The sequence below is a fragment of the Asterias rubens genome, chromosome 11 (genome assembly GCF_902459465.1).
Source record: "Asterias rubens chromosome 11, eAstRub1.3, whole genome shotgun sequence".
In the NCBI taxonomy this organism is placed as follows: Eukaryota; Metazoa; Echinodermata; class Asteroidea; order Forcipulatida; family Asteriidae; genus Asterias; species Asterias rubens.
Genome location: NC_047072.1, coordinates 15958564 through 16082034, shown reverse-complemented (window position 1 = coordinate 16082034; position 123471 = coordinate 15958564). Strand labels below are relative to the sequence as shown.

The 123471-nt window shown below is 37.6% G+C and overlaps 5 protein-coding genes and 2 long non-coding RNA genes across 15 annotated transcripts; 5 read left to right on the top strand and 2 right to left on the bottom strand.

The window, feature by feature from the left end:
- Positions 1 to 2737: 2737 nt before the first annotated feature.
- LOC117296753 (metabotropic glutamate receptor 3-like) lies at positions 2738 to 23042 on the bottom strand. Its single transcript, XM_033779797.1, has 5 exons — positions 22951 to 23042; positions 21320 to 22454; positions 10689 to 11537; positions 7317 to 8497; positions 2738 to 6977 (listed from the first exon to the last, which is right to left on the bottom strand). The coding sequence occupies exons 2-5, from the start codon at positions 22287 to 22289 to the stop codon at positions 6129 to 6131; spliced, it is 3849 nt and encodes a 1282-aa protein (XP_033635688.1). The 5' UTR covers positions 22290 to 22454; positions 22951 to 23042; the 3' UTR covers positions 2738 to 6128.
- Positions 23043 to 27214: 4172 nt separating this feature from the next.
- On the top strand, positions 27215 to 49053 carry LOC117296426 (cytochrome b5 reductase 4-like). 2 transcript variants are annotated; one of them, XM_033779344.1, is made up of 14 exons: positions 27215 to 27397; positions 35262 to 35523; positions 36051 to 36151; positions 36535 to 36625; positions 37053 to 37103; positions 37234 to 37294; positions 38083 to 38140; positions 39380 to 39473; positions 40090 to 40122; positions 41891 to 42022; positions 42653 to 42793; positions 43835 to 44141; positions 45097 to 45357; positions 45479 to 49053. In XM_033779344.1, exons 2-14 carry the CDS (start codon positions 35274 to 35276, stop codon positions 45531 to 45533), a joined length of 1635 nt encoding a protein of 544 aa, XP_033635235.1. In that variant the 5' UTR covers positions 27215 to 27397; positions 35262 to 35273; the 3' UTR covers positions 45534 to 49053. The 2 variants fall into 2 exon arrangements, with proteins under 2 accessions (XP_033635235.1, XP_033635234.1); XM_033779343.1 differs by lacking the exon at positions 27215 to 27397 and adding an exon at positions 34873 to 34923.
- A 1209-nt stretch (positions 49054 to 50262) lies between these two features.
- Positions 50263 to 53502, top strand: LOC117296427 (sulfotransferase 1A1-like). Its single transcript, XM_033779345.1, has 7 exons — positions 50263 to 50338; positions 50459 to 50670; positions 51204 to 51448; positions 52496 to 52622; positions 52787 to 52884; positions 53063 to 53273; positions 53396 to 53502. Exons 2-7 carry the CDS (start codon positions 50481 to 50483, stop codon positions 53500 to 53502), a joined length of 978 nt encoding a protein of 325 aa, XP_033635236.1. The 5' UTR covers positions 50263 to 50338; positions 50459 to 50480.
- A 4618-nt stretch (positions 53503 to 58120) lies between these two features.
- LOC117296853 (E3 ubiquitin-protein ligase Midline-1-like) lies at positions 58121 to 61728 on the bottom strand. The gene is made up of 2 exons (XM_033779935.1): positions 61445 to 61728; positions 58121 to 60242 (listed from the first exon to the last, which is right to left on the bottom strand). Exon 2 carries the CDS (start codon positions 60215 to 60217, stop codon positions 58412 to 58414), a length of 1806 nt encoding a protein of 601 aa, XP_033635826.1. The 5' UTR covers positions 60218 to 60242; positions 61445 to 61728; the 3' UTR covers positions 58121 to 58411.
- Positions 61729 to 62043: 315 nt separating this feature from the next.
- Positions 62044 to 66854, top strand: LOC117296957 (E3 ubiquitin-protein ligase TRIM56-like). The gene is made up of 3 exons (XM_033780063.1): positions 62044 to 62293; positions 63460 to 64717; positions 65573 to 66854. Exons 2-3 carry the CDS (start codon positions 63463 to 63465, stop codon positions 66184 to 66186), a joined length of 1869 nt encoding a protein of 622 aa, XP_033635954.1. The 5' UTR covers positions 62044 to 62293; positions 63460 to 63462; the 3' UTR covers positions 66187 to 66854.
- Positions 66855 to 74057: 7203 nt separating this feature from the next.
- LOC117296632 lies at positions 74058 to 85014 on the top strand. Of its 6 annotated transcripts, none has more exons than XR_004519782.1 (19): positions 74058 to 74608; positions 75207 to 75276; positions 75730 to 75816; positions 76429 to 76519; positions 76912 to 77112; positions 77342 to 77432; positions 77838 to 78038; positions 78265 to 78355; positions 78751 to 78940; positions 79170 to 79260; positions 79666 to 79855; positions 80085 to 80175; positions 80620 to 80781; positions 81913 to 82003; positions 82409 to 82609; positions 82836 to 82926; positions 83332 to 83532; positions 84023 to 84499; positions 84621 to 85014. It is a non-coding gene; the product is annotated as an uncharacterized LOC117296632 (long non-coding RNA). The 6 variants fall into 6 exon arrangements; XR_004519784.1 differs by having other exon boundaries at positions 80581 to 80781; positions 82448 to 82609; XR_004519780.1 differs by having other exon boundaries at positions 80581 to 80781.
- A 4779-nt stretch (positions 85015 to 89793) lies between these two features.
- LOC117297034 lies at positions 89794 to 104812 on the top strand. Of its 3 annotated transcripts, none has more exons than XR_004519842.1 (5): positions 89794 to 89845; positions 95813 to 95892; positions 98340 to 98397; positions 101230 to 101303; positions 103674 to 104812. It is a non-coding gene; the product is annotated as an uncharacterized LOC117297034 (long non-coding RNA). The 3 variants fall into 3 exon arrangements; XR_004519843.1 differs by lacking the exon at positions 89794 to 89845 and adding an exon at positions 90247 to 90318; XR_004519844.1 differs by lacking the exon at positions 89794 to 89845 and adding an exon at positions 94109 to 94191.
- Positions 104813 to 123471: the final 18659 nt, after the last annotated feature.

The window sequence follows — 123471 nt, the reverse complement described above, 5'->3', positions numbered from 1 at the left end:
ATTAAAATCGACTGACTGAACAATCCGTCGTGGCTTGAAGAGGCCAAACCAAACCTATACTTCCTATACATTTTGCTATAGGAGGCTGCCAACAGATACACATACTCATGAACCATTATGTAATCCATATTGGATAGTTAATTTCTGTATATACTTTGTTAATGTAGTTGTTGCTAATTTGTTAGTCTTTGCAAACACTCTAACAATATTATGTAGAGTTACTGTCATTTCACTTAACCATTGCTATTATAATTTCCCTTAATGTGGACAGCTATAATTGATGAGCCTGTCGGAGAGAGAGACCATTATTAATTCTTAATGAATACTTATTCTTAGTTGAAGTATAATGACGACGTCAACTTTTAAAACACTGAGTGGCCATTTGGAAATAGACAAAGACAAGTATTCTCACTTGGTGTATCCCAAGCAACCTGTGACAATTTGGACTCGACGAAGTTGCAATAATGAAAGAAAAAAACACCCTTGTAGTGCTTTCAGATGCCTATTAAAAAAGGCCTAAATAAGGCCAGGAGTAGTTTATTTGAGTAACCAGTCACCCCTTTCTCAAAAACTACGTTACTTCAGAGCATCGGAGGGAGTTGTTTCTAGCTCACAATGTTTTATAACATTAACAGCTCCCCATTGCTTGTTACCAAGTAAGGTTTATGCTCACAATTATTATAAGTAATTACCGTCATTGTCCAGTGCCTTTAATAGACCGTCCGATATATAGTTCATATTTAGGCGTACTTCAGACCCTTAGGGGAGGGGGGGGGGAGTCCCACGGGCTCTCTGTCTGTCTGTCTGTCTGTCTGTGTTGCTCTTTATATGCAAGCTATGCATGACTACTACTTTCATTTTCCTATATCTCTTTAGACTCTTAAGGGAGGGGGGGGTCCCACGGGCTGTCTGTCTGTCTGTCTGTCTGTCTGTCTGTCTGTGTGTGTTGCTCTTTATATGCAAGCTATGCATGACTACTACTTTCATTTTCCTATATCTCTTCAGACCCTTAGGGGAGGGGGGGGGGTCCCACGGGCTGTCTGTCTGTCTGTCTGTCTGTGTTGCTCTTTATTATGCAAGCTGTGCATGACTACTACTTTCATTTTCCTATATCTCTTCAGACCCTTAGGGGAGGGGGGAGTCCCACGGGCTGTCTGTCTGTCTGTCTGTGTTGCTCTTTATATGCAAGCTATGCATGACTACTACTTTCATTTTCCTATATCTTTCCCCTGGTTTCATGCCATTTATTTCTGACAGTGTCTGATTTATTTGACCTAGAATACAGTGTTGTTCTTCGCAAGTACGTAGAAAAATAAAGCTAACAATAATATAAAAACATCTTGCTCTCTTGGGTGGCTTAAGCTTATACTAGCTCCAAGCTAACACGGACATTGATGGCAACTGACAATCTAAAAATAAGTCCTAAATTATTGCTCCGTTAAACTTTAAGAAAACAAATACTCCCAAGCTTGACATAGTTGCCTTTGGATGATTTACGAAATTCACTTTTCATTTACTGAGTTCAAGTTATTGAGTAAATAATTGTCACTAATTGTCACAAACAAAAGAAATACTGACGAGAAGGTAGATCAATACGAATCATGGACAGATTTGTGTTTTGAGCTTCTGGAAAGCTTGGCCTTGATTGCAGATTGCAGAAAAGAAGAAGATGAATACATTGTACTGTGACAACATTATAAAACCCTGCGACCACATCTTCATGACAACAATATAAAACCCTGCGACCACATCTTCATGACAACAATATAAAACCCTGCGACCACATCTTCATGACAACATTATAAAACCCTGCGACCACATCTTCATGACAACAATATAAAACCCTGCGACCACATCTTCATGACAACAATATAAAACCCTGCGACCACATCTTCACGACAACAATATAAAACCCTGAGACCACATCTTCATGACAACAATATAAAACCCTGAGACCACATCTTCATGACAACAATATAAAACCCTGCGACCACATCTTCATGACAACAATATAAAACCCTGCGACCACATCTTCATGACAACAATATAAAACCCTGAGACCACATCTTCATGACAACAATATAAAACCCTGAGACCACATCTTCATGACAACAATATAAAACCCTGCGACCACATCTTCATGACAACAATATAAAACCCTGCGACCACATCTTCATGGCAACAATATAAAACCCTGCGACCACATCTTCATGACAACAATATAAAACCCTGAGACCACATCTTCATGACAACAATATAAAACCCTGCGACCACATCTTCATGACAACAATATAAAACCCTGCGACCACATCTTCCTGTCGTCACAGGATATTATCTTCAATAAAAAGCCTTTTTTAGTATCTGCGCAAGTGGCACTAACCGTACACGAAACAAGACTAAACATTGCTAATGCGTGCACGATAAAAACCTTCGCCTCTCTACTGCATGTTGTGTTACCGCCCTGCTCCTTCTTAGGTTCGTGAGAAAACTATACCCGAGGAGTCACTAAAACAAAGATAAAGTGCACGCACTTAAAATACATCTACCGCAGTTGTTTGCACACCCTAAGATACTTTGTCAGGATCCATACTTACCTGTCAAGACAGTGTCAAGACAATGTGAAGACATACTCGAAACAAAATGTCGCCAATAAAGGAAGAACTCATGCAGAAACACACGACAATGGACGAGACACTCAAAATAAATCAAATTGTACAAAAAGACTCTTGGTGCAGAAATGTGTTTATTAAATTACTTTCAATAGCAGGTATAAATCAACTAATTAGTGTCTGATTATAACAGCCGTAATTACAACTAATCGTAAAACACTGTCAGTCCAAAACACTGAGATGTGTTGTGCCTGTCCGTTAGTCAGTCTGTCTGTCCGTCCTTGATTGTTCTGTCAGTCGGTTGATCTAGTCTCTGTTTAAATTGACCTAATGGATCAAGAGCATTTCGGGTGGTTGCACCTGTCCGTCCTGGACTGGACGCAGGCTCTTAGCGAACCCACCAATCACCGAGCAATTAGTGAGACTTGAGTTAGTGGACGTCATGCGTGTAAAGAGAAGGAATTGACCTGTCCGTTAAACTTTTACACAATGCAACAATATGGATGTCCACCGAGAAGAAAGGGAAAGTTAATAGACGACGTTATTGCTATACGTCGTCAACACCACCTTCCAGCCCTCCCTCTTGCAATCCTCTTAGAATCTTTGGAAGAGAACCTTTGTTTTGGGGTTATTTGTAGATAAACAAATTCGACATGTAAGGTCTAGGGCCTCTTAAAAGTCTATCAAACAGTGGCATTTCTTAGAAGGATTGCCATGGGTGCGTTATTTCGCATCTGTAATCATTAAATGTTTCGGTCACTGGCCACTGGTTAACCAAAAGCAAATTCAAACGAAACAGTATTGGTTACGACTGCGAAAATGCACCCTAGGGTATGGAAAATGATGCGTCGGACAGACACAAAAAACCTGTATATTCACCTGTTCGTTACGATTCGATATTAAATCACTGCACTTGTGCATGACCAATTGGTTATAAGATGTGAGTGGAAATCTGGTCTGGGCCTTCAGTTTCATGGCAATGCTTATATACGCTCGGGCCCCAAGTCCTATAAACAGAGCCATGACATTGAACGCTGTAAGACACAGGCTGAAACTATAGCTGGAAATGAGCATGACAAAAACCCATCAAGCGAAGTTTCAGATATTTTCACATTCTAGATCAGTTCTTATAAGTTCTATCAGCTATATCAGTTCTTATGAGTTCTAGCAGTTCTTTTAAGTTCTAGCAGTTCTTATGAGTTCTATTATTTCTTATAAGTTATATCAGTTCTAATTAGTTCTAATCATTTCTTAACCTTGTAATCTCATAAATCGGAAATGCAATATTGACTCTATATCATTTATTACATAGGCCTTAAAATGATCACGTTGGATAAAGAAGCCCAAGACAAGATAACGTTCCTGCTTTGCTTCAGGCATCTTGACAATCTGTTCTTGCGGTATTAACCTTGAGAACAAAATATTATGACTCACTAGAAGGCGCATACTTATTTGATTCTGAAGTAATCGCTTCCAGATCGATGTCATCTTCGAATTAAAATCGTTCTATTGTCACTAGACATTGTTGTGTAGCTGTGCGATTTGAATATTAACTTAATTTAACTGTTCAGCGTGAATGCGACTTTGGAAAGCTGTTTCCGTCAAATTGGCTCAATATTGTAATTTCATCAAACTTTTCTGTACTTTGTATATAATCCGATTAAACCATGATTGAAACTTAGGAAATAAAATAGAAATAGATAAATAAAAATAATTACAAATACAAATAGATGAAATTGAATTGAATGAAATTTACTTGCTTTGGCTATAACGTCATAGTCACAGTCCGGCATAGCTTGTATCTCGTCCAATTTAAGATTACTTTTGTTGAGATGTCTTCTTGGTGCATTTATTTGTCTTTTGAGTTTGAAATGGTTAAAGAAGTTCTTTAGTAATGTTCACTATTTTTACCTGAAGCTACATTAATTATTTGTTTATTACATAGCATTATTTGTCGCTTACGCAGTTACATTGTTAGGTGAATGATCCCCTTGGTGAAATGTGCGCGCGTGCAAGGCTACCATTTGCTGATGGTCATGCGCAGAGAGCGCATCATGTGCGCACGTTGGCATCGTTTATTAAAGATGGCGGTCAGTGACGTCATGTGCAATCCATCCATACAAGTATAAACATTATCCAACTAAGAAAGTATCACGTTTTCAAACCGTATGAATTGTGGATGGTTAATTGCGCAAGTTCTTACTTTATTTTGTAGAGTTGAACAAAGCTAGGCTAAAACATGCGGCAAAGCAACAACTTTGTTCTACTGAGTAAGCGAGTTCTAAAATAATTGTTAAATTAACGATGCTGACAACGAATTATGTTGTCAGATCTTAATGAGTAATCATTACATATCGCTGAAATATGGCCAGCAATTTAAATAAATATACTTATAACAACTTGTACACTCTAACGCTGTTTATTCCGTTAACAATAACAAATAGTATAATGTAAAATTCTCTTATCGTTGTTACTGTTCATCAACCTATTATAATTGTCTTTACCAATGGGTTTGGAAATGACAAACCGAAAGGCTACCTATAACATTCAGTATTGTTAAATATGTTATCAATAATTGACAACAAGTTATTTTTCCTGACGAAATAATAAATTTTTCTAATCGTGTTTTTTGTTACAATGAAGTGCACGTCTCTATCACTGATGTCCAATTAATCACCCCGCACTTCATTTACGCCTTAAATAAAATCCATTCACTCAAAAAGGAAATAACTTTTGCCGTAAATATTTTGTCAGCTCTATTGACACCATTGTAATACGAAAGACAAAAATGTGATAAATTGAAGCAACTTAAATTCACACTGTCCATTAAATAAATACGTCATAACCAGTAACGACAAATGAACTTAAAGACAATAATTATTTACACAAAATATATCATTAAAGATAAAGTCAAGTTCAGCCTCGGATTTATTACTTGTATCATTCCATAAAGATAAAGTCAAGTTCAGCCTTGGATTTATTACTTGTATCATTCCATACAAAAAATAATACTTTCTGAACTTCTTGTTTCGGTACAACACGTTTGTTTTTCGGAAACACGCCCACAAAATCCCCCAAATGTATATCAAACTGATTAGAATGAGTACCAGAATGAAAACATTTGGAGAGGAAAACAAAAAAGACAAAATGTTGCTGTGCAATTGTACTCACCAACATTACCGTTATATATTTACATCACAACAGTAAACTAAACGAATTAAAGTGTACGGGATTGCACTGGGTTAATCAAAACTATAATTAGTTTAAATTTCGATGCAAAAAGTGCATTGGAGGGTGAAATCAATTTGAACAGCTACAATACTCTTGGGTTTTGTCTGTTCTTTTTTTGACTTGTACCACCAACACACAAAGTCACATCAAGGTTGCGTGTCTAGTGTTTCGTATAGGGATGTATTGTGCAATGTTTACAATATGAACGGTATAAGGTTAGTAGGCCTTAATGTAGCTTTCATAAAAGTGTCCTTTTGTAGAAGTAATCTACTTATGAAGCCGTAAGGTTTACATATGGGTATCAAATTCAACCACATCGGGATTAAATATGACTTTTGTATCTGGACTAGCTGCCGCAATTTGATCAGGTGATGTTACACCATTTGCACGTTGAGTTTGGCTGTCGTTATGACGTAACTTTGACGTATCAGGGTCCACCTTATTTGGTCGACTAAGTCTTTCCATAACGCCTGTGGAGTTAGTAGGTTTATTGAGACCTTTGCTACTGTTACTTGAACAACTTCTGTATCGATTACCCCTAGGTTCATTCCTATTGACGTCAGGGTTGGACTTGCTTTCCATTGGCATTGATGTATATTTTTCTGCTTCTGTTACATACGTTGGGTTTGAATGAACTTCATTCTGAGTTGTCGATGAAGTAATGTTAGGTGGTGGCATGCCACGAGTCGAAGCTGTCTTGGTATTAGCTCGAAGACGTGTCTGTGTGAAGATGTTCATCTCATCTTCATCTACGAAGTACAAAGCGTAGATTTTAACTGCAAAGAGGCATGTAAGAGTTACTGTAGCATTGATGATAAGACCAGCAGAGTAGTAGCTAGCTTGGTAGTACGGCTCACGTGATGTGAAGTAAATTGGTGAGAAGGTGACGAAAACCACTAAGGTGCAGAAACTGCAAAATGTTATGAAGCGTGTTTCGTTGTAATTCTCTGGAAGTTTCCGGGTCATAAATGCAAAGATACAACAGACAATAACGAGAGCTACATCCCATATCATCACACCAACAGTCTCAATGATATTAAGATGACATGTTACTTGAAGCTTATTCTCTTTCTCATTCGGCATCTCGGGAACTACTTTAGGTGGATCCACACAAATCCACACAACGGTCCAAATAACCTGAATACAAGATACAAGACAAATCAGATGAATAATTACTCCGCTGCTGAAATCATGCACTTGTATATTGTAGTGAATAACAATCATTGTCACAATCAAACATTTTGTCTTGATGGTATTGTAGTCGTTCTGCTATTACAGTTATTATAACTGTAACGATCTTTAACTTCAACAAACAAACCACTTAAAACTTATGTGTTTGATCTGAAATTAAAACTGAAAACGAATCAAGACATTGAACCATATTGTTTTGTTTTGTTTGTAAATCGGCGAACCAATTAGTTTGGAACGTCTTATACTTTTTTGAAAAAGGTTGAGGTAATTAAGTTTTCTACTCACCGCTAGAGCTGTGACGATAAGCGACAATGCAACTTGAAACATGGATCCGATGTAGTTAGGTCTCTTTGCTGACTTCTTAGATGCTCTGAATATACGATAGAGTCTGATTGTCTTGGTTGCTATGGACGCATAGATGAGAGATGTGGCGATGTTTGGTCCAAGACGTCGGAGGACGCAAACGAAAGGAGAAGGTGCCACAGAGAAGAAGATAGCTGTGACGTAAGACATGATGATGCCAATGAAGATGATGTAACTAAGCTCCCGACTTGATGCTTTAATAAGTGGCATCTCTTGATTACGGATATAGATACCCATGACGAAGATAGTAGCTGCTACACATATGGAAGCTACACTTAGAATAGTAATAGCCCATGGTTGATCACTAAGGATGAAGTCAGAAGGGATATCAACGCAAGCTGATTGGTCTTCATTAGGCCAACTAAACTTCTTAATGTCTATATCAATACAAGACTCGCATTGGGTACCGTTATTCACTACGATCTCGGATTGTTCACAAGGGGTGCAGGTCCAGCAGCACAGGTTGTCTGGAATACGGTTGATTTTCTCTCCAGGTTGGCAAGGGAAGCTACATACTGATCTTGGGATACCAGTCTCATTGTTAATGGATGCTCCTTCCCATAAATACCAAGGGACATCTGTCCCTATTCTTAAATTAGGTTTGGTTGGATCTATGGATTGTCTCCACTCTCCAACACGCAGAAAGCTAAACTTTCCTGTTGAGTTATTACCCTGTAGGTGATTGACGGCATACCTTCCATACATATTCCCTTCATCTGTAAAACTAATCCAACCATTAGCCAGACTTTGAAACTGTGTATCAAGAAGGTATTCCAACAAGGAATCACCGTCAATGTCAGTCATATTGGGACATAGTCCTGTCACATCACCAGGGCATCTATCTCGTCGCATTTTATCGAGAGCATAAGCAAAAGTAAAGACTGAATCAATTACTAGAGTTTCATGAGATGCTTGACCGTCATCTGCTTGACCAATCAGTCCCGGTCTATCACAACTCTGGTTCCCTGTATCCGTTGATGAGCAGTCAGTGTAAGTCTCTAGAAACTCTAGGAGCCAGGGATTCTTGCTGGTTGTGTTGAGAGAGTGAAAGTACTCATCGAATGTATCAAGCTTCCTCGATAAAGGAGACACTGTAAATGCACCTGCAGACACAAAAACAAAAGGGCATGTAAATAGTAATTGGTTTATATACTTATATCTCATCCCCCCCCCCCAGACGTTTGGTTTGGGCATGAGTGATGGAGGAATTTCCTTCCTCCATTTTTTGGGGTAGGTTGTGGTGTTTTGGGGGTGGATTGGGTGAATGATCGGTGGGTGTGTGGGTTTAGTGTAGGTTGGGCTGGGTTAGGTTGGGCTGGGTCGGTACAACACAAAAAGCTTATTTTTGTATTTCAAATGTAGCTACGAACTTTTCGCATCCCTGAACATGTTATATTGTTTTTATTTGTATTTTATTTTTTTTAAGGTTCAGGGTAGAACGCAATTCATTATGATCGCGTTTGTGGAACTGAAACGTGGCTCTATAGACTCGGGGGAAAAAGCGATTGATCGTGATGGTTTGTTTTTTAATTTATCAAATTGCTAATCCTGACATCATTGTTTGTAACCTTAGTGACAAATTATGTCGGTTCGGGGTAGTTTTCGAGGTTATATAAGATGATAATTTTAAGATAAGTAGACTGAATGATTAAATATTCGATTGAATATTCGTGTGTCACTGAGTTCGGGCATAGTAGCCTTTCAGCTTACCGCTAAAAACGACCTTTATTATGTTTATTTTGTTTGGCTTATTTCCACAGTTTTTCGTGAGCGAACAATGGGCGGCTTGACGAAGTAAGACAAACAAGCCACCACCATCAATATTTTATTAGTCAATATTGTGTTGCTTCTAAACCATCTTTCTTTTTAAGAATGTTTATAAAACGCCCTGTCTTGAGAAAGATTATATTTCTGAGAGATACTCCTAGCGTGATTAATATTGATTCTCTGGAAGGAAATGAGACAGGCCTTCATGATGTCCATCAAATGGTTGGCCTTAGGTAAATGACATTCAGGGAGAAAACAACCTATAGTTTGGACTGCATAAACTGATGCATCGCTACATTAAATGGTTGGCCTTAGGTAAATGACATTCAGGGAGAAAACAACCTATAGTTTGGACTGCATAAACTGATGCATCGCTACATTTTGTGTAATGTTGACGCATTACTTCATCACACATGACAACACTGTAAATAAATAATTTAAAGGCAACTGGACACCTTTGGTATTGCCATGCAAAGACCAGTATTCTCGCTCGGTGTATCCCAACATGCATAAAATAACAAACCTGTGAAAATTTGAACTCAATTGGTCGTCGAAATTGAGAGAATAATGGAAGAAAAACACCATTGTCGCACAAGTTGTGATGTGCTTTCAGATGCTTGAATTCAAGACCTCAGCTGAGATCTCGATTTCAATTCAATAACTGTTTTGAAAAATTACTTCTTTCTCAAAAACTACGTTACTTCAGATGGAGCCGTTTTATACTATCAATAGTTCGCCATTGATCGTTCAAGTTAGTTTTAATGCTACAAATTATTTTGAGTAAAAACCAGTAGTGTCCGGTGCCTTTAAATTCAAAATATCTGCTTGAAATTCGTTATTCACTCAACTGAGTTAAATTATATTTAGAGTGAAGGATGAAGTGTTGGAAAATAAATTGAATTTCTGTCCCATTCTACTTTACGTCGATGTCTGTGTGTATAATGTACATCGGAGCACAACATTATAATTTTATCACTGTATGTTTGTACCGGAATTCACACCATTCAAAAATCGAACCACCTCAAGATGCCATTGATCTTACAAGACATCTTACTGTCATTGGTCTTACAATACGTCTTACTGTCATTGATCTTACAATACATCTTACTGTCATTGATCTTACAATACATCTTACTGTTATTGATCTTACAATACATCTTACTTACGATACATCTCAATAACAGCTTGACCTTTAAGTTCAATTGGATAGGTAAAACGTACAATGACATTTGCTTGAAACTAATAAGAGGCTTGTTTGAAATACCATGGAGGATGGAAAGACTATCCTGTCGATAAACGTTCAAAGATTAATATTTTAAACTTCATTCAATGATGGCTATCATCTCCAAAGAGAAATTGTTTCTCAATATTTGTCAAAATAATGTTAACATTGGTTTGGCGATGAGTTAACTAACTCGGTCCTATAAATGCATGATACACACAACCGTCTCTGTATAATGATCATATATTTAAGAATCACATTCACGATGTTTAAGAATATTTTCTTTGGATTAGGTTTAAATTTACCGGCTGTAACCTGCTCATAACCATCAATCGCTAAATCGCCGTAGTTACTCCAGCCATCACTTCCAACCCAGATGAATCGTCTCTTAGCTCCCATGTTATCTGCTGAAGCAAAGATTCTTCTCGCTAGCAGAATATCCACAAATAAAACAACTACAACAGAGGTTGTGTCTTCCTGTAGTTCCATCAATTCTCCGATTACTTTATCAAAGACAGTTTTATCATTGAAGACTGAAACAGTATGATACGTTGCAGTACAGATTGGACTTCCAATACTTCTTAACCTAAACTCCTTTTGGCCGTTTTGACCATAAACATCATCAGAGCTAATAAAAGAAATATAAGTCCAGTCAAACTCAAGTAGAATATCATATATAGCTGCAACTTGGAGCACATCTGGGCTAACTGTTCTCATGAAGAAAGGAAAGCGATATTTATTACTCAACACGTCACTTGTAGAAAGATAACTAATTTGTGGTATTTTGAACAAACTAAACAATAAAGCAGCTTGAACGCTGGAACTGCTTCGTCGGGCACCGACCACACCCACAATGGATTGGTGTGAGTCGTTACACCTGTACGCAGGAATAAAGTTAAGTGCAGAACGGAGAGTTATTGATTCAGAGAAGCAAGTATCACGAATATCGAATCCTAGATGTACACCTGGTAATATAGTGTCATTATTGTCAATGAAGTTAATAGCATAGACCATTGCTTCCAGTTCCTTTAATGCAGTAATTGAACGAATACCACCACATTCATGAGCATTGAATGGTTTAGGATGATGTAGAGGTAGTAAACCACCAATAATCAAATCGCCATCTTTGGTGAAACTCTTCTCTTTGACGGAAACTCTACAATGACATGAAGATGTCAATATCATAACAACACAAAGTAAAGTCGTCGTCTTATTAAAAAGGCCGGCCATTTCTGTTTCTCAGTCGAATCTTATTTGGTATGAAGGGTTCTCAGTCATCATCGTGGATGGCATCAGCTTTAGAATGTCTCTAAATATGAAGAAGTAGACAATACGCCATGATGAATACACAGATTCCCATATGAAGTCAGATTATAGTGTCTATGCAGAAGACGAAGTAGACTAATACGACATGTTTGAATACAATTAAGCAGACTGATTTTACTAGAAGTCATATAATGGCGTCTCTGCGCAAGGACTGGGCAGTGTTTGAATCAATGGCTGCATTGTGTAAAAATGAACTGTGGAGTGAGTATTTTATACTAAACATCAGATGTCAGATTGCTTTATCACTGAATCTACTTCAACGTCTGAGATATTAAGATTTGGTCAACAAATTATTGATTGTGTAGGCCCTATATTAGACTCTATCAATAATTGACTCGTGTTCTGAGTAGTGCACTACATCTATACACAAAGGCCAGATAATTGGTTATGTATTAACAACCACCAATATCTTCTAATGACTTCTAAATAAATCACATCCATCATTTTCAGTTGAAATCATTGACTTTATTTCACATTAGCTCCAGTGTGTAAGCTACGTGACTAAATAATTATAATGAAAGGGGATTGCTTAATAATAATAGACATAATTGCTTGATTGACTGACGGAGCCGATGCGAGAAATACTTCTGTCAACATTGAGTATAAAAAGACTGAATTACTCTCCATTTTAGCGGGAAAATATTGTTTATTTTACGTGTTAAAAGGGTGGATTGACTGATTGGCATTGAGAATGGCGGACGTCAATAATTAAAACCGATAAACATTATATTATGAAAACTACTGACCACTATTTAAAATATTAATCTTTGTACATACATTTAAATCTAGCAAGAGTGTTTGGTAAGGTTACAAGAGTTGGACAATTTAAATTCGACATAAATTTGAAACTGATAAATATCTGGGCACTAAAGACGTTTGGTTTTGATCCTTTGGATTTAGCGATAATAAAGTATAGATGTAAATCCAGTTGTCGTTATTGGGCTTTAACTATAGGGGAACACCATACCGAAGATTGGACCACGGTTTGAAAGGAAAGGACAAAATCGATTAAGTGAAAGTGTAATATGAGATCTGATAAAAGAAAGCGTGTAATACAGAGACTGAAATAGATTGTTGATAGAGAGAAATCTGCGTGTAATCTATACACACTCAGTGCTTGGTTGGGCAGGTAGCTCGCAATTCAGGATTAGAAGATGTCTAAGTTTAACAAACTGTATCAACAACATTAAGCCGTTTGGTTTGAACAACGCTCCGAGTTCCAACCTAATAATGCATTGGTGAATCTTGGGCTGGAAGTTGTGATGTTGTTTTAATCTCAGACTATTTCGGTCTTAAAATGACAATCTTACGGTGAATAGGGATTTATGCAATCAAATTGTTCTGAATTTTGATTTTTAAACTAGGGGCGTATTGTTTAAATGCACAATCATGATACTGTAGTTTTGTAAACTATTGTTTATGTGTCACTGTGACCCACGGGAGACCATGGTTGTCTCTGATAAATGGATAACATGAAATAAGAAATATAAAAAACTACAACAATTTATGAATAGGGCCTAGATAAACAATAAATAAATAAACATAAAACAACAAAACCCCAAACTCCCCGAAAAACACCCCCACAAACAAACAATCAAATAAACAAATAAACACATTGAAACAAACAATCTTTTAAATAAATTAAAGAAATAATCAAAATAAACGTTCTTGGCGTAACTAACATTCGTTACTGTCTTTGTGTTTTCATTAATAACTAAATTAAGTTCTTGATTAAATCACATGTCCATTAAGTCGTCATAACTGCTTATCAACGTGTCATTTTTGTTTAGTAATAGTTGTCCAAATGTCACATTGTTAATAAGATACTATTGTTACAATGCCTTGGGCCCGTTGTGTTAACGTACGTTTTTCGAAATAACATTAGCACTAAAGACAATTACCCATTGTGTAGGTTTTCAAGCTGAGTATAATTATTAGGGCCCATCAAAATATATTAAATTAGAGCATTAAAGGGTCTATGTACTTTTTCCAAACAAAAAACACAATGTCCACAGATTTACATTAAACTTACACAGTTTGAAGATTATGATAGTAGAAAGCTTCCCTTGGAATTTTACTTGCCGAGGTGCTGTAGTTTTTGAGAAACGAGTAAAAGTAATAATTTGCGTCTCAGTTTTAGCATGTAAAAACGTATTAACCAGTTATGCTATGGTTTTGGTATAATATCATAACTGGTTAACGGGATTTTACATGCTAAAATAGTTTTGGTCTCTGAGACCAAAATTATTTTGTGACTTGTTTTACTCATTTCTCAAAAACTACACGAACACAACCTTAGTTAGTACTATTTCAAGGGAAGCTTTCCACTATCATTATCTTCAAACCAGGTAAGTTTAATGTAAATCTGTGGGCATTTTGAAAAAGTACCCGAATCCTTTAAACAAAGAATAAGTAATGTACGCTGATTGGGATATCGTGTTGCTAATCATTTACATCAACCATCTCTATAGTGTACACTCATTTACTCATTTTGCTGATTGGGATATCGTGTTGCTAATCATTTACATCAACCATCTCTATAGTGCACACTCATTTACTCATTTTGCTGCTAAAAGGACACAACATGATCGGGACTCGAACCCACGAGTTTCATGCACAAGACAGCTCGTTCACTATACATACCATTCATCAATATTAAGTTTACTTTGCAAAGTTATCCTTTATCAAGAATATACCCGATATGGTTTTATTGTAGACATTAGACTTTGCCTTACTTAACAATCTTGAGATTGTTTGTGACTATAACCAATGATTGATAGACCCTTTTCCCCCAGTCCATTAGATACGATAAGACAAGACAGTAGTCAATGTTTGGAGGAGTACAATTAAACTTCCTTTTGTCTTAAGTGCAATATTCGCTCATGACGGGGTGACCTGATTAGTAACTGTCTTTGTTTAATGGAACAACGACTACTTTATCAAAGATAGAGCTATATCAGTCACCAACACTGGATTTTAAAGAAAAGTTTAAATCAAACATTTAAGACATTCTAGGAGGAAATAAAGACAAGTTAGTATGCCATCCTGCCCTCTTATTATGACAGATACTCGCACGTATAGCTATAAGGCAGTTGTATATATAGGTTATAGTTGACATCATAAAGTACACCAGCCCAATTCCCGTATGCACAGTAAAAACAGTAATGTATCTTCACTTTCAACGGAGAACTTGATTTACACCTAAAGTTCTTCCGACTGGAATTTACAAGATCAACGTAGAGTGCGATTTATTATTGAGACTGTCACATTCCGTTTTATTGTGATAATAAACTGTCTGCTCCGTTAAGAATGATTCAGTGCTACATTGCTCATCAAAGTAAACACGCACCCCCAACCTACCCACCCTAAAACGGTATCTTTTATAAAGACAGTGGACACTATTGGTAATTGTTCTGACCAGTCTTCTCACTTGCTGTATCTCAACAAATGCATAAAATAACTAACCTGTGAAAATTTGAGCTCAATTGGTCGTCAAAAATGCGAGAGAATAAATGAAAGCAAAAAACACCCTTGTCACACGAAGATGTGGGCTTTCAGATGCTTGATTCGAGACCTCAACATCTATTTATGAGGTCTCGAAATCAAATTCGTTGAAAATTGCTTCTTTCTTGAAAACTACGTTACTTCTGAGGGAGCCATTTCTCACTTACACTATCAACAGCTCCCCATCACTCGTTACCAAGTCATGTTTCATGCTAACAACTATAATTATTTTGAGTAATTACCAATAGTGTCCACAAATTATGTCCAAAGGGAACTTTTATGCTGGTAATGTCACTTTGATCCTTTCGAATAAAAACAAATTGTAACAATTGAAAAAAAAAAACCATTTAGAATGAATGCATCGGGCCCACAAATATAGCCTTATAAATTTTTCGGTTTCACTTTTTCATTCCATGGAGAATAAGACAAAATACAAACCGACAAGCCTTGCCACAATTTTTCACAAACTGAACACTTCAAATTGGAATTCTAATTTCAAAACTGCATCGTAAAGTCGCAGAAGCCAGCAATACATAGCATGTGCCTATAATTAATTCGGAAGAATTAGTTGATGAGTCAAAACCCAAAATGGTAGTATCTTATGGTCTTGAAATTAATCTTTTTAATGGATTTCTATATTGCCACATGTTTTTAAACAGGGCCAAACTGCACAACCTATTTATTGGACGTAATCCTGAATGTACGTCGAGCCTAATGCCAATGTCATCGCTTTTCTCATTGATTACATAGCCAAGGACAATCCATCTTGAAACACAGCTGAACCAGTCTCAGAATCAGAATTGTTCTGTCTTTCTATTTTTCTGATTTGAAGGCGAAGACACTCTCTATATAGCAAAACTGGAACCAATGGATGTAATATGATTGCCTCAAAGGAAATTATAATGTTTCCACAATAGGTCACAGTTTAATATTATTTTCCTGACGTTCTTTTTGATCAAACATCTCATTATGGTTACTTATATTTCCACGTGACACCCCCCCCCCCCTCAATAATAGGCATCAAGGCTTTGCTAAGTGTGTTGAATATTCTACTATAAAGCCCATTCACATGCATCAAGGCTTTGCTAAGTGTGTTGAATATTCTACTATAAAGCCCATTCACATGACACAGTTCTGTGATTTGAAACCTCGATTAAACAGATTATTTATAGATGACGGTTGCCTCGCATGGTAGACGTTAAAGGAACACGTTGCCTTGGATCGGTCGAGTTGGTCTTTGAAAAAGCGTATGTAATCGTTTGTTATAGAATGCATATGATTAGAAAGATATTTTCAAAGTAATGATCCACACAAGTTTCACTGGAAATTGCGTGGTTTTCCTTTTACCTCGTCGACTAACACGGTCGGCCATTATGGGAGTCAAATCTTTGACTCCCATAAATGGCCGACCGTGTTAGTTCGCAAAGTAAAAGGAAAACCACGCAATTTCGAGGCAAATGTGTGTGGATAATTGTATTTTACTTTTAATCATCTTTCTAACCATATGCATTTTATAACAAACGGTTACAAACGCTTTTCAAAGACCAACTCGACCGATCCAAGGCAACGTGTTCCTTCAACATTGAAGTTGTTAAATGTTAATTACTCGACAACAAAGCGTTAAAGGTAGAGTATAACTTTAGTTTGTGGAATCATTTGACTCCTAATTTAATCCTGATATAAGTGTTTAAATGTACAATAAACTAACAAGTGAACATTTCATCTCGAATGGTGGTCGCGATATTGCCGAAAATCCCTAAAGTATAATTTCATTTCATTATAGAAACATTTATTTCCACATAATTAAGATTTAGAAAATATCAAAATTGTTACACAATCTGATAAGTGTTACTGACAGTAACCAATTCTATTGTTACACAATCTGATAAGTGTTACTGACAGTAACCAATTCTCAAATTCAAATTTTGGAGCATAAATGCTGATATCTTTTTACATAACCAAATTAAATATTTCTGAACTTGCTTCGAAAGCTTCTGTAGGCTTTCAATATAGTTCGTTTTTTATTGTCATAAATATGTAAAAGTGATTGTCGTAGGGCACAGCTTTCCTTTCAAACACGCAAGGGCTTTATGAAGGTCTTACTATTATAACATAGGTGGAGATTATTTGAATGACTTGGAAAGTGTGTACTTCGGACCATTATTCAAATCTTGTACTCGAATCAAGAACAGTAGTTCCAATGACATCAACAAGGGTGAACAAATACTCCAATCATTCGCTTCAAAGCACAATGTCCTCCCGATCATTGTTTGTAAACCGACGCCAAACGATTTCAATCCCGAGTCTGGCTGGAGCCATGTAGGAAAGAACTGGGGTCAATTATTGGCACTACAATAGTGGCTGACTGACAGAGGAATAACCAAATGATGTTATGGTTTGTGTTTTAATAAAATAAAATGACTGGAGCAAGACTTGAACCAAAGACCTCCAGGTTAACGTATCGGCTTTCTCTGATGAGCTCTCCAGCCCTAGGTTGGTGGTCTACCTATAATAGTCAATATCTTTGTTCGGTGCCATTAGAATGATATGATATTGATACTCATTGTTGCAATATCAATAAGGATTACTTTTTTGGCCTTTCTGTCCTCTTAGAATAAATTCATTGGTGACACCTCCAATGTTGATTGAATCTACCCACACGTTCTGTCTCAAGTTGCATAAACCCAATGCTGGTTACCAAAACAAAAGAACAAGGCAACCGATGTACAATGTCTGAATACCATTGTGGTTGTTTTATAGACTCTTAAAAAGGTAGTATTACACTATAAAATGCAACATGTTGTTCTCTTGCTTTTATATCTATTTGTGCAATGGACATATTATTGGGGTTACTTTATTTCCACGCGTGAAAATTTTACAGTTTAATATCCTGATAAAAACAATAAACATCAAGTTATTTAACACCCTCGCATTAACACAGTACTGTGCAACTTCTTTCGGATGTTTGTAAGACGACTATTTCCCTTTTAGTTTGGTGAGTGTTTACGGAGAGATTATTAAATAAGCGCAGTCGTTTTTGGTCTAATTTGTTTGGAGGTTTACACAACACAATGTCAACTTGCAACAAAACGCCTTTTATATAAACTAAATGCACTAAAAAGCACTGGACACTATACTCAAAATAAGTGTTCACAATATTTGTTTACTTTGTTACGAGCAATGGAGAGCTGTTGATATAAAGCCTTTTATAATGCATCTGAAAGCACACAAAGTTGTGGAACAAGGGTTTTTTTTCTTGTTCTTTTTCTCTTGCAACTTCGACGACCAGTTGAGCTCAAACCTTCACAGGTTTGTTATTTTGTGCATATTATATTGGGATACATTAACTGAGGATGTGGTGTTTGACAGTTACCCAAAGTGTCCTGTGCCTTTAAAGCACAATGTAAAGCGATATATGTATATCTTGCAATGAGAGTTCATGCTCGTTACTTCTACATATTGATGTACCTTTGACTGAACTTTTGATCATTTCAGACTATCAATCATTTTAGCTGCCAGCTGTTGTCTTCTATTCTTGATGGTATATTTATATTATATGGATCCAGGCCAGGGTAGGGTACCAGGAGAACAAGTCAACGTAGTCAATAAAACAGCATAAGGATCTGAAAATGGACACCCTAAGTGCCATAACCATAGCTTCACAATGGAATCATACAACCAAACAATGGTATAGTTCTTTCAAGGCAATTTCAAGGGAATCCCAAATATAGGCATACAGATCAATCGTGGGAAGTCTATTAAATTAATTACTATTTGCAGAATAATGTTCACATTATTTGATATGTGGGTTAGGGATAAATCAGTTTGTTATAAGAGAGGTTTGTTATACCATCAGCAGTAGGCCTATTGTGAAACCGTCGCATGTACTGTCAGACCTACTCGTCTTTTAGTATCTATTTTTTGTTTTAACAAGAAATAGCGATTGTTATTTTTTATATGAAAACAACAATCCAAAATGAAGTTATTTATATACTCTCTATTCTTAACTGGTTGTGATTTACTATAGTGTTGGTTTGTGCGCTTTTTTATCTGAGAGATAAATGTTGACGTATGTTCGGTAGCGTTTTTACGCGACCCGCGTCTTTAACATGTAAAGTGTCGGTTTGTGGTGACTATGTTTTTTTTTAAGTTTTTCTTTTAATTTTTTGTTTTCAAATCTCAAGCCATATGCTATGGTGTTCCATATGTGCCACCTTTATTCCGATTTTTATTTACCGTCGCATTTTTTTTTCCGTAGCATTTTTTTTTTTCCGTCGCATTTTTTTTTTCCGTCGCATTTTTTTTTTTTCCGTCGCATTTTTTTTTCCGTCGCATTTTTTTGTCCCGTCGCATTTTTTTTTTCCGTCGCATTTTTTTTTAATTTTTTGTTCCACGTGACTCCCACGTGATGAACTTTGAGCTTTCTAGAAAATGTATACGTTGAGATTTCTTAAGTGAGTTCCCCCGACGTTTAGTTCATTCAAGCGTCCATTAAGCACCCACCCCGGGTCTACCCTATGTTTGAAAACGAAACTTTTGGTCTAAGAGGCAAGAAATAATTCACTGCATACAAATGAACATTCATACAAGAGGCATACCTCTAATAGTACAGTCCCGTAGAGATTTATGTGAAATTTTGATTGAGTGGTGGTGGGGGGGGGGGGGGGGTTGACCAACTGGAAACGTAAGAACACAGCAGAAATGCGTTGGGCTGAACTGACTTGGTTTGATCGAATCATGGTATTTATTTAGCGGTACACCTCAGTGATTTTGTTCTGAAAGAATTAAATGAAAATAAATTATTCAAACATGACATGGCTGCACCCAAGGCCTAAGGGGAGACAGTTTATGCACCACTATTGCATGTTTACAAAAATTAATTAGAAAACAAAAATAAACCCAAACAGAGGACTAGGACTTTAAGACACTCACAAATTCAAAATGAGTGTAGGTGGTAAAACAATAAAATACTTAATATAAACCAGACCAAGGGTGGGTTTTTTGCGTCATTTGTATGTTTACCTATAAATTTATTTCGTCTTATTCAACCAGGGTAGCCCCCAGTTTTCGTTTCTCCATGGCGGCCAATAGCGATTGCATTCCTTCCACACACAAGTGCACTCGCTAAAACATTTCCGTATAGACCCATTGCACAACGCGCAGCGCACTCAAACGCGCCTATCCTGTCCGCCATTTTGGGAGAAGACCCCTTGCATGTGACGTCACACGCTCAAAAAGCGCCCTCACTGGGGTCAAAGGAGGCAAATGATTGGACTATAGCTGTTCTTTGTGCGTAAACACGTGCGCGTGAGCTCAGCGTCCGTGTAGCGGTTCGCGTTATGCAAGGGGTCTATAGACCCCCTTGTATAACGCAAAACGCTAAATGTACCTTGAGTTCACGCGCACTATTTTGCGCTTCTTGAAGGGTGTGACGTCATATGCAAGGGGTCTATTGGCCTATAAAGTCACCATTAGACCAAACTTCTTGACTGACATAAACTAAACGTCGGGGGAACTCACTTAAGAAATCTCAACGTATACATTTTCTAGAAAGCTCAAAGTTCATCACGTGGGAGTCACGTGGAACAAAAAATACAAAAAAAATGCGACGGAAAAAAAAAATGCGACGGAAAAAAAAAATGCGACGAAAAAAAAAAAATGCGACGGAAAAAAAAAATGCGACGGAAAAAAAAAATCGGAATAAAGGTGGCACATATGGAACACCATAATATGCCGATAAATACTACCAGAATTATTTGATTGTGTAATGCCTGCTTTAAGTCATGTCTCTTTGGCGCCTTGTTGTAATAGCTGTGAGTCAGTATAATATGAAAATACAAATATATTATTGTTAATAAAACTCTTAAAGTTTCCTATAGGTTTATGTGGAAACATCGTGAATGAAAACCGAAGACAATGAACCATGTGTTATCTTATATAGAAACCCAACCACGACCCATTTTAGATTAACATTATACCATAGACATGTACAATATTAATGGGCTATCGTGTCATTTTACACGCACATGGCAAGACTCTTGTAAAAACAAATGAGAAAGACTCTAAATAACACAGTATTTTCTCAATAAAGTCATCAGTAACTTACCAAGTGTGGCATTTTCATTTCCTTTGACTGCGTCATCTCCATAATTCCCCCAACCATCACTTCCTATCCAGATGAATCTACGATTAGCCCCAGCTCTTGTTGCTGAATCAAATATATCTTTTGCCATTTCAAGTTGAACAAATAGAATGACAACAATGGCGTGACTTTTAGTCTGTAAAGTCAGAAGCTCATCAACTAACTCATCAAATGTCTTGTCGGTAGCGTACAAAGACACAGTTCTTGTTATAGCAGTACATATTTTCAGTTCTTGGGCTCTCTTTCTAAATTCTTGCTGCGCACTTTTACCGTATGTATCATCTGAGTTAATGAACGATACATAGTTCCAACCATACTCAACTAGAATATCTACTATTGCAGCAACTTGGAAGCTATCTGGCCCTACAGTCCTCAAGAAATATGGATAACGATATACATTGTTAAGTTCATCACTTGTTGATAAGTAACTTACTTGAGGTATTTGGTACAGGCCAAGTAAGATAGCTGCTTGGACACTAGAGCCACTTCTTTGTGCTCCGACGACACCTACTATTGGTGGTAAATTTTCAGGGCAAGGATCAGATGTATTACATGAAGAGCAATTGCCTGTCCATCGCTGAGGAGGTATAAAGTTCAAACAATCTCTCAAAGTCACAGCATTTGAAGAACAAGTGTCAAATATCTCAAAGCCTAGATTGATATCTGGTAGAAGACTAGTGTTTGAATTGATCCAATCTACAGCGAATACTATAGCCTCAAGACGCTTCAACGCGCCTAAGGTACGAAGCGTGCCACATTGCTGATTCTTCTCATCGTAGTGATGTAATGGAACCAAACCACCAATATTTAAGTCTCCCCGGCGAGTATAATGAATACCACTATAACTGCATACTCCAGAAAATGAAATAAGATGTAAGATAATGAGTAGGATGAAACAGGGAGAACTGGAAGCGATGTGTTTCTGATGAACCATCTCGTCTAAAGGTTGATGTTGTTGTTCTGAAAGGTAACACAATGACTGTTACATGCTGCTATCTTGATATTGCTGGTTTCACATTCTCCGTTGTCATTGAACCGCAACATCACCAAGTTAAGAACCGCTATCCATCTCCAATCATGACTGCAACTGTGGATTCGTCTGCGGAGTTAAGTACAAACATGATTTAAGTATTCCTTCAACGAACGATCTGAAAGTCTGCTTAACAAAATAATGTTTAGTCATTTTGACTCACGTAAAATGTTGATTGTTGCTTCATCGAATTAGAGACAGTGTAGTTCCATTATTGGGTGGTGCTACCGGTACCGAATTGAAGTCGAAGTAATAAGTTTTGAAACAGGACCCGTTTGTACCATACACACTTACACAAACATAACTGATGATAAATACACCGGAACACACTGTGCACAATGCAACCTGAAGGGTAGCGTACAATGTACTTTTCATTTAAGCGGCTTCTCGCCCAATTAAGCATAAGTTGTGTAAATAATAACGGTTATGGCTTGCGTATAAACACCGTATGGAACCTGAACTTTGATCATTTATTTGACAAACACCTGTGATACATAGTTCTCCATAGGCCTAACATGCATACTGTATTGTTATCAGCTGAGATTAAATTTAGGTGCGTACTTACTGAGCTCACTGTTGACTTATCGTGGATAGGATTTGAACACTCATCATAACAGGGATGGTTGGGTATCGTCACTGATAATCACATCATGTGTAACAGAGGCAACATACCGTACGTACACTGAGACAGTGACTGTAGCAACCAATTGAGATGTTTTGATTTCATCCTTCCTTCTCTTGATCGGTGATGTGAAATGAACTCCAAACTCAACCGTTTGGTCGTTTTATGCATTTCTGTCTCATTGGTGACTGTAACACGTGGAGAGTCACGGTTAAACGGTAGACTAGAAATGGTGTAAGGGATTAAATTTACATACAGTAGGACTGTCCTGACAATTACACTTGATGAGCCGCCTGTAGCAACTTACTGCCTATCAACTGAGTCTATTAGACGTCAACGGGAAACTTTGGGGAGACGAGGTTAAAGAAAATAGCGAAGTTTATATTTGTTAAAGTTTATTGTTTCATAATAATCATATGAAAGAAAAATTACATCCGCGCGTTAGCATGCAGACAACGAGCTACAATAACCCTTTTGATGGTGGTCTCCCTATGCTTTTGTTCGGAGGTCGAGGGTTCAAGTCCGGCTCATTGTGATTTATTGATCAAAGTTAAAACGATAACGTAACTTTTACCAGCAGAGTTGTCATGATACAACCACCTTAACGCTAAACCAATACTTCGTATAAAGGAATTGAAAGTTGCAAATTCATACAATACTGAATCCCATGACCGCTGGACAATGATACGAGAGTTTTACAACTCTATCAAAATGAGTCAACCACATGAAAACGACGTGGAACTTTAATTTTAAATTATCAGCTTATTTTCCCCATTTCCAAAGTGCAGAGTCCTACAGCGGAGTCCACTATTCTGGAGTCAAATAATCCCTAAACAGCGCTCATAGGAAGCTAAACTGGTATGGCGCGTTGGTGACGTCATTGTCAAGGTCAATGGTGCAAGGTGCGAAGAAACAAATTCTCTTAAGAAAAGAAAAGTTTGTTGTCTCTAGAAACAAACCCACACTGCAGCTAAACCTTTACATTTAATTGCGGGGTACTTCCATCATGCTGGCTAGGCTTTTCTTGCGACATTCTCTTTGGAGTAGAACACCACTATATTTATAGACAAAGAAAACATTATTGCGGGTAGCATTGTTGGCGTTGCATTGCGTGTAGCATTGTTGGCGTTGTATTGCGGGTAGCATTGTTGGCGTTGTATTGCGGGTAGCATTGTTGGCGTTTGTATATAACATTACTGCCTAAATTATCGCGATTGTGGGGTCCAAGGCGAACAAAGATAAACTTGTTTTAGAAAATGACAAATTTTAGACTACACAGTTCCTCTAATGTAGGATAACCTACTGAAAAGTATATATTTGTTGCCGCGTCCAGAATACTTTTTAGCCCCGTTTCGGTGCATGCGACACTTTGGTAACATGGTGGTCAATAATGATCTCTTAAACAATGCTCGTCTGCCGTGTAGAGAATGGCAAACATTAATTGTACAAGAGCCGTAGATTAATTAATTGCATGGTGGTTAAGATGATAACAATCAGCATGAGGCATATTATGTAACGGTGTAGTAAGAGATTTGGTCCCCCGCCGCCGGGGTATTCGGTCCCCCCCCCCCCCCCCCCCCATAATGGCGAACTGTGTACTTCTTCTGTTAGCGCCCTCCTTTGAATCATCCTCCAACAACCCACGATTATTTCCCATGAGGGAGACAGCATGTCCGGCGGATCGGAGACACCGGCAACGCGCGTGTATTATTTCGAAGAAGTACCAAGTTACGGACATTGCCATTCCTTGTCCGTGACTTACACCGTCCCCCGTCACGACAAGTCGGTAGGACTGGGGGAGAGAGGCACCAATTATTGGCCGAATCACTGCCCAAATGAAATGTCAAAACTAGTTCCCCCTTGGAATGTTCAAATTGAACATCTGAGCATGCCTCCAACCTCTACATCTCGGAATTAAGATAATATCTTAATTCCGAGATGTATTATGACAAACGCTCCGTAAACACAATTGGTTACTTGGTTTTCAGCAGCAGCAGAAGTAGTAATTAAATTGAAGAATTCCACATCCAAAGTCAGACGAGTTTCTCATAGAATAAACGGATGGAAACTACAACAATAATACCGCAAATCTCAGTTGTGTATTTAAAATGAGTTTTACTCTTATATTATTCTTCAAGGGTATGGTAAACCATACAAATCACACACACAATTAATTAAACATTTTGTATACAATAAAGAATCTCTACTAAAAAACATGAACCGGAATTAATTAAAAACTTTGTTAATGTTTCTGATTCTTTGCGTGACCCTTTCGGCCTCTGGCATTGAGCATTTCAGTTCACTATCGGTGTAAGGTTTGCTATGGGTTTGTTAACGGATGCAAAATTGGACAATGCAACTTATGTTATGATGAAACCTTTTTAATGTTCTGTATTTTCATCAAGATCTGACTCTCGCCATGTTTTGGTCAGAAATATGCATTCAGCTTTATTTTCATTATACAAGTTAGTTATGTCCTAGGCACAAGTTGTTCTTCCTGTTTGAATAATGCGTTTGTCAAATCGTTTAATTGTTTGCCAGCATGCTGATTTTAAATTAATCGTTGCTATAGATTTTATTTAAAGATGCTATGTCAGATTTTTGGCCGATTTGACTCCCAAAATTTTGATTTAGAGTTCAATAGGTATTTTGATGGAGGTCGAGAAAGTTACAAGCTTTCATTTGAGCCATTGCTCGAAAAAGTCCGCCAATTATTAGTAGCAGTAAAATAAAATGCTCAAAATTAGTTTTTGTCTGGATCCCGACAATCACGTGACCAATTCTTATGTGTTTTATAAGAAACGTTTTAAAAATTTGTCATGGTTCCTGACCATTAAAAGTAAAAGTTTAACTTTTTTCGTTTGAAATACCATTCACTCAAAAAAAAATATGTTCTTTAATGTTTGGGGCAAAAAATCTGACATAGCATCTTTAATGCCCCTGCCACCCGGCGTCCGTTCTGGTCTGACCATTTTTTTGTGACACTATCGTCGTTGAGGGCGGTACATAACTCTATCGGGATTGTGATATGGGAGCCGAAAGTTATAAAGGTACGATGTTCTTGGACACAGGTTGCAAACGGAAATATTATTTATTCGTGATTAGAAAAAGCATGTGGGTTAATTTGCTTACGAGATCCTGAATGTTTCTATATCAACACCATCTTGCTCTTATTCGTTTTTCGGGTTTCTAAATAATTTAATCGACCATCATATTCATATGAATCATACCTGAAAAACAAAGTCGACTACTTAAAGATGCTATGTCAGATGTTTGGCCGATTTGACCCAAAAGTTTTGTGATTTAAAATTCAAGGTATATTGATGGGGGCCGAGAAAGTTACAAGCTTTCATTTGAGCCATTCATTTATTCATTCAAACTGATATTTATTCGAGCCATTGCTCGAAAAAGTCCGCCAATTATTAGTAGCAGTGAAATAAAGTGCTCAATTAATTAGTTTTTGTCGGGATCCCGACAATATATCACGCGTTTAAAATACAATTCACTAAAAAAATGTTTGGGGCAACAAATCTGACATGTCATCTTTAAGTACGAACACGATAGTAAGCACAACGAAGCCAACTCAAGCGCCAAACTCATAATAATCAAGTTCTTTCTTAAAACATGTTTGTTTTTGGTTGTGTTTTTTTTTTGGAGGGGGGGGGGTCCATCGCAACTATTGTATATAAATCCATCCGAGCCATACTGGGGTTTTGTGCTTCAACTTTTTTAGGTGACTGCACTTACTTAAGGTTCATACAAAGTTGATCATAATTATTGTAGGCCCCTATAAATAGCTTGAATATAGCCTACTACTACTAGGTCTAACCGGTTTGGGAAAAATTCGGGCATTATAAGTTTTTCTTGGGCAATTAGCAACTACAAGGCTGAACTGCAAAAAGTTGAATAACTGAGTTTAATTGTCCGAAAATATTATGTTTAATTAGTTTTCGAGAGGCCGAGACTTTTTAATATAATAGTATATATATTTTTTGAGAGTTTTAGGAGTTTTACCCTTACGAAAAAGTTCTATAGAATTCTATAAAAAAGAATTCTATAGAAATTATAATTATATATTTGCGTTTCTCTGCTTGGAGTTTTAGTGTCGGGCGCGCTCAGCAAAACAATCCAACTGATGAGTGAAATGAGAAGAGCGCCACCATGAGGTGACCTAAGTTATTATTTTTTTTTTGGGGTATAACAACAGTGTGTGTGTGCGATGAGATGATCTTGTATGTAAGAAAGTCATTATTTTATCCAAATAGTTTGTGGTTCCTACGCGTTTATCTACCGAATGTACCTGTGGTGTTTGTATGGTGACATTCTCCATCCATCTACACAGTGGCATAATTGTCAAATTGAGTAAGCAAACACCTCCAAATCAAACAAAGTAAGTGTTGTCATTTTATTTTGTTATTTTTTCAATCAATTCATTCAAATTGAATTTCAATGACAATACATGTACAACGAACTTCAACTTACAAGTAGGTCCTATCTACCTCCATGGTCCTATGTACATCAAGGGGAAAAATTTCCGTATGGTGCCACCACTTTTTCATTCCATATGAAATAATATAGTATCTAATAAGGGGCCTACTACTTGCCGTCAACTCGCTGTCAACTCACTTGCGCCGTCAACTCGCCGTCAACTCCTCCAATATACATTTAAAATCCACAAAAGAAGCATAGAACTGTAAAGTATCAGCTCAAAGTAAATTTGCGGAAGTTTTAGGTCATATTTCGGAATAAAAATTGAGTGTTTTTCTCGTGAAAAAAAAATTCTCAAAGCCGAAAAACTGTCGGCCGCCATCTTGCTTTTTCACAATGATTAGTCTTGGCCCAAGATGTCAATGATTGGTTCCTTTTTTTTATCAACACAAAATCGTTTTTGTGAATGAATTTTTACCGAAAACCATGAGAAATATGTAGTTTAGCCCAGACTTAACACTTCCGTGCCCCTTTTTATAGATTTTTCATGTAAATTTACTGAGTTGACGGCACAAAAATGAGTTGACGGCGAGTTGACGGCAAGTCGGCGAGTTGACGGCAAGTAGTAGGACCGTCTAATAATACCTCAACTCAATGAGATATCCCTTTTTGTAAAAATGAGTGAAAAGGTGGTGGCGCCATACGGAAAGTTATCCCCAATTTTTTAACAATAACACTTACACTTCATGGTGTGTTGAAATTTTTCAAGTTTTGGTTTTACGTTGCGAGAGACAGTCCGCCATTAACAGTGCTTGTGCATGCACGACATTGGAGCAACGTCACATGTTTTCACACCTTTCATTGGTTGGTATTTTATTGAATATTCAGAAGCTAGTATGGCGTGCAAAATAAATCAAAAATATTATTCAATCACTACTTAACAAATTTAATTACATTTTTGTCCTAAGGCATTTTGGCTACTATATATTAGAATCCAGAGATATCATAAGGCCTGAAAGTAAAACACCCCATCCCCCTTAAAACACACACACTACATAACAATCTGTTTTCCTCCATTTCAGACCAGTAATGTTTGGTTTCAGGAGATAAGAAACCAATCTATGAGATTTTCTCTTTAATATAGACTTAATATTTATTATGCTTATCGGAAATTATTACAGTATTCAGTAAATCAAAAAAAGATTTTTTTGGTCATTTTCCCCATATTGGCACACCATAGAATCCCAAATAGTAACCACCTCACGTGTCCCATCTAGTGGCTAAAGCAGAATGAAACTCAATCTAGCAGATAGTAATTTTGTTTTGAACTTTTGAGGTTGGATGATGTTTCTTTGACTCATTTGAATGTTGGCATTTATGCACTAGTGATTAGTACCAAAAACCAATCATTTTATAAATGTTTGAGCATAACCAACGACAGGAAACTTTATTCTCAGCATGATTAAGCCTAATGAAAATACAGACTGTGAGTGACTGCATAGCTTCTGTCACCGGTGCAGCTTGCACAATCTCGCGGTAAACGGGAATCAAAGTTGGGGACCGAAAACATATGAGGGTCGATAACGTTTGACGCTACGATACATGAAACAATGTATTTTATTGGAAAGATGACAAGTTCATTTTGTTTTTTTATAATAATAATAATAGTAATAGTCTTTTTTATTTTTAGTTATAAATTAAATTAATAGCGTTGTTTAATTAATAATTTTTTATTATATTTTTTCATACAGTCAAACTTGTCCCATTCGACAGCTGCCATACAAAACATAATGATTTACAGTTGGTTATTGGTGGTGTATTGCCGTCTGTCATTACACTACTAGCTAGCTGTACACTAACATGGCATCTAAGATGGTAAATAAATTAGCATACAAATACTCCTAGAGTCCTAGAACGAATTTGGGTTCAACTCGTACCCAGGTCAACTCGTACCTAGGTCAACTCGTACACCTAAGTCAACTCGTACCCGAGTCACCTCGCACCAAACTTCCCAAGTCAACTCGTACCCAAATAAAACAAGTATTCCAAACGTTTTGGTTTCAACTCGTTCTGATAAATATTGTAATTTAACTTATTTATTTACATTGTAAATCTATTCATTGTTGCAATGTTTGTTTTTTTCATGTTGCAGGTAACAGAAGAATAAGCGAATAACGCAAGGCCTAATGTGTTTAGAGTTTTGGGTTAGAAAAAGTAATGAAAGGATAATAAAATAAAAAATTTTTTTGTGTGAATGAATACTTTTACTTTCAGAAAAAGGTAATCAGAATGTCTCCAAAAAAATATTGGGATAGAAATAGCATTGAAACAATATATTTTTTAATTGATTTGTTTGAATCGAAAAAGGATTATCAGAACATACGTAAATGAACGAATTGAATGAATTTTTACCATGTTCTTTTGGGAACCCTTTAACAAGAAAAAAAACGAGGGAACTATGAATGTTTGCGTTTTATACGTATCACAATATTATTTCACTGAAAATGGTTTGTTTTTAAGCACAAAAGAGAGGAACTGTTTTAAAAAATTTGAAGAATATTGCGGTAAAACATTTTAAACTAAAAGAAAGCAACGTGGATCTGAATGAATGTCCCTGCGAAAAAAAGCAGAAATGAGATGAACATCTAACATTATTAAAAACGAAATTCATGAAAAGTTTTTATGATTAATAAAAGTGAGTATAGGGAACATCATTTTTATTTCCTATCACTTATAAAATCACGCCTCACAGAAATTCTCCGTTTCGGCATACAATGTACGTTATACGGTACGAGTTGACTTGGGTACGAGTTGACCTGGGTACGAGTTGACCTGGGTACGAGTTGACCTGGGTACGAGTTGACTGGGGTACAATATTTTGGGTACGAGTTGACTTCGGTACGAGTTGACTTCGGTACAAGTTGACATAGGTACGAGTTGACCTGTTTCGTATAGAACTATGGTGTTTGTTCGTGGAACAATTACATTAGTGTAAGGAACCTCTCTTATAGCTTTAGTTGGCTAGTATAACATGTATTAGTAACATACCAGCATACAGTAGAAATAGACTATATATGACCAACATAATTTCTTTCCATTTGCGTACAGTACTAGTCTATGTGGTGCCTTAAAATTACACGGCTAGTAAATTAAATAAGATGTTTATTTCTGGCAATTCTGTCAGTGTTTAAACATTTATTTGTTACTTTTATTTAGTCAAACAAAAAGTAACAGTATGCAAGGAAGAAATAATTTTAAAAACAAACAACAGGAGTAAAATGAAACAAATACATACATCATGTACGTACTGTACACAAAAAACACCTGTAGGCATTTTACTAAAAAGCGACGTAACACCACTCAGCTGTTTCCATGCTTGTCACGTAGAAATGTAGGAAGCTTATGTAATTTCATAAACTACGTAACAATGTTGTGATATATGATCATTGTAGTACTTTGTAATATGCAAAAAGCTTGATTTACAAACTTTAGTAAATACAAGTGATCAATAGCTACATGACAGCTTACTAAGGGAATAACCGGCCTTTTAAGTTTTTAACCGGCCTTTTAATACCGGCACGGCAATGACCCTGCAAGTTTTTAAAAGGTCGTTTATGAACAACACATCACTCTTTTATTCCCATTTATAAGTGCCCATTTTGTTAAAAAGCGTAAAAATAATACAATTATAGACACTTTGACATTTGAAAATTTGAGGTTTGAAATATTTGTTCACAAACTTTGTGCAGAATCTGTTTGATGCGCCTGCGCGTGGGTTGTGTGTATGCGCGTGCGCTTAGAAATTGATTACGCGCTGTTACTAATATAGCTATGAATTGCGTTCCGCATGATAATATTTGACACAGGGAATCCGGCTGGTTATACACAGCCCCAGCTGGTCATTATCAACCGTTTAAACACCCCCACGTGACGCGCTCTCCACCAATAGGAGAAGCGAAACTGTCTTGGGTATTTAAGCAATTAACGCAACCCATTATAGCTATTTAACATGATGCTGATGATTAATCAAGTGCATTCTTACTTGTTTATGTCAGTACTAAGACAAGGGTCTTCATATTGACTCGTATTAGAATGGATTATTTCATCATCATCATCATGTTCAAATACTTTTAGTGATTGTGTTTCTTTTACTTCAGCTTCCTCTTGTTCCTGGTTCATTGTTTCCTCTCGTCTCCAAATAATCAAATGCCAATAAACGGACATTACTGCAAGTATGGCAACAATATAAACAACTGCTATACCTATGTAATTCAGTGTATTAATAACTGGTGAAAATTCATTACCATCACACTGTAATTCATCTGTCACATAATTGTTTGAATCTGAGCAATGGACGATTGTAACTGGATCACTTGTTACATTCATTCCAACATCATTGAGTGCTGTGCATGTTATTATTAAACCATCATCTGCATCTGTGATGTTAGTTATTCTCAAGAATCGACCAGAATGAATAAGTTCATATCTGTCTTGAGTTATGGTAATTAATTGTTCTTGGGTCATGTGGGTTGTATTAGAATACCAAAGTGACCACTGATGGTCGATAGTGCCAGGTACTACAATGCATTCCAACTGTAGTGTTATACCTTCAGAACCAGTAGACTTATAAGTTGGATGTAAAAAAACATGGACAGTCATGTTAATCATTAATGGATTGACTGAACACCATGGTCCATCATTAATGCTATTGCCTGCAATACATCTGAATTCCTTGAAATTATCCTCTTCTTTAAGAACGTGTTCCAATTGGTAGTTCATCCCTGGATAGACTGTCTTTGAGTGTAGTTCTTCTGTTGATGTAATCCATGTTAGCTCTGTGTGTATTTTGGCGTCCTCAGGAACTTCACATTCTAAGCTAATTGTGTCACCAATTGAAGGATTCTGTGGTTTGAAATCGCAAGTAGGTGTTGGAGAATTAAGAACTGTTAAAACTGCACAACTTGAATGGCCAACTTGATTCCCATTATCTGTTAAGAACAATGCATATAATCCAGAGTCTTCTTTCTTAATGTCAGAGATTCTGAGTTCACTGGTAACACCATCTTTAAACAATAGAGACAATCGATGAGCCCTATTTAGGACTGGGTCCAATGCAGGGGAAAGACAGGTACCAACAGTTTTGAATGATCCTTGACTACATGAGGTCTCACTATATACCCAATGTATGCTACCACATGACTGTTTGTCGAGGGTGGTACTAGAAAATGAGGCAAATCCTCCGACTTCTACGGTGATGTTGTCTGTTGGTTCAATTCTAAACAAGTTTTTATTTGCACACTCGACCAAAGGAAGGCAAACTTGAAGTCCAACAATAAGTACAAGTTTTAATAAGTTTTCCATTTTCTCTGGTCAGCTGACGTAACAACACTCTATGGCCACTCATCTACACTTCAATGTCCACTCACTGAAGTACTGTCTGCAATTGTAGGTAATGGATGTGCTACTACAAGTAGACCATTTCAGAATTCATTTCAGATTCTCCTTTGTCCAAAACTACATGTATCTGCAAGCAATAAATCAGCTTATTGTCAATCATGTAAACTGTATTCTTCAGCCCGCTTGTAAGGTGTTATCCAGAAATATCGTTATACATGTAACTTACTATGATGTTGTATAAAACTCGCAGAGCGTTTCCGCTTACATTTTCAGTACTCACAAACTTAAGTCTTAGCCAATTTAGACTATCACCTTTTGACTATTGACATTCAACTGGAAATAAACAGTTCTGCTGATTTTGAAGTTGAGCTTTCTACTGTGTACGTGTATCAGTGTACAATCTATAAAAAGCCCAACCTGGTTGTGTGATCTATGGTCATGTGGAAGTGAGGAAACTTCCTGAGTGGGTTTGGTTTGATGGTTCAGGATGGAGCCCTATGCGGGTTTGTGGATGGCCATGGTGGTCGTTACATCAGGGACCTTAGGGACTTTTAGGAAGTGGAAGGTTAATACCGACATGTTTGTCGTGATAACTTTTCCTGTTTTACAAAAGGTAGCATGCAGTATATTGGTCATGCTTTCATACAATGTACATGGGGGATACACAATTGAAAGTGTTTGGGAAATAATCTGTGTTGAGTGTAAATTACTTTAGTTTGAGCTGTTTTAACAATGATTGGAAACAGAGGTCCTTTGCTTGAACCAAAACTCTTAATAAGTAGGCTACATATTAAGACCAAACCGGCTCTTTTCAGAGCCACCACTCCTTCACAAGAGATTTTACTCATGGTTGTACCCGTAAGTTTACTATTCATATTTATATTTAACTTTACTCTTACATGTCTTAGGCTACATTACATGTATGTAGGTGCTACACATTATAAATATTAACTTCATACTGAGAAAATGTGAAGTTAGAACTCTTAATAAGTGAAATTGTAAAGATTTGTGTTAATAAAACATCTACAGTAGATTTTTATTTTTAAAATGAAGCTTTGCAGGCAAGTACACAAACTAGGGGGGTCTATACTTTTACTGTCATCTTAGACCTAATGGATATTGGTTAAAAAGAATGGTTGGTTGGTACAGTTTAGTCAAACTTAGAGCACTGATGAGTAACAACATTAGAGTACTGAGTAGTAAACAATCCTGGCGCAACGATTGATCATTTTACATTCCACCTTTTATCTTCTTGGTAGACCTTTAATTCTAGATTTGTAGGCAATTGGTTGTGTATTGACTGTAAATTTAAAGTACACATTATTAGGGAATTGCCTTGAACCATGGAGGAAGAAACTGACCTTCCTCTGACAATACTAACGCTGTTGATTTAGGTCACCAATTAAACCCTTCATTGATCGTGTTCAGCCAAGCTGACATACAGTATTGATGTATAAACCATAGCTCTTTACTCGTACCTGGATGGAGTCGAATAAGATTGATTCAAAATAAGCTTTTACAGCAGGCATGATCTGGCTGACTATACACACCTTAATACTGTTTGTTGCATACTGTTTGTTGCATACTGTTTGTTGCATACTGTTTGTTGCATACTGTTTGTTGCATACTGTTTGTTGCATACTGTTTGTTGCATGTACCAGACACTGTGATCTTCAACTTGTTTGAGAATTATCCAAAATGCTTATTTTCAGGAAAGCATGTATTATGAGTTACATGTATAAGTTGAGTCAAAATGAAACTAAGTTTCTTTAAAAACCTATTCTTCAACTTCCTTATGAATTGAGATCCTTCCTGATCATGTATAGTACACCTACTCGTTGTCAGTTACTGTAGTGTAGTGCAGAGCTCAAATCAACAGAATTAGACTCAAATATTACAAGTCGTTTTACTCAGGAGCGGAGGGATGCATAAATGCATATTGAATTTTGTGAACATTAAGACCTAAATATATAACCTTTTATGTGCTACCCTTGGCATGCAATTTTGCTGTACATGTATGTGGGTCAAGTGCAACTGATGTATTGACAATTGATATGCCACTAGTTTGTATTGACAATTGACATGCGACTGGTATGTATTGAGGATTGACCTGGAAATATCCAGCCTGTTTGAATGAAAGATTTGAATGGAAGTTTGTTGTCCTTAACACCCACAGCGGTATTCTACAGCTTTTTGAGCTTCACTGTAGCTGGTCATGCTGGTTATTGATTATTCTGAGTTTAAATCGAAATGTTGTTTCTGTATGCAGTTTAAGATTTGACTTAACTGTAGTTTGTTGCCTTCAATGTTGTGTGCTCCATTCAGTTCAAAACATTTAGGTCTTTTCTGAATGATGATGTTTACATAATTCTCTGTTAGACAAGGAACTAATGATTGATATTTCTTTCTTGTCATCCTTTATTATCCAGTCAGGAATCAATATGGAGGGTCTACAGGTACCTAAGCCTCAATTCCCATCTCTCAACTCACCACAGCGAGCTTCTGCTACTAATGGTACTAAGCAATCAAGGAAAGTAGCCCTAACCCCTGGTCATTCTCTTATGGACTGGGTACGTCTTGGGAAGAAAGAGGGACGTAACTTAAATGGTAAAGGTGGACAGATTCAGAACGTTAGTGTGGAGGAATTGGCGAGACATAACAAAGTGGACGATGCTTGGATGAGTATAAGAGGTTCGTTTCTTCAAGATTACAATCAAATGTAGCTTTGATTGTATGATAGGCTTAACAGGTGACAGTGACACTTGATTGATACATAGGTGACAATGACAATGACATTGAATTTCCTGTCAGCCTCTATAGATGCAAAGAGATGACAAATTACCTTCAAAAGTCCAAGATAAAAATGTACAGCTTGAGGTAGTTGGCTCAATCAGTAAGTAGATGTGGAATTCAAGTGAGTAATGAATTGTATCCCTTAACCTTTCTTGTTTACTGTACTTGAGGTAGTTGGCTCAATCAGCAAGTAGATGTAGAATTCAAGTGAGTAATTAACTGTATCCCTTAACCTTTCTTGTTTACTGTACACAAACTCCACAATTCCTTTGTGAAACATACATGTACCACTTTCAATTGGCAGTCTGTATTAACCACTTCTTTATTTATACATGTATGAAGCTAATTGCTTAAGGCGTTAGTGTTGAAGCCGAGACCATCTTAATAATGAACCCAATTTTATTCTGTTGTATTTGCACATTCAGGCAAGGTGTACAATGTGACTCCATACATGAATTTTCATCCCGGAGGTGAAGATGAAATGATGCGAGGAGCTGGTGCAGATGGAACAAGTTTATTTGATGATGTAAGTTCAGTATTTAGGAGTTGGTTCTAGGCAGTTCTGTGTTGGAAATAACATGGATAATAGTCGATCCTTTCATTAATTTGCCAACAAGTTTAGTGCTTTCTGCTCTACCAGCCAGGCTTCCGAAGGATGATGACCAAGCCTACATCCATATGGACTGTGAAGGGGGCAACCCTGTAGGTGGCAATGGCCCCTGGAAAAAAAAGGTTAATTGTAGCCCACACCTTGAAGTGGCCTTGAGACCTTATGTTTCAGGCCACAGGATACAAAGTTTATAAAAACAAAAAATATATATATCCACCAATTGGTGACATGAAAGCTGCTTGATGCCTAGTGGTGGATGGATTACCCGGATATTCATATTTGTTTTTTAATATTTTCAGGTTCATCAGTGGGTCAACGTGGAATCAATGCTGGAGAAATGTTACGTTGGTCAACTTCGGAAATCCATTGAAATCAAAGACAGGCTCAAAGGTATCATTTTAGTGTGTTTACTGTTTTTTATAAAATTCACAATTTCTGATGCACAGGGGTAGACACATAGATCTTAAAGGGAATCCAGTTTTCTGGCTTTTTACCTTAGTTTTGTTTTTAATTGGATAAAAAGCATGTAGCATTGTATCTCTATGTCGTCAGCAACTTATGATTTGGTAGCTAAAAATAGATTGTTACGGGAAATAATGGCGAGAAGTCCACCCTCCAGACAACATGTATTTGGTTTTGGGAATGGATGGTTACTTTGTGTTATTACTCAAGCTCAACATTATAGCTTGGTGTCCTCTTACCCAATTAGCACTTCATTTGATTTTATGTCTAATGGAATAACAAGTTTACCAAAGACCTCTCATTTTGTATTTTTTTAAAGTCAAAACACGTGAACTTATCACTTTTTGATTTGTAGATAACAAGAAAGAAATAAACCACCTCAAGGATACAGCACCAGTAAACTCAGGTAAATTTAAATCAACTTTTAGTTTTCCTCTGTTGATACAATTAAATAAAAATTACACCCTAGTTAAAGGATGATTGTTTCAAGTTTGTATTATGTCTTAGTAAGTTATCAACATCTTTCTTGATCTTAGATTTTAAAACTCCCACTAACTCTGAGCCGGGAGCAGCTATCGTAGAGAAACCTAAAGCCAGGTAAGAGTGTTGAGTAGGTTTTGAGATCTCAGTATCAAGATCAGGGTTGTAGCTAGACCAATTTTAGTGGTGGGCAATATGTCCAATTTTGTTGGAAGTCTCCCAAGGGCAAGGGGATCAACAAAATTATTCATGTTTAATTATGGGGCCAATATTGCTGAAGTGGGGCCATGTTCCCAAACTGTTCATGTTATGGGGCCATGCAATAAGTTGAATGGCCTTTTGATTGTGTTCTTTCTCTGTGACATTTGATTCTCCTCATCATTAGCTGTGTCTCAGATCAATGCATAGTGGACAATATTTGAAATCTGTGTTGGGCAGCATAATGTATTTTTCTCAGAGTGCTGGGCAAAAATTGTGAGTTCTGGGCAGGACCGCCCAGGACCGCCCACCGTGGCTACAACACTTATCAAGATTGTCTAATTGTGAAACTATACTTTACACCATCACAGTTTATCAGTTCAGCAACTAGATTGTTGCAAATCTGCCATTATTTATATTTGTAGGGAAGATTAACTGTTTATAATTGACACTGATCTTATTATGTTGAACAACAAGTAATCAGCTTATTTCTAAGCTGAAGATAGTTGGTAAACTAATGCTAATGTTGTTTTCTCATCAAACCTTCTCTCCTTTAGACCTTTACAAGATGGTGAAACTCTATCCTCTTGAACCTTTTTAATTTCTTGTTTCCAGTTGTTGAGTTAAAAGTTGCGTAAGTTATAGATGTTTAAACTACATGGACATTGGACCTTAATGAATCTTTTAATATACATTTTTTGTTTCAGGTACGACTGGTACCAGAATGGAGGGCAGATGACTGTCACAATATACACCAAGTGTAATGTAAGTTGATGTATGGAGTATTTTTTATTCAGTTGACCCAGTAAAGTAAGTCATCTTATTTTCTCAACGAATGTTACACAATTATCTCATTTTACATGTTGTAACTTCTTTACCAAGTCACTCAACACACCTTATCATGGTGTGACCATCTTGACTGTCTCTCATTCATAACCAAGTCACTCAATACACCTTATCATGGTGTGGCCATCTTGATTGTCTCTCATTCATAACCAAGTCACTCAATACACCTTATCATGGTGTGGCCATCTTGACTGTCTCTCATTCATAACCAAGTCACTCAATACACCTTATCATGGTGTGGCCATCTTGACTGTCTCTCATTCATAACCAAGTCACTCAATACACCTTATCATGGTGTGGCCATCTTGATTGTCTCTCATTCATAACCAAGTCACTCAATACACCTTATCATGGTGTGGCCATCTTGACTGTCTCTCATTCATAACCAAGTCACTCAATACACCTTATCATGGTGTGGCCATCTTGATTGTCTCTCATTCATAACCAAGTCACTCAATACACCTTATCATGGTGTGGCCATCTTGACTGTCTCTCATTCATAACCAAGTCACTCAATACACCTTATCATGGTGTGGCCATCTTGACTGTCTCTCATTCATAACCAAGTCACTCAATACACCTTATCATGGTGTGGCCATCTTGACTGTCTCTCATTCATAACCAAGTCACTCAATACACCTTATCATGGTGTGGCCATCTTGACTGTCTCTCATTCATAACCAAGTCACTCAATACACCTTATCATGGTGTGGCCATCTTGACTGTCTCTCATTCATAACCAAGTCACTCAATACACCTTATCATGGTGTGGCCATCTTGATTGTCTCTCATTCATATCCAAGTCACTCAATACACCTTATCATGGTGTGGCCATCTTGACTGTCTCTCATTCATAACCAAGTCACTCAATACACCTTATCATGGTGTGGCCATCTTGATTGTCTCTCATTCAAATGAAAGTAACCATATCGAGGCTGGAAGGAGAAATAGTCTGGTGCTTTTTTGTATTTTCAGTATTTCATCTAGCTCTTTATATTTACTATGTGTTTACAATCTGTGACTTTTTTATTGAGTTAGTTGTTAAGACTTACTCAAGAACCACATGTTCCTGCCACTTGTTATCAACGGAGAACTTTATATGATTGCTAACTATGGTTTGTCATCCATTAGCAAAAATGTTTCTTTTTACTGTTGTAGTTTGTGAAAGCAGACCATTTAGTGATTGACAAGAAGCAACGTGAACTTCAAGTGACTTTAAACATTGATGAATATGTGTACACTCTGCATGTTGGTAAGTTCTATCTTTACTCAACTTTAATATATATATGGGGTGTGTTCAATGAAGCAAAGTAGTCAGGATTTGTGGTTTTAAAAAATTTGTCTTTGCATTAATTAGTTTAGGCAGCATAACATCACTGCTCTCTAAATGCAAATTTGTTGTAATTTGGCCTCTGCTGCTAACAGTTGTTCAATAAACCAATTGTTTATTTATCTATCTAAGTGAGAGTACTGGTTTGCCACTAAGAATAAAACAAATGTGCACTGTTTCCTTAGGTTCCTTAAGAATTGTACTAAACTAAGGTTTATTCTGATCCTCCAGCCTGGTTGTAGTTGAAAGGGAAATGAGGAAAATGAGACTTTTGTTTTCTTGCAAAGACAACACTTGTTATTTTATACCTCTTGTGAATTTCTTGATTTGCCTATTCTTGATGAGTTCAAACTTCAACAGCCCTGTGCTTATTTCAGTGTTGGGTGTAAACATGAAGTTGTAATCTGTTTTTCTGGTCTTGTCTTGGCATTTTAAGTGACGGATAGATACTGGCAGTCAATCCTGTTACCTTCAATCTCAACAGTTGTAGTTTACCAAATCTATTTGAGTTTTCAAATAATATGTGATTTTCCTACAGGTTTGTTTGCTGATGTTACAGATACCTACAATGGTGAGTGTTCATTTTGAAATCTATAACCTTCACTCCTGTACAGGGGTATAACCTCAGAATAGGGATGTAGGAACCTGTTGAGAACCTACTGCCCTGTTGCTCACCTTTCCCCTCCTTGCCAAGTGAGATTTTAAACATGCTTAAATGAATGGTTCAATACATTAAATCCCCCCTATTCGGCCTTTGCGCCTGCTTGCCCCCCCCCCTCCTTAAAATATGTGGTTACACTATATGCTGCTTTTCAAACTTGTCATACCCAAGCTTCACTTGTGTGTACCTTCATACACAAAGTGGGCTTGACTCTGTCGTATGGCACTTCAACTCATTCGTGAAGTGCAGCAAGATCTAGCTATGTCTGTATAAATATGTGAGTTTATACTACGACTGCTTCTACTACTGATAATAATAATGTAAACACCAATGATGTGCACTTATCTGGTAACTGATCAAAACACCTGCCCAAGATGAACAACTATAAATAGACTGAAGATATCTCATAATGTTTAAATATTTGGTTCTGTAATAAAGGGCATTCATTGTTTTCCTTTACATGTTATAGCAATTTTTACGTAGGAACCCCAATGTTACCAACAATAGTAGAATGAAGTAATAATGAATGTTTAGGAGAGCATTAGTGCAAATATGTTCATGAGTTGAAAGATGGAATGTTCTACCTCGTTGAATGGATTATTCCATCTTTCAATGAATGAAAATAGTCGCTTTATTGCCAGATGAAACAGATTTTTTGTTAGTTTTATATAACATCCAAGTTTTGATTGGAAGATACAACTTTCAAAATAAACAAATCTTGCCTACAATTTCTGATTGTGACATTACACCTGTTTCTTTTGATTCGGCCTGTTGGATTCAACAGTGACTATGTGCGTTCTGTAGTGCTATTTTTGAACACGCGGGTGGTGTAATGTAGTATGTGCCTTGCAGTAACTGTACTACCATGGAGCATGGTACTACTGAATTACTAAAGACAAGCGCACACAGTGATGTTTTTCGCACCTTGAAACAGTACTAATTGGATGGAACGAAATGCCCGGTGAATGGAATGAAAAATGCACGGTGAATGGAATGAAAAATGCATGGTGAGTGACGTAGCGTGCAATAGTACTTTTATTTACTAACACGTGACGGACAATCCTCCAATCTAATGGCAAGGATCTGCTTGGGTGTTATATAATAGAGTGTATTAGTTGTTGTAGCTTGGAAAACCCATAGTCCAACCTTAGTCTTATATGCTTGTAGTAAGTGTGTTATATTATTGTATACTTTTAATTTTTTGACTAAATGTTGGCATCAATTATCAAAACTTAGTAAAGCGCCTTCAGTATCTTTGAGGCAAATTTTTAGCATTGTATTATCAAGTATTTGTTATAATTAAATAATAGCATAAAGTTATAAAATCCATCATCATAGACTATACTGTTATTGATTTTAAGTCAATCTTTGAGTCCAATTATGAACTATTTGTTGTAGGTATCAAGGTGCTTAATGTCCCAGTAGTTTGAGTTATCTTCGTTGAGCCAGCTAGGAGCCTTGTCATAGACTATATCATCCTAGACATTGTTATTGACTTTAAGTCAATCTTTGAGTCCAATGTTAACTATTTGTTGTAGGTATCAAGGTGCTTAATGGCCCAGTAGTTTGAGTTATCTTCATTGAGCCAGCTAGGAGCCTTGTCATAGACTATATCATCCTAGACATTGTTATTGATTTGGAGTTAATCTTTGAGTCCAATGTTAACTATTTGTTGTAGGTATCAAGGTGCTTAATGGCCCAGTGCATCGAGTCATCTTTATTCTGAATAAGAAGGATGTTGACTTGAAATGGGTAACGTTTGGTTCACCTCTTGAAGGGAATAACACAGTAGTGCACAAAACAGATAGAGGTAAGATTTCTTATAGGTTGCACACTGAACTAATAATATTAGTTTGTATCATTCACATTGATTGTCTTCTATCTCTGATGCTCTGTGACATGATTAAAAAAAAAAACTTCAAACAAAATGTAAAAAACAAAGTAAATCAATCCCCTTTTTCTGTTGTTTATCTAATGACATATTTGCAACTTCTCTCCCTGTGCATTTAATGCATTTTTGGGTGTCCCAGTCCCTCTATGTATTTAGCCACTTCTCATGTCTTTTCTTTTGTATTGTTACGGCCTACACTTTGCCATTGTTTGTTGGCCTTACTGCAGTAGGTCCCAATCGGATGCTTATGTTCTGATCAATGTTTCCTTGTGCAATGTTTATAATAGTTAGTCCCTTTTTCTGCTGTAGATAAACTAGTATACTTTCAACCTCTCCCTATGTTTTTATAAGGCAGTAGCATATGAAACAAAGGCTCCCAGGCCACAGTTATAAGGTTAACTTTTTTATTTCCTATGGGTGTTGCTGGCTTTGTTGTATGTTCCTGTGTCATTTTGATTATTGTATTGTGTGAATGCCGAATAAATAATAAACTAATAATAAAGTTTTTGAATGATTAATTATTGATATTTTTATTTCTGTTTTGTATAGATCCAGTATTTCGGTCATGTGAGGTGTTGTCTTGTCAACCATTAACGCATGACATCAAACTGTTAGCTCTTCAGTTACCACAAGGAAGTCACATGATCATCCCTATTGGATACCATGTGTATCTCAGAGTCAATCATAATGGTAAGAAAGTAAAGAAACTGATTCTTAACCATGTGCTTCTCAGTCACAGAAATGCTCAAGAACATAACTCAAGAGACTTTCTCTGACCTAAGATCCACAGTCAACACCCAAAAGCTGCATTCGTCTGGCAGATACCTATCGATCACGCTATTTCATGTATTTATGATATGGTTTGAGAAGGCATTGAGACTGTTCTCCCGAGTAGAGAGAACTGTGGATAAGGCACCTTCAGGTCTGAACAACCAAGAAGAAAATGAATAATAATGTTCAGTCTGTAGTAATTATGGTTATAAGAGATTGACTACTTTATAGGTTTATGACTCACCTGCACTACCTGATGAACGGATTTTTTCCCTCGGCGCTGGAACAGAAGCACGTTTATAATTCGGGAAAGTTTTGGTTTCTCCGTGTGTTCAGACAAACAAAACAGACGTACACTGACTTGACGTAATGATAACAATTAACGACGAAATTATGAACTTGTAACTGTTGAATAATAACTGCTATTAAATTGAACGATGAAGCTTAACTTTTGGTTTGTTTTTTTGACATGTAAAACTGCGACAGGAAAACAATGGCTGCCGTCATAACACACATGTTTATAAACCAGCGAAAAACTATATACATGTATACACTCCCTGTAGCTTGCAGGGTACCAGTCACTTTTCTCTGGTCTGTGTTGATTGGTTAAAAAGGAGCAGTCACTACAAGTCTTTTTCACAGAATATCCTCATTTAAGTAAATACTGGGCCTTTCATTCTCCCTTCTTTTTCTTGCCTATTCTAACTGCATTCTGCCTCTCTCTGTTTTCACTTCTGCCCATTTGACTACTTCTGTTACACCAGTATACTTTTATGTGTTTGTTGTGTTGTCATTCTACCTTTTGAGAAAGACTCTGCAAAGGTTTAAATTTAAGGCCATTAACTAATTGTGTTTGCATCAATTCATTTCATTGTATTGAAAAGTTTCAGAATAGCCAAATAAACCTTTTGAATTGTGAAACTATTAAAATCGCATTTTCATAATGATTGTTCTTTAAAGGTGAAGAATTAAGCAGACCCTACACTGTCGTCTCTTCAACGCTTCTACCACAAGATTACAAAGCTAAACAAATATGTGGACGGATTATTTATCTGATGATCAAGATGTATCCAGATGGACAATTTACTCAACAGTTAGCTGGATATAAAGAAGGAGATATGATTGATGTTAGTGATTATGAAGGAAGCTTTGTAGAATCTCGTCTTGATCAAGCTGATACTCTTGTCTTAGTTGCTGCTGGTACTGGTTTTACACCAATGGTTAAACTTCTACAGTGGAATAGGATACACAACAAACAACAAACTAAGTAAGTATTTCAGGAGATTCAAAAACATTATCCAAATAATCATGTGGATTCTTATTGTGTGAATGGGGAATGTTGCTTTTCGGTCCATTGGTTGTATTTAATTACCCTTCTAATTGATGCATGGTGCTCATGGCTGAAGTACAATGTGCTTGCATGTGGTCTTCCCCCAAATCTGTCAATTCAGAATCACTTAAAGGCAGTGTGAACGTTTTGTGTAAAGGACCATGAAACTTACTGGAGAGATGCTGACTTGTTGGCAAACTATTGATAACCTCTATCTACTATACTATTTTTAAACGTTCTATATTGAATATATTGCTGATTCATTAAGTTACTTGGTTTTTGTATTGATTATTTTGCAAATTTTATCAATCTGATTGGTTTTGTGCTGAGTGCTGAGTTTATAATAAGTTCAGTATTGATTATATTGCTGATACATCAAACTGATGTTTTCTTAGATATTGCATTTTTATTGTATTTCTCTACCACATGTTCTGGATTCCATTTAAGCTTGGGCTTATGTTCAATTTTGTTATGGAACATGTGTATGTTATTGTTTTTATTTAGTGCCATCAGCATTTTGATGAATTTGTGCGCTTTATAAGTCTTCATTATTATTATTCATTTTGTACTGAGTGTATAAGTTCTATATTGACTATAATGATTATTGCCAATCAAGATGATTGGTTTTGTGCTGAATGTATAAGTTCTATATTGATTATAACATGTTTAATGATTGTTGGTAATTGTTCATTCTGATACGTATTGTTCAGTGTGCTGAGTTTAAAAGCCCAATTGATGAAATTGCCAATCAAGATGATTGGTTTTGTGCTGAATGTATAAGTTCTGTTATAATGATTTTGCTGCTACATCAAGCTGATTGGTTTTGTATTGAGTGTATTATTAATTGGTCTCTCATTCCTTTTTTTTCCATTTTGATTTTTATAAACTGCAGGCATATCAAGCTGATATTCTTTAATAAGACAGAAAGAGATATTCCTTGGAGAGAAGATTTGAGCGACTTACTTAAGACTCAACCAAAGAGCTTTGAGATCATCAACATTTTATCTGAACCCGATGAGAGATGGAGTGGGCCTAAGGGACGGATTAGGAAAGAGATTGTAGAGGAGTATTTTCCATGTCCATCAGATCAACCTCAACAAAGATTCTTGATGTGTATCTGTGGACCAACACAGTTTACTCAACTTGCTTTCAAGTAAGTAGGAAGTTGCATGTGTTTATTGTCTTTAAACTGAAGAATGTGTCATTAATAATTAACTAATTGAAGTAAACAGTGCTTTGGTTAATGTACATTTTCCTTTGTTCTTCTTTTCAAGGTTGTCCAAAGCATACGGCTACACAGATGAGATGATACATGTGTTTGCTGCTTAAAGATGTTGCTCATCTGTTAACAATAACTTGCAGTGAAACATTGGGACTGTACTTCTTAATATCAACACTTCTACTCCAAGAATTCTTACAATAACTTGCAGTGAAACATTGGGACTGTACTTCTTAATATCAACACTTCTACTCCAAGAATTCTTACAATAACTTGCAGTGAAACATTGGGACTGTACTTCTTAATATCAACACTTCTACTCCAAGAATTCTTACAATTCTAATACTGCTAATGCATACAGGCAACGACTCCGCTCATCAGCTGATCAGACCCGGCTTTCTGTTCCTAGAAATAGACGGAAAGCTGGGGATAGCTCATTCTCCATAGCTTATTTATTTATTTTATTTATTTATTTATTTCCAGGCAAACAGCACATACATAGAATAGGCAAATAAGATAAGACTACACAGAGAACAAGCCTGCAGAAAACCAAAAAGCGAAAATAATCACTAAAGGCGAAATAGCTGCCCCTCGCCTATGGAATGAGCTCCCCGCGGGTCTGCGAGAGGCGATCTCGTTGCCTGTGTTCAAAAGCCTCCTCAAGACATTTCTGTTTCCCCACCCATCCTAGTTTGTTTGTTTTTCCTTTGTCATAATCTCATGTAAAACACTCTGTTCTCCGTAGGGCGCTATATAAATGCTTTGTATTATTATTAGTGCAGTATACAGGTACAGCTATATGAACACGATATTGATTTAAAGCTATCTATTCCTTCCTCCATGCTATGACTGTGTCTTTTTGTTTTATGTATGTTCCTTTTTGCGTCTATGTGATGTTGCTGAAGTCAGCCATAGGTTTTTTAAGTTGTTGATAAGATCAAATTACTTTACTTAAAGCTATTTTAAGTGATCAATTGTTGGCTGTTGAGTGTGTTGAATGTTCTCTATGCATAACATGAACAATTGGTGTGTAGCTCAAACTTCAACAGGAGTCTAAAGTACTTAAGCCTAACAGTTTCCAATGAATGCCAGTTGTATACTATCAGAAGAAACCCATGCACCCAATTGCTAGCCTGGAGTGTACATAAATTCAATGGATGTTAGTATTGAATGTACCTTCAAATTTGTTTATTTTTGATCCATGTAGACAACAAATCTTTATACATGTATTTGGTATGGTTGACTTGTAAGAGAACAATGGCCCTTTTCTTGCTACTCTAATACCAAGGGTCAACACCAGGGGAAATCAGTTGACCCATTCACACTTGGATTGCTTTACCCCTGATCTACCCTGGGGTATGGGCATACCCTGGTGAATAGCCTCCCTCTGGAGTAGGGGGGTAAGTGGTAAAACCCTGAGTTATTCAGTTGACCCATTCACACTTGGATCGCTTTACCCCTGATCTACCCTGGGGTATGGGCATACCCTGGTGAATAGCCTCCCTCTTGAGTAGAGGGGTAAGTGGTAAAACCCTGGGTTATTCAGTTGACCCATTCACACTTGGATCACTTTACCCCTGATCTACCCTGGGGTATGGGCATACCCTGGTGAATAGCCTCCCTCTGGAGTAGAGGGGTAAGTGGTAAAACCCTGGGTTATTCAGTTGACCCATTCACACTTGAATCAATTTACCCCTGATCTACCCCGGGGTATGGGCATACCCTGGTGAATAGCCTCCCTCTGGAGTAGGGGGTAAGTGGTAAAACCCTGGGTTATTCAGTTGACCCATTCACACTTGGATCGCTTTACCCCTGATCTACCCAGGGGTATGGGCATACCCTGGTGAATAGCCTCCCTCTGGAGTAGGGGGTAAGTGGTAAAACCCTGGGTTATTCAGTTGACCCATTCGCACTTGAATCAATTTACCCCTGATCTACCCTGGGGTATGGGCATACCCTGGTGAATAGCCTCCCTCTGGAGTAGGGGGGTAAGTGGTAAAACCCTGGGTTATTCAGTTGGCCCATTCACACTTGGATCGCTTTACCCCTGATCTACCCTGGGGTATGGGCATACCCTGGTGAATAGCCTCCCTCTGGAGTAGGGGGTAAGTGGTAAAACCCTGGGTTATTCAGTTGACCCATTCGCACTTGAATTAATTTACCCCTGATCTACCCTGGGGTATGGGCATACCCTGGTGAATAGCCTCCCTCTGGAGTAGGGGGGTAAGTGGTAAAACCCTGGGTTATTCAGTTGACCCATTCACACTTGGATCGCTTTACCCCTGATCTACCCTGGGGTATGGGCATACCCTGGTGAATAGCCTCCCTCTGGAGTAGGGGGGTAAGTGGTAAAACCCTGAGTTATTCAGTTGACCCATTCACACTTGGATCGCTTTACCCCTGATCTACCCCGGGGTATGGGCATACCCTGGTGAATAGCCTCCCTCTGGAGTAGGGGGGTAAGTGGTAAAACCCTGAGTTATTCAGTTGACCCATTCACACTTGGATCGCTTTACCCCTGATCTACCCTGGGGTATGGGCATACCCTTGTGAATAGCCTCCCTCTGGAGTAGAGGGGTAAGTGGTAAAACCCTGGGTTATTCAGTTGACCCATTCACACTTGGATCACTTTACCCCTGATCTACCCTGGGGTATGGGCATACCCTGGTGAATAGCCTCCCTCTGGAGTAGGGGGGTAAGTGGTAAAACCCTGGGTTATTCAGTTGACCCATTCACACTTGGATCACTTTACCCCTGATCTACCCCGGGGTATGGGCATACCCTGGTGAATAGCCTCCCTCTGGAGTAGGGGGTAAGTGGTAAAACCCTGGGTTATTCAGTTGACCCATTCACACTTGGATCACTTTACCCCTGATCTACCCTGGGGTATGGGCATACCCTGGTGAATAGCCTCCCTCTGGAGTAGGGGGTAAGTGGTAAAACCCTGGGTTATTCAGTTGACCCATTCACACTTGGATCGCTTTACCCCTGATCTACCCCGGGGTATGGGCATACCCTGGTGAATAGCCTCCCTCTGGAGTAGGGGGGTAAGTGGTAAACCCTGGGTTTTTCGCTAAATGTGCCACCAGAACTCCATGGATTAGGGACCTAGGCAGGGATAGTTTGACTGGCGCTGGGGGGTATTCATTGGGTAAGATAAACTCCCTTTCTTCTCCAGGGCTGTTTTACATGGGGATAAGAGACAATATAGTTCTTAAAAGGTTTTGCTACAATTTTTATATCATTTATCCAGCACAAAAGATATTATGTTAATAGCTAGTGAACATTATTATATTGATCACTGTAGTACTATAATAAAATATGAATATATGAACATGTATGTGATGATAACATACATTTGTATTTTTTAAGGTAGTTTTTAAAACTTTAACTGTTAAATCTGTGTAGTGTGGGTCTATTCCACAGTTTTTTTTTACAGGTACCTAGGTAATGATGGATTCATAATGAACACGGTGCTTTCATGTACGCAGTCAATCAAAAACTTAATTCATGTAATATCTTTACATGATCATTTGTATAAAATAATGTATGGTTGAATTAGAATAATATATTTATCTATGTATATCAGTGTTTTCTTTTTTCAATAAAATAAAGTGATAAGTATGGACCTCAATGGCTAAAAAGGCAGTTCCCATTTGTGAGTGATAGTAAAATGTCTGTTTGCATCGTCCTCGTCCCTCTATAAACACACTTCGTTAGCTAGGTGCATAGTAATCGGTGTTTGGTGGGCGGCAGTCTCTTTCCCCATGTTTCCTGGACGTTTCGTTTAATTGTAATTTGTTGTTTTATAATATAACTAGAACATGCCAAATAACTTTGTCAGTTATGTCGATTGACATGTCTGCCCAATCCTTGGTCTACAATAAGGCAATTCGTACCCTTGGCCAAATCTTCTCTTATACAAAAGTCCCATGTACACAACGTTCCAACCTGCACCAAGGAACATCATAAGATGCCCCCCCCCCCCGCCTCAGTCAATGGAATGTCCTGCCAGAAACTACCGCAGAAGCTCAACAGTCAACCAATTCAAACTCCTTTAAGTGTCTCACCATCAGACTAGTTCCTTGTTGGTCTCTCTATTTATTTTTCTCTTTTACATAGTCCACCACCCCAGCGCTCTATAAAACGTGCACCAGTTTGAGCTTTTTAGACTTGGGCAATATTTTAATTTGCATTAAAGGTTATACTGCTTTGTTACTCGAAATACTAAAAAGTTATGTGTTATTGGCCTTGAAACCTTTAAGGGGTGGGGTCCGATGCCCCCCCCCCCCGATCCGCCAGTAATAAACTACATGAACTAGTGGATAACATAATGCGTAGTTAGTCTCATGCTATTGTATTTACTACATCTCAGTATTCACACTTTACGACAGCCTCCTTGGATTAAGGCATGGGTGGATTCAAAGTTTGTCAGATGGGTGGGGGTGGGGTCGCAATCTTGGACGTCTGATTTCTAAGGAGGGCGTTTTCAATAACCCATCATGATACAAAAACATATATTGGAGAAGTGTTTTATGAAAGTTAATGTTATAACTTTTCAAGTAAATATTTTAACATTATTGTCTCGTAATTAAAAGACATCTATCGACTTAATACTCTCGAAATGTTTTGCAAGCTAATATTCCGGGCGGTAAGGCCTGTTCATCGTGTTGTTTACTTTTCTACAAAGTTGGCTCGGTATGTCCACATTGTGTATACATAACGTTTGCGGCTGATCCTCTCATGCAATATTTACGATACTGATTATCCCAGCCAGGCAAACACAAAGTCCATGCTAAAGTGGAAATAGCTGAATCATTCAGAATAGTTGAGTAACTTCACTCTCTGCAATCGTTATACACGGTACCACTCTAACATTGGACACAGAAAGCTAATGGTCATCACTTATAACAAGGTAGGCATATACCAACAGGATTTTGTAATTGAATCGTTAATATTTAAGATGCGTTTTGATGGCTTGCTTTCGTATTGACATGTAGATAGTATATTAATTAAATTAACCTGATTTTCATAGGAGAGAGCACATCTATCTGACTATGGCTGCCACCACCGATACACCTGCCGGTAAAGACACCTCCATGAAACCAAAGCAATCAGATGCACTTAATATTGTTAGACTAAATGGGGTCAATTGGCCATGGATGGTTACACAAGAATCTCTTGATACACTTCGATCTTATGATGTATGGGAGGATGATGTATGGGTTACCACTTATCCCAAAGCAGGTAAGCAAGTTTCTTATATAAATGTGTTTACTTGTTTGTTAATGTTTGTTAAATAGCATATCACATCACAAAGCTGGACGGCCACTTATTTGGGCCGTCGAGTAGTCCCCCCCAAAAAAAAAAAAATTTAAAAAAAATAATAATATTTTACCAGGGGCACGTCGTCATCTACAATTGGTGCTAAAACAGGGTTATCCCCCTTCCCCCGTCCGCAAGGATTTCATTGGTATCATCTATATGGAGCAGAATGCACCACCTTTCAAACTTACGTAGCAACGGTTATGCCTTGCTCAAGGGCACAGACCTCATGATCGGGATTCGAACCCACACACTGCTGCTGACAACACTAATAGAGCTTGAGTAACTATAGACTGCACAGCCAAGACACGCAACGGCGTTGCTCTGAGGCGTTTTATTTATTTATCTGATGATCACTAGCAAAAGAAGAATCCGAATTTGTATCCAAGTACATTAAGAACCCCTTCTAAGCATGAATAAATAATAATACGATAGTGTATGATTTTGCCATGCAGGTACTCATTGGGTTATGGAGATAGTGAATCTAATCCTCGTCAAGGGTAGTGAGGATAAAGCAAATAGAGCTCAGCAATCGTCTCCAGTTGAGTTTGATCCATTCCAGCCAGGGAGACGTCCACTACCTCCCAATTCTCCTGGACCTCAATATAAAGCAATGAAACAATGGAAAGCACCAAGAGTCATCATGACACATCTTAAAGAAGAAATGATGCCTTCTCAGATTTATCAAGGCAAAGGAAAAGCAAGTCATTCATTATTATGCAGTGACATCATGTATTATTCCTTCTTAACATGACGATGCCCGTCTCTGATTGGTTGGTGTGTGGCTTTTCCTTTTCCATTGCTCTTAAAGAGGAAATGATGCCTTCTCAGATTTATCAAAGCAAAGGAAAGGCAAGTCAAAGCACGGAGATGGTCAATTGTTGCTTTGAGTATCATGAACCGAAACAAAACTCTGATCACCCCCGTTGACCCAACACTTTCCCGTTTTCTCAATCTCGTGGTGTATTCTAAGCAAACTTTGGGTTCCTTTGTCTAAGCTATAAATACATAATATTATCACACATGCAGGGGCGGATCCAGGATTTCCCAAACGGGTGGGGGCGTGACTTATATTATGTGCCGACTCTGTAAGGGGTAGCTTTGTAAGGGGTGGCTTTGTAAGGGGGTGACTTTGTCAGGGGGTAACTTTGTCAGGGGGTGACTTTGTATAAGCGGGTGACTTTGTAAGGGGTGACTTTGTTAGGGGTGACTTTGTAAGGGGTGACTTTGTTAGGGGGTAACTTTGTCACGAGGTGACTTTGTCAGGGGGTGACTTTTTTGTCAGGGGTGACTTTGTCAGGGGGTAACTTTGTCAGGGGGTGACTTTGTATAAGCGGGTGACTTTGTTAGGGGTGACTTTGTAAGGGGTGACTTTGTTAGGGGGTAACTTTGTCACGAGGTGACTTTGTCAGGGGGTGACTTTTTTGTCAGGGGTGACTTTGTCAGGAGGTGACTTTGTCATGAGGTAACTTTGTCAGGGTGACTTATATTATGTGCCGACTCTGTAAGGGGTGACTTTGTAAGGGGTAGCTTTGTAAGGGCTGGCTTTGTAAGGGAGTGACTTTGTAAGGGGGTGACTTTGTAAGGGGTGACTTTATACGTGACTTTATACTTTGCAAGGGGTGCGGGTTTTTTCACTGACAGGAAGGGGTGGCGTGCGCCCCCTACGATCCGCGCCTGATTTGGCCATGTTTTAATCAAATATAATACGATAATGCTAATGATTGGTTTTGTTTGTACTTTGCAGGTGATTTACGTTATTCGGAACCCAAAGGATACAACTGTATCCAACTGGAAGTTTCTTAAGGACTTTGGATTTCACCCTCGCTATAAAGAATGGGACTTTTTTGCTGAAGAGTCTTTCACTGAAGATAGTAAGTTACATTTTATTGTACAGTTGTTACTCTTTAGTCAGGGGTATGTCATTGAAAGGATTCAGCAGAGAAAGTATATATTCAGATGACTACAGTAATTAAATGACAAAAGGTTTAGAATAATTGGTTCTTAATAGTTCAAAGTTATTATGCTTTTATTTCAGTTGTATTTGGTTCGTGGTTTTCTCATGTCTTGGATTTCTGGAACAAACACCAACATGACAAAAACTTTCTATTCGTCAAATACGAAGATATGAAAAAGGTATAATTTGTAATGGTTTATTTGCTTGTTCCTCTCCTATGTTTTATTTTATTAATTTTTGTTATACATAAGCTATTATAACTTTTTTCTCTGCAACTTTTAGATGAACATCTTATCTTATTGTCGTATGTATAATCAATAAACTTACGTTTCATTTTACTTTATTTATTTTTTTTAGGATAGGAAGGGAGCAGTGATCCAAATTGCGGACTTCCTGGGAAAGCGTCTGTCAGACGAAGAAATAGATCGTGTAACTGAACTCAGCAGCCTGGAAAGCATGAAGCAAAGGTTTTCAACAAGTAAACCAGATGGAAGTGCGCCTTCAAGTGGGAAGCCACCAGCCACTGGAAATAAGCCGAAACTAGGCGCACCTTCAATCATCAGGAAAGGTTGGCGAATTAGATTCTATGGCCACTGTTGATATTAAATTATTACAATATTATGAAAGTTGTAGTAGATGAGCGCCAATTGTAATTCTAATATGTTGTATTTATTTGTTTTTTTAACCCAGGGGTTGTTGGAGACTGGAAGTCCTATTTCACTGTTGCCCAAAGCGAGGCTGTTGATACTTTGTATAGAGAGAAAATGGCAGGATCCTCACTCGCAGTGGAGTTCTAAAATTGGCGTTATAGAGGAAACGATGAATAATAATTTACTATCCCTGGTCCCTGCCCTAAGTAATTGACACAATTGTGTTGGGATTTTTACAGGTGAACCCCACCTTCCTTTCAATTGAGCTAAATTCTAATCAAATCAAAACTACACAGAATGGTTTCGTCTCGTCAGCAGCGACTGCAAAAATAATTTGACCAGGCTACGCTTAACCAACTTTCCATCATACGATATATATACAGGAACTGTACAAAAATGTAGCACTTGCACTAATCTCTTCAACTAGGGGGCAACCAAATAACTGAGAAATGTAACTCTTGGTTCCAAATATCAAGTTACACAAGAAAAATTGACTTCGTGACTCAACAAAATAGGGCGACCGCCAACATAAGGGCTAGTATAGACGGATCAGCTGCTGTAGCGCCATCACGTTAATCAAGAGGTCGTATAGGTTCAAATCCCGAGTTAGTCTTTGCTTAACCCCAATTTAATTAAATTGCACCAAATTTTATACACGTTTCAGGTTCTCAGAGGTTACTCAAAATGCATAAAATGAACTAATGTTTTTTTATCGCCACCGCTACAATCGGTGCACCATAGGTTAAAGCCATCGATAAACAGTGTTGTCCAAGGCCCACACTTCGTGTACTACAACTTATATATAAAATAACAAACCTGTGAAAATTTAGGCTCAATCGGCCATCGGAGTCGGGAGAAAATAACGGGAAAACCCACACTTTGATATTGTTTTAATGTTTTCTCAAAAAGTACAGCATTTCATGGAATAATATTTCAAGAGAAGTCTTTCACCATTACCTTCTGTAAACCCTGTAAGTTATTTGTAAATCTGTGAACTTTTAATTTCTTTACTGTACCGAAAGTGTATAATGGCTTTAAACAAAAAATACAGAAAGGCCTATATTTTTTGTGCCAGCATGTTATGTTGATTCACACACTGACAAATAAATACCAGGAAATACTGCTTTGGACCAGATGCTGGTTCGTTTGATTTGTCAGTCTATTGTTTGGTGTTTTTTTTTTGCTATCCGTGCAGTACAAGTAGACCCTACAACAGGATCAATATCGTGAAGACTCAATGGTCACGACATTGCTTTGACTTTATTGGTAGTAGCTTTATTCATCGTTTGATGTAGGTCATTGGTACTTGAAACCCTAGTTTCTACTTAGAATCCAAGCATCCATAGTTTATTAAGCACTTCATATCAAAATGCCTATCCACAACAATACATCGTAGCTATGATACCACATTATACAATAAAGAGTCATCCATACATAGGATTGTCAGTCTTGCTGGGTCATCTGGTCTATTGATGTTGAAATACTCATGGTAGTGGGTATCACCCTTATTATTATTCGCTTCATGTCAACTATAGTTGTAAATTGATTTGTGCAATCAAATGCAATCAAGTTTGTCATTTTTCCAGACGAGTAATTAAGTCTAAAGACACGCGTGATTATAGAAGTCCGTTGACGAAATGTCGATTTCCAGCACTGCCCAGAACTGTTATAGAGAACGTCTAATTCGTCTCGTTTGTAACTTCTATTAACTGAAGGAAACATAATATCAATGCCGCTGCAGGAGTGAGTATTACAAACACTCTTCAAGTATGAATACAGGAAGCAAAACCCGACGACAGAAAACGTCAGTTGAAACTAACTTGTCCCTTTTTATGGACAGGGCAAATAAAATCGAATCTCAGCGCCTTCAGAAGCAGTTAGAGTCAATGGAAACAACTGCTCATAAGAACATGGTTTATTTGTTTCGGCGTCGATTAAGTGCCCAAGATGTTCTTGCTTGTCTTCAACGTCAGGAAGGAGATAGCTGTTTGGCAGACCGTGAAACTATGACACAAACTTCTCAAAAGTACTCCTCAAACTCAGCATTCAATAATCGATCAAAAGGCAACGGCTCGGACAGGAAAACTCATCAAAATGATACAGGGAGACTACGGTCGAAATCCACAAGTGTTTACCGGATTGACAACACATCAACTGCAGAAGATGGTGTATCTGAAAACAAAGATACAGACGCTGATACAGATTATGTAAAGTGTCTTAAGAATTTAAATATCTCAACTAAGATGCCAACTTCGCCTGGACGTGAGATATGTTTGCCCCATAACTTAGCGTTGCGATCTACAAGACCTAAATCAGCTCCTTTGAAGTGGCGACGAAATGCTTGCGGGGTGACTCCTATTTCGGCATCTTATGATGAAATCACGTCTTCTGCATCAAAATCTCCCCAAGATCTTATTAACCATGAATGTTCATCTTCTGATTCTAAAACGTACAAACCACAGATGCGTTTACCACGTGGAGTACGCCAACTAAAACAACGGTGTGATGTTACCATAGATACGGGTAAGCTTACACCAACTCACACTGTTCGACAAAGCAACGTAAGTACTCCCCAACACCGTCAAGAGGACTTTTACAAAAATGAAACCAAGTTATCCACTGATTCTAGTCAATCAGTTGATCAAACTAACGATATGCAAGATTCCTTAAGAACAGATTCCCCTAGGCAACATCATAAGCCGAGACTGTTAATTCGAGCTGAGAAGCTTGGTATTCAGCCATTGCCCCGAACTCCTGCCTTCCCAATAAGACGTGCCCGTGCAAACACGAATTCAATGTTATTATCAATTGACTCTACCCCATCCTCACCAATAACTTCTAGAAAACCTACATCAAGAGTACGAAAAATATCCGCGATGACTCATACAGAGTTCATGAATGATTCTGTAAGGTGCAAGGCATATGGACTGGACCACCATCAAGACTCGAGAATTAAATCCCAAGTTATGCTACCAATCAGACCTCACACAGCAGGAGGAGCTAGGAAACTACAAAGCGCTCTTACGACATCCGAACAAAACCTGGACAGGAGATTGCAAGCATTTCTAAAGCAACCGATGCCTGGAGAACATCATCACGAGGACATTTGATTAGTTTAAAATTAGGTTTCACTGACCAATTTTCATTTTGTGTTACCTTAAAGGGAAGGTATACCGTTTGGGTGGTTACTCATATCAACTTGAAAACTGACTTTAAAAACTAAATTTGTACGGGAGCAGAGCTATCCCGTTAGGATGGTGATCTCATTCTTAAAAAAAAAAATCCTCTGTCGTCTTCCAGAGTGTTTCATTGGCTGTTGTGGGAAATCATTTATTTCAGAGGATCAATTTTATTTCAGCCAGTGTATTCATCTGCCGTCAGTCACACAAATGAAGATGTTTTTGAATGTCGAAAAACAGGTCAAATTCAGAAATTCTTGTAAAAAAGCACAGACGCGTCCGCACTCGGCAAATCTTTGTCACCAGAAGTTCTGAATGTAACTCATTTTCCAGGCCTTTTTTTTATTTTCAATGCCCTTGTCTCATGCAATAATTAACCTCAATTATTATTTGTTTTCTTTTCTATTAACTGTTTTATTTAGTTAAGCATTCAGCATTTAATATACAGGCTACTTACTTGCAGTTTATAAAAAAACAAAAACAAAAACAAAAACAACATAAAATAGATACAAAACCTCCCACAAAATCAGAGGAGGAAGGTATTAAAAAGACTACAAAAGAACAACTCAAGAAACCTTGGGTTTCAGGCAAAATATTCAAAGAGTCATCATGGCGCTCCAACATTCCCATTTTCATAAAAATAAAATTATTATAACAATAATTTCGTGAATCACCCATTAAAAACAAACTATGACGATCTGGGGTTGGTACTCACCAGTTCGGTAATGACAACTGGAAAGATAATAATATTAGGTAGTAGGCCTATTATACACAACATGTTAACAAGTTAATATTATTTCAAGTGGTTTCATTCAATTCATTTTGCTTCAATTTACATGAAAACTAATCTCACAAAATGTAACACGTTTGGTTGACGTAACAGTTATTTATACAAAGTCAACCCTTTTGTATAGGATTGACAACAGGAAAATAATGATGGTAGCAGGCAAATTTGCTCAGAAATTCAGACCATACATGTCATTAAATTTAAACACTCATGAGTTCTAATGTTCAACTCAAAGTGTAGGTATAATTTCTGACGATTTATAAAAGTCATATAATCATGTGATTTGGAGTTATTATCCTAATCATTATTGAAAAGAATAATACTTTAAAAAGTTTACCTCTAAAGAAAAACTTCGTTTAAATAATAATAATAATAATAATAAGACAATTGTAAAGCGCCTAATGCAAAAGCCTCTAAGCGCATAGTTTATAGTTATACCATGTTATTTCTCACTTTTATATTTATACATTTCACAATACTAGGTGGACTAACGATGAGACAGTATGCGTATCGTATACAAATAATTGTGGTTGATGTTATTATAACAATAATTAATTAAACTATTCTCTACATAAACATTACGATACTAAAGAAAATGGGGGCGAATCACTCCCAAGGAATAATATGCCTGTAATTTTGTTCACATAACTCGGGTAAGTACTGACTCTACAGTGCATCGGTGTATAATGGGTAAAAACCAAAACTATAATTCCATATTCCTGTGCAAATTGTTTGCAGTACCCGCTGCTAAAACATTCGAAATGCCTCTAGCTAACGGGCAATCTCGGTGGTCTAGTTGGTTTGACCTGCTCTAGATTTACAAAGGTCGTGGGTTCGAATCACACCCGAGAGTATATATGCCTGTGATTTGTTTCCACAGAGCTCGGGCAGAGTACTGATAATACAGTGCTAACACACATCGGTGATATGGGTAAAAGAACAAGATTCATTATTCTTTATCACCCGTGCAAATTTAACATTTATTAAATATCAGATTTTGCTAAATAGCATCTTCTCAAGAAGTTTCAACTTTCAGAACGTTCTTCTTGCTCTGATTCCTGTGGTCCAATGCTAATGTTGGTATCTGTCTTTACCCACGGTGGTAGACTTGAACCGATGTGCCTGCAGCCACAACCAGATCACCAGCTGGTGTAAATGTGATACAGTGTGGATCCATACAATCCTTGATGATGGTTCCAATGTACTTTCCATCTTGACTGTACTGATCGATGTCACCCGATGATGAACAATGTAGTCCTCTCCTTACAGCAACATAGATTCTCCCATCCCTGTCACAACACACACTACGTGGCAACCCACGAGGCAACCCAGCAGACTGATTGATATCTACTGAGAATATCACCTTACCATAGAAGTCTACTGATACTAACTTCATGTCCTTCTCGTTGGTGTAGATAAGTCGTTCTTTGAAGATAGTCAAGTATACACCTAACCCTTCAACCGGCAAAGTTCTTTTGAGGGATCCATCTGAGTTGTATAGAAAGATTTCTCGCTTCTGGTAATAACCCAATGCTATCATGGCTATTAGATTGTCATCATCCACTGCAATACGTGATGGGATACTCTCTGGTGTAAACTCACGGAGCAGCAGATAATCCCTGCTGAAAATCTTGACTGTTCCGTCATCATCTAGAACAATGAGCTCATCATTCTTGTTCACAGTCACCATGTTTGGTTCTGTTAGACCTTGGATTTGTAGTTCTTCAGGGATGACAGTTGATTGAGGATTGCTCTCTGCTGATTGTATTGTAACCAAGCAACCGTCTGTATTTGACACTGTGACAATATCACCATTGGAGTATACAGCAACGTCACGAGGAGTGAGATTCATTGACCATTTGTCCAGGTTCAGGTACACACCCATTTCTGATGTCAAAGTCCACTTAATAGTTTTGGTGATGGCTTTTACACGTTGATGTATTTTACTGTACGTTCTTGCCAAAGCTGAAGCAATTGCTTCTAATTGTTGTTCCTCTTTAAGCACCAGTTCCCCCATCGGTTTCTTGCTCTGTTTAAAGTCCATAAAAGTCAACCCAACTGGCAATTTTGTTGGCTTGACCTGTTTATATTCTCTGAGGTCATCGAAGAGCTTTTCTTTTTGTTGTACAATCTCAAAACTCCCTTGATCCATCATCTTGATGACTTCATCCTTCTCGTGTTTTGCTTTGTCCATCTCCATGCTGTTTGTATCTCGTGCAGTTTCTATTGTCTTGACTCTGTCTTCATAAATCTGTTCTGCCTCTTGAATCAGTTTCTCCTTCTCCTCGTCAGCCTTCTTGGAGATTTTCTCTTTGGTGGCAGCAAACATCGAGTCCAATATCTTTCTGGAGATATCTGTTTCTTGAATAGCGACGCTGAAAACTTCAATACCTTGTGCTATACTTTCAATTAGTTTTGTGGCTTGCTTTTTATAATTGGCTGAAACTGCATTAACTTCCATAAGGGAATGGGAGCGATGAGAGCTTGCAATGCAAGTTGTGCATATCAACTTCGTGCAATTGTTGCAGTATACGTTAAGATCGTTGTCAGTATGCTCGCTACATTTAAAAACAAGCTCCTTGTCAGGTAGTTGTTTTCTGTTCTGTTCGTCTAGTTGGGTTTCCTGTTTTTCAATATCTTCTAACAGAGACAAGGCTAAACTGTTTGTTTTCAGACCATCAGTGCCATTTTTCTTTAACGAAGTATTTTGTCGACACACTGGACATGAAAGTGTTGTAGTTGGATTATTCTGTATGAGTTGATGGAGGCATTCAAGACAAAATGTATGACAACACTTTAGTAGTTTGGGTTGCTTGAAGCGATCTTTGCAAATCGGGCATTCCAGATGACCCAGGCTAGTCTGTAGCACTGATTGAGCTGTTATATTTGATGCCATTCTGGTTACTTGATGAAGTGCTGATCTGTGAATTAAAAGAAAACAACTGTTCTTAAAATTGGAAGAAAATAAACAAATCATAAAAGATATTTCAGCTCACAAATCTTACAGACAAAGTTGAAACTTTTCACTGTTATTTTAAACACGATTGATTGTTTTGCTAACAAACATTCGGCCGATGTCCCAAGGGAATCTGTCCGCCGTGTGTAATGAAGGAGTTTGTTTCAAAAGAGGGCGCTATCAGAAGAAGTTTGGCTCGCCGTAGATGGGGGACAGATTTTTTTTATGTGAAATATCAAGTTAATTATTAGCCTCGCTTGGCGTCGGTCCAAAAAAAGACGCCGTAAACCCAATTGAATGTCCGGGAACACGTTGACACTGTGCCTACAGTTTGTTCGCCGCCGCCGCAAAAATGGGATGCTGGACTACAGTATCCATTGTTCATTTCGGGTCCAATCACGAGCTTCCCTCTTTAGTAAGTATGCTTGCAAACACGTCGCCGGACGAGTAAATTCTAAGGGTAGTAGATTATTGTAAATACTCAAAAACATTGGTAATGTTTGGGTGTCAGCACTGCTCCCGTCCATACAAAAGTCAGAAACAAATTAATACGATCTCACTCTTTGAAGAAAAAAAGAAAAGAAAAAACTTCTAATAATAACTAAAGTAAATATTTGTATAAAGAGGATGTCAGAGTGATTGGATAAACTTTAAAATAACGAAAGCTACCCCTTGAAATGCGTCTCTCTAAAAAACCTCAGAGGTTACACAATCCGATATAATGAACTCCGTGAGTGTAGTCTTTCTGTTTTCTGACTTGTTGTGCATGCTAATTATTCCAGCCCATTGTCATGATTTGTTGGGCTGATATGGCAACATAAACCCCCCCCCAATACAAAACAGTTTGGCTAATATGAAATTCTTCTGGTTTTGTCGTTTGGGAAAAAAAAAAAATCACTCCCCAGCCAGCCCGACTCGACATAGCTTTAAATTCGTTTGTTTTCGCGAGAGGACGCGACAAAGCGGCTTGGTTGTGTCACACTAATAATGGATGTGTTTTCGTAATTTATGACCCTAACCCTATGAAAACACAAAATGGTCACAATTCTAAACCAAAGATAAGAGGGGAAGTCTGGAATTGTAAACAATCAATCATTTTAGGATGCAATCAAATAAAAATATATTCTAATGAGGATTGTGGCAAACTTAACTGATAAAATAACTTACGGGTGTTAAGTAGAAGATGTCAGGTATTCATCAAATCTTGAACTTGAAGAGGAAATTCCTGCGATGACTGTTATTAGCTGATGGTGGCACAAAACGCTGAATGCTACTAGCTAGCTCTGTGTCCCCTTAGTTTTCTTTTCTTTTAAAGCAGCTCTGTGATTAAAACACATTGCACATAATTATTGCACATAAATGCCATTACATTTCGATAAATTCCCCGTATGATGAAACTACGTACATTGCACAACACGCCATTACTCATCACTAGAGGAAATTCCCCTTTCTATATTTTATGACGTTACGTCTTGATTTGATTTATGTGAATATGATTATAAAGTTCAATTATTGTTTATTATTATCTATATATAGGCCATTTTCGAAACCACAGCTTTTATATCTGCTCCATAATCGGCTCAGGCTAGCTTGGCCCGCGGTTGTTTTGACAAAGTGCGTGTTTTTGCGTGCGTGCTCAGGACGGAGCCTAAAGCCGAATCCAAACCCAAAGCCGTGGTTTCGAAAAGGGCATACATTATGATTATGCGTCATTTGGCACGCCATACCCCACGTAGAGGAAGGATGAATGCATTTTCGTGTCGAATGCATGAAGGTCAGGTTCAGAGGGTGTAGGGTGTGACGACCATAGAGTAATGGTGTGACGACGTTGAAAAGCGTTTGTACACTGAGCTGTACCTGTGTTTGCTTCGAGTCCTATTCCAAGGGGATTTTGGTTCCTGAGTGACTCCAAGTAGAAGAGTAAATGTGCAGTTTTGTGTGCAGTGCCATAGATTGGAGTTCAGCACCCCATAGAATCATCAGACTTTCTGTTTTGTTGAACACTTATTATATTTGGTAAGTTACATTTCATTTTCCCACACACAAGTAATGGTGAGCTAAAGTATTTGGTATACCATGTCTACTCACATAATTATTGTCATGGATGTACCCTTGAATTGATATGTAAATTAAAGGGAACTTTCTAATCTAATCTAAAAATATCTTCAAACTGTTTGGGTTTTTATGGATTTACAATTTCCTTGTTGTTTGTTACATGTATGTCCTACTCCTACTACTATTTACTAAACACTAGACTCCTACTACTACTAAACCACGGCCCTTCAGTCTATGAAATATGTGTGAAGGACTGCAGGAAGTTATCGAACTTGCAACCCCCTCCTCGGTTTTGACAATGTAACAAATAGTTACTAAAAATTATAGAAAGCTATAACAAAAAACCTGTTTATTGGTCATTTTTTTAAAACAATATTCCACTTTCTTTGTTGAAAATAAGATTTTAAGTACTGTTCATCCTGAGCAGAAACACCAGAGCTTGAGTTCTTATCTGCCCGTACACGACGCACTACTGAGAGAGAAATTTAATTTTTGTCTTGTCTGTCAGTCACGAGCTGGTCAATGGCCAATAACTTTTTTTATGAATAATGAATGCCATATTGAAATATAAATTTTATAATAAAGATTGAGAGAGTCAATGAATAACATGCATGTTCAGTATTGGGGTTTGATTTTGTTTTATCTTGCAGTATTCAGAAAGACACTGCAAATATCTTTAAAACATTTTGTTTTCGGTTTTTTTCACATATTATTTACATGTAGGATTGTTGGCTATCACTTAGCTCAGTCATCATAACATCCCTTTTATCAAACTCAGAAGGAAAACCAAAATTTCTTTAATCATGGAAGTTTACAAGCTAATATTGCTTTGTTCTACTTTGGAAAAAAACTCATATAGAACATATATTTTGTTCTTTATATTTTTTTCTTTAACAACTGAGTTCCAGGAATAGCTTTTTATTTCAAACTGATGGAATTGTCACAATTCTTTTTCTAAACACTATAAATTGTAATTTAAAAAACCAAGGCCCCCTTGTGGGGTATTTTACTCAATGGAACAAAGGATCCTCACAATAAGAAAATCATTTTGTTCACCCAACAATGCATACATGTACACGCTCATTATTCAAAAAAAATAATTCTCTCACTTTTGTTCTAATTTTTAGAAAATGGCATCTTTTGAAGCAGCCGAGGTTTCATCTCTAGAGAAAATCAGACAGGATTATCTGGAGTGCAGTATTTGTCAAGAGGAGTACACAGAACCCAAAGTACTAGACTGTCTTCACAGCTTTTGTAAACACTGTTTACTTGAATATCACACTTCCAAGTACGAAGACGCCAAGACGCTCATTTGTCCTATTTGTCAAAAGGAGACACAACTTCCTGAAGAGGGTGTTAAAGATCTCAAGACTAACTCTATTTTAACCGGTCTTGCAAGTCAACTGGGGCAGGTCAGTTTATCTCAAAATGCGAAGTTGCTCTGTGACTTATGCGAGGAAAAACATGATGCATTGCATTTCTGTTTTGACTGCCCCATGTTCATTTGTGCAAGCTGTTACAAAATGCACCAAAAGGTTCCAGCATCATCAAGTCACAAAGTAGCTACTTTGAAAGACATCCGTGATGGGAAGATTGCAATGAAAAAGTCACAAATAAAAAGCCACCCAGCATGCCAAACTCATGAAGGTGAAGTGATGAGGTTCTACTGTACAACATGTGATGTGATGATTTGTAGAGATTGCACAGTCATAGATCACCCTAAACCACACCATGAGTATCTTGATTGCAACCAAGCTTCATCCACATCTAAACAATCATTGGCTAAGCTCTTTAATCCTCTTGAAGGCATCTTGAAGAACCTTGACCAATCCAAAACAAGTGTTTCAGCAATGAAAGACAACCTAGACAATGCAGCTCATGGAACCATGGCAGAGGTGAGGAACAGAGCTGATAAGATCAGGGCTGAGATAGCAGCTCAAGAGAGTCGCATTATGGATGAAATAAAAGCCATCCAAATAGATCGTTGTAAGAAATTGGAGGAGGAGCACCAAACAGTGAGTGTAAAAATACAGCAAATACAGAATTTACTGCAGGTTGCTAAAGATGCCAGCAATTCTTCAGCGCCCGACTTCCTTGCACTCTATCCTACAATCAGTAAAGACATGAAATCGCTTACAGGTCAAAATCCACCAGAGATAGATTCTACCCTTTCCCATCTGAGATTCAATCCAGAAGCATGTGCCATCTCCCTGGGTAATCTGAAGGAACCAAGGTGGGAGCTTTGTTTGAAGTTTGACCCTCAAGCATATGATATTGATGCTTCTTTACCTGGGGATGAGGTGGCAGTGGCAGAATACAGCAATAAAAGAGTGGTGATCTACAACACTAAAGGAGACCAGATACAAACTATCCAATTATCACACAGTAAGTTCCTTACAAATTCAATTACGTAAAGATAGAACATACTTGGTGCTAGTTCTAATCACGAGTTATTAAAGGGATACGTTGCCTTGGATCGGGCGAGTTGGTATAGAGAAGTGTTTGAAAACCGTTTGTTATATGAAATGCATGGTTGGAAAGATATTTTAAAAGTAGGATATAATGATCCACACAAATATGCCTTGAAATTGCGAGGTTTTCCTTTTACTTTGCAAACTAACATGGTCGGCCATGAGTACAAAATTTGATTCCACCAAAATCGTGCAATTTTGAGCTTATTTGTGTGGATGGTCATATTATACTTCTAAAACATCTTTCTAACCATGATATCATTTCATAACAAACAGTTTTCAAACGCTTTTCATAGACCGAGGCAACATGTCCCTTTAAACATATGATTGGTTACAGGATGACTTTCAAATTGTAGTCCATGAGAAGAGTTCGCCCTTCCTAACCAGTGCTATCAGAGAAGTTTTATCAAACCAAATTTTGATATGACCCTCTGTATATAAATGTTACTGGATTTGTTTCCTAAAAACTCCATCAACATTTGTTTAACAAGATGACTACATTCTATGCTGTTGTTCTCCTTCATTTTTCCCCGACACTGATTTGAATATTTCATAATACGAACTATAGCATGCTTCTATCGGTTTGTTATTTGTCAGTGCCTGTCTTTCAAAGTGAGCAATTCAGCCAGCATAAAAGCCAGTTATTCAAGAGTAATTTCCATTTAAGACTAAAACACAGTTTTTTTAATTGAATACCCCCCATACTGGTTTTTACATAATGAAGGGTCATTTTTACTTAGTATCCATTTTGGTCATTTTTGTTTTGCAGATCCACAGGCTGTAGCAGCATTCCAGGGTCAGCTAGTTGTTGTTGATAGCAGCAACTCTGTCAAGATATACAACACAGACGGCACCAAGGGATTTGATTTCTACTCGGTACCTCATCTAGAAGTGGGCAAGACATTAGTAGACCTATACAGTGTAGCAGTTATGAATGATGTCCTCATTGTTGGTGATGTAAAGAGGTCAGTTATCACGAAACACAACTGCAGTGATGGGTCACTCATAAACACTGTTTCAGTTAAGACTGAACCTTACTTCATTGCCATTGACAGCAATGATAGAGTTGTAGTCAGTGGTGGGGACAAACGAGTGGACATTGTTGATGGCAATGGTGCCACACTAGTCACCATCAAACCAACCATTAATGGTCAGCCAGTTAAATACTGCAGAGGTGTATGTTGCGACAGCTCATATATCTACATTTCAGTGTTGAATTGGGATTACAATACTGGTCACATTCACCGGTATGATATTGAGGGTAGATTTCTCAGCTGCATTGTTCGGGGTCTGTACTGCCCAGGTGGAATCTCATTGACCCCAAATGGGCAGCAACTGGCAGTGGCAGACTTCAAATCAGTAAAAATTTATAACAAGGTGTAACCTTGCCATATAACTATGATACTGGTGTTGTCCTGTAGAACTTGTACATTGATGTGAAATTACCACAATGGTTCAATAGTCAATACTTCTTGTTTCTCATTAACTCAATCCCCATAAGAAGTGGTATTTGTGGTTTTAATTCAATCAGTTTTATTTGAACAATATTGTTTACCATACCTGTCCAATCCATAGGTAGCAGTGACAGTGTTAAAATCATTGTGTTGTAGAGCCAATGAATTATGCAACAAGTGTTCAGTATATAAACATTGATATACGTAGCAATGACTTCATATTCACCTCATGGAGACTGAGAACAAAACAGGGGAAAACAAAGGGGAATTCTTAAAGACTGGGGTGCTCCGCGAGGAATTTGTGTACAATGTCCCTGTAGGTTCTTAACTATACTACAGGGATAAAAGGAAACAAAGATGCAAAACACAAGGATTCCCCAAAATAGATTATATGTACAGGAAACAAACCAACATCAACAGAGCTTCTTTTTTGACAGTTGCAGTTCAGGGTACGCAACATTCTATTTTCAAGATTGATTATCATACTATCAGTACAATTAATAACTTGCGATTTCATGACCAGTTTAAAGACAGTGGATATTATATAACACCCAAGCGGATCCTTGCCATTTGATTGGAGGATTGTCCGTCACGTGATAGCAAATAAAAGTACCATTGCACGCTGAGTCGCTCACCGTGCTTTTTCGTTCCATCCGATGGCAGCGTGCAATGGTACTTTTCGGATGGAACGAAAAAGCTGAGTAAAAACATCACTGCGTGCGCGTGTCTTTGGTATTAACGCAGCAGGTCTTCTGCAAGGAAGGCATAGTAAAATTACTAGCATTCGGCTTCTACAGTTGAAATTGTTTGTTTTGAAAGTTGTATCTTTCAATCAAAATTACAAGGTTCTACTTGGATGTTATATAAAACAAATAATGAATGTTTTTCATTCGTGCAATGGTGCGAATATGTTCATTCGTTGAAAGCTGGAATGTTCCATTCAACTCGGCTCCGCCTCGTTGAATAGAACATTCCATCTTTCAACTCATGAACATTATTCGCACCATTGCACTCATAAACATTCATTATGTGTATACTATTGGTAATAATGTCAAAGACCAGTCTTCTCACTTGGTGTATCTCAACATATGCATAAAATAGCAAACCTGTGAAAATTTGAGCTCAATCGGTTGTCGAGTTTGCGAGATGATAATGAAAGAAAAAACACCCTTGTCACACGAAGTTGTGTGCTTTTTGATGCTTGAGGTCTCGAAATCAAATTCGTGAAAAATGACTTCTTTCTCGAAAACTACGTCACTTCAGAGGGAGCTGTTTCTCACAATGTTTTATACCATCAACCTCTCCCCATTACTCGTAATCAAGAAAGGTTTTATGATGATAATTATTTTGAGTAATTAGCAATAGTGTCCACTGTCTTTAAAATAAATGTGCAGTATGTAAATTTTGATACATGTATCATTATAGGAGAAACATCATATCGTTATAGGAGAAATATCATCAAGGCAATTGTTAGATAGTTGATGGTAGTGCTTGATACTCTATATTCTTTATTCAGGATTGACCATAGTGTTTTAGTGGACTGGATGTTGTGACCATTACACTGAGTGTACAGTATATAATCCTTGATACATGTAGCATTGAGTCTACATTTAACCAATGCCAACAAAGAAATATTATGTTGGATGGTTGCAGTTGCCATGATACAGTGCATGATACTCTATATTCAAGATTAAACATAAACTTGGGACCCATTGTTCATTAATTGTTATGAAGTTTACTTTTAGCATCCTTCTCGTGTCTCTACAGAAGTATCGTTACTATCTGATGCTCCCTCAATATATTATATTTCCCTGCTTAAAATTAAATATTGTATTAACAAATTTGACATTAATTCTTGTACATAAGTAGTCACACTTAATATTATTCGCATATATTCATCAGACATAACGAATGTCTTTACAGACTCTACCAGTTCATGTAAAAACATATGTTTAAAACTATAAAGGCCAAAAAGTTGATTGGTAATTTTTCAAAACAATCGAATAAAACTAAAAAGTTCAGTGTCAAACCGTTTATTGAACAAGCACTCTCTCTTGCTTATTAAGGGGGAAAAAATAATAGAAGAAATTGATAATTCCTGAGAAAGAGGACTTATGTCTATTTTAATAAAGTTACTCATTTTGCAAGCTGTTCATGGAAGACAAAACAAATGAATGACCTTTGTGTACTTTTTTTTTGCTGCTTACCCAGATGTAATGCTATTCAGTTTAGCTTTAAAGGGAAGGTACACGTTTGGTAATTACTCAAAACAAATATTAACTTAAAAACTGACTTGGTAACGAGCATTGGAGAGCTGTTGATAGTATAAAACATTGTGGGAAACGACTCCCTCTGAAATAACGTAGTTTTTGAGAAAGAGGTAATTTCTGACTAAAATAATAAAAGACTTCTAGCTAGAAGACATTTAGTCTTATCTGAAAGCACATAATTCGTCCAAAAAGGGTGTTTTTTCTTTTATCATTTTCTCACAACTTTGATGACCGCATTGAGCCCAAATTTTACCAAACGTGTAGCCCGATTACCAAACCTGTCTAGTGCCTTTAAAGGCAATGGACACTAATGGTAATTACTCAAAATATTTATAAGCATAAAACTTACTTTGTAACAAGTAATGGGGAGCTCCTTCTGAAGTGACGTAGTTTTCAAGAAAGAAGTAATTTTCCACGAATTTGATTTCGAGACCTCAATTAGATTTTGAGGTCTCGAAATCAAGCATCTGAAAGCATGCACACAAGGGTGTTTTTTCCCCTTATTATTTGCAACTTTGACAATCAATTGAGCCTAAATTCCCACAGGTTTGTTATTTTATGCGTAAAAAGAATTTGAGATGCACCAAGTGAGAATACTTGTCTTTGACAATTACCAATAGTGTCTTTAACATTCCACGGACAGCTACAAACATGGGTGCTTTCAGGCATAACTTCTCTTTGATATTATCAATTGGTTTCATTCTTCTTCTTTTCCAGATAAGCAGGAAATAATGCTTGTTTAATAGGCGCTTCACTTGTGCTTTTCGTATCAGCTGTTGTTTTTAAATGAGTCAATCTCTAATTTGCTAACCATGTACATTTATACTTTATCTAATTGGTTGCTACAAAACATCAGTGGATTGTAATATGACAATGGAAATAAATAAGAATAAAAGAAGTGATCTTTAAATGCTTGGAAAAAAGTGTTTCTCCTCAACTTATTTGAAATAGTTACATTTTTTTCAAAGATAATCCTCAAATGGGGCCCATGATATTGAAACTTAGAAAAATTCTGTTATTGGCCTATCTTTTAAAGTTTTATAATAATTTAAAAAGGATGACATTGAAACCGTTTCTTTTTAAATTCGTTTAAAGGGTCACTTGTCTTTTTATTTATATCAGATTAGCTATGAAACGTCAGGTCACCACAGCAACATTACAAGTAGAGAACAACCTGATAATGGTACTTGCTGAGCTGCCGTAGTTTTTGAGAAATGAGTTATGGCAGTGTCACAAACAAATTGTTGTCTAGTGAGACGAAAATGTTATCGTGTTGTACAAACGTATTTACCACCAGTACTGGTATTATCAACACTGGCTACAATCGTACATGCTATTGCCGTCTCACTGAGAGAGACCTCCCCCCCCAAAAAAAAAAAATAAAATAAATAAATAATATGAAGCGTTAATATGTAGCTGTTAGCACTGAATATAATTTTACACAAGCTGCTTCACAGGTTTATGCGACATACATGTACATGTACTACGTCATTTCAGAGCAGACCAATCATAATGCAGCAAGTAAAAGTCTATTCCATTGATGTCACTTCAGTTTCTTTCCAGTCTTGGTTCAAGACGTCACTATCTAATCTCATAAACGTAACGAAACCTAACGTGATAACCCGACAGAGGGCGCGCTTTTTTTCTCTTAAATTAATTCCTAGCTAGCTGCAGTACAGTATTCATTTAAACGGGTCTAGCGAAAAGCTTAGAAATAATTTATGCCGTGGTCTTGGAACCAAGACTAGTTTCTTATGGCCCTTGTATGCTTTTTGGCTAATTTCAATGGAATCTTTTGTGGTTAATCCAAGTGTGAAAGCATTACGTAAGTCCTTTTCTAAGTTAGCACGTGATCTAGTGGAAATTTCCGTTGCGGGTTTCTGGCACGTTTTAAAAACTCGGGCAGCGGCCAGTGGATTCAACGCTATGCTACGATTGGGGTGGTTGTGGCGGGAAGGAAGGATTGGACAATTTTACGGTAAAAATGCTGTAGTTAGTCGATATAATTTCATTCATTATAATGTTTGCCTTATTCAATTTCCATTGCATCTTGTGCTGAGCTGTGCTGTGTATGTACTGTTTATTCGCTGCCATTCACCATGCTTCCTACTCCGATGATCCATAATAATTTGACTACAAAATAGATTCGTTCTGCTACCTATATAGCTATCCACCGTTTATCCTCAAACTAATACATTTTGCCCTCGTTATGCACCTAGTGTTCTATTTTGAAACTGGATCTCGCAATAAGTTCTTCGCAAAAAGAAGGGATAACTTTCAATATGGTGCCACCACTTTTTCACTCTTTTTTACAAAAAGGGATATCCCACTAAGGTAAATAAGAAACTATTTTATTACTATTTCATATTTAATGAAAAAGTGGTGACGCCACGAAAACTTTTCCAAAAGGAGTTTGACAACAATACTCTCGCTGTTATTTAGAATTCTCGCCTTCCGTTTTTTTTCGGCCGCCCAGCTCCCCATGATGTATGTTTCGGATAACATTCCGTATAGCGCCACCACTTTTTCACTAATTTTTACAAAAAAGGATATCTCATTGAGGTAAATTAGATACTATATTATTTCATATCGAATGAAAAAGTGGTGGCGCCATACGGAAACTTTTCCCCAAAAGCTTACAGTTTACCACTACAGTGTATTTGTCATGCCAGATATAGTGGAAAAGGACATCTCCATTGTCCGTCTAGGTCATGTGGTGCCAGAGCTGTAACAATACATGTTTTTTCAAGATGGCGTCGGCGGCCATTTTGAATATTGCGCTTTAAAAGAATTATCACATTTTTAGAGTTTCATATGAGCTAATTTTCTTTCTTTTTTCTTCTTTATTTTAAATGGTTCCTAAGGTCAAATCCATCGAGAAAAAAAGGTAGAACAAAAGTGGCCACGGAATCAGACCATACTATAGGCCTATACTCCACCGGCGAGCGATTATCTACAATTAGCACCGACCAGCATGTGGATTGGGCTGCCAACGGCACTCCAATCGCTATCCATTTTTTTTTTAACTGCTTTGAAAACCGAGGTTTACCTTTTTTTTAATCACTCTTAAAATTAATGTCAATAAAACTTTCGTCGGAATCATAAAGGCTTCAGACTTACTTAGGCGATTTCAAAACGCAACCACCTTTTGGAATAATTAATGCTTGAATTATAGAATAGTAGATGTTAAACTTGCATCGGGGATACAGAATATTGTTTTGGATTTTACCAATTTAATTTAATTGTTTACAGCTACATTCGTACGGTTACAAAAACCATAGAGCGTAGCACTTTAACAAATCACGGAGGCAAAGAATCCTTCGTCCATGCCAAAACCAAAGGTCCGGAGGGAACAAAGCAGTGCGCTATAAAACGACTTGTCCACAAGTCTAACAGTCACGTGTGCATGTTTCATTACACTACGTTTTGTTGTCATCAAGTGACAAGACGTTCAACTACAAACTGTCAAACTCACTCAAAGTTTTGCATCAATTATTTCCGTTTGCTTGTCTGGTGGCTTGGTGGAAACCAAATAATAGAAGAGGAGCTTTCACTGAAATATCCACATGCTTTGGTGATTATTATTACTTTTAAAAAAGATTCACATTTTGATTTGCTTATAACGCCGAGAACCATGTCACGTTGTTCGACGTGACCATGCCTGCAAAAGGCGTTCCTAGGCCCACTGAGTATGCCCTTCAGTTACGGTCACTAATGGTAAACTTCAATTCAATAGCGTCGTTAATATACGTCATTTAATCGTGTACATGTTATTTTTTAAATATTTTATTTATTTATTTATATCTACAAAAACAATTATTTGATCAAGATTCAAGGCATGGATGGAGGATTTTCTTCCCCTTATGACGATACTGAAGTGATAATAGATTAGCATACAAAACACAAGGTTACAAAAATACAAGGTATATTTTTTAACTTTCTGAATTAATATGCTCACTCCACTATTGGCAAAACTCAATTTTCGTGAAGCAGCAAGGCTAGGGTTTTTATTTTAAACTAATAACCATGTGGTTAGACCCCGGGTGACATAAAACTGCAAATTAATGTTTTGGGGATAAACGACGACATTGATTTGATGACACATAGCCCCACTTGTGTGGCCAAGGATAGCTGAATCCTTTCACTGTTGGCCACACAAGTGGAGCTAGATGACACCATGCTTTTTTATTTTATAAAAAAAAAATCCTGGAGTTCCCATTACAAACTTTTTCAAGATCATTGCACACTGACTGTAAATCTATACACGAAATGCAACCTTTACTATTAAAGTCACCTGGAAGTGGTATTTTTTCAAAATAAAGCTTTTGTCACTAATATATGTGTTTTGATGAGTGGAATGTGAATAAACAGTTAACTAAGGTTTTAAAAAATCAGTTCTTATGTTATTTACAAATTTAAGAGTAGACCCCGACCCGAGAGGGCGCTGTTCGTGACGTCAATCGAGGCAGACTTTGCCTGTAATGCATAGAGTAAACACAATTGCAAAGTACATGTACGAACCAAGTCGTGAGTTTGTACTTTCAAAAAAATTGTGGGTTTTTTTCCGGCAAGGCCGACCAGGTGTATTGCTGCAGAATGCAAAACGACTTGGACGTACATGTACTTTGCACGTGTGTTTACTATACGCATTGTAGGCAAAGTCTGCCTCGATTGACGTCACAAAAGGGGTAGGCGGAGTCAGCCCCCAAACAACTTTATATATTTTTTAAACGTATAAATCGTGACAAACAATTACTAAAAAAATTGTTATAATGTTCGTAAGCATATACTCTTATGGTTGAAAGAAAAAAAATTCTATTTCCAGGTGACTTTAAAGTTTATGTAGCTTTTTGCTGAAAATCTCTTACAATTGTCAAACAGTTTATTAAAGCACAATGTATATAGCAAACACTTAAAATCTCAATTTATTAGGCCTATAGGCTATAAAAAAATCTTGTGATCTGGTGATGTCATCAGTTTTTATGATCAAAGATTCTTATTTAATTGCCATCGAAATCTGCGGCCCCCATTAACTTTGTATGTTTATCGATATTTTGTACAAAGTTAACTTTTACATAGATGTGACAGGTCTGTTATGTTGACATAGAGCGAACACCTATGTTAAATAAATGTCTAGTTTGAACTTATTTTGGTTTTTGTTTTGAAAAAAAAAATTGTTATCCATTTGGTGGCCTACATACTTTTTAGCTCTACAATTGTCCCGAGGTCTGACAAATTTTTCTCCATATTTTAGCCCTGAATACACTGTTTTGAAAGATGTCTATTGATCAGCATTAACTGATGAGATATAAAAAAATCAAACTCCTGCACGCAATGATAAAGTATTGTAATTTTGACGCACAGCATCAATCAGCAAAATTGATTATTAATTTTGTTTATAAAAACCTTGAGGTTGGGCCTACTTTTTTAAACACTGGAGCTTCCTTCATTTAAGCTGATTGTTGTTGTCAAAGATGTTTCACAACTAAGAGAATGTTTTTTTTTCCCATTATGCAGTTGCTGAGATTGAGAACCTGGGATGGAGTCCTTCTCATCTACATGTTCTCTCATGACAGACCCTGCAACCACTGTAATCCCGTGGTATTACGGCACAGAGGGATTACGTCCACCCTAAAGGTATATTATTATCACCATTTATTCACTCTAACATCAAACCTGCACCAAACTGCATGAATAACAACCTCACTCCCAACTACACCATCACTTTAAAATCTACTAAGCTCATTTCCCTGCATGCTTGCATGACATCTTAATCATCAGGGGTTCGTTATACGACGACAGCGAAAACGTACCCCATCTATAACTCCACATCATCCGTTATCAGTCACTAGTCATGTAACAACCACTCACACCATTTATATGCACCTGAAATATTCCAAACTAACTTGAATATTTTTGTTTGGAAGTGAATTTTCTGAATGTATGTATTTTCTGTCTTTTTTTACTGCAATGGTAAAATGCGGAACCAACTGCCATTGGAATACGCGATATGGAGTACAATGGAAACTGCACCAGTCACTCCAAAGCCAGACGACATCATTGAAGCTGTGGTGAGCGGAGGTATGTTGTGAGGAAACGACACTCATTTTAAAGTTCAGGAATACAACCTGAAGGCTCCCGCAAAGAAAAACGTAAAATTGAGTTTTGCGAATCACTATTTTTCAAATTGATATTTTTTGGAGGGGGGAAGGGTCTCTTACTTAAAGGCAGTGGACACTATTGGTAATTACTCAAAATAATTATTGGCATAAAACCTTTCTTGGTGATGAGTAATGGGGAAAGGTTGATGGTATAAAACATTGTGAGAAATGGCGGGCTCTGAAGTGCCATAGTTTTTTAGAAAGAAGTAATTTTCCACGAATTTGATTTCAAGACCTCAGATTTAGAACTTGAGGTCTCGAAATCAACCATCTAAACGCACACAACTTCGTTAGACAAGGGTTATTTTTCTTTCATTATTATCTTGCAACTTCGATGACCGATTGAGCTCAAATTTTCACAGGTGTGTTATTTTATGCACATGTTGAGATACACCAAGTGAGAAGACTGAACTTTGACAATTACCAATAGTGTCCACTGTCTTTGATGGTGTAAAATGCCATCATGTTTGATGCCCTGCACGATCTTTTATGTTTGATGCCTTTCAACTGTTTTCCAGGGCCATGGTGAGCGGAGGTATGCTGTGAGGAAACGACACTCATTTTAAAGTTCAGGAATACAACCTGAAGGTAAGTTTATTTTCATGATGTTAATAGTTTGGAATTCCATTCAGGACCGTGATCTGTTTAGAATTTTCCTGAAATGATGATATTTTGTTATTTTTTGTTAAAGAGGGGCTCCCGCAAAGGTCAAATTGAGCTTTGCGACTCACTACTTTTCAATCAAATTGTATCGGTTTTTTGGGGAGGGGGCGGGTCTCTGACTTCATACTATAATGGTGTTAAATGCCATTATATTTGGTGCCGTTAACTCTTTTTTTGTAGAAAAAAAACAATTGTGGACGTCATCACATTTTTAATTGGTATACAGAAATTTTTCAGTTCATTTTGAAAGTCTGATCATTCAATTGAAATGGCATTACCTCTCAGTTAATATGACTGACACAGACATTCCTCTTGGAAATGTACATACCCATTTGTTTTTCTGTCCGGTAATTTGTAATTTAAATTGTTTGAATGCAGTTGTTGACTGATTCTCCAAACAGGGCAGGCATCATGGAAGACCTTGGTTGAAGGTGTCTTATGGTCTCCGAGGATGCAAGTTTCCAGGTAAGATGACTTAAGAAAAGTAAAAAACAGTATTAGTCATTTCAGTCATAAAAGTGCTTTTGAAAACTTCACATGGCTTATTTTGAATGCCCAAACAAAACAAGCAATAAAACCATGCAGTCAATCCTTGACAAAACATGAACATTCCTTTTTTTCTTCTGGAATGTGTTCATTAAATGAAAAATTTACATGTTTTTTACGATTTGCTAAATGCAAAGAAACGAGTTAATGGGAAATATTTGACTCTCTAAAATTTCAGAGAGAGAAACACTAACAAATAATATTATCGCATATCTCAAACCCACATTTATATTCACCTGAAATAGAATAGTTCTATTTTGGAAGTGCATTTTCTGAATGTATCTATTTTTTTGTCTTTTTTTTACTGCAATGGTGAAATGCGGAACCAGTTGCCTGTGAAGTAGGGAGTCTAATGGAAACTGGACATTCCAATCCAGCCCCAATCCAGCATAAAGTTTGTTGCGTCAATATTTTTTCAACAATCGTCTTTGAGATGAAATAAACAGTTCAAATTTGTTGATGAAAAGCAGCAACTTAACTCATTTTTTGAACTAACTTAGTGATGCAGTTATTGAATGATTCTCCATACAGGTGATGTCACAAGGACTCATCTGGCTACCAAAAGGGCATCATGGAACGAGGACGAGGGTGTCTTATGGTCTCCGAGGATGCAAGTTTCCAGGTAAGATGACTTAAAACAGTATTAGTAATTTCAGTCATAAAAAGTGCTTTTGAAAACTTCATGCGGCTTATTTTTAATGCCTAAACAAAACTAGCAGTAAAACCATGCAGTCAATCCTTGACAAAACATGAACATTCCTTTCTTTCCTCTGGAATGTGTTCATTAAAATTTAATGACATTCATAATTTTTATTGATTTGGTCAATGCAAACAAAGGAGTTGATGAGAAATATTTGACTCTCTAAAAATTCAGAGAAAGAAACACTAACAATTAATATGATCGTAAAACTAAAGCCCACATTTATATTCACCTGTAGTTTTCCCAAACTAAATGGAATTATTTTATTTGGAAGTGCATTTTCTGAATGTATCTATTTTTTGTCTTTTATTTAGTGCAATGGTGAAATGCGGAACCAACTGCCTGTGAAGTAGGGAGTCCATTGGAAACTGCCATGCGCTCGTGCTGGTGATGTCTATCTGCCGACGATGAGGGGCCAAGAGGACGACAGCTGGATGCCTGGCTTCATAGAGAAGTGTTCCTGTCTCCCTGGTTGATGAGAACATGCATTGCAGTCTAATGGATCAACAACTGATGTAATAACGGCAACTATATTCGTAAAAATCCCAAAACTGAAACAGTTTTTACACAAGTAGTAACATAACTTGGAAGGATTGTGCATAAAGTTTGTTGCATCATAATTTTTTCAACAATCGATGTCTTTGAGATGACATTAACAGTTCAAACTTGTTGATGAAAAGCAGCAACTTAACTCATTTTTTGAACTAACTTAGTGATGCAGTTATTGATTGATTCTCCATACAGGTGATGTCACAAGGACTCATCTGGCTACCAAAACGGCATCATGGAACGAGGACGAGGGTGTCTTATGGTCTCCGAGGATGCAAGTTTCCAGGTAAGATGACTTAAAACAGTAAAATACAGTATTAGTCATTTCAGTCATAAAAAGTGCTTTTGAAAACTTCATGCGGCTTATTTTTAATGCCTAAACAAAACTAGCAATAAAACCATGCAGTCAATCCTTGACAAAACATGAACATTCCTTTCTTTCTTCTGGAATGTGTTCATCAAAGTTAAATGACAATATTCATAATTTTTATTGATTTGCTCAATGCAAACAAAGGAGTTGATGAGAAATATTTGACTCTCTAAAAATTCAGCGAAAGAAACACTAACAATTAATATGATCGTAAAACTAAAGCCCACATTTATATTCACCTGTAGTTATCCCAAACTAAATGGAATTATTTTATTTGGAAGTGCATTTTCTGAATGTATCTATTTTTTGTCTTTTATTTAGTGCAATGGTGAAATGCGGAACCAACTGCCTGTGAAGTAGGGAGTCCATTGGAAACTGCCATGCGCTCGTGCTGGTGACGTCTATCTGCCGACGATGAGGGGCCAAGATGACGACAGCTGGATGCCTGGCTTCATAGAGAAGTGTTCCTGTCTCCCTGGTTGATGAGAACATGCATTGCAGTCTAATGGATCAACAACTGATGTAATAATGGCAACTATATTCGTAAAAATCCCAAAACTGAAACAGTTTTTACACAAGTAGTAACATAACTTGGAAGGATTGTGCATAAAATTTGTTGCGTCAATATTTTTTCAACAATCGTCTTTGAGATGAAATAAACAGTTCAAATTTGTTGATGAAAAGCAGCAACTTAACTCATTTTTTGAACTAACTTAGTGATGCAGTTATTGAATGATTCTCCATACAGGTGATGTCACAAGGGCTCATCTGGCTACCAAAACGGCATCATGGAACGAGGACGAGGGTGTCTTATGGTCTCCGAGGATGCAAGTTTCCAGGTAAGATGACTTAAAACAGTATTAGTCATTTCAGTCATAAAAAGTGCTTTTGAAAACTTCATGCGGCTTATTTTTAATGCCTAAACAAAACTAGCAGTAAAACCATGCAGTCAATCCTTGACAAAACATGAACATTCCTTTCTTTCCTCTGGAATGTGTTCACTAAAATTTAATGACAATATTCATAATTTTTATTGATTTGGTCAATGCAAACAAAGGAGTTGATGAGAAATATTTGACTCTCTAAAAATTCAGAGAAAGAAACACTAACAATTAATATGATCGTAAAACTAAAGCCCACATTTATATTCACCTGTAGTTATCCCAAACTAAATGGAAGTATTTTATTTGGAAGTGCATTTTCTGAATGTATCTATTTTTTGTCTTTTATTTAGTGCAATGGTGAAATGCGCAACCAACTGCCTGTGAAGTAGGGAGTCCCCATGCGCTCATGCTGGTGATGTCTATCTGCCGACGATGAGGGGCCAAGAGGACGACAGCTGGATGCCTGGCTTCATAGAGAAGTGTTCCTGTCTCCCTGGTTGATGAGAACATGCATTGCAGTCTAATGGATCAACAACTGATGTAATAATGGCAACTATATTCGTAAAAATCCCAAAACTGAAACAGTTTTTACACAAGTAGTAACATAACTTGGAAGGATTGTGCGTAAAGTTTGTTGCATCATAATTTTTTCAACAATCGATGTCTTTGAGATGACATTAACAGTTCAAACTTGTTGATGAAAAGCAGCAACTTAACTCATTTTTTGAACTAACTTAGTGATGCAGTTATTGAATGATTCTCCATACAGGTGATGTCACAAGGACTCATCTGGCTACCAAAAGGGCATCATGGAACGAGGACGAGGGTGTCTTATGGTCTCCGAGGATGCAAGTTTCCAGGTAAGATGACTTAAAACAGTGAAATACAGTATTAGTCATTTCAGTCATAAGAAGTGCTTTTGAAAACTTCACGTGTCTTAATTTTAATGCCTAAACAAAACTAGCAATAAAACCATGCAGTCAATCCTTGACAAAACATGAACATTCCTTTCTTTCCTCTGGAATGTGTTCATCAAAATTTAATGACAATATTCATAATTTTTATTGATTTGGTCAATGCAAACAAAGGAGTTGATGAGAAATATTTGACTCTCTAAAAATTCAGAGAAAGAAACACTAACAATTAATATGATCGTAAAACTAAAGCCCACATTTATATTCACCTGTAGTTATCCCAAACTAAATGGAATTATTTTATTTGGAAGTGCATTTTCTGAATGTATCTATTTTTTGTCTTTTATTTAGTGCAATGGTGAAATGCGCAACCAACTGCCTGTGAAGTAGGGAGTCCCCATGCGCTCATGCTGGTGATGTCTATCTGCCGACGATGAGGGGCCAAGAGGACGACAGCTGGATGCCTGGCTTCATAGAGAAGTGTTCCTGTCTCCCTGGTTGATGAGAACATGCATTGCAGTCTAATGGATCAACAACTGATGTAATAATGGCAACTATATTCGTAAAAATCCCAAAACTGAAACAGTTTTTACACAAGTAGTAACATAACTTGGAAGGATTGTGCGTAAAGTTTGTTGCATCATAATTTTTTCAACAATCGATGTCTTTGAGATGACATTAACAGTTCAAACTTGTTGATGAAAAGCAGCAACTTAACTCATTTTTTGAACTAACTTAGTGATGCAGTTATTGAATGATTCTCCATACAGGTGATGTCACAAGGACTCATCTGGCTACCAAAAGGGCATCATGGAACGAGGACGAGGGTGTCTTATGGTCTCCGAGGATGCAAGTTTCCAGGTAAGATGACTTAAAACAGTGAAATACAGTATTAGTCATTTCAGTCATAAGAAGTGCTTTTGAAAACTTCACGTGTCTTAATTTTAATGCCTAAACAAAACTAGCAATAAAACCATGCAGTCAATCCTTGACAAAACATGAACATTCCTTTCTTTCCTCTGGAATGTGTTCATCAAAATTTAATGACAATATTCATAATTTTTATTGATTTGGTCAATGCAAACAAAGGAGTTGATGAGAAATATTTGACTCTCTAAAAATTCAGAGAAAGAAACACTAACAATTAATATGATCGTAAAACTAAAGCCCACATTTATATTCACCTGTAGTTATCCCAAACTAAATGGAATTATTTTATTTGGAAGTGCATTTTCTGAATGTATCTATTTTTTGTCTTTTATTTAGTGCAATGGTGAAATGCGGAACCAACTGCCTGTGAAGTAGGGAGTCTAATGGAAACTACCATGCGCTCGTGCTGGTGACGTCTATCTGCCGACGATAAGGGGCCAAGATGACGACAGCTGGATGCCTGGCTTCATAGAGAAGTGTTCCTGTCTCCCTGGTTGATGAGAACATGCATTGCAGTCTAATGGATCAACAACTGATGTAATAATGGCAACTATATTCGTAAAAATCCCAAAACTGAAACAGTTTTTACACAAGTAGTAACATAACTTGGAAGGATTGTGCATAAAATTTGTTGCGTCAATATTTTGTCAACAATCGTCTTTGAGATGAAATAAACAGTTCAAATTTGTTGATGAAAAGCAGCAACTCAACTAATTTTTTGAACTAACTTAGTGATGCAGTTATTGAATGATTCTCCATACAGGTGATGTCACAAGGACTCATCTGGCTACCAAAACGGCATCATGGAACAGGGATGAGGGTGTCTTATGGTCTCCGAGGATGCAAGTTTCCAGGTAAGATGACTTAAAACAGTATTAGTCATTTCAGTCATAAAAAGTGCTTTTGAAAACTTCATGCGGCTTATTTTTAATGCCTAAACAAAACTAGCAGTAAAACCATGCAGTCAATCCTTGACAAAACATGAACATTCCTTTCTTTCCTCTGGAATGTGTTCATCAAAATTTAATGACAATATTCATAATTTTTATTGATTTGGTCAATGCAAACAAAGGAGTTGATGAGAAATATTTGACTCTCTAAAAATTCAGAGAAAGAAACACTAACAATTAATATGATCGTAAAACTAAAGCCCACATTTATATTCACCTGTAGTTATCCCAAACTAAATGGAATTATTTTATTTGGAAGTGCATTTTCTGAATGTATCTATTTTTTGTCTTTTATTTACTGCAATGGTGAAATGCGGAACCAACTGCCTGTGAAGTAGGGAGTCCCCATGCGCTCGTGCTGGTGATGTCTATCTGCCGACGATGAGGGGCCAAGAGGACGACAGCTGGATGCCTGGCTTCATAGAGAAGTGTTCCTGTCTCCCTGGTTGATGAGAACATGCATTGCAGTCTAATGGATCAACAACTGATGTAATAATGGCAACTATATTCGTAAAAATCCCAAAACTGAAACAGTTTTTACACAAGTAGTAACATAACTTGGAAGGATTGTGCATAAAGTTTGTTGCATCATAATTTTTTCAACAATCGATGTCTTTGAGATGACATTAACAGTTCAAACTTGTTGATGAAAAGCAGCAACTTAACTCATTTTTTGAACTAACTTAGTGATGCAGTTATTGAATGATTCTCCATACAGGTGATGTCACAAGGACTCATCTGGCTACCAAAAGGGCATCATGGAACGAGGACGAGGGTGTCTTATGGTCTCCGAGGATGCAAGTTTCCAGGTAAGATGACTTAAAACAGTAAAATACAGTATTAGTCATTTCAGTCATAAAAAGTGCTTTTGAAAACTTCATGCGGCTTATTTTTAATGCCTAAACAAAACTAGCAATAAAACCATGCAGTCAATCCATGACAAAACATGAACATTCCTTTCTTTCCTCTGCAATGTGTTCATCAAAGTTAAATGACAATATTCACAATTTTTTTTGATTTGCTCAATGCAAACAAAGGAGTTGATGAGAAATATTTGACTCTCTAAAAATTCAGCGAAAGAAACACTAACAATTAATATGATCGTAAAACTAAAGCCCACATTTATATTCACCTGTAATTTTCCCAAACTAAATGGAATTATTTTATTTGGAAGTGCATTTTCTGAATGTATCTATTTTTTTTCTTTTATTTAGTGCAATGGTGAAATGCGGAACCAACTGCCTGTGAAGTAGGGAGTCCAATGGAAACTACCATGCGCTCGTGCTGGTGACGTCTATCTGCCGACGATGAGGGGCCAAGATGACGACAGCTGGATGCCTGGCTTCATAGAGAAGTGTTCCTGTCTCCCTGGTTGATGAGAACATGCATTGCAGTCTAATGGATCAACAACTGATGTAATAATGGCAACTATATTCGTAAAAATCCCAAAACTGAAACAGTTTTTACACAAGTAGTAACATAACTTGGAAGGATTGTGCATAAAATTTGTTGCGTCAATATTTTTTCAACAATCGTCTTTGAGATGAAATAAACAGTTCAAATTTGTTGATGAAAAGCAGCAACTTAACTCATTTTTTGAACTAACTTAGTGATGCAGTTATTGAATGATTCTCCATACAGGTGATGTCACAAGGACTCATCTGGCTACCAAAAGGGCATCATGGAACGAGGACGAGGGTGTCTTATGGTCTCCGAGGATGCAAGTTTCCAGGTAAGATGACTTAAAACAGTAAAATACAGTATTAGTCATTTCAGTCATAAAAAGTGCTTTTGAAAACTTCATGCAGCTTATTTTTAATGCCTAAACAAAACTAGCAATAAAACCATGCAGTCAATCCTTGACAAAACATGAACATTCCTTTCTTTCCTCTGGAATGTGTTCATCAAAGTTTAATGACAATATTCACAATTTTTATTGATTTGGTCAATGCAAACAAAGGAGTTGATGAGAAATATTTGACTCTCTAAAAATTCAGAGAAAGAAACACTAACAATTAATATGATCGTAAAACTCAAGCCCACATTTATATTCACCTGTAGTTTTCCCAAACTAAATGGAATTATTTTATTTGGAAGTGCATTTTCTGAATGTATCTATTTTTTGTCTTTTATTTAGTGCAATGGTGAAATGCGGAACCAACTGCCTGTGAAGTAGGGAGTCCATTGGAAACTGCCATGCGCTCGTGCTGGTGACGTCTATCTGCCGACGATGAGGGGCCAAGATGACGACAGCTGGACGCCTGGCTTCATAGAGAAGTGTTCCTGTCTCCCTGGTTGATGAGAACATGCATTGCAGTCTAATGGATCAACAACAGATGTAATAATGGCAACTATATTCGTAAAAAAAACTGTAACAGTAGTAACATAACTTGGAAGGATTGTGCATAAAGTTTGTTGGGTCAATATTTTTTCAACAATCGATGTCTTTAAGATGACATAAACAGTTCAAACTTGTTCATGAAAAGCAGCGACTTATTATAATTTTTGAACTAATTTAGTGATGCAGTTATTGAATGATAAATAATGATTGAAAAAGCATTGCAGTCTAGTGGATTGACAACAAATGTAATAATGGTTTTACACATGGAATAACATAACTTGAAAGAATTGTGCAGAGAGTTTGTTTGTCAATTTTTTTTTCAACAGTCTGCGCCTTTGAGATGAGTATGACAGAAACTTCAAACTTTTTCATGAAAATTAGTGATTTAACTCAAGTTTTAAGCAGTAGTCCTGTGATGATCATTAGATGATTACAATATATTATACTCGATATGGTTTGTACTGATGTGATTACAACTTTCTTTCAGATGGTGTTACCTAGAGGTAATTTTTTCTCTTCAGTCCGGTGGTGCAAATTGTGCTGATCTTGATGCAGCTCAAGAAAGAGCGCTAGATGGCGTCTATACAAGGATGCTACCAATGGCCCTTGATGTACACTTGGAAGACCATTTGCCAAACTTCCAGCTCTTTGATGTCAACCAAGAGTATCTGTCAAGATCAAGAAACGAAGAATGAGGCTGGCTGCCCACTGTGCCCGCCATCCAGAGCTAGCTGTGAGCCCCCTACTCTTTTGGGAGCCCATCGATGGAAACAGAATCGAGGGCACGAGAGCACTAACATTCTTAGACCAGCTGAAGGACACAGCAAACAACCAGAAACAACTGAGCTTAAGATGCTGATGCTGAACGAAGCGTGAGATGGCGTCTGCTGAAGACAACCTCTCGCTCAACTACTACTTATACATACAGGTGATTGTGATGACCTACTTAAAAGGATCCTTGAAGGTACGACCTCTTTGCTGAGCTTGATTTGAAATGTGAGAAATCCATTAAAGTGCAGGAAATAAACTTTGCTTAAATGCAAAAATTTAACTCTTAAAATATTTTTTATTTTCTGTTATTTTAGGATGAACAGAGTCAAACAACTAAAGAGTTGGTTATGTCAAGATGCTGAGCCACATTATGCAGCACCAATAAAACTGTTGCTTCAACACAGTCTTTGTAAAGGAGGACTGTTTCTTCATGATGACTGCCCTCATCTAAGGTCATATCCACCAGCTTCGACTGTTACTAAGGATGTACTTCGACCAATGAGTAGACTTTCCAAGAGCTGAACAACATTGAACAAATCTTCCAACGGATCTTGATATTACAGCATGATCATCCGGATTCATCTGCAGATTGAACTCACTAACACAACGTTTTCATATTGTGGAACAATGACTTGAATATTAGTATTGTTTGAAGCTTTTGCATGGTGTGGATAAATAGGAAAAAAACCTATAAATATATAGTAAACTTGTGGGTACAACAATGTGTAAATCTCGTTTGTGTTAGTGTTGACTCTGAAAAGAGCCTGTGTGGTCTCGACATTTCGAACAGTAGACTCTGCTTGCCTTCAGGAGAAAGCTGGACTAGTAATGGTGGTGGAGTTTAAGTAGCACTGGAGGGGATGCATATTGGGGCGGAAGGATCCAAGCTGTTCTTGACCTGTGATGCCAGTGAGTTGGAGTGTGAATTGTTGTGGTGAGCTGCTGCTGGAAGGGTTGGCTTGAGTATGGGTAATCAGATGCCGTTAATGAAAAACCTGATGTCTTCCTGATTCTGGTATCCCTGACTCTGCGTTGGTGCAGAACTGACTGGTGCGATGAGCTTGGCGTCCATTTGATGAGTTAATTTTGTTTGTGTGAATGTTTGATGACGGCTGATTTGTCATGGCTTGATGTTCCTTGATTCTCGTGGATATGAATGCAGCAGCTCTCTGTGTTATCACATTCACAGGGAATGTGGTAAACAACAGCTTTGGCATGAGTGTCTTGCTGGTCTTTGTGTGTGTGAAGTGATGTTTGGATCTTGTTTGTTCTGGAAAGGTCTTCACTTGAGCTTGGCTGATAATTCGATGCAGTTTGTGAGATGCATGGCCGATGTAAAGAAGGGTGATGGTAGCCTTGAACTGCGGACCTTTGTCTGCTGTGATGATGAATGGCTTGGGCTGGCTGCAGGAATTTAAGGTCTTTTAGTCGTTGAGTTGTAGTGATGTCTTGATGTGATGAAGTTCCTGCTTCAAGCTGCCTAGGTCAACTTACTTGTAATGATCGTACTTCATTTCAAGTTTGTAGACAGAATACATTATAACTTGTAATGATATAATTCCTTACAAGTTAATGTATTCACATAAAAGATTGCATGTTTGTAATGAGGTACTTTATTACACTCATGCAATATAACATACTTGCAATAAAGTACCTTATTGCAAGTATGAAACAATTTAACTAAATTTGTAATGCAATTGCTCATTACAATTATGAAACAACATAAGGTTATTTGTAAAGGTAGTGTCATTACAAATTATAAAGACAACAAGCTTGTCAGGAAGTGTATGATTGGTTTAACATTACAAAGTAATAAAGTTTAGTTTTACTATTACTGAATTTGAAAATTGTATTAAATATGAATGGTAACTTGTATTGTGTGTCACTCTGTCTTTCCAGTATTCATCCAAACAATATTATAAGTGTTCTGGGGGTACCCCCACATGGTGGCCACCATGTTTTTTTTATTAGTTATTATTTAAGGACACACATTGGGTTCAGTAACTCTTATTGAGGTATTGCATGTTTATTGAGGGTAAGTAAGTCCTCATTAATATGCTAATTAATTACAATGGTCATGGCATTGTATGATTACTGAGGGTATTTGAGTCCTCATTAATATGCAAATTAATTACAATGGTCATGGCATTGTATGATTACTGAGGGTATTTGAGTCCTCATTAATATGCAAATTAATTACAATGGTCATGGCATTGTATGATTACTGAGGGTATTTGAGTCATCGTTAATATGCAAATTAATTACAATGGTCATGGCATTGTATGATTACTGAGGGTATTTGAGTCCTCATTAATATGCAAATTAATTACAATGGTCATGGCATGGTATGATTGCTGAGGGTATTTGAGTCCTCATTAATATGCAAATTAATTACAATGGTCATGGCATTGTGTGATTGCTGAGGGTATTTGAGTCCTCACTAATATGCAAATTAATTACAATGGTCATGGCATTGTATGATTGCTGAGGGTATTTGAGTCCTCATTAATATGCAAATTAATTACAATGGTCATGGCATTGTATGATTGCTGAGGGTATTTGAGTCCTCATTAATATGCTAATTAATTACAATGGTCTTGGCGTTGTATGATTACTGAGGGTATTTGAGTCCTCATTCATATGCTAATTAATTACAATGGTCATGGCATTGTATGTTTATTGAGGGCATTTTTAAGTCCTAGTTATTATATTAATGAATTACTATGGTTATAACAAAGGTCACATTATAATTGAGAGTGCTTGTTAATGAGAGTATTTCTTTTAATACAAAGAACATGAGATTAGTTTATTATCTGGTGCTAATTATGTGGCAAAATGCCACACTAAGATTGGTAATTGATGTACCATTCACAACAGTTTTATAGTTGAGAGTACTTTCTCACAAGTGTGTTTCTTCACTATGCAGACAAAGGGAGCTAGCCAAGTAGTCATGACTTCCGATATAGGATATTAATTGTAATTATAAAATGTATCTTATTTTAAACAAAGGAAAGTAATTAATTGGTTTTACTGCAAGGAAACTGTATATACAATTTTCTTTAACCGCATAATCATAAAGCATTTCTTAAGCCATAGTTATTATAGATAAGTTTAAGTGGGGTTTTCCAGAGTATTTGTTATCTCTGGTTTTTCACTCCGTAGGCTAGGTATCAAAGGGGGTAACATTTCAAAGAAGCAATTGTTGTAATGGTTACACACTTTGATGTATTATGATCCCTTTAACTGTTGTGGGGTGGAAGATGACAACCTTCACGTGGTCCACCCTGTTGTTAACTAATGTCATCAAAGACCTTTTTGCAAATTTTTTTGGGAAGCCCTCACTGTTGAGTGGGGTGCATGCTGATCCAGCTCGCAATCCAGATCGCTAGCTATGCATGTGTACCAAGTATTTGCGTTAAGGTCAAAACCAATCTATGTAGCAAAACTCCTAGTTTTCATGGCTTTGTGTGAAATAAATACCTTGATCATGTGAAACAAGAAACAACTGTGTGATATAGAATTGACATTGTAAAATACTAAGATTACCCCTGTAAAAGACATTGCATTTTGTTGCCATGGGTGAAACATTTCTCAAAACACATTGTACTTTAACCCAAGCTGCTGTACTTCTTTAAAAATAACAGAATATTCCTGAAAGTAATACACAGTCCGAGAAGTGTTACTGCGCGCTTCTTATACTTTTTTTGAGATATTGGCTGAACTCTTGAGCCCATAGTAGTACACAGTCTGAGATATGTTACCACAGTAACGCTTCTTAGACTTGAGATAATGCCAAAACTCTTGAGAGAATATGCACTCAGGAAGAACAATCCCAAAAGATATACACAGTCGAGCAGTAATACCGCGGTACCCCTTTTCATACTTCTTTTAGATATTGCCACATCACAGGAAGAATAATTTCTTTAGGAATACAACGTTTGAGAAGTGTTACTGCTGTAACTCTCTTGATACTCTTTGAGATTTATGTCGCCTAGTGAACTGAGCGAATATTAATATAAAGGGAATCAATGTGTGGTGAAGAGGTTTTCAACTAGTGGTTTAATCCCAACGAGGCCTGGTTCGTGATAATTTTACAGAGACGAAGCCGAGGTAAATTATAAAGAACCAGGCCTCGGCGGGTTTAAATCACTTGTAGAAAACCGATTCAACACACTTTGATTCCCATTCATAAATACCTTTTGGTCAAAAACATCCTTAATTTTTGGTCAAAAAGTAAAATAAATGCAATAATTATAGATGTTTAATGATTTTCTTTCCACACAACACCCGTCCTGCTATGAAATGGTAAAACCCTCTGCCGCCATTGGGTAAACAACTCCTTATAAGGGAATGCTGTGCGCATCGCGCGTATCGCTTGACTGTGACACAACTGTTTCAGCTCGACCGATAGGAATGAAGAAACCATGTCTTATAAGAACAGGTGCAAGGTCGCGTGTCACACCCATGAACTAACGCTTTTTACCGGTCATAAACAAAGGTTTATACACACCCATGTGACGCGCTCTCCCCCAATAGGAATAGCGAAACTGAGGTATTTATGAATAATTTTTTTTGTCAGTTTCGACAATGGATGCATGGTTCTGAGATGGTAATGACATTTTGGCCTCTAAGGTGGCATGGTATACAAGGCCCATTATTTCATAGAATTGTATGCCAGAAATGAACTGGATTCCAAGTTGCTATTTCAAATTTTTGGCCAATTTGACCCAAACATTTTGATTTAAAATTCAACAGGTATTTTGATGGGCTCGAGAAAGTGACAAACATATTAAAACTTGATGGACATTGAAATGTTCACACTGCACACCGATCTTCGATGACTTCAACTGGCCCCATTTGTTTTGAGTTTTTCCTGTTTTCACGGCAAACAAGAAACCATTGTTTCCTGGTGAAGCCATACATGGAAGAATTATCTACAGTGACTGCAAGTGTTCTTTGAGACTCTGTGTATGACTCTTTAGCCAGCAGTTGTCTTCGATTCAAAATATTTTTTAATTAAATTTTTAAATTACCATGGTAATTTGCAACAAATAACAAAAATAAATAATTTAATAAAAAGTGTGAATAATCATTGGCTTTCAAATCTGATTTATCATTTTGGCCATTGCTCGAAAAAGTCCTCCAATTAGTAGTAGCAGTAAAATAAAGTGCTCAAAATTAGTTTTTGTCGGGATCCCGACAATATATATCACGTGACCATTTCTTATGTGTTTTTTAATAAACGTTTTAAATTTTTGTCATATGGTTCCTGACCATTAAAAGTAAAAGTTAAACTTGTTTTCGTTAGAGCGGGTACTCTTTGAAATACCATTAGATACTCTTTGAAATACCATTCACTCCAAAAAATATATTTTTTAATGTTGGGGGCCAAAAATCTGACATGGCATGTCAGGGCCAAATTTCTTTTAAGAGCTACCCTAGCGCCCTCTGTTGACTAGTTATGTTTAGTCTTGCATTCCTTGCATTCCGTGATCAATCCAATTCCAAGATGGTGAATATTGCGGGAAGTGCAAATTGAGTAAGTGGAAAATTTTGACTGTAAATATCTCTGTACTGTATTATTTATGAAGCAAATAAAGCACACAAGTCAAGCTAAGAGCTGTTAGATTAAATTTATCTGGTTCATTCCGCCGTCTGCCCGAGAGAAGCTACTTTTAAATGCGTTTTCTTTGGTTAGCTGGTTTGTTTGTACACGTACATAGTAATGGTATGTATGTACACGTGTACTGTTACGTACGTAGTTTACACGTACGTATCTGTATGTACATCTATTCTTAAAGACTTAACTATGTATCCTGCAGCCGATTTCTCGAAACGATAGGATTACTCCTAACTCGAGTTAGGATGAGCAACCTGTCCTAACTTAGGATGGGTTCAATTCGTCCCACGTACTTGAATACAGAACTAAACCTGTCCTAAGCTAAGTCCTAGATGATTCCTAACCTAAGTTAGGAATAGTTCGGTGAAAACGACAGCTGGTGTCTAGCCCTGGTAAGACGTAAGTCAGTGCCACTGCACTGACGTCCTGGGTATAAAAGTTGTTTACAATGCGAACACAAATTTGACTACAATTTTCTTTATTTTTTACCTGATTTGATTGAGAAGCTAGAAATCCGTTCATATATTCATAGTTTCCCTCATCACTATCCTCCCCTTACCAGTTTTATGCCTTTTTCTTTGAATTGGGAAAAAAATAATGATGGTTTATATCAACCGATGCCCTAATTACCTTCTTTTGTTAATATGAAGTATGCAAACATATTAAAACTTGATGGACATTGAAATGTTCACACTACACACCGATCTTCGATGACTTCAACTGGCCCCATTTGTTTTGAGTTTTTCCTGTTTTCACGGCAAACAAGAAACCATTGTTTCCTGGTGAAGCCATACATGGAAGAAACATCTACAGTGACTACAAGTGTTCTTTGAGACTCTGTGTATGACTCTTTAGCCAGCAGTTGTCTTCGTTTTATTCAAAATATTTTTTAATTAAATTTTTAAATTACCATGGTAATTTGCAACATATAACAAAAATAAATAATTTAATAAAAAGTGTGAATAATCATTGGCTTTCAAATCTGATTTTTATTTATTTTTTCCCCTTTTTTTCTCTTAAAATTTATAATAAAGCGTATAAATCAACAGTGATAATTGGATCAACAAGCTGATCATTTAAATTTTAATATTAATAATAATATTGATCGGAGGGTTAAAAAAAAAATCTCCAAAAATATTAGAAAATTATATAAGGCACATGGCTTCTTTAAGCCTAGCTGTATTTTTTTCCAGAATGCTCAGCAAAATATTCAGTCACATGATTTGATCATCGTGAATTGTGAATTAATATAGTGTTTGATGAAACTTTTTCGGTGGGCAAATATTTTTATATGGCCTCAACATTATGATATATTTTTGTACCTTGTAGAAATGCCTAAAATACCAAACTTTTTGCATTTACAAGTGCAAATATCCAGTGGAGCCTTACGTATTTCTAAGTTTTGGTCAAGGGAGAGGAGACTCTTTGCTTGGCAAATAAAACCACACAATTTGTTTACAGGGACTGTTTACATCGATCACAGAGAAGTAAAAGATTTGCCAAGATTTTAGGGACACCTCGAAACAGGAACTCCAACGATACTCTCAACGAGTTCACAGCTAACAAACAGGAACAAATATATCCATGGAGAAATTATTTTTGAAAATATGTCGAAGTTCTGCACTGGCGTGGTTGATCATCGTGTACCAATTGATAGTGTCAGCCCAAGTGCGCATGGCTTTGGTTGAGTAAAGACAGTGCATTATCTTGCCGCTATTCGCCGTCAACTGGGTAGGTGCCGTTAACTCGCTTTCAACTCCTCAAATATACTTTTTAAAATCCAGGAGGCATAAAACTGTAAAATATTCCAGCTCAAATAGAATTTTTATAAATTTCAGGTTGAATTTCGGTTACAAATATCAAGTTTGTTTTCTTGTGAAATTTTTTTATTAAATAAATTCAAAGCAGCAAAGCCGTCTGCCTCCATCTTGCTTTTTTCACAGTGCTTTCCTGAGGGCGCTTTCCTGTTCCCGTATATTTTTTTTCTTGGGCCGGTTAGCATGCGCTAATTTAAGGTAAGAAGTGGCCTCATTAGTCCTAGGAAAAAATACACTTCCAGCACGTGGAGTCTTGGCACAAGACGTCAATGCTCGGTATCGCATAGCACTTTGTGTAAATTGCTCGCTGACTATTATCCATCTGCTTAGTGTTTGGTTGACGCAAGTGGATGGCGATTTGGCTGCAAATAGTAGGCCGCCAGTATTCAGTGCAAAGAAAGTGTTTACACGGAAGTTAGTGCACAACGTGGGATCGGAAAGCGCCAATTTCAATTTTCTTTTTACAAAATATTATTACCAAAGGAGAAAATTCAACAATTTCAAATAATGCAAACTTGGAGTTCCAACTACAAGGAACATGTGAGTAAAAGTTCAGACTCCCGAGTTAGGTAGAATATGTTGTAACAGATTTTTGAATTGTTTTCGCAATGGTATGGGACCTTTATACCCTGGACTCCGTCACGTTGCCTGCAACGGAGGAGTCCAACCTGGGCTACCTGGTGTCTTGTGTTTTCAGTAGGATAACAGGAAAATTGTTCACAATCAAAAACTAAACGATTTAAACAAAAATCATCTATCCAACTTGGTTACAAATTGTAATACAATGACACTTACACTTAATCTTGTGTTGAAATCTTAAAAGTTTTGTTTTTCTGTTGGGAGAGATAATCTTCTATCACAGTGCCAACTTCTACTTCTACTTCTACGTGATACATGGCAATGTCCGTAAGTCAGGATATAACGCCAAGGAAAAAACTAAATGTGCGTGCGCAGTGTGGGCGCCTCTCCATACAGTGCCACTTAAATTAATTTGCAAGGTTAAAGTAAAAAGGGGTCCATAAAATTATGGCGTACATGTGACTGCCATTACAACTTCCTTAAACACCTCGTATGTTTGTGAGGATAAGGTGCTTCCAGGAAGGGTGTTCCACCAGGCGACTGCACGAGGAAAGAAGGAGTACTTATAGAGCATGATACGGGAAACAATGGGTTGGTATATATGGGTGGTAAGATCTCAAGGATGATGCCGATGGAGCCATGGGAGTGAGGTACATGTGTATGTCAGGATTTACTGCAATGATGTTGTGCTGAATTTTGTACATGAGAAGAAGACTAGATCTTTTGCGTCTTTCTTCTAGTGAGGTCCATTGGAGTTGTTGCATCATTTTGGAGACACTTTCAGTCCTCATATATCTATTGAGGACGAATCTCGCTGCTTGACGTTGTATGTTGTCGATCCTGGAGATGACCTTTTTGGTGTATGGGTTCCATATGGCAGAGCAGTATTCAAGTGAGATATTCCTTTTCCTTTATCTTTACAGAGGTGCCTCTCAGGTTGCGTCTAATTAGCCCCAGAATCCTGTTGGCTCTGGTTGTAGCTTTACTGATGTGTTTGGACCAGGACATGTTGCTAGTGAATGTCAGACCAAGATATGGGTAGTCTGAAACTGAAGTTAGTTCATTGCTTCTGAGTTTGTAGTTTGTCTCTATGGTGTTGCGACACAAGGAAATTTTCATGGAGTGACATTTGTCAGTGTTAAATTTCATTTACCATGTGACGGTCCATTGCTGAAGGCAGTCAAGATCTTGTTGCAGGATTACTGTGTCCTTTACGTTGGTGATGGTTCGTTAAAAGAGACAATCATCTGCAAATAAGCGTATACATGTACTTGAGGAATGCCTGATAGGAGGTCATTGATAAATGTCAAGAACAGGAGTGGACCAAGTACATGTACCTTCCCTTATGGAACTCCTGAAATTACAATTTGCCCAGTCTGATGATTTTCCATCTATGACAACACGCTGTGAACGCTTTTTTAGAAAGTTTTCTATCCATATTTGTAATGGGCCTCTGATTCCGTAATGATGGAGCTTTAGAAGGAGGCACTGATGGGGAACACGATCAAAGGCCTTTGAACAGTCAAGCTTTATTGCATGCACTTGGCCTCGATCGTCAAGGGCTTTAGTAAGAGCTTGAGTAGTGACCTTAGCTGGGTTTCGCAAGATTGACCAGGGCGGAATCCATGCTGGGCATTTGTGAGTATTTTATGATGAGATCATTGTAGTGGTCTATTACTAATAGGCCTACTTGGCTGAATATTATGTGCTCTATGATTTTGCTGCAGATAGATGTGATGAATACAGGGCGGTAGTTGGCTGCTGTGTTCCTATCTCCTTTCTTATGAATTGGAGATATGTTGGCATTTCTCCAGGTAGGAGGAACACATCTGGTGTCTAGTGATTGTTGGAATATGAAACTTAGTATAGGTGAGATTTCAGTAGCTAGGTCTTTCAAGATTCGCGCTGGTATCAAATCTGGACCAGTGCATGTACGACATTGGAGCGACGTCAAATGTTTTCAAACCTTTCATTGATTGGTATTTTATTGAATATTCAGAAGCTAGCATGGCATGCAAAATAAATAAAAAACTCATTCAATTACTATTAAACAAACTTAATTACATTTTTGTCTTAAGACATATGGCTAGTTGGTTAGAATCCAGAGATATCGCAAGGCATGACAGTAAAACACCCCAACCCCATTGAAGCACAAACACTTCAAAACTATCTGTTTTCACCCAATTTCAGACCAGCAATGTTTGGTTTCAGGGATAAGAAACCAATCTGTTGTATTGTCTCTCTAATGTAGGCATCATTCATCAGAATTTATTACTGTCTGCGGTAAATGAAAAAAAGAAGTGTTTTTTTCATTTTCACTTAAAATGTTATAATTTTTTCCCCATATTGGCACACCATAGAATCCCTAATAGCAACAACATCATGTGATCTACCTAGTGACTTAAGGAGAATGAAACTCAATCTAGCAGATGATTATTTTGTTTTGAAATGTAGAGGTTGGATGATGTTTCTTAGACTCATTTAATTGTTGGCATAATAATGTAGTGATTTATACCAAAAATTCATCATTTTATATATGTTTGAGTATAACCTTTGACAGGGGGGGGGGGGGGGGCGCGGCGCAACGCTTTTCCATCTAAGACGACTCTCTGGGTTCTAGTTGTTAGCCACCTTCTTATCCAGGCGTTGGTCTTATTTCTGACAAAATTGGAAATTATTAAATTTTGAAGTTGTGTAGCCGTATGAGAGCTGCCTGTTTTTAAACAACCACCTGTAATGCCTCGTGCTTGTGTCAGGGGGAAAATGTCTCTGTTCAGCATTATGAAGACCACCATTTTTTTGATATGCCTAGGTTAGACAACAAAATTGTATATAATTGCATATTGGTGGTAATATAATAAAACTACTTGCAACCAATCACCACTTAGGACTATGATGACGTCATACACATTTAAAATCAAGACCAACGAATTCTACGTATCCGAAAACTCCTGTTGATGTCTAATTTTTTCAGTCAAACATGTCAAAGAAATGTAATTTTGGCCCATGATTCGATTGGGGCTCATGTAAGATTGTAAGATTGTCTTTATGCCCTGCAGTCCTGGATAAATTTATGTTTTGTTAGTAAAGTTATGTGTATGCTTGGATTTTGAGGTTGTTGTGAATGCCATTGGCTGATGTGAATCTGGTGATTGTGTGATCCCCTTCTGGACATGTCTTTCTATCCCTTCTTCTATAACATTGTTGTTTGTTCCTTCCACCAAGATTACTACTACAGGGCAGAAGGTACATGTAGAAAAGGTTTAAAACATGAGTACCTGGATTTATTGCCCCAAAGTTGGTAGTTGCTTGAGGATTATTTGGTCTCAGAATCCATCACTGCAATAACCTGTCTGAAAGTTTGTATACTCGGCGCCTTGAGTACCTTGTTTGGTACATACGTGCGCCATATAAGACTTCGATATTATTATTATTATTATTTGATGCAATTGATAATTTATCCTTAATTTCTGTTCTTTGACCTGTTCAGATTCAATAAGATCCCTTCACCATACAATGAAGTACTTATGCACTCCCAGCATTACTCAATCTGGACATGTAGCTATAAAGGTAAGTTTAATTTTCCGAAGCCAATAAATACGTGAATAAAAGAGTGATGACGAGGTCTTAAATAATGGAACAAAAGGGTAGCGACGAGCAGCCCTGTAAAATCGGAAGGGTCGAGGCTGTCTGATAAAGGCTCAAGCCGAAGGCGAGGGCCTTTATTGCCTGGCCATGACCCTGTATCTATAGTTTTAAACGCCAATTTAAGAACGAGTCACTGCTCTTTTATTCCCATTCATAATTAAGGGAATCAATGTTTTGTGAAGAGGTTTTCAACTAGTGTTTTAAACCCAACGAGGTGGTTCTTGATAATTTTACCGAGACTAAGCCAGTGCAAGTTTATGAGTGCTCAGGACAGTGCTTTTTCAATAGCGTACAAGCCGTGAAACAGCCGCCACATTTGATCAAAATATTATCCAGGTTTTCTATCTGCATTTAAACAGTATTCCTGAAGTTAAAGGATTTAGAATTTATTTGTTTTCCAGGACGCTTGACACACGGCACATGTTATACACATACACTGTGTACATGTAGCTTGACAGCGACAATGCTAAAAAGTTTGTGGAACAAACCATTGCTGCACAGGGATAGGCTGTACAGTATTAATAAATATGTGGACTGAAAAGAGTGCTTAATATAAGAGAAAGACTGTCACGTACAACACCCCATCCTTTAAATTTGATTTAAATATTAATACAAAAATTATAATAATATTACCGAAGTGGATTTATGACACGTGTGTCCGCCCCTCCAAAATAATATATCAAATCAAACGCCCCCACACGCAAAGTGGAACAGGTCAGTTTTGCGTATGCCACATGCAAAGTTTCGGTTAGTGGACGTGTGTATTAGTTTAACCATGAAGAAAGAGAAGGAGTTCGAACGACTCGCAAAACCGCAGAGTAACAAAAGAACACCCTGACAATGCCCCTTTCTGACCAGTGGAAAAAATAGGAGACCTCCTGCTGGACGGCCGATTAGTGAGCGTGATTAGATCTCTTTGTACTAAGGTGTGGTATCGCTACTCTGCACCGTTGCCATCTTGTAAAGTTGAATCATTGGAGACAAGAATTGTGAAAACACGTTTTCATTTACCATTTGTGGTGTTTACATGGAAATATCATTGCATATTTTACATTTTTTTGCGACTTTCCTGTCACTAGCGGTGGTCCAGAATTTGGGTATAATAGCACAGGAGGGTGGTTGGTATTCAATTTGTGTTTTTTCGATTTTGTTGGTGAAAGTGTACACAAATTTTATCGGGTCTCAAAAAAGTAGTTTTTTCTTTATTATATCCGTACGGCATACGACACCATAGTTGAGTGAAGAACCAAGTGCGCACGTGCAAACTCACATACGCCAGGTCGCCTATTGTTTGGAAGGTATGTGGGTGATTTCGAGTTGTCGTTAAATGACCGCGTTGCCACGGATTCGGCTTTTGAAGTCCCTTCGTTTGAGCTCCTTCTTTTCCTTCCTCCATGGTTTAACGAAATCAGTAAAGGAAGCTGGCACCATCTTCCTGCATGGCAAAAAATCACTTGTGGTCAGGAAGGACATGGCGGTTGTTTGTACACAACGCATCGGTATAAGCGATAGAGCAAGCATTCTTGCGCGCTCTCATTACTTACCGTGAGCACGGGTCATGAAGCGACATGAACTTGAAATTTGATTACAGCGGAAGGATTCTTTCAAGATATGATTACCAAAATACCACAAAATTATTGACTAATAATGCCTTCAACAGAATATGAAGTAGCAATAATTTTAAAATGTACACCTACCTCGCCAACTGCCTGTAAAGTTTGACCCTGTATACATGTACATGTACGTTGTGCGCAACATTGTGGGCCGGGTGTGATCGATGTGCGACGCGCTTTGCGTGAATGAGACTAAACTATTTGTAATGAAGGTAAACACATGATTACGATTGCATCAATTAGAATGCAAAAAATCTCCAAGGTAAACACATGATCACATTGAACCAATTAGAATGCATAAACTCTCCAAGGTAAACATATGATCACATTTGGATCAATCAGAGTGCAAAACTCTTTAAGGTAAACACATGTTGACATTTGGACCAAAAAAAGAATGCCCAAATTCTGCAAGGTATGAGTAACAATTGACAAGTTACTGTCGGAAAAGTATTCTGACTTTTTAAATGAGATTGATTGGTGATAGAGGTTGAAAAAATTAGTACATAACTTTACACCAAGATGACTGATTTAAACAGGTTGGGAATCACTCCATTAAGCGCATGTTTGGTATACATGTACATGTTTAATGAGCCCTCAACCAATGATTAAGTGAATTTGTGCAGGAACAAATCTGTAATTCCATAACCATAGGGTGCGAGATATTTATGTGTATAACATGCTTTTAAGACAAAGAGTTTATCAGTATTTTGAAGAAAAACAAACATTTTAAACTGATTTTATATTTATCATGGACAGGTCAAGAACATGTTCCAGCATTGAAATGCCGTATTGTAGCTGCGTCTGTTGATGACAGGTAAGCAAATTGAATTCTTGTCACAAGCTTGTTTCTTGCATCTTTATTTTCATAGGGGCCTATCCTCAAAAAGAAATTCTGAGAATTACTATGATTTATGGTACATTTTAGATTATTTGTGTATTGTATCATGCCTCAATATAATATTTGTTAATTCTTATCAAGACTTATAAGCCACTCCAGTTTTTTGTGACCCTCTTCACTCTTTGATGTCCACTGGCAATGTGTCAGGCACTCATGATATCATGTTATGAGTGAAGAACCCTTCAGTACCATAAGTTATGTTCAAAGCTGGAACCTTATCAATGCTGTGTGCATTCGTCTTGTGATTCTGCAAGACTGCTGAGATCATTACATGTATTTACATGTCTTGAATATCTGAGACAGTTTTATGGAGTTGTTGCCTCGGCATCAACAGTTCAACATTTTGATATGATAGTAAAGGTAATAACAATTGGCTTTAATATCGCGCTTTACACAACTGAATTGCGTCTGAAAGCGCTTCCAACATTATCACCCTGGTGCATTCCCTTAAATAGTCTCAGCTCCCTGCGGAGTGCACGTATAAGGTGACTGGTCTATTTTACGACATCCCTGTTCCGACACCCCTATGTTCCAACACCCCTTTGTTCTGACAACCCTTGGTTCCGACAACCCTGAAAAGTAGATCAGTATTATTTGTTAACAACATGTACTATAATTATTATTATTTTTTTTGGGGGGGGGGGGGGGGGGGGGGGGCAAGTGAAAGAATATTCTCATCGGCGCAAAAAAACGCAAGGGAGAGTTGGAATGCTTAGCAAAGATTACACAGCTTGATGAAATTGGCGTCGGGCTCAATTTCATAAAGCCCCAAAGCACAAAAACTTGCTACGCCCAAAGAAGTATTGCTTAGCAGAAATAGTTGTTATTTTGTCTGGTGTCCCACTCAGTTAGCAAAGAAAATTTCTGAACTGTATTTTCTGCTAAACAGCTTGAATAACTTGGCTGCTAGGCTCATTTTCAATAAGCCTACATGTATACTTGTACATATGTATTAGCTCACAAACTTGCTAATCACAGAAAAGCATTGCTCAGCAGAAATATAGATTACCAGCCAAAATTACCTTGAGTTGTTATTGTTGTGTATGGTGCCCCGCTCAATCTTTGCTAGCAAAGACAATTCTTGAGCAGTATTTTCTGCTTTTAAAACAGCTTGGAGAACTTGGTCCCTAGGCTCATTTTAATAAGCCTGTAAGAACAAAACCTTGCTTAGCACAGAAAAGTATAGCTTAGCAGAAATAGATTACCAGCCAAAATGACATTATAGTAATTATTTTATAGTTGGTGGCACGGTTGGCTTGTGCGTGAAGCGCTCCCCTCTCACCAAGGTGACCCCGGTTTGATTCCCGGTCGGGGCCATGTATATGTGAGTTGAGTTGTGCGTTGGTTCTCTGCTGTGCCACCAGGGTTTTCCAGACTATCCGGTTTTCCTCCCTCAGGAAAAAATCAAACACTTATGTTCTTGGCTGTGCTCCGTGGTCATAATGGGTTGATGTGGCTGGCAGCTGAATGCGCCCTTGCATGCCTGCTTCTCGAACACGTAGACGCGTCCTTCGCAATTCAGCTCTAGCTGCGAGTAAGGACAATTAGCCCCCCAAATTATTATTATTATACACGAAGTGTGGGCCTTGGACAATACTGTTTATCAAAAGTGTCCAATGGCTTTTTAATGAACTATTCTTGCATGATCTTTTAGGTATACTTGAATAAAGGCCTAATGACAATTCTTCAAGAAACATTTTACATGTATGAGGTCAACATTGACTTTCTGAAAAATTTTAGTTCCTAAAGTGATTTATATTTTAAACATTCTTCCATATTCATTGATCCCTACCCATTGGTGGCTAGAAAGGCAAGTTCAGCATTTGACATACGTGTACACTCATAAGCACCTCTTTTGGGGGGAAACAAACGAATGAAGAAGAAACAAACATTTTATAGAGTTAAATTAATCTTTATATCTTTCTAGGGTAGCCCACCTTGGTGGGCTGTTAATGCAATATTTTGATGCAGCCATTTGATGCGGCAGTCATGGCCAAGCTGATGAGAACACCAAATTCAAGCTCTGGTGTTTCTGATCAGCAGAGTGTGGGTTCGACTCCCAGTGTTGACATTTTGTGTGATTAAGCATTTTTAATAATACTTGGTTGTTACATGTACATTTATAGTGCGCTTTATCACACCCCTAAGGGGCATATCAAAGTGCACATTATTTTACCTGCCAGGTACAGTGGAGCTAACATTTATGAGACCTATTTTTTTAAATTGTTTTACAAGGTGCTATGGCGCATTATGCAGCCAATTAAACCAGGAATACTGGGGCGCAGTAACCTGTTCACTTTTCGATGTAAACTGCACTATTTTTTACATGCTGTTCACAACACACGGGACCAACAGCTTTACGTTCAATCAGAAAGTCAAAGCGATGGTTAAGTGTCCTAACCATTATTGCTCCATCCTTCAGATGGGACGTAAAGCTGTAGGTGATGTGTGTTGTGTAATGTATGAAAATCAGCACACTTATCATATATAGCGAATGGTTTTGCCCATATGTTCCTGGTCTGATCAGCAGCATATTGCACCACAGCACATTGAAACCATTACATGATGCTATAAAGGAATACGTCTCATACTTTGATACACCCCTAGGGGTGTGATAAAGCGCTGTATAAGAACCAAGTATTGTTAGTACTATTTATTTATTCTAATTTAGGCCCTGATGTGATTCAAGTGTGTTTGATCATGACCACTTGTTTTAACTGATTATGTGTATATTTTGTTCTCTTTTAGACCATGCTTTGACAGAAACTCTGATACAAATGTTTCTGACAATGATTTGTAAATCATCATGCTGCTGTTCTGTGGTAAGTACATACATGTATTCTAAAATGTGTCTTTATAGAGGCACTGAACACTAGTAGTAATTACACCAAATAATTGTTAGCCCAAAACTTTATATTTTTGGTCACGAGCAGTGGAGAGCTGTTGATAGTGTATAAGCAAATTGTGAGAAACATCTCCTTCTGAAGTAACATAGGTTTATAGGTAGTTTTCGAAAAAAGTTTTGCAACAAGGGTTTTTTTTTATCGTTATTTGGTTTTTCAACTTTGATGACGAATAGGCCCTTCCCATGAAATATGCAAATGAGACAAGCACATGCGCATAAACACCTATGGATGACAAATTCAAAAAGGAGTTGGATCGTGCATGCCAAACTCTTGAGGGAGCTGGTTTCATTTTTGGGTTTCATTTTCATTGGCCAGATGCCAGTAAGTTGTCCTGTAGCTGTTTTTAGAAACCAAAAGAAAAAGGAGACAAATAATTGTCTTCATTTTAAATCTCTTATAAATAATTGGCACAAACGAAGATATTGAGGATGCAGAAAGGAACAATTGTAAGCTGATCGTGAAGAGGCTGATCAAAGAAGTGGAGGAACTTAAGACTGGAAAACATCACTCTATGGCTCAAAATCTTGGCTCTGCTTACCGCAAAATTATTCTGCGCTTATGAACACCAGCATTTAATTTCTTCACTAGCTGTGTATAGTGTAGAATGCCTAGTTGTGGTAAGCTGGAGTACACACACACATGCCAGAATCCCTGCTAATTATCCATTAAAACATTATTTGTTTTTGCTCAAAGTTTGTAGATCATTTACAGATTTCAGCAAACAGCTCTGGAATAACTATATTTTTGTAGACCCATTTTGCCTTCAAAATTGTGTATATATATTCTGTGAATAAATAAATCTTTCAATGTATAAACATCCAATCCAAACCACAGTATGGGTGATGGGTAAAAACATCACAATCTTTCAGATAACTGGATCTTCTTGTATTGTTTCCCTCTAGTGTATGGACATTTTATTTAGAACCCTTTTACCCCTTTCTGCATCAACAACAATTCAATAAACAAATTAATGAAAGAGTCTAGCTACGGTCCTTATGGTTGAAACACCCTGGTTTACCAATATTGGACAAACTGTGGACTTCTTTATTGCCTCGTTGACTCATTTATGGAATCCACCCAGACAAAGAGCCTAACCCTACCCCTCCCCCACCCCCTCCACCCTTTGCTATTCACACCACAAGTATGAAGTTGATCACTGTAGACTTCTTTATTGCCTCTCTGATTCATTTAGGGAATCCATATTCCAGACAAAGAGCCTAACCCTAACCCCCCCCCCCCCCACACCCTTTGCTAACCACACCACCAAGTATGAAGGTGATCACTGTGTGCTGCTTCATGGCCTCTCTGATTCATTTAGGGAATCCATATTACAGACAAAGAGCTTAACCCTACCCCCCCCACCCCTCCCACCCTTTGCTATCCATACCACCAAGTATGAAGGTGATCACTGTGTGCTGCTTCATGACCTCTCTGATTCATTTAGGGAATCCATATTACAGACAAAGAGCTTAACCCTATCCCCCCCCTCCACCCTTTGCTATCCATACCACCAAGTATGAAGGTGATCACTGTGTGCTGCTTCATGGCCTCTCTGATTCATTTAGGAATCCATATTACAGACAAAGAGCTTAACCCTACCCCCCCACCCCTCCCACCCTTTGCTATCCATACCACCAAGTATGAAGGTGATCACTGTGTGCTGCTTCATGGCCTCTCTGATTCATTTAGGAATCCATATTACAAACAAAGAGCTTAACCCTACCCCCCACCCCCTCACCCTTTGCTATCCATACCACCAAGTATGAAGGTGATCACTGTGTGCTGCTTCATGGCCTCTCTGATTCATTTAGGGAATCCATATTACAGACAAAGAGCCTTCAATTTTTTTTTTTTTAAGAAAGCCATTGATGGAAGCAAGCAAACTTCTTTCTGATAAGCGGTGTAATGTCTTATATAGAAATTCAACTTAAGAATGGTCAAAGTTACCTATAAATGAAATATGCATAAAGAGCTAAAAAGAAACCCTAGTTTGAGATGAAGGGAAAAACGTGTGAATTAATAGCAACACCAGACTGTGAATCCATGAACATGAAGTATTGAAAACAAAGTAATCTGTTTTCATGATTATTGAAATTGTGCACCAAGCCTCATGAACAAAGAGTACCCACAACTGTGATTTATTTGTTTTTTATGTCCTTTCCTTAACTGGGTCTCTTTTTGTTATTGACATCTACAAGTTCAGATTTTGTAATGCTGTGTGTCATTGTTCATAAATAGTCTTATAAACATTTTAATTGCATGTGTCTTTTTTTTCATGTTTCTTAGGATTTGTCTATGTGAAATGTTTGACATCACTGAAGGAGCAAGTATCATCAAAGGACTATGGTTAGTTGTGTTAAATGCAAACATTGGATGCATATGAGAATGCATGGTGCAGATTGATCAAGTTCTGACAATGCAAAAAGGAAATGTATTCAATATTTGTTGTACTAAAATCACTCTTAGATGCTTGTCCTTGGAAAAAATGCTCTCCATGAATATGCAAAAGACACAAAAACTTGTATACCCAACACTTAAATGCAGATAATGCCATGTAGATTTCAATCCTGTCCTCCGTCACTTTTCCTTGAAAAAAAAAAACATTTCCTCAGACGTGCTGTGAATGATTTTTTCTGGTACCTACAAATGATGACACTTGAAGCATTTTTCCTTAATCCAATGACAAACATTTGTGTGTGTGGTCTATATAGATGTATCCCTGCACGTATGTATTTTATTAAGTTAGAAGTTATGAATGATTGTTGTACAAATTGTAAATGAATTCCATTTTGTAATTGAAAAGTGTTTGATACTTCATAATGTATTAAGTGTAGTTGCTACAATATGAAATGGACTCTATTTGCTCCTATACATTATCCATAAAACCATATCATTTAGTTGTGTACAGTAGATAGAATGAATGAATGAACGAATGAATGGATGAGAGTTATGTGTTTGTGCACCTTTCCCATCCCCAAAATGCTATGCAAGACAGTATGATTCATTATTGAAGTTGTAAATGCGTACATGTAAGAAATCTTTTGATATTGAAAGAAATCTTTATGTGCTTGTTCATTTTCCAATTTGCTTGATATTGTAGGAGTTTGTTGACCATCATACTGCCTTACATGCATTAGTGTTGTTCTTTTTTGTGTTGTCTTCAAAGCCACGGTGCGATGTAAAAAAAATTTCCTTGAATCCCACCCGAGTAATAGTTTTTTTCACGCCTTTGATATTTTTTCTTCGCAGAACTCTGGTAAGTTCTGAGTATAAAGTGCTAACAACTATTGGTGTATAAGGGTAAAAACAAATTAATATTCTTTATTCCGGATGCAAGTGTAACATCTATAAATCGTTTGCAGTACCCGCTGCTACACTTGCGATTCAAAATGCCTCTAGCCACCGGGCAATCTCAGTGGTCTAGTTGGTATGACACTGCTCTAGATTTGCAACGGTCGTGGGTTCGAATCCCAACCGAGTAATATGCCTGTGATTTTTTACTCGTGTACATGTAAGTACTGAGTAAACAGTGGCAATTCATCAGTGTATATGGTACAAACCAAATTAATATTCTTTATTCTGGATGCAAATCTATTAAATCATTTGCAGAACCCGCTGCTAAGCAAGGATTCACACTGCCTCTAGCCACCGGGCAAACTCAGTTGTGTAATTATGTTTTGGGGGGGACTTGCAACTTGAGAGAACAGAAAGTTCCATTGTTTCTGGGGTATAAAGGTCAAAGGTATGGAACTATCGCCCTTTTGTACACCTTGATAATGCCATTTTGCATTATGACTTAACCTGTGAAATTCCAATCAGATAGTATACTTTAATTCCCAGAAGTTCACAAAATTCTACACTCCTCATTTACATTCAAGCTTAGGAGTTACAACAACATACCTTTTTTTGATTTGTTATTAATCCTTTTTAAAAAAACTTTTTTTAATCCTTTTTCAATACGAGTGTTCGATATGACAATTAATAGAAATTGTTGTGCCATGGCTTTGAAATATTTTAATTGTGAGCTGACAACTTTGCGGTTTATCTGTTGTGTTACGTGTTTGTGAATACATACGTGTACCTGTACTTGTGTATGTTAATTTATTTCTTCAAATTGTTTCTTAATTTGAAATAAAAAGCAATGCTGTTTTAAAGGCAGTGGACACTATTGGTAATTGTCAAAGACTAGCCTTCACAGTTGGTGTATCTCAACATACTGTATGCATAAAATAACAAACCTGTGAAAATTTGAGCTCAATCGGTCATCAAAGTTGCGAGATACTAATGAAAGAAAAACAACCCTTGCAACACGAAGTTGTGTGCGTTTAGATGGTTGATTTTGAGACCTCAAGTTCTTAACTCGAGGCCTCAAAATCAAATTCGTGGAAAATTACTTCTTTCTCGAAAACTATGGAACTTCAGAGGGAGCCGTTTCTCACAATGTTTTATACCATCAACCTATCTCCATTACTCGTCACCAAGAAAGGTTTTATGCCAATAATTATTTTGATTAATTACCAATAGTGTCCACTGCCTTTAATTGGGTATTGTAAAGTTTGTTATTGTGAATAAATCATGTGTATCTGCAGTAAAGAAGTGTCTGGTAATTTTTACTTTTATGTTTATTCTTAGGCAGCAATGTGTAATTGTGATGAGTTGTCAGCTCTCAATTGAAATACTTTTAATTTTAAAGATTTGGTATGTCCACAAATTTGATGTGTTTTCCTGACCAAACAACTGAGTGATAATGCTATACCTTATTATTAAGACTTCTTTTGAAGAATAATGGAATACCTTATCTTTAGAATAAAAGTGACATGTATTTGTGTTGGGTGTTTGGTTTTAATAATTTGTACTAATTGGACAAGAGGACACTTTGGACCCAACTTCCCATGTGACTACATTGTAACAAGTGAGGACTGTGAGTATGAAAAACCTTTCCTGGACACAATCACGCCACATGCACAATATTGGAATGGAATTATTCTGCTACCAAGCTAACATTTCATGAGTGCAAAGCCTCGGGAACATACTTTTATTTTTTATTTTTATCTTTTTGGGGGGAGGGGGGTGGGGATGGGGGGAGTGGGATTGTGCAGTTGGGAGGGGGGTTAGTCTAGATTTGAAGTTTTTAAACCTAATTAAACTCAAAAGATGGAGGCGACAGCGTTTAGAAGGCTCGTCACCCCAGTATGATGTCTTGCATTGTATCCCAGTACGGTCTGTCTCTCATCATGGGTGATCAGCTCCTATAATGGTGACATTGTGAGATTGCACTCATCATGCAAAGGTGCGTGCCACTTCTGCATTGATGCGGAGGGGTGTGGCACTTCTGCCTTGTGCGGAGGTGCGTACTGCTTCTTTACGGTCAAACTCCATCTTTAGACTCAAGCAAAGATAGCCCATCAATTAACTATGTTGAAGAAATCTCCCAAAAAGAATCGTTAAATATAGGATAGTAGAATAGAATAAAATCAAATAGAATAGAACCACAGTACTTGCTGACTGTAAACCTCCTTCAATTAGCCAATAGGATGGAAATTGAAGTCCATTTACAATTTAGTAAAGGTAAAAGACTAATGTATGACGCTTATTGTCATGTTTTTGATTTGCTTTTAATTTAGTGTTTGTTTACTGGTGGGAGTTTAATAGCTTTTGAGTCCACTCTTCTTTTTCTAGTTTGTTGCACACTTTAGTTATGATGGTTCAGATATTAGGTTTATTTTCCATACCATTAGGTAGTGCAATATAATGAAAAACTACTTAACAGAAGTTAATCATATAGTGGGAGGTCGCAGACAAGAAGCCTAAGCTTGTACAAGGACTGATCTCTTCAAAAAGAATACATACATGTACAAATAGGAAGTTCTGATAGAAACATAGTCACTGTTAGATTGATTTGAACTCCTTATTGGAATGGCCCTGTTTGTGAGTGGAGACTGCTGTGGTATGATAAAGATATCAACATGGTCATAAAGTGAATCAAGTTATACTTTTGTGTAAAACCAACATTGTTAATTAGTTACTGTCCACTTGCAAATTATGTTTTGCCTATTAGATAAACGTCAATTTTTAACAAGATTCCAAAATGTAAATGATTTTGTAGTGTTTTGAAACCCAACTACTTATTAAGTGAGCTATACACCAGTGGATGATTTTTGCAATCACATTGCGGGTCCTGAAGCGGATTGAAATTAATTTGTCACAGGTTCATGTTATTGTATTCTCTACCATTGATATGGTTCAAAGAATCAAAGGTATACATCTAATTGTACAAAGTCCAGTTTAGATCAATTCAGACTTGACGCCCCAATCTAATCTTACAATTAACATGCTTTTAAATTTGCTAACCAGCAATATGACTAAACTTGTAACTGAAGTCTTCTGATCAAATGGTCTGTATACATTTTAAAATGACTAATTAAAGACTTACATACATGTCGTAAGAATTACAGCAGCTTTGTATAGTAAAGTGCACTTTGAGAAACATTTGACTGTGAAGTAAATACATTGCCTTTTAAATATAAGAAGCATAATGGCAGTAACGCTCTTCAGAGTGTGTATTCCTACATGTATAGGGATTAGTCCTTCTTTGTTGACATTTGCTGGGGAGTTTCTGCTATATCTAAAAAATGGGCCCATCTTTTAAGATTGTATACAACTACATTTATAAAGTATTAAAACCATTGAACGGATAGTTCCAAGAAACATTTTGCCTGTGAACCTGTTTATGGTACTGTCTCATCTTGCCTTGTCTTGTCTTTACTGCACAAACTGCTGCCACTTGGCTATAAACGTGCAGACCCTCATGCATGCATGCCCCTACATTTAAGTTAAAATTAATGTGTCAATGTAGAAACATATTATGTATTTATGTGTTGAATATGAGAAGCTTCTCAATATAAAGCTTCTGAAATTCTGTTTTACAATAGAATCTGTTTCCAACAATCAAAAGAACTCTGCATTAATTTACCTGTGAATCTACCTGTATAGATCCTAATGGTACTGCTGTGATTGATTACAATTTGCTGTGTTCAAATTGCAAGTCCATTTGTACCCACTTTTATAATCACAATAAAATTTCTTAACGAATAAGAAAGAGCTATGTTGTGTATAATGCGTTGACCCATGTACGTGTATAAAGTGTTTCCCCCAAAAGGAAAAGAAGTTTAGTTGTCCTGCATATATGTACACTTTCAATATCTAAAATTAAGTAGAACTGTTTCCAAGCTGCGGTTTCCTTTACACCATTACTAACCATAGCTGGCCTTAAAAAATAAATGCATACTACATGTACCACTACCTCAAAATTATGCTCAGTACCTCAAATGCTCTTTTTGTCGAAGCTACATCAGGGTTACACTAAGTCAACGCATGGGCGTCAATCAGGGGTAGGGGAACAGGGGGACATGTGTCCCCCCCCCCATCTTTTGGAGGGTGTGGGACACAATATAAAGTGTCCCCCTCAAGATTGGCATAAGATTGCACCACAGAGCATCTAAAATGCAAACTTTTTAGGGTCCCTCAAACAGGCCTGGACCCCACGCCGTAAAGGCTTCTCACACTTCTTGACTGATTTGCACATCCCCCCTTGAACATGTTGAAAGAGTGGAAGGATGTGTTGACAGATTTGCACATCCCCCCATTTTTGAGTGGTGGGAGACACAATATCAAATGTTCCCCGTGTCTTTCAGCACCTTTTCCATGAAACTCGAGTATTGCAATGTGTAATGCCAAACCCTGTGTGCCATCATTGCCATCAATCCTGGGTCCTGGGGGGGGGGGGGGGGGTTGAACAAAATTCCCCCAGTTTTTGCTAGCTTGTGTGTCTCATAAGGGCACATACATATACATGCGTGTCGTCTCCATACTTTTTTGTTATCTTGTACTGTAGTTACTGTATGTTAACTTTATGGAGACTCGCTATCTCTGTATGTCATTGTCAGTCTGCGGCCTCTATGACTTGTTCAAGCGATAAATTGGTCATGTTTTACCCAGGTAACTTCGCACTAAGGGCTGTTATTATTTGACTCCATATTCATTTGAGATGTATCTGAGGGTGTTTATTTTTCCGCAAAACTTGCATAAAAACATTGCTAAAAATCAACTACACATACCCATCTTTTAAAAAAACAAACAAAAGGCCTGAATTCTACTGCTCAAATTTTGAAGGCTTATTGTTCTGTTTTGTTTGCCATTAGCCCTCTAAATTGCCTAAGATTGCACCATAGAGCATCTGAAATGCAAAATTTGTTCCTGTAGGCAGGCCTGGACCCCAGGCCGTAAAAGGCTTTGTGTTCCGCTTTATGGCATACTCCATCTGTAATAGTTTTACCCAACCCACCAACCCCACCCCCCTAATATTTCTTGTCTTGATCCACCCTTGACGAATACAAAGCTATAATTGATTTGTTTTTTATGCACAATTAGTATGATAGGCAAAAATCCTAGCTTGAAATAGGCTTTAAAATCCAACATCTGAGAGGGGGCACATCACCCCTCACACTCCCTAGATTGCACCATGGACTCCCTGTCGTAACTATTATTGTTAACGATAATAGACTCCTATGTCAGTCTTTTTGAGCTGAACAAATATGTGTGCCACTGTCCAGTGAACTTGAACGTTACATGGGGCACCCAGGTCTGCTGCTTGATGTCATGTCACAATGACAAACTCTTTTCTCTCCAGAAGACGATCAGAGCATTGTGATTGAACTGTCGAGTTGGAACCAATGATTATTTTCCGAATCATCCCAACTCATCAAGAGATAGTCATTACATGGTGTTACCACAAACCTTTTCACATCATATCTCCACCATCCAAAGTTTCAAATCCTACTCACAATAGACTTGTACATGTCCAAACTACTACACATTACAGTGCTCACAAAATGCATAAGATGTGTCACAACTTATTACTGCTGATGATCAGTTAAGAGTGTAGCCCATTCTTCCTTGGGCTTAACTTGCGTATGACATGATCCCCAGACAAACTTATGTTTGGCTAATTCCACATAAATGTTGTGTTGTTTTTGCATTGAATTGTAAAAGTTCATTATAACCTTTCAAATAATTACTGCATACAAAGTAGACAATCTAAGCTGTCCGAAACCACTTTTCCCTTTTGTCTCCTGTAGATTGATAAATGTTTATGATAATTGAAGTTCAAGGAACTGGAACAGGTGTAGGTGCCCTCAATTAGCAGATAAATATTGAATCACACATAATATGTGTTGTAGTTCACATCCAATTAAGATATTTATTTATGGTTAAATATCAGCTTTGAGACCCTTTTACCAATGCCGGGTGAAATTTACACTCCCACATGAAATATTATGATCACATACTTCAAATTCGGGAGTCTTGGGAGAAGTCTGACCACTGGGCCTAAAGTTCCCCTTATCCCGAATCCAAATCGAACCTCAGACCCGGGGAACACTACGAGCAGTCTCGGGCTAAGGCTGCATGCTCGTTTTGGTGGAAATCTACCGCCCGATCGGTTACTGTTTGTCTGTTGCACTCTGGGGGCAGGGTTGGAAATATCTCTGGAGGTTTGGGAGAACATAAATGAGGGGACTCTGACACACAGCTCTATGTGTAAGAACTCTTTAATTGCCTCCTGGGCATCTCACTTTCTCCAATCCAATCAAAACTCCTTCAACAAACCTGTCTTCCCAAATGCACTAGCATGCCGACTGTTTTGCTTTGTCTCATTTAAGTTTCCAAAGTAGCTGGACTATTCAACTGGTAATGAACAAGCACTCGTCAACCCCAGTGAGTGTCGATCTCTGTGATCAACGTTGGGCCATGCAAGTTTTCTGTGAACTTAGCCCTGGCGACCTTACACTTTCGTATTGTACTACAGTGACGTCCTGGATATCAGGGTTAATAGTTAGGACTCTGTATCTGTGTACAGAGAAAGAGTCCTATATAGGGCTACCTGTGAACTCAACTACCAGCTGCCACTTCGTCACAACTATTCTAACAGGCTACTCAAATCAAAGCAACACAATCGCAAGCAAACAAATTACGCAACTAACAGAACATACATGTACACTGCACTCCGCAAGCTGTTTACGGGGCCTAGGCTAAGGGAGAAGTTTGGTCGGAGGCAGCACCAAAACTTCGCCTACAGATTTACCGCTGCACCAAAACCTCGCTTTCCAAAATCACATTGACTGGCTTCCCGGGCCTCGCCCGAGAAACAAGCCGTGGCATGCATGCGCCGAATGCACACAGGCACCGCCCAACCACGTCGTGATTGGCCGCTGCCTGCCTGCCTGCCTCTGCTCAGCGACAAGCCCGCTGCTACCGGAGTGGTCAAAAAGACCCGTCACTCGCGCCATTGACCTCTCCCACCGTACTCCAACCTACTTACGCAATAACAGCACATGACCCCTTAATATGGAACACACAGATTAGACTTGTGTAGGTCCACCCCAGTTTCATCACAATACTAGGTACGTGTAGTTGTTTTGATATGGGTTTTAAAATGTCCTGTCAGTCGCGCAAAATATGATATAACTGTTTATTTTTAACACTGAAGTATATCCTTGTTTTGGTACTGGCACTGGACACTATTGGTAATTACTCAAAATTATTAATTGTTAGCATACAAACTTGCTTAAAAGTAACTTACAATGGAGATCTGTTGATAGTATAAAACATTGTGATGTGAGAAACAGCTCCCTCTGAAGCAACATATTTAGAATTAAATTTGAGACCTCAGCTGAGGTCTTAAATTAAAGAATCTGAAAACACACAACGTTTGCTGTTTTTTCTTCCATTATTGTCTGTTATCTTCGCGGATAAATATTGAGCTCCAATTGTTACTGATTTATTATGTTATGCGTATGTTGAGATACACCAAGTGAAAGGACTGGTCTTTGACAATTACCAAAGGTGTCCAGTGTCTGAAATGTATCTACTATCCAATTCGCCTGAACTAAAAAACAAAAACCATTTTTGTTTACTGATATTTAGTAAAGAGAATAATGTGACGTCTTGAAATATTGTCCCGTCGATCGTATTCTGTCCCGTCAGGTGAATTTGACACAATTGGCCAAAAAAGAGGAAAAGAAACTGTCCAATTGCTTACATCCATACAGGGTACATTTGCCGACACAACAGGTTCAATCTCTTTTTGGAGTGTTTAGCCTATGAGATGACATTGTCACTTTGTTTCACCATGCTTGTGGCCTTCTGTTAAAGATGGTAATGTAGATATACGACAGCAAGTCGAGGAAGAATCAGAGAAGTTGTAGTTTGAACTATTAAAGAAAGAGAGAAAGAAAAACACAAACATTTTAATATGTAGTCATTCAGATGAATTTCATTATAATATGTACAAATAACACCGGCACATTATAAAGTTCCTAGCAAGACGAGATTTAAAAGGGTTTTTAGAAGGGGACACGAAAAAGCATAGTTGTACAAGTTTATGAATTATAGCTTTCTTATTAATTATACTCGAGTACTCCCCCACCGCATGATTGACTGGACCTCACAGTTCTGTCCATTCCGTCAAATGTAAAAAAGTTATTAGAATATGTGTTACATATGTATCTGCTTCCTTGAAGTATTGAAAAAGAAACATATACTGCAGCTTTGTCTCTATTTATTATGGAACTTAGAAGGAGTCTGTCCATTATTCAAGTTTCTAATTGAAGACAGAGTGACATACTTGTAGAAACTTTAAAAGGCTCTCTCACAGGGGAGCCTTCTACATAGTTACTGTAGTTTTTTAGAAGTACCTGTGACAAACAGTGGGCTATGTTTACAATGTTGCTCTTAAACCTTTTTTTTTCTTTCTTCTGTGATTCTCAGTCAGCTACAGTCCTCATGAAAATAACAAAATGGCAAAAAGTGACCCATGATGTTAGTTTTAATGCCTACTGTTGTCAGTGTGTGTTCAGGCATTCATGAGGCTGCCTACTTCATCGGGATGTGTTTTTGCATAAATGTCTTGAAAAACCAGCATAAATTATCATCACTACGACGAACTGATGCACACCACTTTTACGTATTAAGGTATGAAGGTATGACAACTTAAAATCATGCTGCAATCAAACAGACGAAACCCAGATAAAAATGCCAACCCAATCCAATTTGGAACCCTGTTTTTAATTTCATTTTATAAAATATTAGCCGACGTTTGAAAAGTTTTTTTTGGACCCCCTTATTTACTCGTTTAAGGCCATGGAAGTGAAAGTATTAGATTTGCGTCCGGGCATTTTTGAAATGACTTGAGTTTTTTATTTTTTTTTCATTATTCATTATTTTGCACACGAAGATGCGCCATCTTCAAATTGCGCAAACTGGAGATCGATACACAAATTTGCCTATTCTGCATAGCGCAAATTAAAAATTGCGCTCGACAGATGAACGACATCAGATGCGTGTTTAACTGCAAATAAAAGGATATCGATCGCAGTCATGATCGCGGCGGAATGTCTGCCTTGTATAGTACTACTAGTAAAATGCGTAAATATAACCTTTTACCCTAGTTTGATGATTTTAACCTGAACATTTGTGATGCATAGTCTTTTTTGTTAAAATAACGAAAATTTTTGTGAAAATAATTTAGTTTTTCGGCGGTAGCTTTACGCAAATCTATCATTTTCATTCTCATAGCCTAAAAGTCTTTGAGCTTAAACCAACAACCTAGTCCTACGTATTCTAAGTATATATAATAGTAACACACTTACCGATGAAAGTGAAGAATTCCAAACAACGATACAACTTCTTGTGCAGTGGCCCGGTCACAACACCAATGTGAATGTCAATGAGCACGAACATCAACACAGGATGAAGGTCACAAACACTGTTGAAACGACATAACATAGGCTCAAGTATCATAGTAGAAAGTAACCTTATTGACTACTTCTTGGAACAGAAGCTATATTCTTATCTGTAGATCCTTTCTTACGAAAAAGCTTGTACAATCCGTGAAACAAGTGTACGATGTTGAGATACTCCTTCCTTCCTAGTAGTACTACTGCTATCTGGAAGAAAAGCATGGGCTCAAGCCATTTGTACATTCGTTAAACGTACGCGAAGTCTGGGTGGCGCTTTAAAGTAGACTTGTATTTTATACCAGTCCTTGCATTTTGTGGGTACTGATTATTAAATTATTGTTAGACTTGCTACAAGGCATTGCAAATTAGAGTATGCCCCAGAGATAACTGTTTGCGAAGTTTGTTTTAAATGCAAATAGAACATCAATGAAATATAAAACTTGAAATAAACTGATATAAGTATATATCAGGCCGAATACAAGTTTAACATCCAAAAGGTTGAATGACATTGTATTAAATACAAATAGTAAATCAATGAACATATACAATTTGAAATAAACTGATAAAGTCTCACATCCAAAAGACTGAAATCTAACATGTCAACAAGTGTTTGTAATCCAAAAAGTTAAAAAAATTAAAAATAAAATTATTATAATAAGAAACAGCATTATGTAATCTGATTGACTTGGTAAGTCCTGAAAACATAAACAAAAGCAATGTTGCTGCTCATTAAAAGTTTCAAGTTGACAGGAAACAGGTTAAAAACATTGTTTCCAAATGTGAAGTTTTCCAAAACAGTCAGCAAATGGTGTTGTTGCTGTTCAAAGTGTTGAAATTCGCATGAGAGGATCTAAAGAACAATACATTATCAACACATAATGGAAACAAAATTTGTTGATGACCTGTTGTTTTGAAACAAAGACACTTATTTTATTCCTTTATAAAGAAACAAACATTAATATAAAATTCCTAGAAAAAAGGTTTTGGTGTTGAAAATTCTTCCAGGTCAGTGAAACAGCAACTTACACAAAATACAGTGACTTTAATAATCGAACCTAATTTAAAAAAAAAACGTGAAACTGTGATTTAAAATTGTAAAGGTGTTTCTGTACATACTGTAATTAAAGTATAGTAAATTTCCCTGAATTACATATTGTAATTAAGACAGTGGACACCTTGGTAAACTACTCAAAATAAATATTAGCATTAAACCTTACTTGGTGACGAGTTATGGGGAGAGGTTGATGGTATAAAACATTGTGAGAAATGGCTCCCTCTGAAGTGTAGTAGTTTCTAGACATAATTAATTTTCAAAAAATTTGATTTTGAGATCTCAGATTAGAATTTATAAGGTTTCTAAATGAACCATCTGAAAGCACACAACTTTATGTGACAAGGGTGTTTTTTCATACATTATTCTCGCAACCCCAACGACCAATTGAGCTGAAATATTCACAGGTTTGTTTTGTTTTGCATATTTTGAGATACAGCATGTGAGAAGACTGTTCTTTGACAATAGTGTCCAGTGTCTTTAACAAAATATAGTTAATTTATGTATCTACTAATTGAAACTATGTTTTTACTACATTGAATGTCAAGTTACATTATTTGACAGTCATTAAATGGATAGGTATCTCAACATTAAGCTTTTATAATCAGCTGGAGAGTGAACCTTAAAAAAGGACGTTCAAAAGGCTTTGTAAAGTGCCATGTATCCTGGCATGGGTACTGTCAGACATTTTGTAAACCACCGGTCTAAGGCCGCAGACCCCATTTGGATCTTTAACCTGATAAAAGCTATTAATAGTGGGTGTGTCCGCTTGACCTGCTGAAGTGTCCTTTAGACCCCATTTTGTAGTTAGTTTTCTTATTGAGAGTTATCTCGATAAAAGCTATTAATAGTAGGTGTGTCCCACTGACCTGCTGAAATTACCTTTAGACCCCATTTTGTAGTTAGCTTTCTTACTGAGAGTTATCTCGATAAAAGCTATTACTAGTGGGTGTGTCCCACCGACCTGCTGAAATGTCCTTTAGATTTGTAGTTAGCTTTCTTATTGAGAGTTATCTCGATGAAAGCTATTACTAGTGGGTGTGTCCCACCGACCTGCTGAAATGTCCTTTAGATTTGTAGTTAGCTTTCTTATTGAGAGTTATCTCGATGAAAGCTATTAATAGTGGGTGTGTCCATTTGACCTGCTGAAATGTCCTTTAGACCCCATTTTGTAGTTAGTTTTCTTATTGAGAGTTATCTCGATAAAAGCTTTTAATAGTGGGTGTGTCCGCTTGACCTGCTGAAGTGTCCTTTAGACCCCATTTTGTAGTTAGTTTTCTTATTGAGAGTTATCTCGATAAAAGCTATTAATAGTAGGTGTGTCCCACTGACCTGCTGAAATTACCTTTAGACCCAATTTTGTAGTTAGCTTTCTTACTGAGAGTTATCTCGATAAAAGCTATTACTAGTGGGTGTGTCCATTTGACCTGCTGAAATGTCCTTTAGGCCCCATTTTGTAGTTAGCTTTCTTACTGAGAGTTATCTCGATAAAAGCTATTACTAGTGGGTGTGTCCCACCGACCTGCTGAAATGTCCTTTAGATTTGTAGTTAGCTTTCTTATTGAGAATTATCTTCATGAAAGCTATTAATAGTGGGTGTGTCCATTTGACCTGCTGAAACGTCCTTTAGGCCCTATTTTGTAGTTAGTTTTCTGATTGAGAGTTATCTCGATAAAAGCTATTAATAGTGGGTGTGTCCATTTGACCTGCTGAAATGTCCTTTAGACCCCATTTTGTAGTTAGTTTTCTTATTGAGAGTTATCTCGATAAAAGCTATTAATAGTGGGTGTGTCCATTTGACCTGCTGAAATGTCCTTTAGACCCCATTTTGTAGTTAGTTTTCTGATTGAGAGTTATCTCGATAAAAGCTATTAATAGTGGGTGTGTCCATTTGACCTGCTGAAATGTCCTTTAGACCCCATTTTGTAGTTAGTTTTCTTATTGAGAGTTATCTCGATAAAAGCTATTAATAGTGGGTGTGTCCATTTGATGTGCTGAATGAAATGGCCTAAGACCTCATTTGTAGTAAGCTTTCTTATGGAGAGTTATCTCGAGAAAACATGGTATTGGTATGTGTGTCCTGCAGACATGCTCAACTGGCCTTAGCTCATCAGGAGGTTACCCTAATAAATCAGACAGTGTCCTTGGTAGGGGTGGGGAGGTTTTTTACTGTGGTAGGGGGTTATGGTGGGAGGGTGCCAACCCGACATGCCGGATGCTCCCTGTAATGCCTACTGAAGGCCCCACCCGAGTTGTACAAGTTGATAAGTTGTAAATGAAAGCTGGCATTCAGTTAGGTCTTGAAAAACCACCTGAATTTTTTGGGGTGCATTCAATGTGTGATTATAGCTAAGTTTACCTGCCTGAAAATAATTTCCTGTTTAACAGGCTAATAGACTTAAAATGTTTGTGTTGGTCTTTTATCACAAATGTAATCCTACACATGTATATTATTGTGTATGCATACATTAAGATTAACATTACAAAAGGCTTCCCCCCCCCATAAAAATGTTGGTTGAACAATGTACATGCATGAAGTATAGTCCACCATAGAAGTATAAACTGTGAGAAATGTTATTGTCATATTTTGAAATGTTTTCTTGTTGCTGTCAAACTTTGGCCTGTAATTCTTTCTTAGTTATGACTGTAATTCTTGGTTATGCTTTTACATAACCACATTACTGTAATGTGAAATGTCGTTGCAATTAAATATTCAAAAGTTTTTATTTATTCTAGTTAGCACTACTCTTTAATGCCCTTACATGTGTAAGAGTGCTATCCCAATGTAACCCGGGTCCCTTTAGACATCCTAGTAAGCAGTAGTTTACAGTTGAGTAAGACTGTTACAAGTGTAAGTGTATTTACCATTACATCTGTAAGAGTGTTACTGCACTATAAGCTGTTGCTTTATTATTACTATTTGAACTGTCTAAAGTTCATCTCTAAAGTTCATCTATCAATTAGGTTTGTTTGAAAACAACAGTTGGATTAATTTATTCGGTTGAACTGTTGTAGTTGCACTGAGCATTTTTTTATATATTTTGTTATCCCTATTTTAAAGAAACCTATTTATTTCTGGAACCACAGATAAACAGCCTTCTCAGTATTCAAAGATTTTGTTAATGATTGTGGTATAAAAATCTGAGCATGTATTATACTTGATGACAACATGAACAAGCTCTGTCATCTATACCAGTTTAAATTAAATTAGTGTGTTATTACGGTGAAATATCACAGAGTGTTTTGTTTAAAATGCAGGAGATGAACACGTTTTTCAATTAATCGAGTGTTGGGTCTGTATTTGTGTCTGTTGGGGTTAAAATAGTGCATCGCTAGACTATTGCTTATAAACACAAAGTTTGTTTTTCTACTTGTTCGGTCTGATTATGTAGACATCGTGTCCAAATAATCTAAAATGTGAGACTTACCTTGATGTTCGAATCTCTTTGTTGATCCCGGCAACGTAGAACTGGTTTCCTGTTGGCTTATTATTAAGAAATGAGTGATTTTAGCTGTTCTTGGTGATCGTCGTACTATGTTATCGTGGATGACCTGTTTGAGAGACCGGCTTAAATGCTATTTGTTTTCGATTGGTTTGTTAAAAAAATGGAGTGGTCTGTGATTGGTTCACTTTTAGCGCTGTAAACGATAGTGTGCATACTAAATCGACAAGTTTTTGCCGTGAAAATACGGCTTTTCGGTAATTTCACGTTGTTTTTGAACAATCTTCCGCTGTCATCTTGCAACATAAAATAAAAAATCAATTTTGAGATAAGTTTGGTAATATCTGGTAGTACTGTACGTGCTCAATTGTTATTTTTCTGAAGACTTTTAGCAACAATTAGCAACCATGACTAGGATGTTTTGAACTTGAATTCACTTATATATGAATCTTGATACTACGTTAGATGTGAAGAGGCAGTGGACAGTATGATCCCCTGCTGCGGTAAGCTTCACTGCTAGGCGCGCTATACATGCAGTGGATATTCTCTACGGAAGTAGAGGGATCCACACCCCGCCCACAATGGCGAGCCACTTTTAAAGTGGCAATTATTTGTGGGCGGGTTAATTTAATTTGTGTTGGGGTTACGGGGTGGGGTGGGGCTGCACTAGCTATAGGTGTATGCAAATGAGGTATATGAGAAAAATTACAAGAAAAATGACCGTCAATTGAAACGACCGTCAATATTTTTAAAAACACCGTCAACATGGCTCTATACAGCGTCAACACGGCAAAAAGACCGTCATTAATTGATTTTTTAAATGAATTTTTATTTAAAACAGCGTCAACACCTAACGGCGCACCCGACGCCTCCCATCACCGACCATGTACCTGCTTCCAAACTCGCTGTGACCCCCATAAAACCTCCGTGATGCACCCATCACACGGTCAACACAGTCTCTGAATAATTTCTTTGACCATCAAAGGAGACCGCCTCACCTTCATTAACACCAGTTCACTTTTCAAATTACCTAAAAATTAAACCCTGAAAACCATCCCGACAACTACAGCGTCAATAGCGTCAAACCGCGTGAAACGCCAAAAACAACGGTAAACACTAAACCGGCCAAACAATCACAACGTACTTACAACCTAATCACAATGTCCAACCCCCATATACAATGCAAATCATTGTAAACCTTCCCTAAACCAATTAAAGTATTGACAGTTTCCAGTGTGACGCAAAACATAAAGTTAAAGTATCCCAGGCCAGTACAGAAATTATTAAACGTCATTTTGTCATTAACATTTGTTTTATTCCCCAAGTCTCTTACTTTGAACTGTCATGTGTAATGCACTTGAAAAATTTTGGGCTTTTAAAAAGTCATACCGGTTGTCTATTGCATAAATTGAATAAACCACATGTGAACATTAATTTCATGACTTAGTCTTGCAATTCCGAATTGAACATTGCACAATTTTAGTCCTGGAACTCTGAGGTACCCAGACAATAATGAGAAAAAACGCACACTATTGAATGTTTCTTTTAAAACTGTACACCTATGTAATCTCTGTATAAATCGTTTTTGTGTTCTTTTAGTCACCTTCAGGCGTAAGTTTCTTTTAAAAAATATAATAATCATAATAATAATAACAACAAATTCTTATACAGCGCATTTGACCCTAAACCGTATCAATGCGCTTTATATATATAGTCCCCTGGTCATTGGGCCAATAAACATCCCTTTAATCTTTCTTATCTCCCATTAGGGAGTATACAGCCCCGAGCTGCCGTGGCGCTGCGAAAGCTTTTCATTCACAATATCAACCTCTACCCTCGCAGGTACCCATTTATACTCCTGGGTGAAGAGAAGCATTTATAGTAAAGTATCTTGCTCAAGGACACAAGTGTCACGACCGGGATTTGAACCCACATGTCATGGGCACACAGTTCGATCCCCCAGTATACATCCCAGTATACCCTGACATTATTGACAATTATTGTTCATCTTTTTGCGGGTTCAACTGTACACTTGCTTCGTGCTGTCAGATTTCTTTTCTGTCACAATGTTGTTAAATGCATTGGACACTATTTTTAATTACTGGAAATAACTGTTATCGTAGAGCATTTCTTTGGTACTAGTAATGGTGAGAGATTAATAGTTGAAAACATTGTGACAAATAACTCCCTATGAAGTGATGTATCCACGATTTTTTATTTTTATAGGCTTTTTATGTTTAATACATTCTGTTGAGCTACACAAGAGAGCCAGCACGGTTGGCTTGTGCGTAAGGCTCTCGCCTCTCACCAAGGAGACCCCGGTTCGATTCCCGGTCGGGGGGGGCCATATATGATGTCAGTTTCAGTTGTAGGGGGTTAGGGGGTTAGGGGTTAGGGTTAGGGTTAGGGTTAGGGTTAGGGTTAGGGTTAGGGTTAGGGTTAGGGTTAGGGTTAGGGTTAGGGTTAGGGTTAGGGTTAGGGTTAGGGTTAGGGTTAGGGTTAGGGTTAGGGTTAGGGTTAGGGTTAGGGTTAGGGTTAGGGTTAGGGTTAGGGTTAGGGTTAGGGTTAGGGTTAGGGTTAGGGTTAGGGTTAGGGTTAGGGTTAGGGTTAGGGTTAGGGTTAGGGTTAGGGTTAGGGTTAGGGTTAGGGTTAGGGTTAGGGTTAGGGTTAGGGTTAGGGTTAGGGTTAGGGTTAGGGTTAGGGTTAGGGTTAGGGTTAGGGTTAGGGTTAGGGTTAGGGTTAGGGTTAGGGTTAGGGTTAGGGTTAGGGTTAGGGTTAGGGTTAGGGTTAGGGTTAGGGTTAGGGTTAGGGTTAGGGTTAGGGTTAGGGTTAGGGTTAGGGTTAGGGTTAGGGTTAGGGTTAGGGTTAGGGTTAGGGTTAGGGTTAGGGTTAGGGTTAGGGTTAGGGTTAGGGTTAGGGTTAGGGTTAGGGTTAGGGTTAGGGTTAGGGTTAGGGTTAGGGTTAGGGTTAGGGTTAGGGTTAGGGTTAGGGTTAGGGTTAGGGTTAGGGTTAGGGTTAGGGTTAGGGTTAGGGTTAGGGTTAGGGTTAGGGTTAGGGTTAGGGTTAGGGTTAGGGTTAGGGTTAGGGTTAGGGTTAGGGTTAGGGTTAGGGTTAGGGTTAGGGTTAGGGTTAGGGTTAGGGTTAGGGTTAGGGTTAGGGTTAGGGTTAGGGTTAGGGTTAGGGTTAGGGTTAGGGTTAGGGTTAGGGTTAGGGTTAGGGTTAGGGTTAGGGTTAGGGTTAGGGTTAGGGTTAGGGTTAGGGTTAGGGTTAGGGTTAGGGTTAGGGTTAGGGTTAGGGTTAGGGTTAGGGTTAGGGTTAGGGTTAGGGTTAGGGTTAGGGTTAGGGTTAGGGTTAGGGTTAGGGTTAGGGTTAGGGTTAGGGTTAGGGTTAGGGTTAGGGTTAGGGTTAGGGTTAGGGTTAGGGTTAGGGTTAGGGTTAGGGTTAGGGTTAGGGTTAGGGTTAGGGTTAGGGTTAGGGTTAGGGTTAGGGTTAGGGTTAGGGTTAGGGTTAGGGTTAGGGTTAGGGTTAGGGTTAGGGTTAGGGTTAGGGTTAGGGTTAGGGTTAGGGTTAGGGTTAGGGTTAGGGTTAGGGTTAGGGTTAGGGTTAGGGTTAGGGTTAGGGTTAGGGTTAGGGTTAGGGTTAGGGTTAGGGTTAGGGTTAGGGTTAGGGTTAGGGTTAGGGTTAGGGTTAGGGTTAGGGTTAGGGTTAGGGTTAGGGTTAGGGTTAGGGTTAGGGTTAGGGTTAGGGTTAGGGTTAGGGTTAGGGTTAGGGTTAGGGTTAGGGTTAGGGTTAGGGTTAGGGTTAGGGTTAGGGTTAGGGTTAGGGTGGGTTAGGGTTAGGGTTAGGGTTAGGGTTAGGGTTAGGGTTAGGGTTAGGGTTAGGGTTAGGGTTAGGGTTAGGGTTAGGGTTAGGGTTAGGGTTAGGGTTAGGGTTAGGGTTAGGGTTAGGGTTAGGGTTAGGGTTAGGGTTAGGGTTAGGGTTAGGGTTAGGGTTAGGGTTAGGGTTAGGGTTAGGGTTAGGGTTAGGGTTAGGGTTAGGGTTAGGGTTAGGGTTAGGGTTAGGGTTAGGGTTAGGGTTAGGGTTAGGGTTAGGGTTAGGGTTAGGGTTAGGGTTAGGGTTAGGGTTAGGGTTAGGGTTAGGGTTAGGGTTAGGGTTAGGGTTAGGGTTAGGGTTAGGGTTAGGGTTAGGGTTAGGGTTAGGGTTAGGGTTAGGGTTAGGGTTAGGGTTAGGGTTAGGGTTAGGGTTAGGGTTAGGGTTAGGGTTAGGGTTAGGGTTAGGGTTAGGGTTAGGGTTAGGGTTAGGGTTAGGGTTAGGGTTAGGGTTAGGGTTAGGGTTAGGGTTAGGGTTAGGGTTAGGGTTAGGGTTAGGGTTAGGGTTAGGGTTAGGGTTAGGGTTAGGGTTAGGGTTAGGGTTAGGGTTAGGGTTAGGGTTAGGGTTAGGGTTAGGGTTAGGGTTAGGGTTAGGGTTAGGGTTAGGGTTAGGGTTAGGGTTAGGGTTAGGGTTAGGGTTAGGGTTAGGGTTAGGGTTAGGGTTAGGGTTAGGGTTAGGGTTAGGGTTAGGGTTAGGGTTAGGGTTAGGGTTAGGGTTAGGGTTAGGGTTAGGGTTAGGGTTAGGGTTAGGGTTAGGGTTAGGGTTAGGGTTAGGGTTAGGGTTAGGGTTAGGGTTAGGGTTAGGGTTAGGGTTAGGGTTAGGGTTAGGGTTAGGGTTAGGGTTAGGGTTAGGGTTAGGGTTAGGGTTAGGGTTAGGGTAGGGTTAGGGTTAGGGTTAGGGTTAGGGTTAGGGTTAGGGTTAGG

What these genes read in the sequence shown, in the direction of transcription:
- LOC117296753 (XM_033779797.1), bottom strand. Translation starts at nt 22,289, where the DNA reads ATGGTTCATCAGAAACACATCGCTTCCAGTTCTCCCTGTTTCATCCTA. An exon ending in AAATGAAAATGCCACACTTG is followed by an intron (nt 11,538 to 21,319) that starts GTAAGTTACTGA and finishes GTCATTGTAGAG; the next exon opens with TTTCCGTCAAAGAGAAGAGT. An exon ending in TTATGAGCAGGTTACAGCCG is followed by an intron (nt 8,498 to 10,688) that starts GTAAATTTAAAC and finishes TTGTGTCTGCAG; the next exon opens with GTGCATTTACAGTGTCTCCT.
- LOC117296426 (XM_033779343.1), top strand. An exon ending in TACAGCACCAGTAAACTCAG is followed by an intron (nt 37,104 to 37,233) that starts GTAAATTTAAAT and finishes TCTTGATCTTAG; the next exon opens with ATTTTAAAACTCCCACTAAC. An exon ending in TGTGTACACTCTGCATGTTG is followed by an intron (nt 39,474 to 40,089) that starts GTAAGTTCTATC and finishes ATTTTCCTACAG; the next exon opens with GTTTGTTTGCTGATGTTACA.
- LOC117296427 (XM_033779345.1), top strand. Translation starts at nt 50,481, where the DNA reads ATGGCTGCCACCACCGATACACCTGCCGGTAAAGACACCTCCATGAAA. An exon ending in TTTATCAAGGCAAAGGAAAA is followed by an intron (nt 51,449 to 52,495) that starts GCAAGTCATTCA and finishes TGTACTTTGCAG; the next exon opens with GTGATTTACGTTATTCGGAA. An exon ending in AGAGTCTTTCACTGAAGATA is followed by an intron (nt 52,623 to 52,786) that starts GTAAGTTACATT and finishes CTTTTATTTCAG; the next exon opens with TTGTATTTGGTTCGTGGTTT.
- LOC117296853 (XM_033779935.1), bottom strand. Translation starts at nt 60,217, where the DNA reads ATGGCATCAAATATAACAGCTCAATCAGTGCTACAGACTAGCCTGGGT.
- LOC117296957 (XM_033780063.1), top strand. Translation starts at nt 63,463, where the DNA reads ATGGCATCTTTTGAAGCAGCCGAGGTTTCATCTCTAGAGAAAATCAGA. An exon ending in AACTATCCAATTATCACACA is followed by an intron (nt 64,718 to 65,572) that starts GTAAGTTCCTTA and finishes TTTGTTTTGCAG; the next exon opens with ATCCACAGGCTGTAGCAGCA.